A 121,896-nucleotide genomic window follows, 5' to 3' on the forward strand; every position below is an offset into this window, starting at 1 on the left:
CCCCACCCAAGCTCGTCTGTCCCAGACTTGATTCGAGCACCCTTCAAGGCAGCCCCACACAGCTGAGCTCCGGATTCATTTGTTTCCCTTGCTAGAAATGGTCTAGCTCTGTTTCTCTAAGTCGGTCGAGTGCCACTCTGCGCGGGCAAGGATCATCCCCCAACACACACGCACTCACACGCACGCACACACACATACACACACAGCCACATTGCTCTGCAGCCCAAACAGAGGGACGTGGATAGGACTGCAAACCACGAGCAGGAGGGGCTTAGCTGCAGCCCCTGGTGGGGGTGCCCGCGAGGATCTTTTCCCTTCACCTCTTGTCCTTTCTTGGCCTGGTGCCTAGTCACCCTTTTTCCTTCCCCTTCCATCGTCACCACCATCGTGATGACTGCGGAGTGCCAGGACTAGAAAACATTTGGGAGAAATGAGAGTTTTAATGTGGCTTTCAGCTTGTTGGCCTATAGAAATGGGATTATAGGACTCGTTCTTTTATTTAGACGTTAAAACAAGGCCTTTCTGGGTTTAACAGCCTAACCCATGACCTCAGCTGCTACATCTGGTGTCCCTTCACCACTACACCCACAGGCCCCATCACTGGAATTGTTCCTGATGGCAGAAGCTGTCAGGACTCCTTGGCAGAGAAGGGGACGTTAGTTGGCACTTGGCATCCAAGTTCTGTGACTCGGTTGACTCTGTTCAGGGTGTGTTTCAGGGCTTACTTCAAGAAAGCATGTGTTCTGTCAAGAAAAATGGGACTTTAAGTTGAAAATGGCATCCTTGGGAATCACGTCTTTCAGAACTTGTATCATCCTGTTACCGCAGAAGACATTTCTAGAACTTGTGTTTTGTTGCCTTGTCCTGCTGGTGGGTAGAGGCCCCTGTCTGAGGCCCCGGGACCCATGTAGAGTAGTCCTCAAAGCCCTGGACCCAGGGAGCTAGGAGGATGACCTCTACGGTGAACCCCAAAAGCTTGCCCCCCATAGGATAGAGAATTGCTCTTGGGCCCACAGCCAACCTCCCCAACATCTGTGTCCCACAGCATTTGCTGCCTCTGGGTTCCAGGTGCCAGTCTAGGGGCCAGCGACCAAGGATGCTTGCCATAGTCACAGCCCCCAAGACCTTTGACTATGAAGGATCCAGGCTTCTGCTCTGAGGAAGAGCGGTGTCATTCTCATAGCCAGAAATCACAAGAAGCTCAATTGCGTGTTGCCTTGAAGTGCATTCTTCTTTTTAGCGAGGACTTTCCTTAAATCTGAGTTAAAATAGCCAAAGTGGGTTTCTAGAAACCAAATAGTGTAACCGAGAAAGGAATCTGGCAGTTCTGGGACGGGAGGAACAAGGAAATCATGAGTTGGGAGTTAAGAAGCCCGCTCCCTGCTCCCCTCTCTCCTCTGACCTCCTTAGGGTATTGGTCTCTGTGATCAACCTAGAGAGCTTTCAAACGTCTAGCGGCCAGGTCCACCTCCAGCCCAGTGCCCCTCAGTCTCTAGGCAGGGGTCTGCCCCTGTAATTTTAAAAAGCTCCCCAGGACGTTCCAGGCTGGGCTGACAGCCACCGACCGCCTTCTGCTGTTTTGTGCCGTGGCATCATTTCTGGCCCTGAACTCTGATGTTCCCGTGTGTGTGATAGGCAGCAGAGTCACATCAGCTTCCAGAACCCTTCAGAAGGCAGGGTCACTGTGACTCTTGCATGCCTGCTGCTCTGTGTGGGAACTGGGCCTACGGGAGGCTCGGGCAGGGCACCCAGGAAACAGGAGAAGAATCCTGTTTGTAAGCAGTCAGGGGAAGGGCCAGGTGCCCAAAGGAGACACACACAGCGGATGTGTCCTGTCCAAGGAGGGAGATGGGGCCTGACCACCTACCATGTGCCAGGCATGTTCTCATCTAGACTCCCAACATCTTGCAACGACTGTGAGAATATGTCCTACTAGCATTATCCACATTGAACAGATGGAAGCAGGGAAAGGCTGTTAAGTCTGCTCACAGTCACAGAGCTGGTAAGGTGAGTCAGGATTTCAGCCCAGGTTGCATGAAGTGACAGGGCCTCCCCCTGCCCCCGAGCAGTGCTAAAAAGAACTGGTTGGCAGGTCCCCTTCAGGCTGTGTTCTTCCTCAAGGCCCCCTTGGCTGGGGGTATCATCAGACTGCACCCAGATAAGAATAGTGTGTGGAGGGGGCGGGGGGGGGGTTGCTTGGGACTTTGCCCTTCTCTAGAGAAAGGGAGAGATTTGGTTCTCTTGCTATTGTAAATGATTCTGCTGTGAAGTTAAGAGATAATGAAACTGTATCATTCTGAAATGCTAATACAAAGTCACCGATTCAAGGACATGATACAACAGGGCCCATGGGGGGCCATTTGAAACCACCTTGGTAGATCCTTAGGAAGTGTACGCAGTGAAAGTTGTATTGTTGGTGAACTTGGCATTGGCTAGAATGGCAGTAGACAGAACTCCCTTGAATAAACTTGTGCCTCTGACAAAAACAAACCTGAGCTTTCAAGCAAGAAACCCCGTACGAGGGTAGGATTGTGCACCCTGCCACCCCACTTTCTGTTGGCTGTAGGAGCCGCATGACTTTTTGTAAAGGGAGTTTCAAAAATGAGGGAGTCTGCGTGGGTTAAGGATAAGAGCTATCTGGAATTCCTTGTGGGACTGGGAAGTGCAACATATAAGCTGTTAATGCAGTCCTGGGAGTTTCAGCATTCCTGCTGATACATGCGTACCACATCTCTCTCACACTTGATGAAGGAAACCCCTAGCATAACCAGAGTATTTCTGTAGCCTGGGATTACCAAGAGAGGATGAGGTCATATGTCAGCTCTTGACTTCATGACTTTGGGAGGTAACCTCTGAGCCTCCAGCTGTAAAATGGGAGCCAACAGCCCCTTGGTTGTGGAATTGCTGGGCAGACTCAGTGGGCCATTTGAAAGCACCTACTGGCCTTTGTCTGGTGCATAATAGGAACTTTGCTTCCTTTGCCACGTTGGAGATGATGCTTTGAGCCAGTGCTGTCCTGAGACCAGGCAAGAAAGGCCCTGCTTCTGAAGCTTCTGGGCCCTGGGTGAGGAGTCCAAGGGGAAGCCCCCTTTTGAGCTATTCTCGGGATCCTGAATTCCCCCTGCATGAGCCAATGCTGGCTTCCAGACCTCTTCTCCAAGACCGTACTCCTGGGGGCAGACTGCCCTGGGAGCACACCCCTCTTCCCAAGGAGGGGAGATGGACCTTGGCCATAGGCTGGGGCATTTACTCACAATGTGTACAAGCCCCCTCAAAAGGCAGGGTGGGTCAAGAGTCAGCGTTCTCCACAATGACACATTCAGATGAGGAACTCTCAGGAGTTAGAGAAATCGCAGTTGAACGTGACCCTTCAGGTCTTTATGGAGGCGTACATAAAGATAGAACGGTAGCATATAATTTATTTCATGGTTGGTGGGCTCTTGTCCAAAGTCCTACAAATGTTAGGAGCAAGCCTGCCTCAGACATGCAAGAAATCTTTCATCCAGATTCTCTTCCACCTAATATAAATAAAAAAAGCTTATAATCAGAATAATCTCAGTTTTTCAGTTTACCACCTAACACAGGAATTCTCAGACACTTTTCCTTTGCCCCATCGTAAGCATCGCCCCCAAGCTGGTGAGAAAGTTTCTGGACTTTCACCAGTCCACCCAAACCAGGAGAGGGGCCCCAGAATGTGCGTTTGACGGTCATCCCAGAGGCTTCCTACAGCTTGGGCTCCGTGGTTCTCAGCCCTACCTGGATTTTAAGACTAACTGGGAAACTTTTAGAAAAATATTGCTGCTAGGGTTCCATTCCACAGAGATGAAGTCATCATCTCTAGGGGCGGGGCTGAGGCATATGGGTATTTTTTCAGTCTCCCCTGTTGCCTCCTCAGTGGGCCACAGATGGGAACCGAGTCTCCGTGGCTTGACGGCTGCAGTGGCCAGGAGCTCAGCCCTCATCCTGAGAGCCTGTCCTCCACCTCTCATGGCGGAAGGGAGGCTGTAGGGTCTTCAGACTTTGTAGGCACTGTTGTTTCTGGTGCAGCCCAAGAACGCCACCCAATTAACACTTGTTTTGATTATAAAACAAGTGTTAACCTGTCCTATGCAGAGAAGGGGGAGGTCCCTTTTAAAATTTCTGGTTGCTGACTTTGGCCCTGAAGTGGGACTTCTGGAAACTCAACCCAAGATAGCAGCTAACAAGTTCTTCCAGAAGTTTCTGCGCCAGCCAGAGACATCTCATGAAACGACCCAACTGTGGACGTTTTTCCATAACATCCCTTCACCCAGCGTGGCCAGGGGAAGGAGGGTGTGGACAGGCTTCCCGGGTTTTTGGTGCTCCTTGTCAGGTGTTAAAACAAAGAAGATCATTGTGTTTCTTGGAACTGGCCTAAATGTCTATGTTTAAGATTAAGAACTGGGGAAATGCATTTCCGTTTGAACCCAGTATTTTCTGATTGTGAAAAGGGTACCAACCTGTGCAATGGCGCCGTCACACGGTCACGGACTCCAGCCTCTTCTGTCGGTTCCTTTAATTAGGAGAAATTAAGTGGGGCTGCTACATATTTTGAGAATAAATAACACTATTTAAACTTAGGCAGCCTTAACCACTAACTTAACCGCTGAGTTCTCGCTGCTACATGCCTCCTAAATAGATCAGCATACTCTTAACTAGGACTTAAAATGCATCATCATTCTGGAGCTCAGAACCTGCAGCAGACGGGAGGCTTTGGAGGCTTAATGACTTTAATTAGGCAAGAAATACCTTCTCCCGGTGGGGAGGGGCGCGGCCGGCCGGGTAGGGTCAGCGAAGGCCGGATGGGAGCCCGCCCCCCTAAGGCCGGCCCCCACTGGGTGGGGAGAGGGACTGGAGTGGGGCGTGGGGAAGCGGAGAGGGAGGGACCCTGAGGGAGGGCGTGGACAAGCAGGGCTGGAGGCGGGCGGGGCGGGCGGGTTGAAGCTCGAGGGTGGAAGGGGAGGCGGGACCCTGGGGGGAGGCCGCGGGGGCCTCGGAGTTCTGAGCTGTGTTTGTGGTTTCGGCACTTTGATCTCCTGCCAGCGAAACCTGGAAGGTCAGGCCGGGCTGCAGCCAAGCCCTGGAGCGAGGAGCCGGGTGGAGCGGGCCGAGCTGCGCCACCCACCCGTGCCCCCACCCCCCTCCTCTCCCACTCCCCGAGAGTGAGCCTGCGTGGCTGTCCAGGCGCCCCCTCCCCCGCCCGTTGGGCCGTTTTGTGTACCGATCTTCAGGCCGCGGATCAGGAGCTCCAAATCATGAAAGTAAATTAGCTAAACGCTCCACAAGTTTGGTTTGGTACAATCATTTATGTTAAGTATGCCCTAAAGAAAGCAGGTTATTTTTTAAGCTAGGGGCACCCCTTCCTCTCTGCCCTTTCCCAGAGCAGCAGGCGGTTGGTCTGGTGGTTTTGCGGGTGTTGGGGTCGTTTCTTTCGACACTTCTGACACCCGCCCCCTTCTTGGCACCAGCATTTTCTCACCGGTTACCCATGTGCTCTGGTGTGTGACCTCATTTCCTATGGAATGAAAGGTTTCTGTAGGAAAACAGGGCGCTGGTGAGATCGGCCTTGCCAGCCCCCTTGCCTGGCAGAGTCGCCCCTGTCGGAGCAGTGACTCATGCTTCAGGGAACAGCAGCTGACCAGAGTGATCAAGAGCCCGGTGCCTGGGTGGTCACTACTCAGTGAAGAACACGGGGAGGAGGAAGGGAAAAAGTAAGGAGGGAGGGTTTAAAAGCTACTCTCAGGCCTCCAGAGGGCGGGACCTAAAGGGACCCAGTGGGTGGTACCTGTTCGGACTACTCCAGGCCTGGCCAGGAGAGTCTGGTGCGTGTCTGGCCAGGTGGTGGGTCTCCATCCACAGTCACAGTCCCTGTCCCTCCCCGACCATAGAGCAGGCCTTGCGGCAGTGGTGACAGACTCAGGGCTTGTACCTGGCCCCCTGTATTCCTAGCAATGATATGCCCGAGGCTCAAGCCTGAGGCCGATGTGCCTCTCAAGCCTGTGTTTGGGTCTCATTGCCCCAACCAAGGCTAAGGCTATCACTGAGTTTGGGAATTCGGACTCTGCCACCAGTTCCCCAGGAAGGCCAAGCTTCCGGTCTTCACACCAGCTGGGGAAGGCCCACTGGTGTCCTCTCGCTTTCCTGGGACAGGCCCCTGTGGGTTGCAGCCCCACTTTCTCCACAGTTTTCAAGGGGTTCCGTGGGCCCCACCAGTCTCTGAGGCTGAGGTCCCCAAATGATAATGGGAGGAAACTGTAAGAATCAGCATCTAGTGCCATCTGTTCTGTGGATTTGCCCAAGGGTAGTCATTTGGTGAGAGTTTGCCTTTGGTCAGAGTTCTAAAAGGAGCTCGCATTCCTCCAGAGAGTGGAAGGAACGAACACTGCAGGTGCATGGTCTTGTTTTCTAAGAGCTTTGGTATCAGAGATGTGCTCACACGGAGGTCTGGGGCCTCATGAAGATCCCCAGTGGGGCAGAGCCACTAGGAGTGCCTGGGGTCGGGGTTGCCCAGAGACAGCATGGCGGCAGTAGAACCAACCACCGAGGGCCCATCAGCAAAGCCGCCACTGCAGATGGGCCTGCGGTTAATACACCAAATCCTGAAAGCCTCAGATCAGCAGAATCGAGTTCCAAGAAGATCTGGTAGAGAACAGACCTTTCTTAATGTAAGAGTCAATGGGAACAGGAGATCAGGTGGCCAGGAACAAGCTATAGTCTGTGCTTAGGGGCCCAAGTGTTTGATGCTAACCCCGAAGGCAAAAGCTGATCTTTTTGGGTTAATGAACAAACATTTCTTGGCCATTTACCCTGTGCCAGGCCCTTGGTTGGATTCTGGGAACTGGGCAGGAAAGAAGTCTGACACCTGGGCCGCCCTCTAGTGTGGAGGCACCTTGAGTAAACAATGACACTGTGATGTCATAAGAGCTGCGATGGTGGGGCAGAGTCAGGCCCCGGCAGGGGTGGGAGACAGTGTGGAGGCCGCTAACACCTAAGTCAAACAGAGTTAGAAGAGGTAAAGGCTAGCAGATGTGGGGGAGATAGTGTGTTCCTCAGCAGCAAGGCTGCAGGCTGTCAGGGAACTAGTAGAAGGTCAGTCCCTTTAGACTCAGGTTGGAGGGTTGGAGTGTGGAGTTTGCCATAAGCAGCGTGGAGGTCACGGCTTATGCCAGGAGCAGCACAGTTGTTCGAGGACAGTGGTGCAGGTCAGAGCTGTGATTCAGAAAGGTCCCTCTGCTGCAGAGTAGAGACCCCACTGGGGGGCAGCTGGGATGGACTAGGAAATACCTAAGGGAAAATGTTACTGTGACTCACGTTGGGTGTCCTGGATAGAGGGGGCAGCAGTGGGGAAGAAAAAACAGTGGCTGGATTTGGAAGATGGAATCAGCAAATCTTGATGAGCGGTTGAGTGTAGGGCGGAAGGCAAAAGTTTAGCTCCGCCCCTGTAAGCCTTGGTTATAGGAGGGTACAGACTGGATGAAGGGTAGGCCCATGGCAAGACCCCATGCATCCATATCAGCCTGAGCAAGAAAGGACCCACAGATGCCCAGGACAGTGTGCTCTGCTTTGGGCATGGCCAAAGAAGGAACTTGGGGACCCAAGTTGAAGCAGAATGCTGATACCAAGTCATAGGAACCAAGTGCTGGTCCCATTTTGGATTCTCTGCAATAATGGTTTCTGCCACTTTGGGTCACACTGCTCTATAAGTTTATCAGAGGAGAGCTACAAGTGAACACTCTTCTTGGGCAAAAAGAGATCTCCACACCCTCATCCTGCTCCTTTCTAAGCAAGATCTCTTTGGCCAGGACCGCAGCAAGTGTGTCATGATAGGCGCTTCTAGAAGGTCCCAGATTGTATCTTTCTTGGGATGTCTGGCACAGCTGGACCTCTTGAGTAGTTGTCAAATTGAACTACATAGTGGAATGTTTTCATACCAAAAATCGTCTCATTTAGGTTGCAGTGCGTGCGGTCTCTTCTTGTTTTCCAGCTCAAAATGTAGATCTCTGTTATATCCCTCAGCCTTCTCCCCTATACCTTAGAGCAGGGCAATGAACAAGGGTTTGGCCTACCACACATCGTGGAGCAGTGGGTTCCAAAATGTCTTCCAGAGAAGGGAGGGTATTGACAGGAGTTGCTGCAGAAAGTTTCTGCATCTCCCAAAATGGGGGATCCCAGGTAGATAAGAGCCTCTAGCATTTTACCAGTGTGCTCTGTAGATGTCAAGGGTCACTCTAGAATGTGCAGCATTTCTCAAAGGACACAAACCAAGACCGTCTCATCCTGTGATATGTACTTGGGGAAAAACTGCAGTAGAGACACGAAATAACTGAGCCCATATTCATCATTACTTATCCATTTGCCCTTGGAATAACCATTCCTTGTGACTCCCCTGCCCTCTTCAGAGAGGGCCACGCCTGCATTGCTTGCAGAATGTATGCTCTGCCTGCTGCTGCTTCCTGCTGTAGGTATCCCCAGGGCCTAGCACACACCGGAACTGGTTAAATTACTACTGTTAACAAATAAATGAATAAATGGCACTGCGAATAGAAATGAAACTCTTTTCCCACCTACTGTGTTCATTTTGTTGAGCATGGACCATGCCCAGGGCAGTCTACTTTGTTAGGCTCTATGGGGCACACAGACTGGTCGGTAAGATCTACCTCCTGGCTCCTTTAGACTCTGAGGGCAGGTCAGCCCAGCACCCAGGCCAGCCATCTACATGTAAGATGTCTCTGCCCTCTGACTAGGCAGGACCCACTTGTAGCTGTTTCACAATAGATGCTGCCAGGATGTGAGTATGAGACTAGAAATATGGCACTGTTTATGAAAGAGAAAATGTAGAAATCTGCTAAATGCCTGTCAGGGGGACAGGCTTAAGCTCAGGTACAACCATATAATGGAATAATATGTGTAGCTGATAAGACGAATGACTTTTTTTAATATAAATGCATATTGTATTGTTCAGTAAATGGTTGCATTAAGGTGGGGGAGGTGCAGAATAGTGTATACACACAATTTATTTGTGTTTTTTTGTAAGTGTATTTTGATATGTGAGTGTATACGTACATTTTATTCCTGCTAATATATGGGTTTTTGAAAAACAACATGGAGAGATATAAACCACACTGTTGATGTTATAAAGCCTGGGACATAGGGGGTAAGAGGTGAGTTATTTTTTTGCTTTCAGTTTCTAAATTATTTCAAAGTATTCACATTAAGCACGTTACTTTTTTTTTTTTTTAAGATTTTTATTTATTTATTTGACAGAGATATCACAAGTAGGTAGAGAGGCAGGCAGAGAGAGAGGGGGAAGCAGGCTTCCCGCTGAGCAGAGAGCCTGATGCGGGGCTCGATTCCAGGACCCTGAGACCATGACCTGAGCCGAAAGCAGAGGCTTAACCCACTGAGCCACCCAGGCGCCCCAAGCACATGTTACTTTTATAAATAGCAAAAACACAAAAAATGATTATACTTGAGGGGAAAATGCATCGTTAGAAAGTGGTAAGCAACAGAAGAGAAATCTTAGAAAGATTAGGGCCCAGAGAGGGATAAGAACTGCCTTAGGCTGTAGAGAAGAACTTGTCAAACTTATGGGAGGCGAGGCACATGAACTTGACCTTGAAGAACCAGTAGGTATGATCAGCACATGGTAGTTCACACTGGAGTATCTTTCTGCATATGAAGAATATGCAAATTGTAGCTCTGAAACTGACTTCCTTCTCCTAGCCAGCTCACCACAGGCCACTTTACCCAGAAGTTGTGTTTTCAACTTTGTCTTGTAATATCTGCGCCATCCTATTTTGTCATTACAGAGAAATTAAAAGTCGAGTGGGTTTATAAGGAGGGGATTGTATTAGGACTCTTACAATAATCTTCCTATTCTTTGGCTCTGGGCCTCCCTTCTAAAGAAATTGGAAATGTAAGCCACAATTTGTTCAATGTAGCATTAATTATTATAATAAAAAACTAGAATTAAGTCTAATAACAAAAATACACGAGTGAGTAGAGTATGCGAGTGGATATTTCACAGCCTTAAATGTGTCTACAAGGACTTTTTAATGACTTGTTGGAAGCTTATGATAAGTATAAAAAAAGAAAAAAACTCAGCCACAAAACCAAAATGGGGGGTGGGGGGAGTCTGCTTGGAGCCTCCATATGCCAGAACTTCCTGTAAGAGGTTGAAGACATAGATCTTCATATCAGCACTAACAGTCCAACTTCCTTGATTATTGTATGATCAGGAGTTTGGGACAGAGGAGATCTTTAGTCATCTTTTGGGTTGTCTCTGATTAAGATGGTGTTCTGTCAAAGATTTCCTGAAACAAATACTGGGCACTAGGGCCACCACCTTTAGCTCCAGACAGACAGATAAACAACAGGGAAAGATGGAGTCTGTGCCCGGGGGCTGCTGGGAGTAACCAAGTCTGGGTGTCACTGCACACACTGGGGAGAATGCCAGACCCGTTCCTGATCAGAGTTCCAGAATTTAATGGAAACTAAAGCAACCTGGAGGCATTGAGCTCTCCCACCCACTAGGTGGTAGTGGGGCTCATCAGAACGCTTCATTCCCGTCTGGAAATTCGGGACTCAGACACATTGGTAGAAAGAAGTGCTTTCCTTCAGGGAAAACCACGTCCATACTCAGGGAGCAGCAACCCAAGGGTATGGTCCCAGGCAGACCACAGAGTAAACATTTATGGAATAACAAGGGAGACTTGCATCATAGTAAGTGCCAACCTCATAAGACCCTGTCTCCAGGGGCTTGAAATTTTGTACTTTGCACAGCAGAAGTGTGCAGATGTTTGCATTTTTGATACCTGTCAGTGGTTATGGTCGTTGCCTAGCCTTGGGTCTTAAAGCCCTGGAAAGGTGAATAAAGGACCATGACAGCCTTTTGTTCCATATTTTTACTGCTGGGCTTCCTGCTGGTTGACCTGCCCACCTGCCCTTGCTGGACTAAGGCTGCAAAGGTGATGAAGGTTGTGTGGGAGGGCTGGGGGTGGGGGCATGCAGAGGGCGGTGAAGGCAGGGAGGGCCTTGGGCTGCTTTGAGGAGGCCTTCCCGAGACTTCCTACCCGTTTCCTGCTCTTCACACCCTTCTCATGCCCTTCTTTCCATGACAGTCTGTGCACAGTTCAAGGGCAGCTGCCCTCTGCAGCTGTGGCCCAGTTTACCCGTGACCTTCATTGAGCCACATCCACCAGGCTGCATCTTTTCCATTCTTTCTTTGAAACAGCCCTATCTTGAGAGTGTTGTGACTTTATAAAGATAGGGTTTCTGACGATCACAAGACCACTCATCTCCCAACTGCGTAATCTCCCAATCTGTGGTTTAGATTTGTTTTGAAACAGTATTCGGCCCGGGTTGGGGGGCGATTCCTGGGTGGCTCAGTCGGTTAAGCAGTGGACTCTTGATCTCAGCTCAGGTCTTGATCTCAGAGTTGTGCGTTCAAGCCCTGCATTGGGCTCCACACTGGGCGTGGAGCCTACTTAAGAAAAACAAAAGAAAGAAACAATATTTGGGCCCAAGCTTGACTAGGTAAGACGACAAAATGATCTCAGATGTGGAGATTGGTTCAGGAATATGCCTTGTCTATTTTTAAACTGAAAATGTGAGGTGAGGGGGAAAGTGTGACCAAGAAGTGTTCTGTGTTTTTTAATTTGCTTTGGGAATAGTATAATAAATGTGTCATTTTCTAAATCTGGATTATTCATGGCCTATTTTAAATCCCGGTCTGGCTCCTGACAGTCCAGTTCTCAGCAAGACCCTGGGTTGACTCCCCTCCTGTCTGGTCCTGGTACGGGCAGAAAATACAACCTTATTTAATAGCAGCTTCCATTGATTTTTAAAGTAAGTCAGCTGTGAGAATTCTCATTTTCTCAAATTATTTGTACTTAGATCCTGTGTATTAGCCGGGTTGTGTCTGAGTCCATTAAATGGGAGCGGTAAATGGGTTTTAAGCACCTTATTCCTGGCCTGCTGTTTTTACTAGGGAAACCAGGAGAAACCCTTCAACCGTCCTAGATTTTAAAATGCCTTTTAAAAAAGTGCCTGTCCCGAGTGGGTCATGCCTCACCTCCAGATCCTGGTGACCTCCACATTCCTGTGGAGACGGGAAGCCTGGAAGCGTGAACAGCCACATGGCTGAAGACCCCGTGACCCCAGGTCCTGCGGCCTTTCATCTGGGGCCATCAGGCTCTCCAGGTGCGCCAGCCCCGAAGTGGGAGGCTCCAGGTGCTCCTAATCGGGTCTGGTCTGAATGCGTAGCTCCCTGAGGTGCTGGGTGATGGTGGAATGAAAGCCAAATAAAGGAACAAGAGGTCCTGTTGATTGCCTCATCTTCAGTGCTATTCCTCAGGGCCCTTCTAGATCTAGGGAGGATTTGGGAAGACTGCGGTATCACCTGAGGAGAAGACACAGCCTCTACTTCCTGTTAACTCTGGGCCCACAGACTGTTGGCCTCCGGCAAGGGAGTCTATGCCCCTAAGGGCCTTTTGGAGCAAGGCCACGCCACCTGGCCTCAAGCTTCCTCCCTGGGCCGTCGTGTCCTCTCCCTCTGGAGGCGGGTAATAGGGCTACCATGGCCCTTTCTTCATTGCTCCGGACAGCCCCCTGCCTCTCCATTGAGGGGCCAGGATTGGGAACTGGAAGGGACCCGAGTGGTAATAACATAGGCTTCCTCCTCCTCTCAGCTGGGGACACTGAGACTGGAACTCGGATTCAGTGACTTGCCCACCCTTGGTAGCTTGTCCCTCCCGACTGCAGCTTCCTGGTGAGGCAGTGGGGTGGGATGGACAAGCGGTAGAAGGGGCTTGAAATTGAGTCTCAGTTCAACAAGAAAAGAGTCCCAGGGGAAGAAGGAGAGCTTCGGCAGCACAGCACTGGGTTCCCCAGGCTCATTAAGTTGCTGGGGACTTTGTAGCATCCCCCAGGATTTCTCAGTCCTGCTTCTTTGGTACACGGCGCTGGGAATGGTCTGGTAAAAGCTGTGGGATAAGACTGCCCTCTAGTGGGCTGGTGAAGCCATTGGTCCAGCCACTTTCCGGTCTCTCTAGGCTCAGTGCTGCCTTCTTTTGCTGAAGCCCCATAGTGATTATTCCCTCAGTAGGAATGCCTTCAATTCAAATTTTATTCTTTGTCAAACATTCTGGCTCACAGAGTTGATATCTGAACACCAGCCATTATTTGCCCATCTTATAGGAGGTTTGGGGTTTTATTTTTGTCATTGGTGTTTTCCCCCCACCGTAGAGGTATCTTACTTCTCTAATAAGATTCAGGTCCCTAAAAGCAAGGGTGATGTTTTATGTCTTGTTCTTCCCCAGCTGCCATCCCGTTGTCTGCTTAGCTGGACGTGAAATTAGAAGTTCCGCTGGGATAGAAAAGACTCCTCCCGCAAAAAAGAATTCCACCCCTTCACATTTGTTCCTAAAACATTCTCATCTCAGCTCTCTGATCCATAGTTCCCCAAGAGGTTGAATCATCTGAATCCCTCAGAAAACTTCCAGAACTCAGTTTCCTGGGCCTTCCTCCAGCCCCGCTGAATCAGTCTCTGTGGTTTGAGCCAGGAAATCTGCTTTACAAACTTCCCAAGTGGTTTTGGAAGTGGAGCCAGGTTTGGCAGCCAACTGCTCTAAATCCCCATTTACGATTTTTTTTTCATGGCTTTTTCCCTCTGACAGCATCTCTAAAGGTCTTCAGCTTATGTCAGTTATTAAAATTGACCATTCTGAAACTCCTTCAGAAATACTCGGTGTGCTGTTCTAACGACAGTCCTGGCTGACATGGGAAGGAAGAAGGACCACAAGAGAAGGACCAAAGGCGTTTACTTTGGTTGCCAGTGGCTCTGTGTTCATAGCAGAAAATACCGAAACCAATACCTTCATGCTGACTGGGCAGGTCATTGATGTGTTTTTCATGTTTGGCCGGACAGGGAGACAAAGATTAACCGAGTACCCAGTTACAAACGTTCACCGGTTCTAACTCCTCTGGTTCTCAGATCAGCTGTACAATGTAGGTGGCATTGTCCCATTCTTTACAGATGGAAAAGTTGAGGCTTTGGGAAGTTATTAGTAAGTTGCCCCAAGTCATGGAAGTTGCTGACTGTCAGATTCTGCATTCAAATACAGGTCTGATTGCCAAGACCAGCTTTGGAAAGGTAAGAGGACCAAGAGTGCCAACCTATTCTTTTTAACTCTGCCAGGCCAAGCGGGCAGTGCAGCGAGGAGCCACTGCGGTCATCTTTGACGTGTCAGAAAACCCAGAAGCTATCGATCAGGTAAACTCCATGGGCCACGGGGCATGGCTATCTCCCTGAGAGGGGCGCTTTTAGTTAGCTGGGCTTGTCGCGGGGGCATCCCCCTCACTTCAGGGCTCCGCACTTGTCTGCTGACACCAGAAACCCGTGTTTAGACGTCATTCCTACTTGGAGGAGAGGGTATTGAGTAGGCGTGAAGAGCCAGGAAGTTGGTGGTTGGGGGCATTTTCAAAGACCCTTCCACCCTGCCCAGTCCGTCCTAAAAGCATCATTCTGCGCCTTGTCCTTCAGAAGCTCCAAGGCTGTAACGCTTGAGGTCTTTGAGGATTTTCAAATGGTTTTTACTGTTCTTTTCCTTCAACCTCTCTCCCTCTCTTGCTTCTTAAAGCAAGAGCGTCTATTAACCAGACCTGTCTCTTCTTCCTCAGCTAAACCAGGGCTCAGAAGACCCACTCAAGAGGCCAGTGGTGTACGTGAAGGGTGCAGATGCCATCAAGTTGATGAACATTGTCAACAAGCAGAAAGTAGCTCGAGCAAGGATTCAGCACCGCCCCCCTCGAGTGAGCCTCCGTCGGCCGCGGCCAGCCTCGCCCTGTGCCCTCTCTGCTGCTCCCCGAGCCTTTATTCCCTTTGGGCTTCAGGCTTTTGTTCCAGTCTTCCTTCCATGTAAAATGCTAATGCAGCCTAGGTTCCTACAGTTTAGATCAGACTTCAGGTTGGAGGCCAAGGAGAAATATTACTCCTGTTTCTTTATTAGTATTATTTTTTAAGATTTTATTTATTTGAGAGAGAGTGTGAGCGAGCATGCACACGAATGGGAGGTGGGGGTCAGAGAGAGAGAGAGAGTCTCAAGCAGACTCCGCACGGAGCGCTTAGCTCCATGCGGAGCTCGGTGTCACCACCTGAGATCATGACCTGAGCCAAAATCAAGAGTCAGACGTTTAACCAACTGAGCCTGCCACGAACTCCCCCAACAACCCATGTTCCTTTAGAGAGGATTCGAGAAGACCTTCCAGAAATAGATTTTGTGTTAAGGGGTCTCTGGTATCTTCCGCCCGGCACTCCCTCTTGGTAGCTCCTGCCCTTCTTTCTCTTCCATCCCACCTCCTTCTGAAAGGCTGGGGAGGAGTGAAGGAAGGAGTATCTGGCTTCCTGTGTCCCCCTCTTTCCATTTGGCCCAGACTAGAGAAAAAGGCTGGTACTGTGGTTCTTTCTTCCCAGAGGGTAAATTGCATTATTAAAAAGCCCTAACTTGTATTTGAGTCTGGAGCACTTAGCTTTCAACTGGGATTGAAGTTTATGCCTTGTAGGCAGTTGTTGAATAGCACGGTGGCTTCTCTGGAGCGTGTCGAAGGGACACTGCTGCCCAGTGACTCTTTTTTTTTTTTTTAAAGATTTTATTTATTTATTTGACAGAGAGCACAAGTAGGCAGAGAGGCAGACAGAGAGAGAGAAAGAGAGAGAGAGAGGAAGGGAAGGAAGCAGGCTCCCCGCTGAGCAGAGAGCCCGATGCGGGGCTCGATCCCAGAACCCTGAGATCATGACCTGAGCCGAAGGCAGAGGCTTTAACCCACTGAGCCACCCAGGCGCCCCTGCCCAGTGACTCTTAAAAGGCATCTTCAGCCCAAACCTCAGGCTGAAGGTTCTTGGAACCTAGGACAGGATATAGAAAGATAGAGAGATATGTACATACACACACATACATATATATGGTTTATTTCCTTATCACAAATATTCACGTATAGGATGACTCTTCGTACACACAAAACATCTAGATGCCCATAGCATTCAGTTAGCAAAACTCTAATCCTCTTGGCTAACTGCATGTCCTAGACAAGGTGGCTTCAAGGTTTCTGGAAGCAGTGTGCCCTGAGGAAAAGGTAAGGACTCAAAGTGGAAGGGATTTGCAGAAGAACCGCCTTTGGTGGCTTCTTTTTAAAGGAAAAATGAGCGCTTTGCTGAATGTGACTCACCGTAGTGGAAGCTGATATTGTGGAAGCAGCATACAATTTTCTGAGTTGTTGTAAACCGTTAATTATATGGTTAGTAATCACTGTTCCCTCAAAACATGACACTCACTCCTTTGTCCCATAAATATGATATTTGTGTTTATTTGGATGGGCCTCTCCTACCGGTTACTGCGAACTTTGCGCTCTTCCATGGGGAGCTGGGCATTCCAGCGGGCATGCTCTTGGCCGGGACTGCGGCAGGCTGCCCCCACCACACCGAGGGGGGCTGTCTGGGCCCGGGGAGCACAGCACGTGTGCAGGTTAGCAGAACCCCAGGTGTTGCTTGCAAATGAGGGGAGAGACACACCTGAGTCACCCCAGCCTTATTCCAGCCGGGGCTGACACGACCGTGCGCCGATCCCCAGGCTGAAGAGACCTGTGACTCATCGGGTGTGTATTCTGTTCCAGCAACCCACAGAGTACTTCGACATGGGGATTTTCCTGGCGTTCTTCGTCGTGGTCTCCTTGGTCTGCCTCATCCTTCTCGTCAAAATCAAGCTGAAACAGCGGCGCAGTCAGGTAAGAGCCCCAAGCAGCCTGTGAACGCAGGTGCCCGCCGCCCTGACCCAGGTGGGAACGGGGGGGCAGGGACCTGAGGGAGAGGCAGAGATGGAGCAAAATGAGAGCAAAGCTTATCACCCTGTGTCTTTTCTATTCCAGAAGGGCCAGAACCACAAAGGCCAAGCACTGGGAGGGCTTCCAGCTGGGAGGTTTTCTCATGAAATGCCTAAGTGTTCACGCAGAGCCCTAGAGCCTTGCTCCTCAGATAGAATCTGGGCACCAGCAGCATCCCCGGGGAGCTTGGCAGAAATGCAGACTCTCAGGCCGTACCCCAGACCTGCTGAGTCGGAAGCTGCATCTTCCAAGCCCTCCAGACGATTCCCAGTGAACAGAGTAGCCACTTTCCTGCTCCACCTGACACATCACCGTGCTCGTAGAAAGGCAGGATTTGGGGGCAGAGGTTGATGGAGAGGGTAAGCGGGAATCTAGACCATCCCGTGTGTAGTGTAACCTCTCAAGAGAGACAGTGCATGCTGGCAGGCAGTCTGCGCGAGATTCACCGACTACTCACCAAGCGAGAGTGGTCATCAGCCCAACAGAACAGTGGGTGTGTTTGCCCAGCAATTGCCTCATTTGCCCTCAGAACTTTCTTCAGTGTAAAGAGGGGGAACCCGAGGCATCGAGCCGGTGAATGACTCAGGGTCTTGCAGAGTTGACCAACTAACTGAAGTTGACCTCTGCTGGGACTGCCACTTGGGAGAAGCCTGGGTTCAAGTCGCTGACCCTCAGGAGTCTGGAAATCCCATGTCACAGCAGTCTGAATTTTTAGCGCCCTCTCAGAAGCCTGTAGCGTTGTGCCCGTCCCCGGGCACTGGTTGCCATGGCTCCAGGGGTGACTACCACTGTTAGTACATCCCGGACCCTAACACGGACCACGTTCCGCCACACAGAATTCCATGAACAGGCTGGCTGTGCAGGCTCTGGAGAAGATGGAAACCAGGAAGTTCAACTCCAAGAGCAAGGGGCGCCGGGAGGGGAGCTGTGGGGCGCTGGACACGCTCAGCAGCAGCTCAACATCCGACTGCGCCATCTGCCTGGAGAAGTATATCGACGGGGAGGTAAGGACAGAGGCAGGGCCCATCCTGGCTGGGGACAAGGTAGACAGGTCAGCAGAGGTGAACACAACCTGGAAGGATGGAGCCCTAGGTCTTTGCCCACAGCTTTGCAGGAGCAGAAGGGTGATGCCTAGGCCCCAGGGGCGTGGCCAGAGGCATCCTAATTGCTCTTCACCCTGGGAAATGGGTGGCCACAACTCAGAGACACTCTCTCCAGAGAGTATCTTCCCCCAGCTTCCACCCATGGCATTTCAGAAGTTGATCAGAAACATATGGTAGGCCAGAAAAGGTCTGGTGTTAAGAACATTGACTTAATTTTAGAATCACTCTTCTGAAAACGGACACTTGACTTAAAGCAAACCTCTCTGTGCAAAGCTGCATGGAACACTGGGTGTTTTTACTTGGGAGGCAAGGGGATGTGATGGCCCCTTTTTTCTTCTAAACTTTTTTTTTTTTTTTTAAGATTTTTACTTATCTATTTGACAGAGAGAAACACTGAGAGAGGGAACACAAGCAGGGGGAGTGGGAGAGGGAGAAGCAAGCTTCCCGCAGAGCGGGGAGCCCAATGTGAGGCTTGATCCCAGGATCCTGGGATCATGACCTGAGCCAAAGGTAGACGCTTAACGGTTGAGCCACCCAGGTGCCCCTTCTTCTAGCTTTTTATCCTGAAAATGTCAGACCTTCCGGAAAGCTGCAGGAGTCCTACAGTGAATGACGTGTGATTTGCCCGCAGTCACCCTTTGCTAACATTGTGCCACGCTTGCTTAATCTCCTCACAGGCAGAGGCGTGCATCCACACACATTTTGGGGAACAGGGAGCAAACCACTTCAGAATCAGCTGCAGGCATCCGATGCATTCCGTTCCCATGTAGCCTGTGGGGTGAACATGAGTTTTTGCAGAGGCCTTGAAATTAAGAGAGTCTTGAATGGCCTTTAGGTGCAGACTTCCCGTATTCCAGTCCTGGCCCAGGCAGGTTGTAGCTTTGTGATCTTGGGCAAGTGATTTCATTCTCTGTGCCCACGCTTGGGACATGGGCCCAAGAGTGACACGGGCTTCAGGTGATCATGGAGGTTACATGAGAAAATACAGGTAGAACTCTCCCACGGTCAGGAACAACGTTAGGTATTAGGTTGAGCGTTATTTTGTTGAGCTGGTCAGAGCATGAAAAAGCAGAGTCACGTTCGCAAACTTGGGCGAGGGGTGCTTTGGCTTAGGAACTCCATAGCTAGTTATGCCTCAGAAAACCCCATCACCTTCTTCCTACATAGGCTGCTATGTTATAAACCATGTTCTCTTGGGTGAGTACTCAGGGTCCAGCAAAGGAGAGCTTTGCCCCTTTGCTGCCGCACCTGTCAATTCCAAGTCCTGGACACCTTCCTTTCTATTCACCCCCAGTTGGAGGGCCCGGAGGGAGCCACCATCCCAGAGATGCATAAGGTCTTGGGGGCCCGGGGCTGCAGAAGCGATTGGCTTTGGTCTTCCCTCGTGTGTGGCATGAATGTGAATGCCCTCCTTGGGCAATAGAAAAGGACCCCGCTTCAGTGTGCTCCCTTCCTGAATGCTGAGGACTGTGGATGGGGCTTCCTCCTAGAAGCCAGACATGGGTGCTGACTCTGGGGCATGGTGTCCACCTGCAGCTAGAGACCGGGAGGGGCCTGAAGAGGAAGCCTTTGGTACTGGCTTCTCGGGCCATCCTGGACTCCTCAAGAGGAAGCACGCATGGGGCTGAAGGCAGGACCGCTGTCCACCCGGGCCCTGCCTTCAGGCTGTGCGTCCTCTCTCCCTTCCCAGGAGCTGCGGGTTATCCCCTGTACTCACCGCTTTCACAGGAAGTGCGTGGACCCGTGGCTGCTGCAGCACCACACCTGCCCCCACTGTCGGCACAACATCATAGGTAATTGTCACCATCTCCCCTCTGTGGCACAGTTGCTTTCCCTACCAAGTGCTCAGCAGGAGTCTGGCATGTGCTATAGACAGTGAGCAAGCATTGCCCTCCAGACCTGGAGGTGGGGTAGGAGGGCCCAGGGTGTTGGAGCTCACCTGGCCCCAAACCCTCAGGAGAGCCTGACCTGAAGAATCGCCCCATGTTCACATTTTGGCTTTCACATGAGCCAGCTTCCTGACCTTGAGCAAAGCGGCTGGCCTCTGCAGGCCCAAGGTCCATAGTCTCTCCAGCAGGAAATGTAGTGAAGGCACTCCCGTGCCTATTACCCTGGCGCTGTTTCCGTGCCACAGGAGGTGAGCGTGAGGGGCCAGGGTCGTGGTATTGCTCCTGCCCCCCGGCGGTAGCAGCAGACCAGGCCCGGAGTGCAGGCTGTGCTCAGGATAGCTGTTGTCCCCGAGAGGGAAAGTGCCTTTTGTCTTGGTGTCTTTGTGGCTGTCTGCACACTCTGTGAGCGTCTTCCTCATTCCGAGCCAAGGGCAGGCGGGAGATGGGCCCTACCAGGTGTGACCATCCTGCAGATGGGGGCGTGGGCCGGCCTCTGCCTGTGTGGCCAGGTCTGGAGACAGCCGGCAGGGGCCCGAGTCCTGACCCCAGCCACGTGAGCGCAGGACTAAGCCTGCTGCCTTGTGCCCCGCCCTCACTGATCCCTACAGCCGGTGGCACGAAGGTCCCCAGCTCTGCTGACTTTGTGTCCCCCGCCTTTCCCCAGAGCAAAAGGGCAACCCGACTGCCGTGTGCGTGGAAACCAGCAGCCTCGCACGTGGCCGGCAGCAGAGGGTGATCCTGCCGGTGCACTACCCCGGCCGCGTGCACAGGACCAACGGCATCCCGGCCTACCCCACCCGCACGAGCATGGACTCCCACGGGAACCCCGTCACGCTGCTGACCGTGGACCGGCACGGGGAGCAGAGCCTCTACTCCCCACAGACCCCCACCTACATCCGTGGCTACCCGCCCCTCCACCTGGACCCCAGCCTGGCCCCTCACCGCTGTGGCCTGGAGCACCGGGCCTACTCCCCAGCCCACCCCTTCCGCAGGCCCAAGTTCGGCGGCCGCGGCTTCTCCAAGGCAGCTTGCTTCTCCCAGTATGAGACCATGTACCAGCACTACTACTTCCGGGGCCTCAGCTACCCGGAGCAGGAGGGCCAGGCACCGGCTGGCCTTGCACCCCGGGGCCCAGCCCGTGCCTTTGCGGCAAGCAGCGGCAGCAGCCTGCTCTTCCCCACAGTGGTGCACATGGCCCCGCCGTCGCACCTGGAGAGCGGCAGCACGTCCAGCTTCAGCTGCTACCACGGCCACCGCTCGGTGTGCAGTGGCTACCTGGCCGACGGCCCGGGCAGCGACAGCAGCAGCAGCAGCAGCAGCAGCAGCAGCAGCTCCGGCCAGTGCCACTGCTCCTCCAGCGACTCGGTGGTGGACTGCACCGAGGTCAGCAACCAGGGTGTGTACGGGAGCTGCTCCACCTTCCGCAGCTCCCTCAGCAGCGACTACGACCCCTTCATCTACCGCAGCCGGAGCCCCTGCCGCGCCAGCGAGGTGGGGGCCGTGGGCGGCTCGGCCCGGGGGCCGGTGCTGGGCCTCGAGGGCTCCCCGCCGCCCGAGGACCTCTCGGCGGCCCACAGTCAAGGTGCTGGGCGAGGAGAGCCTTGGCACGGCCCCTCCTCACCCTCTGGGGACCAGCTGTCCACCTGCAGCCTGGAGATGAACTACAGCAGCAACTCCTCCCTGGAGCCCAGGGGGCCCGCTAGCTCTACCTCAGAAGTGGGGCTCGAGGCTTCTCCTGGGGCGGCCCCAGACCTCAGGAGGACCTGGAAGGGGACCCGCGAGGGGCTGTCGTGTGCCTGCTGCTGTGAGCCCCAGCCCTCCGCCCTGGAGCCCAGTGGCGGAGTGGCCGGGGGCAGCACATTGTTCCTGGGCCCCACGCTCTGTGAGGCCTGTGGCCCCACGGGCAGGGAGGCGCAGCCGGGAAGCTCCCAGGGCCTGTATGGCCTTCACCCGGACCATTTGCCCAGGACAGATGGGGTGAAATACGAGGGCCTTCCCTGCTGCTTCTATGAAGAGAAGCAGGTGGCCCATGGCAGCAGCGGGGGCCGCGGCTGCTGCGTGGAGGACTGCTCGGTCAGTGTGCAGTACACGCTCGCCCAGGATCCCCCGCCTGGCTGCCCCCCAGGAGCCTGGGACTTGAGCCAGCGCATCCCCATCATTCCGGAGGATGTGGACTGTAACTTAGGCCTGCCCTCAGACTGCCAAGGGACCCATGGCCTCGGCCCTTGGGGTGGGACACTGGGCCCGGATGTCCTGCGACCCCACTGCAGCCTAGGAGCCACCCAGGAAGAAGAGCAGATTCTGTGCCACCAGGCCAGGGCTCCACTCTCGCCCGGCTGCCCTCCAGAGGATGCAGAGGCCCCCGGGGCCAGCTTCCCTGGTGCCCCACAGGACACTCAGGAGTCCAGTGCCACCACCCCTGAGGCTGCAGGTGAGAGCAGGAGGGGACCAGAGGTCAGAGTCGGGGTCCTCCTCTTTCCGCTGTTTGTTTTCTAAATGACTTCCCTGTGCCCCTGACCTCAGAGGCCGTCTGTACCTGATGACTTCCAAAGTAGTTCGTCCCCACCCCAACCCTCCTCTGCATTCCAGACCCATTAGGCCTTCTGTTCCCCTGGTCCTCACAAGCATCCCGCCCAGTCTTGTCCACTGCCGCCCTCTCAAACTCCTCCCTCTTCGTGCCCCCCCCCCTTCCTCCAGGCTCCTCCCCACCCAGATGCTCGGGGCCCAAACCCACACTCTCCCAGAGCACCCCCTGCCCTCCATATTCCAGTGTCCTGGGCTTCTCAGCCTGCTGTGGGGACCACATGGGCTGGTTTTTCACCACGACCCCCCGCCCTGTTCAGAAAATCAAATCCCCAGAAAAGTGAAACTTAGCAAAGGACGTGCAGAATCCAACTCCAGGATTTTCATTCCATTCAGCAGACCTCATCAAGTTGCTATAAAGTTTCCAGACATTTTGTATCAGTCATAAACAGTCCAGCACCTTGGAGTAGCACTATGACACGTTCCCCTTCCAAAGCATATCCCTAATTTCTCTCTTCTCTGTCCCCACCTGCCGTCTCCTTGGGTAGGCCGGTCTCCTCTCTCTCTGGCCAAAGCAGTGGCCTAACTGGTCTCTCACTGCTCTTGGCCTTCTGTTCTGCTTGGGAGCCCTGGGGGTCTTTTTTGAAATGTGTCTTTACACTGTTGACTTGCCACTACCTCTAAATTTTAAAAAGGTGAACTCCTTACCACATTCTGTATGATCTGTCCCTCAGACCACCACCTGCTTCACTCACCTCCTTGACCCTTGAACCTTCTGTGGCCTCTGACCTGCTTCCCCAACAAGCCAAATTCATCCCAGCTTCCAGACTTCTCAGCTGCTTCTCCAGATCTTGGCTGAAATCGTGCCCTCCACCCTCCAGGGTCACTGTCACAGGCCCTGTTCACTTCCCAGGCTGTTGCAGTCTGAGGTTACTTTGTTCTGAGGTTTGTGGGCTCTGGGAAGGGGTCTTCTCCTCTTCCCAGTGCCTGCAGTGGTGCCTGATGGCACATCTTCAGTATGTTGTAAGTTCATGCTACCTAAAGGCTTCCAGAAGTCTCTGCCCATCCAGATGAGGGAGACTGGCTGTCTGGGAGGCACCCGTGCCTTCCTGCCTTTGCCATATACACGGTCTGTCTGGTGTTCTGAGCTGTCATTCCCTAAGAGCCTGTGACACCAGGGATGGGCACCCAAGTCCCCCACCTGGACCCCTGTTTGTTGTGCCCAGGGCTTCCAGTGCCACCCAGGGCTTCCAGTGCCAGTTCTGTCCCCTTGATGATTTATTTGTATGTGTGTGTCTCTCTCTCTAGGACAGAGATCTCGCCCAGCAGACAGTGGCACAGGATCCTGAGCTCAGAAGGAACTCTTACATGGAAATGGGGACTATATGGAGACTCCAAGCTCTGACTTCCTTCAGAAAAAAATCTTTTTTTTTTTTTTTTTAGCTTTGACAAACACACAAAAGTGGTAATAAAGAGAGCCCTCCTTCTCAACCCAAAATGTGAGCCACCTGTGGCAAACTGCCCCCCACCTCCCATTAACAAACCAACAGACAAAATTCTCTGAGTCTTTTGCCTCTTTTGATAACATGGTATATTCTGTTTTGTAAAGTGTGTGCTTGGGGTCCCAAGGTGTGTGGGATTGAGTTCTCTGCTTTGTTTTTTAAGATATTATATGTAAATGTAAAAAGTTATTTAAATATATATTTTAAAGAACCCTAACCGCCAACTTTTGCTGGAAAAAAAAAAAAAAAAAGAAATCACTGCTGCATTAATTGAACCATATCATGTGTAGATACTGTTGTCTCCCTGGAGGGAGCTCAGGCCTTTGAAAAGCTCAGGGCTACACCTGCCTTAGAAAATGAACCAGAAACTTGAAGTAAAGCTAGTTGATATGGGTACAAACTCTGAGGAACAATGCAATGCTGCCTCTTTCTTTCTTGTGGCAAATCCCAACGTACAGTTTCGGGTCTTCTCAGAAGCCATGCCTCTCCAGCCCACACCTGTAGGCAGCTGACGGGAACAGCTAGGGATAGGGCGGAAGGTCTGCAGCTCTGAGGAGCTGGGACAAGCCATCACTACGCCAGCCCCAGGGTGACAGGGACAGTTCAGCCCAGTGTTCTTCGGTCTGTCCCTTCGGGTCATTGTCTTAGGTCAGAGGACAAGAGTTCACAATCCTGAACTCGGGCTTCCTGCCCCTGGCTGCAGAAATGGTTTGAAGGGGTGTGTGGGGACAGACACCCGGAAGGAATGTAGTTTTGCGACCTTAGTGTCTAGGGGGTGGAAAGTGCTCTCAGTAATCCAGAAGAGGGACAGAGGGCGCTAGAGCATGCCTGCGCCCAGGCGTCTGTGTGAGCGCAGCCAGTGTCCTTGGGCTGCCTTCCTAGGGACCTCGCAGGGTCGGCACCAAGCTCTGTTTGAATGATACATTTCCCATCCCATTTCCCTCTGGAAGCACTGCTTCGGGGTTATTCAGACCTCTGCCTCATGGCCGAAATGGCCCATCTCGCCTGCAAATGTCTACTATCCTTTCTACCTAATGCACTATTATGTATTGATTCTCTAGGAGACAGAGAAAGAGACTATCAGATAGTTTAGCCCCAAAGGGTAGGTTTTTGTATATTTTTCCAGCCGTTTGCTGTGCTTGTTTTCAAGAGAGAGGGAGAGTTTTAAAACCCAAACCATTAAAAAAAAAAAAAAAAGTGTTTCCATTGTAAAAGGGAGAATCTATTTAAAGCTATTTCAGATCAGGGACTATCATCTTTTTTGTCCAATGTACTTCTTGTTCTTCCAAGTCTTTTTTAGAAGAAACCAATCGCATTAGCCCCTGTGTTCACTAACTCCTCCGGCCACTTTCATTCATTTTTATTCAGTTATCATCATCTGATATGCTCATTTGCAGAACAGAAACCTCGCGGCCTCGCGGCCCCCCCAACCCCACCCTCCAAGTATAGTGGGGAAGTAAGAGACCGCCCAGGGTTGCCATGGACGACAGTGATGACCCCTTCTCCAATCAGGCCAGGGTCCAGACAAGAATACTTTTGACTGAGAATCTCACTGTATCCCAATCTTTTTTGCCTTTTTTTTGTTTTCTTTTTTAATCCAGCCCGTGATGAAATTTACCTCCTTCTAGCCAGGCTTTGACAGAAATTCCAGCCTCAAACGATCGAACCAGTTGCCATTTAGGAGCTCAGTACGATGAGCTTTGTCCTCCAGCCTCTGAGGTACAGTCCCCTGGGGGCTGCTTCCCGCCCCCCACCCTCGGGTCTATGCCCAGCACACCTGTTGGCGAGGGTGTGAGAAGGGCCTAAGCTGTTGACATGTGATCCGGCCCGCCTTGATTTCTCGGGCCAGGAGTAGCAGCTGCTGAGGACAACGGCTCGACTCGCATTCCGTGGTTTTAGGGAAGGGGCGGGGGGATGGCTTCTAACAGGAACTGCAAAAAAAAAAAAAAAAAAAAAAAAAAAAGCAGCTTCTCATTGTTGAGATTTTTGGTGTTCGTGGTTTTGTGTTTTTTTGTTTTGTTTTGTTTTGTTTTGTTTTTAATGCCTTTGAGTGCATATTCTCTCCTTTGTCTGAAACCATACCCCCAAAGTGTCTTTCTTTAGCCTGGTCTGGGAAACTACTCCTCAACAGCCTTAAGCAATAAATAGAGGAGTAGGTAATGTGGGTTCCACGGGGCCTATTAAAATAAATGTGTCCAATTTTCGTTGGAAAGAGCAATAATTACAGATGGCAAAAAGAAACACATTTTTCTGTAGTTTACAGGGCAGGAGAAGCAGAAAAATGAAAATGTTAACACTTTAAATATCAGCCATTGTTTCAAGTTTGTATTGGCCCACCAGATGGGGAGGTCACCGGAGTATAGTGACCAGCTATATTCCTACCTCACTATTCGAATTGAAAGAAATGTCTTCTTTGAAGTTGCAAGACTCCAGTAATGGCCTCTCAGGGGTGTGTTGGGGTCATATAGTCTTGGAGCATCACATTTTCCATGGAGAATTATCGCCCTCCACCCCCACCCCAAGCCAGAGTGTGACTGTGAGGCCTGGTCCCATGGCCCAGCCCTGGGTATAGGACAGCCATGTAAACTAAAGAGTACTGGAACCAGTTAAAGAAATGGGGGTTTGGGAGTTCTGATCAACAAGGTACCTCTTTACGCTGGCTCTCTCTCAATCTCCCACCTCTCTTGAACCCAAGCCATTTTTATAAAGCCCGATCTGCTGTCCCACCACTCAGACCCTCCCTTATGTGCTGCTAGTTTCTACTCAAAGCTCATGCAGGACTAATGCTTTTAATAAAAAATGAGGTCTAAAAAATAATTACTAATCGGAGTATTATTTTTTAAACAGACCTGCCTTTTTCTATTCTTTATATAAACTCTATTGTGTTGGTCTAACAAGACACTATTTTGAAATGGTTTTTTTTTTTAATTGCTCCCATAGCACTTAAAAGATATTTTGTAAAGACTTTGCTGTAAAGATTTTGTAATAAAATGGTCTAAGGGCTCCTTCTCCAACATTACCATTTTTTTTTAATGTTTTAAAGGCTAGAAAACAACTTATGTATATTCTGTATATGTATAGCAGCACATTTCATTTATGGAAATATGTTCTCAGAATATTTATTTACTAATATATTTATCTTAAGCCATGTCTTATGTTGAGAGTGTGACATTGTTGGAATAATCATTGAAAATGACTAACATGAGGCCCTGTAAATACATGATAATTGCACACAGATTTTGCATATTTGCCGACCAAAAATGATTTCAAACAAGTTGTAGTCTTCTATGGTTTTGTAACAAATTGTACAAATGACTGTAAAAAAAAATACAATTTTATCAAGTATGTGTTACATGTTGTCATTGCTCTGTTTGGTAAAGGTCTATATATCCCACCTAGGAGAGAGTGCCTTTAACTTCCTCCTTGTTCATGTATGCGTCTGTAGGATCTCTTCTCTTGGTAACATAGAGTTCATGTTGTTGGGACCCAGGATGGTTTCACGAGAGAGCCTCTGATAGAGAGCGTGTGGGATAATGTCCTTGGGGTGGTGGTGGTTGTTTTGCTAAGCCCTATGTGGAAGCAGTGAGGGAAACAATAGTCCACTTTCAAAAAATAAGGAACGTGGGCTGTTGATTTCGTCATCCTGGCCTTTTCCTACCTGGGAAGGCCAAGAGACCCCCAAGCACTGAGCCCTCGACGTGACCTAGTTATGAGAGTGGAGAAGGGCCATCAGTATGAAGTGAATCTCATACCCATTTGTCTTACCTCCCAGGGCGGGAGTTACTAATTTGTAAAGCACTCTGAGATTATGTGGAAGGTGCAAAGTGGTGTTTATTTTTCAGACATCTAGCAGAGAATAGCAATATCCTAAGCCTGTGAGCTCCTGTACCTATTTCTCTCTCTTGAATTTGGGCCACTTCTTGGGCACAGGCTCCTCGTGGACCCCAAGCTGCTTCCTGCCAGGCAGCGGGCCCTGAGCCCCTGAAGGAGTGGCAGCCTGGCTGTACAGAGCCTCCCAGAGCTTTTGTTTGATGGCCTTGCCCAGCTCCAAGCTGTACCTCTTGGGGGTCCCAGAAGGATTCCACAGCATCGGCTCAACCACCGAGTGGTACAGAGCCCTGTAACCCTCTGCGGGGAGGCCATGGATGGTTAGCTTGTCCTCCGACAACTGCTCTCTCTCTCTGGTTTCGGGAAGCAATGCCTGGCCCTTCCAGGCGGCTGTCCCAGTGTCCCCGGGCCGTGCTTGGGTGACAGCCACATGTTCAGCATATCTGCTCTCAAGATCTTGGCGGGCGGTTACTTTTTTCTCCTTTGAACTTTCTTTACTCTAGCCAGGAAGAAAGCAGAGAAGTCAAAGCTAAAACTTGAGAAGGGAGCTCAGAATAATTATCTGGGATTTTGTGTCCCTGAGTCTTGGTTCCAGCCACCACCAACATTTGTCTAGCGTGTTCTGGTTTCCCGAATTCCTTCATGTACGCCACTGCATGCATTGCCCATAAACCCCATAAGGTCAACAGGAGACCATTCTAAAGGCAAGGAAACTGAAATTGGTTGTCCGAAGCTGGCACGGTGAGAAGGTTCCTAACCACAGTGTCCTTTGCTGAATGCCACGCAGGATATTAGGCATTTACTCTGTGCCAGGCTCAGTTCAAAAACTTTGTGCATTATTATATTAGCTCAATCCTCATGAAACCCTATGGGGGGGGGATGTTTTCCACATTTTGTAGGTGACAGAGACCAAAGAGGCTAAACCCACAGTTGTCCTCAATTATGGTTAGAGCTGGGATTTGAGGCGGGATGGCCTCGATCTGAGGTGCCCTCTGAGCTCTGCCGGCCCTGTGGAGTGATGGGCCTCTCTGGACATCAGGTTCCCCAGGTGGCAGTTCATGGCAAGATCTATTGCTCACCTCCAGTGTTTGGGTGTGCGTACCTAAGGGCACTACCCATCTCCAGGCCTTTCCCTCCCTTATTTTCCCTTCATGTCAAGTGTTTACGAAAGCTACGCCATCCTCCTGTAGAGCTAGGCAGAGTGTAAAAGGCAGAAGCCCAGATCTGGTACTCTCTCCACTGTCTCGTGCAGCTGCCCCCAGTTCCACCTCCACAATCCTGTCTTTAACTTTAGGACTTCCTTCCCCCAGGATAAATCACATAAGCATTAAGCACTCCCTCCCTTGCATTTCCCTGTTCCCAGGCCATCAGTTTCTGTCCACCCCCAGCCATCCCAACAGGTACCTTGTTGATGCCTCCTGCTGGTTTCCTGAGCCTTGGGGAGCCAGGACGCTGCCCTACTGGCCGCCTGCCCTTGGAACCGATGGAGTGTCTTATTCTGCCCCGCGGCGTGGCTCTTACTGCTGAATTGTCCTTGGACTTTAATCTCCTTGAAGGCTTTGCTTCTCCAAACCTGCTTGGTCCTGGGCAACATTTATCCTTCAATTGTCGCCTGAGCACCAACTTAATCAGGGAGAAGGAACTGGCCACCAGGGGAGTCTTTACAACTTCCCAAGAGGTGGTGGTCCTGGCTGCTGGGGTATTGATGTTCTGCTTTGCACACATTCTGGCCGTCCAGATGTTGGTGAGGGTCGGTGAGTCCACATAGCAGTCCTGAAGCCTGGTGTTCAGTAGGATAGACTGACGGAGCCCATAGGCAGGGATCCCGGAGTCTCGTCTCACATAGATGGGATGCTAGAATCGTAAGGGGAGAGAAAGGAATAAGAAAAAGGACCAGTTCTCAAGCACAGACTAGCAGGCCTAATATGAACTGCATTTTACACATGGTTCCTTCTACACAGCTCTCAGAAATCTATCCATCGGATCTCCTGCTCACCAGAGCCTTTTGTACCAAGTAGGGAAACCAAGCCACGATGATATTCAGGCTCTCAAAGAACATGGCAATGCTTGAGCTGGAAGCAGAGGTTTGGGGAGCATTTATAAGGAATCCATGACAATTCCTGTCTGCTACAAGGCTTAGGGAACGGTAACAGGAAAGGAATGGGGATGCGATCACTTGAGATTCCTATAGGAGCTGCAGTCACCCCTCGACCAGGCTGCAAGACAGAAATGACACCACGTAAAAGTTCTGCCAAGCCCTGAACACACTTCCTAGCCAGACCACCATGAGCCAAGAAAGGCTGCTCCACGGGGAAATACTGGGATCCTTAAAGGCAAAAGTCCAACGTAAGTAATACGGACCTCTGTTTCCTGGGAGCAGCAGAGAACAAGAGAACAATTTGGACAGAATTAGAATCACACCCTTAAAGAGACCTGGCCTTCTAAGAAATGTCATCTATAAAAAAAATAAAATTACCTTACCATATTTCGGTTGCCTTAAATTTTATTTTAGCTAGCTTAGTAGGGGGAAGAAATATGTATTTTCTTTTCCCTTTTTCTCTTTTGCTTTTTTTGGTTGTTGCTGTTGTTTTGCTTTTTTTTTTTTTTTTTTTAATATTTCTAGTCACCTGTCTTTCTCTGCCTCAGTCATGTATGAGCAAATTGTAGTTTGTTTAGATTTTTGGCTCACAGGGAGGCAGTTTTGAACTATGGTCTCTAGTATTTGTGATGTCACTTTGGTTTGTGATGTGGGGGTGGGTGGGTGTTACATCATCAGATTTTATAGTTAAATTAGGCCGGAAGAAGTTCTATTTTGTGGTGCTTGCAGCCTCAGGAGCTGGTGAAGCGCTCATTCCCCCCCAGAAGGGCTTGGGTGAATTAGGAAGGTCCTAATGTTCTTAAGAAGCATTGCTTTGCACTCAAGGGGAGTCAAAGACCAAGACTGTATTTGTGGATACAGGTAGTGAGATAGATCCTTACATGTGCAAAAGTGGCCTTCTCCATGCACACAAAGAAGGTACTGTTACATTCTCAGAAGAGCTGCCAAGGTTAGGGACCAGAAATGAAAGAACACGTTCCTGCCGCCCTGGGCACCTCTCCCTCCATGTCTCTCCCCGGGAGAACTACATGGTTTCTGGAATGCGGTTTTATTTTACATCCCATGGCAAATTCAGTAATTAGAGCTGTTAGCAGTGTCAAGGGCTTGAAATAGGAGCAAAGACACTTCTTGCTGGTAACTCTTGGGCAATGCCTCGCTCCTTATCAGGGGCTTTGGTCCTGTTGGTGGCTTTGAGTTTTTAGACACAAAATGCCAAAGGAGGCTCCCTCCTGAGGGGGAGGAGAGGGAAGGGATGGAAAAACAGAGTATGAGTCTGGCAGGAGCTCCTGGAATCGTATGTGTTGCCTGTTTGATTTTTTTCTGAGTGTTGTCCCAGGAGTGAATCAAAGTCTGCAGGCCGACCGCACGGCAGGCCACGGTGGAACCACCTCCAGGCCAAAGGCATCTGGACCCACAGACGCTCGGGAGGACAATGGGGCCCATTCAGTGGGGAGCCCGGGCCTCACCTCCTGAGAGGTGGGTCGATTTTAGAGCAGGGTGTTGGAAAAGGGTTTGTCTCTGGGAAGACTTTGTTAATGTCTGGAGACGGGGCAGGCGAGCATCCTTTCAAAGCTGGTGAATCCCGGAGAGGTGGCACCAGGCTCTTGGGCCACTGTCTGCCTTGGCTCTGCAGGAGCAGGGACAGAAGGGAACTGTCGGGCAAGAAAGGAATTCTGGGAGTAGCTCTTTGGTTTCTCTTCTCTCCTTCCCCATCTCAAGGTTGGCCTTCCCACACCTCCTCTTTCCAGATACTCATCTGTTGTATTTACTTTTCTAGGCCTTTACTCAGTGCCTGGCCAGGTGACCCCGCTCAGACTCGGAGGAACGTGCTGCCTCTCCCTCTTCTGGCTACAGTTCACCCTCTAACTTCAATCAAAATCTGCCTCCTCTCCCTGCAGGGTAACTCACGCCCAGTAGGTAACCCTCATGCTCCTTGGAACTAACCCAAGGATAACATGGCTTGTGCTATTATTCCTCCTACATTGGTAAAATTTGTATTTATCGGATGTTTGCCATAGGCCAGGCACTGTCCGAGGCACTTCCCAAGCATCATCTCATGAAATGCCACCAACAGTCATGAGTTTGGGCACTGTTGCCAGCCCTACTTTACAGATGAAGAAACTGAGGCACAAGCTGCTCGAGAACCAAGCCCCAGATCCCAAAGCCAGTCTCAACCAAGGTCTAGCTATCTGATGCTTTGCCTGTTATTGGGTCAGCCCATCCCCATACCATCCATGGGTCCAGTTCTAGTCCTACCCTTGACGTGAGACCTTCTCTGGGTGCACAAGTTGATCAGCCCGAGGTGACATCCCAGATCCATCTTTCGAAGGGCAAGTGAATTCACGTATCTGAACCTCACTCTCCTCATCTGTGAAATGGGGATAGTAACAGTGCCTTCCCCAGGATCTGGGAGGACAAAATAGGACAGAGCATGGGAGGCACTTGGTATGGCTCCTGGCACATAGGAAGCACTCAATAAATAATGTTCTTATTAATATGATTATTATTGTGGCCCATTCAATCATCTGACCCTTTCTCGAACCCTTATTTCCCACAGTCTGAGTGACGTAATTCAACATTTGGTATGAGCTTTGTCTCGGGTCTTTCATGAGGCCAAGCAAGGAGACTCTTGAAGCAGGGAATGATTCTGGTCTGACTTGGAGAGCATGACATTTCTTTTCCCAGGATCTACCTCCCCTAAACATTTGTCAGGTTCCTCGATCTCACAGAACTCTATTTACAGGAGCCAAATTTCCCCGTAGTCATGGGAGTTGCCTGGAATATCTCACGCTTTCTGAGATGGCAAGGAGGGTAGACTAAGGAAAGTGACTGGTCTTGGACAGAGATTGATCAGAATTATAAAGTCAAGATGGAAAGACTCTACTTGGTCCAGGGTCCTGAAACTATGGCAGGAGTTCCCACCGTTGCTGTGAACACCTGGTCCAGAGCACCTGGGGTTGACGCTGTAGAGCTTCTGTGTAGTGGAAAGGCCTATTCCTCTGTGGGATTCTCCAATGAGCCTTTTTATTCTGCTGAGCTCAGTCTAAATAGCCTTTATTTTCCACCGATCCTTTGGAGCCCTACTTCCTGACATATCTAAACCACCACATCTGCCCTTCTTTGATGCTTGGCCAAGCTCTCCTCACCATATTTTTAGCTCCTATAATCTTTCTTCTTTCTTTCTTTCCTTGACTACTACCTTTCTTCTCTTTGATTCCTCTTTGCTCCCATCCTCTTTCTGGAAGGTCCGTTGATAAAAAGGAAATTGAGCCAATTCATAATCATTCTTCCCCCTTCATGCCCTGCCCCCAAATCTAGTGGCATATAGTTGTTTTTAATTTCCACGGAAGATGTTTTCATTTTAACACCCAAGCAGCAAACTGCCATGCCCAGATAGGAACATATCTAAGGTTCGTGATGTAGAAGGTTTAGGAAAGAAGAGAAAAACTTTGGATGAGAGAATTTGAGAAGATTCCTGAACAATGATGCAAACTCAGAGGACCAGTGATTTAAACCACATGTGCTGGACGCGGACCTATCATAGGCCAAGTATGCAAAATAAGGGTGCCCTGCCCACACCGGCACCCCTTCCCCACCCCAGACTCAGTTCTCTGATGGGGCCACCTGGATGCCCCACAGACACCTCTAATACATTACGTTCAAAGCCAGGTTGCTTCGTTCCCCTTATCCCCATCAGAACAAGCCAAACCACTACTTCTCCTGAGTTTCCCGTCACTAGCTTTTGGACTCAGAAATCTGAACAGGATTGGTAACAGTACAGTGTTGAGCTGAGCCAAAGGCTGGAGATCCTCTTTTTTTTTTTTTGGAGAGCCTCTTTTCATTTAAAATTTTGATACTTCCTGCAGTGTGAATTTTGGGGGACATGCCTTTATCTTCTTAAAGCTATTACAGTGAGGGACATCTGGATGGCTCTGTCGTTTAAACCTGTGCCTTCCACTCCGGTCATGATCCTAGGGTGCAGGGATTGAGCCCCGAATCCAGCTCCCTGCTAAGCGGGAAGCCTGCTTCCCCCTCTCCCTTTGCTCCCCCGGCCCCGCTTGTGTTCTCTCTCTCTTTCCCCTGCTCCCTGTCAAAAAAGAAAAAAAAAAGCTATTGCATTGAAATAATGTTTATGAAATATGTTTAATATATTTTTACATCTTATTTAAAGAATATTTATTTCTTGGGGTGACTGGGTGGTTCAGTGGGTTAAGCCTCTGCCTTCGGCTCAGGTCATGATTCCAGGGTCCTGGGATCGAGCCCCGCATCGGGCTCTCTGCTCAGCGGGAAGCCTGCTTCCTCCTCTCTCTCTGCCTGCCTCTCTGCCTACTTGTGATCTCTGTCTGTCAAATAAATAAATAAATAAATAAATATTTTTAATAAATAAATAATATTTATTTCTTTATCTTGATTACCAAGTTTTTTGGGCCTAAAGTCGTGTGCCTGACATGAATGTCTCACTTGCCTCACCCTAATTGTGCCCCTGGACCACTTGGTAAGTATTTGTTGCCAGAACCCCAGAAGGACAGGCAGGCAATTCACCTACCTAAGGTAGGTGTTTTCCACCTAAGGTGTAATTCCACCTAGGTAGGCAGAATTCCACCTAAGGTAGGAATCTAGTCCTGGAGTCCAGCTGCCTGGGTTCAAAGCCCAGCTCCACCACTGGGTCACGTTTGGGCAAGCCATTCAACCTCTCTGTCTGAGGTGGGTAGTGAGGGTGCCTCTCTCACAGCACCACTGGAAACATCGTGTGAAGTGTGATGACAAGCACCCTACCCTGCCTAGAATTTAGGAAAGTCCTTGTAAATGTTTGCTCTCGTTGTTACTAGAGTCGGGCTCCTTATCTAGGACTCTCTCCACAACATGGTGCCTTCTGAGCACAAATTATTCCAAATGGAGTCTCAAAGATACCAGGAGCCCCTCAACTCCATCCGCTGAGCTCTCCCAGCTTCTTGGCAATTCCTGCTGTCCTCAGAGGAACTGAAGGGCTCGACTGCAGAGCACAAGCAGGCAAACAGACAGACACCAACATTTTCCTGGAGGCCCAGGGACTGCAGTCAATGTCCTCACTCTTTCCATGAAATAAATCCGCTAAGCGACTGAGGCATGTGAAGCATTGAAATGAGTATCTTGGGCTTCTTCTTGCCAGTGGCCGGGACCATGTAACTGAGCAAAAGACCTTGAGCTGTTAAGTGCCCTGACCTAGACCTGCTGGGCTGTATTTTTAGCCTCTGTGCACTGTTTCCATCACCTGTGCTAGGCTTTAAGCTAGAAGAGAGGGGAGGGAGGCCTAGGGAAGGCTCTAGAGGGATGTTTCTCATAGCAGCCAGTGGGGGCGGGGGCTTGCACACTCTGAGTTCTGTTGTACAAGCCAACTTCATGGGGTGCGTCACCTGTGTAGTGTCCCCAAACTTAGTAGGGCCCTGCACTTGGTTTAATGCTCTCTCATAGCCCCCTTGAAATTCTTAATCATTTTGACCAAGGGGCCCCACAGCTTCGCTTCTCACCGGGCCCTGCGAACTACATAGCCCATTCTGGTTGTACACAAGGTGGAGAGAACCAACCCAAGGGAGGGGCTGGCATCCACGCAACAGGAGTGATTTCCTGCAGCGGAGCCCAACAGGCTGAGGCTACTATCATGAGGCCCAAATCTCCAGACTTGGCCACATAAACCCTGTTTTGAACCTATTGTCTGCGCCTTCCTATCTCCTCCTCAGAAACCAGGATGAGATGCCAAAGGACCTTGTAAATTGTAGAGAGCTGTGTCCTGCTTTGCAAAAATGTTTCCCTGCACTCTATTTTAAAACAGTGCACAGACCATTCTCTGCGAACACCATTTCTTGTCTCTGTAGAACTTTTTGCTCTCTGAAATTCACATTATTTCTAGGAGGAAAGGACCAGCTTGTCTTGTTGTGCTCTGGGTATATTCTTCACTGAATATTTGTTGAATGGAGGAAGTTTCGCCTTTATTGAGTGTCTGCTTTGGGCTGATGGTTTCACCTGCTGTTCTCATTTCATTCTCCTTCAAGGTGCTCCTGCTGCCTCCATCTTCAAGGACCCATGTTACAGGTGAGGAGTTCATGGGTCCTACTGGAAGAAGCTGGTTTTGGAGATGGGAAGAGTCCTGGATGGTGGAGAGGAGAAGATAAGTTGGAGACACCGGGTGAGATGTGGAGGATTGGGGGGGTGGGCACTGGGTGAGGGGTGTCCTCTTGAACCAATAAGGCTCCCAGAGGATCCCTGAACTCGGGAAAGGCTGAAAACAATGAGAGAACAAGACTCTTCTTGCCGCGGCTCTGGGTCGTGTGGGTGGAGAGGGACCAAGATTGGGAGGCCTCGTGGGAGGTATCTGCACCTTTGGGGCCCGGCCCTGGAAACAGCTGGGGAGCAGGTTGTGCTGAGGCAGACCTTGGGAGTGGGCAAAGGGGCGCAAGGGCCGGCTTACTGAAGGCGGGCCCCGGAGCCTGCCAGTGGGGAGAGGGGACCGCCCCAGCCCCGCTCTGGGCGCGGCGAGTCTGCACACGAGGTTAGAAGCTCCCGCCGCCACGCCGGGCACAGGCCGGTACTTGCAAGCCCGGGACCAGGGACTTGAAAGCGGCCGGCGCGCCGCCCAGACCTGCCCCGAGGGGCGTCACCGCGGCGCTTTAGGCGGGAGCAGAAGGAAAATCTCCTCTGCCTGGGGGAGTGCGGGGGAGGAGGGAGGCCCGGGACAGACCCAGAGTGCAGCCAGGGAAGACCTTGGGAGCGGGGACAAAAGACCTGCCACGCGGGGGCCCGAGAGTTTCAGTCGCGCGCACTCTGAGCCTCGGTATCCCAGTCTGCAAGAAAGCATCATTCCCCGGGCCACCTCGGGCTCTGTGTTGGGCGCTTTACTTTCGCCTATCTCATCTAATCGTGACGGCCTTGTATTAATTCCTCAGATGACTGAGGCTCAGAGAGAGCAGGAAACTTGCCCCAGTTGACAAAGGATGTGCGACAGGATTCGGAACCAGAGTTCAGTATGCTGCCTTTGTGGGTGCCAGAACTGGGATGGTGGAAGGAACTCAACATTTGCTAAGCTCCTACTGTGTAGAAGTTTTCATGCATTGCCTCATTTAGTACAACAGTTTTGGGAGTATGCTATCAACGCTCCCATTTAACAGATGAAGAAACTGAGGTAAGAGAGCTAATTTTTCTTAGACCTGCTCGAGGTCTTACAGGTGACTGAATCCAGACATTCTGATTCCAGAGCGCCCTTTTTTTAAACTGCTACGTTGATCAAAGCAGGGAAAAGCGGTTTGCAAACTGCTGTTTTGATTATTACCGCTGTGGCTGAGCCCGCCTTGTGGGTCATGACCTGAGTGAAGGTGGAGCAAGAGTCATTGGGGCGCCCCGCGGGCTCCAACGTAGCCAAAGCTCTGCGGGGGAACTCGGAGGCGGAGCCCCGGACCCCACCCATCACCTGCTGGCCCCGCCCCATCGCTCGGACAAATAACTAGCCCCGTGGGGGCGGGCCCAGGTGAGGAAGGGGATGTGGGCGGAGTCTGGAGCGTGAGTGGCAGGCGCGGCGCGCGCACCGGGAAGGGAGGGCGTGCGCAGTCGGCTCCGCCCCTCGGGGCTAGCGGGCGGAGCCGGGCGGGCCCCGCACTGCCGGGGCGGTGGCAGCGCTGAGGAGGGCGGGCCGGGGCGGGGCGGCCGGGCGGCCGGGGCGGGGCCACGCCCGAACCCCGCGTCCCGCTCCCATGGCCGCCCCCGGCTCCCCGCGCTGCCCCCTCTCCCCCGGGCCGCGCCCCGGGGCCCCGCACTGACGGCCCATGGCGCCGCCCGCCGCCCGCCTCGCCCTGCTCTCCGCCGCCGCGCTCACCCTGGCAGTCCGGCCCGCGCCCAGCCCCGGCCTCGGCCCGGGACCCGGTGAGTGAGCGAGCCCCCGCGTCCGCCCTGCGCCGAGCTCGCCCGAGGGGCAGCGCGGGCGGGCCCGCCTGGTGGGGGGGCTCAACCCCCTAGCTCCTATTTCCCGGGACTCCTTCTCCCAGCCCCTCAGCGACACCCCCCGGCCGGGGAGTCCCCCTCCTCAGAACCCGGGGCTTCCCCCCACCCCCACTCCCAGCCCCCAGTGACGCCCCCCGGGCGCCCTCTTTGCCTCAGGAACTACTCCAGGGATCACTTAGCCAAGCTTCTCCCCGATGCCTCCTGGGCTAGGACGTCTCCTCCGCCTCAGGACTCAGGACCCCCTGCTCAAGTTCCTCAGCGACTCTCCCTGGGCCGGGATGCCCCCTCTGCCCCAGCACCTCCCGGGATCCTGTCTTGTCTCTCAGCGACGCACCTCGTCTCGAGACGCTACACCCCCTCCCCAAGCCCCTCAGCGACTCTCCCGGGCCAGGATCCCCTCCGCAAGCCCCGCGGCGACGCCCCCGCGCCCCGGGGCTCAGGAGCGGGTGCGGAGGCGAGCGCTGCGGGCGCCCAGCCTCTCTGCGGGGTTCCCCGCTGCGCCTGCTTGCAATTTCTGCCTCGTGATGAGTGGAGCTGACTAGCCCGCCCTGCACGCGGTAGGTCCGGGTCGCGGGACGACCCGCTGTAGCCAGCCGGGACTCCTCGTCTTTACCTCCGGGGCCGTTTTGAGCCTCCCAAAACTCAGGTGCAGGCCTAGCTTGGAGAGAGGAAGGAAGGGGTGATGGCTTAAAACCTCCCCTACAGATCTTAGGGTGCTTATCTCGAAGGCGGAATGCAGAGCCCTATTTCTAAGGTAATCCCACCCTTTAAACAGGGTCACCCACTCCCCAGGTCAAGGCCAAGGGCAGGTCTTCCCGAGGTGGAGCCCGGGACTAGGATGGAAGCTGGGACTTTGCTTAGCTTCCATACACACCCTTCTTTGCAGCAGAACTTTTTTCCAAGTTGAAGAGCAGGCACGAGGGCGTTGTCTGGCCCAGTTACATTTCTCTGCAGGTTGTTTGGGTGTTGAGAATTGGGCGTTCGTGAAAGGGACGGGAAGGGTTCATTACCGGTTTGCCGGAGTAGGAAAACCGGCTGAGGGTTCTCCACCCAAAATCGCAGACTGTGATGTTGGAAAGACAGGATTTTGTTGCCGAAAGAAAACTTTGTTGCTGTATTTACTTACCAGCTTGGATGAGTGAAAATGATAGGACTGGGTGTTGTCACTTACTATGTGATTTTTGGGCCATGACTCAGCTAAGACTCAGTTTCCTCATCTGTAAAGGAAGGATAATGAGAACTCCCTTGGCCTGGTGTTGGTAAAGATAAAATGATATACTGCAGGTAACGCCCACATATAGAAGGCATTCAATAAACATATTTTAATAATACTTTTTATAGTGCTTCACAGTTCACCAAGTGCTAGACACCTCATTTGCCCTGAGAATGCTATGAGCTTCCAGTCTGATTAAGCCCTATAAAAGGCAAAGCTTGGCTTTAGATCAGTAGAAGGGGGTCTCCAAGTCCTGTAAACCTTAGACTCAGGAAGTGGTTTCTGAGAGATCGGCAGCTTTCAAGGGGACTTCTGCAAAAACTGCTACAGAAGTTTGATCACTTGTGCTATTTGCTGTATGTGAGGAATGAAGGAGAAACTTTCTGAGAGCCAGGATATGTCAACATAACTGTAACCTAGTAACCCCTCAGCTCCACTTTGCCATCTGTGTGGTCAGGATTTAATGTCCTCTATGGGGAGAGAGAGGTATGGGTGGAAATAAACTGGTTCCCCTTCTGGAAAGGGCAGAGTAATAGTCAAGTGCGCCAGCTCTGCTTATGTTTGTTAGAAGGTGGCATCCTCTCCTCAGGCACCTTTGCTTTGCTAGGAGGGGTCAAATACAGCAGCTCTTAGGCAGTTTGAACCTCAAACCTTGGTACACTTTTATTTAGGAGTCTGAGTTAGGGACAAATAAATAACCATTGTGAGGTGATTTGTGGTAAGTGGCCCAAGTTCCTGCCTCAGTAAGCCTCACCAGCAATTTTTCCTACCATCCAGGTACACCAGGGCTTTCCTTGGCTTTTCCTTTTTAGTTCCAGAAGTAGTTTTAGGGAGATACCACATGGTCTGAAGCATCACATCCTGTCCCAAGACTGTCTACTAGTTTTTTAAATCCTTGAGGATATGCCAAACTTGCCGTTTTATATTTTTTGATACTGTAATTTTCTCTAAAATTTTGTGGATGGAAAAATTTATTTCAATACTTGTATTCTGCACAATTTTGTAATATTTAAATTACTGGTGGTTTGCATTTTTGAATGCTGACTTTATAAAAACAGTTAGCTCATTCCCCATCAATGCTAGTTCTAATTACAGTGTATAAGTGACCCCAAATGATCTCCCTTCTCCTCTCCATTCTTCCTTTGAGATTCTCTCCCTTCCTTAGCTGATAAGGAGGAAGACAGAGGTTGATGGTGGAATCTAGACTCTCTTTTCAAGGAGGAAGGCAGCCAGGGCCATAGGGCTGATGGGCTCCCATCTGGAATTTACTGATCTGGAGGGGAGAGCCTAGAGGTAGAAAGGGCAGGGAAGGTTGGGTAGAATTGTGCTATTTGAGTTTTGCTCCTGAGGCAACTTCCCTGCTTGGGTGTTTCTCTACATTAGGGGGCTGTCAGGTGTGCATCTACAGAGCTTCTCGATTCAAGTTAGATTTGCTGTGAACACCTTTTTTGATATTCATTCTCCTCTAAACCCTCATCTAGTGTTCATCCTCTTAGCCAGTAGTATGTCTTGCCATGAAACTCATGATTTCGGTGAACAGTGAGAGCTTCATACGGTATAGAGCACTGATCCTCTTAGAGATACCATTAACGGTATACCTGAATGCAACACAGGGGCTGATAGGAGTAAAATGGACGGACATGCTTTTGTACTTTAATGTCGACCCATTATTTTTATGCTGTGAGTATTTTAAGAAACACAAAACTGTCAAAACTGACCTGATAACCAGAGACCTCTGATATTTTTATGAAAATTTGTTTTGGTCTCTAGACAAATCTGTTTAAATGTTTGAGATATGCAATGAGACCTTTTATAAATCTGAAAGCAAAAAAGAAGTTCCAGTGACGCTTGGGTGGCTCAGTGGGTTAGGCCTCTGTCTTCAGCTCAGGTCATGATCCCAGGGTCCTGGGATTGAGCTCCACATTGGGCTCTCTGCTCAGCAGGGAGCCTGCTTCCCCCTCACCCCCTCACCTTCCTCTCTGACTACTTGTGTCTACTCTGTCAAATAAATAAATAAAATCTTAAAAAAAATTAAAAAAAAAAGTTCCATTTAGGCTCCCTCCTAATAAATAGCAAGTTGGCATACTTAATATAGATATTATTGATAATATCACTATTTAGCATAGTCAAAGCAGCAGCAATAAATGATGAAGATAAAATGTATTGCTTTAAATACCTTCACAATATGCAGATTAGGGATTTTTGGTGATGGGCACTATAACATCTTTAGTTTAGGATTTGGGGTCCTGGAGTGAGGCTCTAGGTCAGGTGTTGGCAGACATTTTTTGTAAAGGGCCAGACAGTAAATAATTTCGGCTTTGTAGGCTCTGTACTGTCTCTGTTGTAGTTATTCCACTCTGACTTTGTAGGGGAAAAGCAACCAGAGACAAATATAAATGAATGGGCGTGGCTACGTTCTAATACAACTTTATAGACACTGAAATTTTAAAATTTCATAAAATTTTCCTAGGTCACAAAATATTATTCTTTTGATTGTTTTCAGTCATTTAAAATTTTAAAAACCAATGCTAGCTCAGGGACTATACAAAATCAGGGAGTGGGCCAGATTGGGCCCGAAGTGTACTTTGCCAAGTCGTGCTTAAATTCCTGTGTATTGATTTCTTTCCAGGGCTCAGTGGTCTGGAAAGGTGAGAAGGAGACTTGGTTTTGGTGACTAAATGAACCCTTCACATTTTACTATTAACTGTTTTTAAGAGACATATAGGGAAAATGGTTAAAATGGTGAATTTTATGTGTATTTTACCATAATTTTTTTTTAAAGACACATGAGGGGAAGTTCATGTGCACATATATTTGGCTCTTTAATAATACCTTTAAAAATGCCTTAAAAAAATTCAGTATGGTTCAGTGTGTACTACATACACTGAAGTAGTGTCTGCCTTGGAACTGGCCCATGGTTTGTTCAACCATGCAGATGTTGCTTGGAGCAAACGGTTGAGAGATCTGTTTCTCAGAGGAAAGCCCAGGCAGCAGGTGGCACCAGCCTGAGACACAGAACATCAGCCAGGGGGGAAAAAAAGGAAGAAGAAAACAAATTTCTATCACTTTACTCAACAGTTCAATTTTATTTCCATGGTACTGTCGTCATTTTTAAAGTGGCCTTTAAAAAACAACAATGTGCTAAGCATGGCTGATTATTTTGTTTTAATTAAAACATTTTTGAAAAAAAACAAAATGAAACATTCAAACATACCAAGTTGATTGTGTTTGTACTGTGGAACAGTTAATGCAAAACACTTGAGAGAGGCCGGAAGTTTGGATCTGTAGACTTTGCCTGAGTTTTTGCCTCCTGAAGAAGGACAATAGAGGAAGATACGAATGTGTCCTTTGGAAAACTACCTGTGGCGTTTTTAAGATGAGGTCTCAAGCCCCCTGATGCCATTTGGCAGGTTGGCTTCTTACTGTCTCACTGTGCAGCCCCTCAGTGGGGCAGAACAATGACTGACATTCCTTCCATATTCAGTTTGACCTGGAGAGTCTGGCTGGAACCCAAAAGTATTAGACCCATAGGAGCAGCCCTAGTTCACTCTGTTTTTCCCCCTCTCTCTGTTGTCTTCCGTGTCTTCCTCTCAAGATGGCAGTGGCTTCTTCCCCAGACCTCACCTCTGAGACATTATTCTGGGTTCAGACTGAACAGAGAAAGGAAAGAGGCCATTGTGGATACGTCAAAAGGGTGCCCATACTTCCCCAAAATAACCACTCTACAGAAATTTGCCTTCTCCTGTAAGGAAATACCCTGCTCCCTGACCTCTGCCCACCCCACCCTCTTTTGGTTGTCCTTCTAGGGAAACACCTCCCTTGCTTGGACTTGCAACAGTTGTTTTTTCTTTCTTTTTTAATTTTATTTTTTATGATTTTATTTTTAAGAAATCTCTACACCCAGTGTGGGGCTTGAACTTACACCCCCAAGATCAAGAGTTGCATGCTCTACCTACTGAGCCAGCCAGGCACCCCAGACTTGCAACAGTTTGAAGAGAAATGAAGTGAGGTGTTATGAAGCACCTGGCAGACAGAAGATTTTAGGTCACCTAACATGCAAGGTTGCCTTTATTCCTCCCCATTTTAACAGGACGCTCTAGGGGCTGCCCCTCTGCTAGGCCTGGCTTTTTCTCTTGCCACTGATTTAATCCTTGGCAAGTCGCCAAAGCATTAAACTTTTATTGTTCAATTTACCACAAGGGCGGGCCCTGCTTCTAGTGGGCTGAGGAGGCTGCAGCCGCTTCCAAACCCGAGTGTCACACCACATTAGCAACTTTAGACTTTGAGGGCTGGATTTCTTTCAGTTTGGTTAGATTCTTGGTTAGAACCAGAACAGTATACTCAACACTCAAAGTTTGGAAGCTAGGAAAAAGTAAAAACAGCATAAGCAACTTTTAAAGATGATTCAGAATGGTTGCAGCATCAGCATGTAGGACTCCTTCTACTGATTTCTTTGTGCCTTCCCAACAGATACGTTAAATGGCTGTCCATGTTCCTTGGTGGCCTAAAGTTGCGTGAAAACATGGCGACCAAGTGGTCCTCTTCCACAATGGTAGCGGTCATTAACCAGTGCCATCACAGTATGTAAATTGCTTGCTGCTGTTCAATCTATAAAAATTCATCTTCAAAGAAGATTATTGGGCTGGTGAAAATATTTTTAATAATGACCACAGAAGCCATATTTGTTTTTCTTTGATGTTCTTCCGAAGACTCTTCTGGTTTTAATCAGATTGTTCCCACATAAAATACAGTGGAAATCTACAATAATAAAATCCCTATTCCTATGTCTATGGGGAAATAAACAGGATGGGGACTGTCCTTTTAAGGGGCTTTCCCCTTCCCTTGCCCCAGACTCAAAGCCTCTATTACTGGTGGGTGTTTTGGCATCAGTTAAGGGCCTTCAATCCTTCCCTCCCTCCATGTTTTGCTCTTTCATTAAAGTGTTTCTGTTGTCTAATTATATCCTTTCAATCAAATTAGAGACTGCAGCATCTGGTGAGGGCCGTAACTGCCACCATCTGCACCTCGTATATACAGGCCTTTTCAGCTGAGAATCACTCAACTTCCAAATGGCAGGAAGAGATTTGGAAAAAGTTCAGTTGGAAGGGAGGTTAACTTAAAAGCAACGTCTTCAAAGGCTGGATACGACGCCCTGCTTGCTGTGATGTGTGCGTAGCCATGCAGAGCTCCATCGGCTTGGCTCACCAAAGATTCTTCTCTAGCACTTGCGGCAGATGAAGGGTTTTTGATTGTCTTAGCTGAAATGACTAGGCCTCTTGTCCTTATTATGGGCTTAAGGGGGCCCAGGGTGAGTTGAGACTTTCTCCCTTGAGAGGAATCTTTTGTTATGTGACCACTGGTTAATAGATACAACACTTTCTGTTTACTTGATCATTTCGTCTCTTTAATGGTTTCAACTGGAGGAGATTTTGCCCCCAGGGGACATTTGGCAATATCTGGAAACTTTTTTTTTTTTTTAAAGAGAGAGAGTGCAGGGGAGGGCCAGAGGGAGACAGAAACATGAGCAGGCTCCACACCCAGCATGGAGCCCGACTCGGAGCTCAGTCTCACAGCCCTGAGAACTTGACCTGAGCTGAAATCAAGAGGCAGATGCTTAACCAACCAAGCCACCCAAGCTCCCCTAAAGATTTATTTTACTTGAGAGAGAGAGTGCACATGAGAGAAATCATGAGTCGGGGGAGGGAGAGAATCCCAAGCAGACTCCCCACTGAGTACAGAGTCTGAAGCAAAATCATGAGTGGGACACTTAACCAACTGAACCACCCAGGTGCCTTTTATTATCTGGAAACACTTTTGATTGTCACAAATCAGAGTGGGGTGGGATGGGGTAGGATATGCTCCTGCCATCTAGCAGGTAGAGGCCAGGAATGCTGCTGAACATCTTTCAGTATGCAGGACAGTCCCCCCACCAAGGACCTGTTTGACTGCAAATGTTAATAGTGCTAGGGTTGAGCAACCCCATTCCTAACTGTATATTCTTTTGTCCTTCCTTTCACTGTGACCTCGGAAAAGGCATCTCTGATCAACATCTTGTTTCACTCTTAAGAAAGTAGAGTCTTCATTATCCATATCTGAGTTCTGAAGTAAGCATTTCTGTGGATGGTGATTTGGAAACCTAAGTGGCTTAAGGACATTTGAGATTCAACGTGTTTCTGCTCTCCCTGGAGTATGATTGCCAGATTAAATACCAAATAGTCGGTTAAATTCAAATGTCAGATAATGAGTAATTTTTGTGTGTGTGAGTCTGTCTTATGTAGTATTTAGGAATACTTACCTTAAAAAAGTGTTTGTCATTTATCTGACATTCAAATTTAACTGACATCCTATATTTTCATTTGCTAAATCTGGCAGCCCTGCTCTAGATCTGGGAAAGTTTATACCTTTGACTATGAAATCAATCTGTTGGTCACCATCTACCCTTATTGCCCTGGCTGACTAGACATGACAGCTTCTGCTTGTTTTTGTTTATAAGTTAGTACGACACTGAGTCTTTCCTTCTGCCCCAAACTGTCTCTCTGGCCAGAACTTCTGAAACTTGTCACTTGAATCATGTTTTTTATCTTGGGACCAAGTACCAAGTGCCTATCACATGCCTACTGTATGCCCAGCATCCCTGACTAGGACTCGTCCTTGTGCCAATTCATAAAAGACTACAACTTTGTTGCTTTAGGTTCTACTTTAAAGATGTGCTCTAGGGATATGCTGTTGACCTACTAGTCAGCTCCCATCTCAAGAGTTCTTGTATTATTTGGCCATCCCATATCAACCAAGGGAAGCTAAATAGCCCACAGCCCGGCTTCCATGGAGTGTTGGCTGCCCTCCAAGGCTCCATTGTATGGGAACTTTCTTGCTATCTGAAATTAACAATAGGGCACAGGCAATGCTGCTGAAACTTGTCCAGAAGCTGGATTATATAGAAGTTTGTTGTATCTCCTTTTATACTGAGAGCTTCAGACAGTATGAAATAGGGTTGGTCAAGGGATGGTGAGGCAAAGTACAGATTTGCGCCAGGTGTCTCCTGCTTAAAGCAAACTCAGAATAAAAAACGTGTATTTTCATTATAAAGGAGGTTGATTATTCCCTATTACAAATGGCTTCACCATAAATTTCCTTTTAATAGCAATTGCTCTGTTTTAAACAGCAAGCATTTGATTTTCAAGTACGTGATTTACCAATTTCTGGAACTTCTCATATTCTCATAGGTCATTCCTAGGTAAGTCATGATTGCTAGCTTAGAGGCATCAATTGGTGTGGAAACCAGGGCACTCTGAATATGCCTGTAGTACATTTTCACCTCAGTTCCCCCATATACCTACTTCCCTCGTCTGGCTAACATTTGCCAGTCATGTTCTGAGTGGCCTGTGCTTGGTGCAGATACGAAGATGAGTGAGATGCTCAAGAAACTCATGGGCTAGGGGCGCCTGGGTGGCTCAGTAGGTTAAAGCCTCTGCCTTCGGCTCAGGTCATGGTCCCAGGGTCCTGGGATCAAGCCCCGCATCGAGCTCTCTGCTCAGCGGGGAACCTGCTTCCTCCTCTCTCTCTCTCTCTCTCTCTCTCTTCCTGCCTCTCTGCCTACTTGTGATCTCTCTCTCCCTATCAAATAAATAAATAAACTCTTAAAAAAAAAAACAAATATTATATCAAGACAGATACCATCACCAAAGTGTGATGGAATATGTTCTGATGGCACTGGCAGTAAAATCCATAGTTAATTCACAAAACTAGAGTTCTTCTGAGCTGGTGACCTCTGTCTGAGTGTGTCTATTCTTTCACTGAAGATTGGCCTCATCTCTCTGCATATGTTGTAGAGCCAGGTTCTTTCTCGGAAGCTATCTCTTGGTCTTCAATTTGACGATTGTATGTTTTTTTAATATCCTAAAGCACTACTGCATATTTGATTTAAATTCTTCAAGCACTACTGTGTATTCGTGGCGACTGTTCTGGCAGAAACACATGTCCTCCACAGAGGCAACCATGGCGTGTTTTCCAGTGGGTCCTGCCTGGAAAGGAGTGGAGCATATTCAGGATGAGACCCAGATGGGAAAAGAGTGGTCGGGACCCAAGCAGCACTGCATTCTGGGTTGTTGTTATATAACAAATAATAAAGAATCCTCTCTGAACTGTTTTCACGGATCTTCTGAACTGAAACCTCTGGTCTTATGCTTACAGTAGGTTCCGTTTTCTTGGGATAGTGTTTTAAGTAATTAAATATTTTATCTATCAATAGAGACAAATTTAAAAAATGGAGATTCAAACAGAAGACCTCAAGCTCCCTTCTAAAAGTATAAATTCTTTAGTTAAAATAACTTTGAGAGACGTATCCTTTTCTTTCATTACTGTTTTTAAGGATGCTGTTTCCTTGAATAAAAAGAAAGACCTAAAAGAATTTTTTAATTAAAAAACTGAGAATTTAAAAAAAAAAAAACTTAGAGTGATTCTTTTTATGGTAATTCTACTTTGGGCAAAAGTACAGCTTGTTCTACGGTCATTTCAACTGTTAATACATAGCCCAAGAACATGATATGTGAATATCTATCTTGAATTTAGATGACGGAATTTGCAACTGATTGAGTTTGTTTATAGTTTTTGAAAAGAAACTAAGGTAAATTAATTATAAAGCAACATGTTTTCAGGGTATCCTTTAACATATTTTTATTATGGGAAATTTAGAATACATGCAAAAATAGAAGAACGTAAGAAAGTCCCGTGTATCCATTTCCCAGCTTCCATGATTATCAACCAAGGCCAATATTATTTCATTTGTGGCTGCTTCATCTCCCCAACTAGATTATTTTGTAAGAGATCTCAGATAAATCATCTCATCTATAAGTATTTCAGTATCTCTCTCTAAATGTTCAGAACTCTTCTCAAATGCATAGTCACAGTACCATTACCGTCAACACACTTAGCAAAACTAACGATAATTCCCTAATGTTATCAAATATCCAATCAGTAATCAGTGTTCAGATTCTCCGAGTTGACTCATGGGTTCTTTCACAGTTTAATTCAGGATGTAAGCAAGGTACATTTAGAGGATGTGACAAGAGTTTCTATTAACCTATAGGAGCCCTCTGTTTTTCTTTTTTCTTTGTAATTTATTTGTTGAAGATGTGGTTTCTTCTAAAGAAAAAGAGGGCTTAAGTACCTCTTTGATGGGTTCAGGGTCCACATCGGAGGTGCGGCTTTTGTTTTGTTTTGTTTTAACCATAGAACTGTCACTTCCATTAGAGAGACATGTAGAATTAGAGAATTTTATATTATTTTATTTTATTTTTATAAGATTTTATTTTTTAATGATCTCTACACTCATCATGGGGCTTGAACTCACAACGGCAAAATCAAAAGTCACATGCTCCACCATCTGAGCCAGCCAGGTGCCCCAGAATTAGAGAATTTTAAGCTTGGAAGAGATTTTGAGCCATCAGTGCTCTCCAGTCACATAGACTTTTGAACTTCAGTTCCATTATGATGGAATCTTGAAATTTGAGTTTAGAGTGAAGGGACATTGAGACCATCTGTCTCAAACCCCATTCATTGTTTCACAGGTGAAGAAGCGGGGCCCCAAGTGTCCAGGTGATTTTCTCAAGCCACACAGTGTCAGCTGGTTATCTGGTATCCTTTCCTCTTTATTCCAGTGATTTCCTGTACTTACTGTGTATACTGAGGACCCCCTTCCCCAAATTATCCACTCTCTAGTCTAGATCCGATAACTTCAGTCTAAATGATCATGGGAATCACTGCTCTTACAGCTGTGTTGGGCTAGGAGAACATTGGGAACCACTGCCTTCCCATGGTCATGTGTCTCTTTACTCTTTACTTCAGGGTTCCACATAACTGAAATGAGCATTCCTGTAGTGCGTTTGAGTGTCTGTGTCCAAAAGGCAGTTTTTCCCAGGAGCATGAGCTTTGAAGATGTACCTGCAAGTTCCCACTGGACACCAGTCTGTATCAGGAACCCAGCAGAGTAGTAGATATGTTGAGCAGACATTTGACAACACTATTGAGTCATCCTTTAAATGTTAAAAGGAACTTTTTCCACCTAAGCCTTGTATTTCTATAATTCTACCCATTTACCAAATTTTAGAGACCTCTTTAAAGGAACAGAAGATATTCCCATTGGAAAATGGTTTCTGCTGTCTTATTTTAAGATGCCATAATTGAATTTAGAGTCTGTTGATGCATGTTGATTCCAAACTGGATCAAAACCAGGTGAATTCATCCATTGTAGAATCACTAGAGATACTGAGTGGTCCTACATGAGACACTTGACTTTGATAGATTAAAAACAGTGACTCTCACAGACATTGTGGATAGAGATCCAACTAGTAATTCCACCAGAAAACTAGGAATATTCTCGACTCAGTATGAGAAAATTTTTCTGTTTCTCAATAGTATGGTTTCAGACAAGTAGTGTAATTAGGAATGACGTAGTTATAGAGCCTCATTGAGAACATACTCTTCAACTTTATTAAATCTTGTCAAGGAATAGAATGTCTTTTCAATGAACTGCTGCTTTCCTACCGCTGTCTCATATATGTTAAGTTTTAATTATATTAAGAGAACGTCTCATTAACAGTTTTAAACACGATCTTTAAAAATGCTGTGCATGTTTGTTTATTTTGAGAGAGAGTGCTTGCTCGTGTGAACAGGGGGAGGGGTAGAAGGAGAGAGAATCTCCAGCAGACTCCACACTGAGCATGGAGCCCAACTGGGGGCTCGATCTCATGACCCTGAGATTATGACTTGAGCCAAAACCAGGATTGGACACCCAACTGACTTGGGGCTATCTAGGCACCCCAAGTACAGATATGATTCATTAGAACATATAAACTTTAAACACACTTACAGTTGAAATTATGATTTAGAAAAAATCTATTTGCTCCATTATACCTTTTTTTCTTAACTTTTATTCATTGAATGCTTGGATTCAGCACAGGACTCACACCATATATATTTTCTATCCTGATGGTAGCCTGATAACTTTATTTTTTTTAAAGATTTTATTTATCTATTTGACAGACATCACAAGTAGGCAGAGAGGCAGGCAGAGAGAGAGAGAGGAAGAAGCAGGCTCCCCGTGGAACAGAGAGCCCGTTGCGGGGCTCAATCCCAGGACCCTGGGATCATGACCTGAGCCAAAGGCAGAAGCTTTAACCCACTGAGCCGCCCAGGCGCTCCTGGTAGCCTGATAACTTTATTGTTTTTGTTTGTTTTTGTTTTTAAGGATTTTACTTATTTATTTGACAGAGTTCACAAGTAGGCAGAGAGAGAGGAAGGGAAGCAGGCTCCCTGCTGTGCAGAGAGCCCAATGCGGGACTTGATCCCAGGACCCTGAGATCATGACCTGAGCTGAAGGCAGAGTCTTTAACCCACTGAGCCACCCAGGCACCCCAGACTGATAACTTTAAACAGAATTATAAGGATGGCTGGGTGGCTCAGTCAGTTAAGCATCTGCCTTCTGCTCAGGTCATGATCCCAGGATTGTGGGATAGAGTCCTATGTCACACTCCCTGCTCAGCATAGAGTCTGCCTCTGCCTGCCATTCTATTTCTCTGACCAATAAATAAATAAAATCATAAAAAATATATATGATTAAAACAGGATGATATGCCTATCTACTCATGTTATATTGCCTTTCATATACAACTGTTTTTATGGACCAGAATGAAATATATGATCATGATAATCTCAAATTTATAATAAATTTGATTATTTAAAAAAATTTATAATTATATAATAGTTTATTGGGGATCTACTGTGTGCTAGGGCATTTTACTTGCACATCCTCCAATTCTTCCAGTTGCCCTGAGCTGTAGTTAACCTAACCCCCATTTTACAAGTTAAGACACAGGCTCAAAGAGGTTAGCTGAATGCCTGTTGCTTGTAAACCACAGGCCAAGCCTGAGTCCAGCTCCTAACTGTATTTTCCATGCTCTACCACATTGCTGCTAGAAGCTTTTCAGGCAGAACAGTATTCAATTTAAACTATTTCATAACCCTTGAGATTAAATATTCAATCCTATACATTTCTATCTCTGTGTGTGTGTGTGTGTGTGTGTGTCTGTGTGTATTCTGTAGATATCACTCATTTAGGGGGCCCTTAGGCTAAATGGATCTTGGGGCTGCAGAGAAGGGTTTAAGGGGTTTCATGAGCACTTCTAAAATTGTAACTGTTCTGTATGTGGTATTTGTCTGGGGATCAGGTCCCTATTTTTCAAGTGATTCTCCATGAGGTAGACTGAGTTTGAGAATTGTAATGTGGGAAATATTTTTTGGAAGTATTTCTAGGTCCTCTATAGCTCATGCCTCTAAATTACTGAGATCTTCAAATACTTTTACATATAGCGTGTGAATATGTGAGATCTTCTGGATTTGAAGGCATAAATATCGAAGTTTAGAATATAGCATCGGGGCTTTTCTTTATACCCAACCCTTCGAAATTCTAAGCATAACGAACAATCACAGCTTTATGAGAGAAAGCTCCAGCTAGCTTTTCTTAGCAATGAAGGAGTACCGAGCTTTCACCCAAAGGCAGAGTCTTTACCTGCATATCTTACTACCACGGAAATTACTGCCAGGCCTGCATGGGGTACCGGTTTCCTACAGAAAATAGTTGGTTGGCACAAAACCATTTCCTCAAGATTCTCAACCAAGGATTTGATTTACCCTAATGTGATTCCACTTATCGGCAAAGGAATTTCAATAAAATTAGCATCTCCAATTTTGAAAATAAATGTTATATGCCATACTTTGGAGGATTTTGGTGACGGGGGAAAAGATAAGGAATTACCAACTTGGAAGGGTGGAATTAATGCTCTCGGTGCTTTGATGCCAGCTTCATTGAGGAAATTTTCTGCTGTGTTACTAAATTTCTGTCAGGCTTATGTTTAACGCAAGGGCTGTTTTCATTAAGTCCCCACAACAAAACATTTGGAGTTTTCCGATGGAGAGATAGGGTCAGACAGATGACTTCTATGAGGTAATTGGGATCCGGCCAGAGAAAATGAGGAAATGAAGTTTCCTCGGTGTTCACAGTTTATTATCCCTTCCTGCTCAGGACACCTTCTCCCTTGACTTCCAAGATGCACACACTTTCTTAGCTTTGCTCCCACCTCCCAGGGCACACTTTCTCACTCATCAATGCCAGGCCCTCCTCTTTCCTTGCCTGAAATGTTGCAGGGCCCCCGGACTCAGGTCCAGATGTCTTCTCTCTCCACCTGCGGTAACCCTGTTCTCTCCACGCATCTGCGCCGTTACTGCCACACTTCTAGCATCAGCCAGCCTCGCTCGGCCCTTTTCCTCAGCTCCAGGCTCATCAAGCCATCTGCTTCCTGTGTATCTCCACCCACTGTTCTGAAAGGTGTCTCAGACTTAACCGATCCACAGCCAAAGCCTGGTTCCACCCAACTGTACTCTGCCCCTCTTGGGGCCTCCCCATTGTAGTAAATGGAGTCTCCCCTCAGGCCCATGTCCTTGGGGTGGGCCTCGACTCCTCTTTCTCTCAGCAAATACTTTTGGCTCTGCCTTCAAAGCATATCCAGAATGTGGCTACTTCTCACCACCTTTCGGCTGCCAGCCTGGTCCAGGGCATCTTTTCTAGCTCATCTTTCTGCTGTAACCACCTGACAGATGTCCCCGATGAGTTCCAGCCTCTCCAGATATCTTTCTCCACCCAGCAGCTAGACAGTTGTTTTTGTTTTTGGTTTTTTTTTGGCTTTTATTTTTTTAAACAGTGGGTTTGAAAGATAAGTCAGATCATGTCATTTCTCTGCCCAGAACCCTCCACTGGCTTCCCCTCACACTCAGAACAAAAGCCAAAATCTGATTTATATAATGCTCTAGACCCTGTGTGTCCTTGGCCTTGCCTCTCTCCTCCCCCTCCTCTTCGCTCCTCACCCACTCCCGCTTAGAGGAGCTGCCTTTTAGTTCCCCAGACCTGCCAAGCACACTGGGGCCCACAGGGGTCTCCTCTTCACTATGCCCATTGCCAATACTGCTCTCCCCACGCGTTTAAGACGGTTTTGTTTCCTCCCTTTGACCATATCTCTGCTCAAATGCCCCCTCCCCTCCAGGCCTTTTTTGGGCCCAGCCCCCCAAAATAGAACCCCCACCATTCAGTCTCCATCCCCTTACTCCGTTTTTCCTTTCAGCACTCCTCACTACCTGACGTGAATTTGAATGGTTTGTTATGAGTGTGGCCCCCCTGTTACTATGTAAGCTTCGTGACTGCTGAGTGTTCACCAGTGTAGCCCCAGTGCTGTGAACAGTGCCAGACACATAGTATGTACTGAATAAATATTTGTTGAATGGGTTAATTAAGAATATGCTAGACATGAGATCTATCACCTTTGCTCATTCCCTTTCACTGAATGCCTAAATATACAGCTGGCCATGTGATATTTTATTTCTTATTGGTTTAAGCCATTTCTTGTTTATCTAGCCAAAGCTTATGTCAGTTTTTTAGCAGTAGACAATAAGGGAGAAGGGGTCCTCATTACCCGCCGTGGTCTTCTGATGAAATCAAAATGCTTATGTCACTTTAATCCAGAATGTTCAAGTTTGTTTTTCTTGTTATTGTCCATAATTGAGATGCACTGGGCAAATCCATTTAAAAAATCATAAAATGTGGTACGCTGCCTCACTTTCCCTAATGCAATGAGAATAAGATTTGGGTCTAGGAGAAACAGACTGAAGCAAAGAAGCCTACATTTTGCCATTCGCTCTCTCAGATGCCTCCTCATCCCCATTCAGGAGGACTGACAGGTGTGGATGGCCACCACATTCTTTTGTGTTACAAATCAAGTCATCTGAGCCTCTGGGAACACTGACCCCACTGTCCTGCAAATTGCTGTTTATGGCTAAGGCTTCCATTGGTTGGCTGGCATTTCTGGCTCCTGGGCCACTCCCCAACCACTTGTGGTAGGAGGAAAAGATGTATCAGCACGCAGCAATTAAAATTCTAGCAATCGGCAAAAGGTTGACTTGATGCTCTTAGAATCATCTAGTCTAGTGCTTCCCAAAACAAATTACTTAACAGAAGCACTGAGGCAGATTTTTAGAAATACAGTTTCCAGGTCCCATTCTAACCCTTGAGTCAGGATAGGGTTTGGTACACATACACACACACACACACACACACACACACACACACACAGAGTCTCTCTCTCTCTCTTTCTCTCCCTGTCTAGCAGATCATATATATTTCTAGTGATAATAAATGCTATGAAGCAAACTGGACTAAAGGCAGAAAACTAGGAGTGGAGATGGTAGGGATAGGTTTTCTGAGGAGTGAACATTTAGTCTGCACTGGGAGGTATTAGAGGAAGAACATTTTGGGCAGGAAATAGCATGGTGTGTTTACGGAATTAGAAGCAGGCCAGTGTGGCAGGAGCACGGGGCGAGTGACTAGGAGAAGAGCTCAGGGTGCAGTGAGAGGAAAGGCCTGGGGCTTAGCAGGCATTGGTGAAGGGTTTGGGTTTTGTACCCAGCGCTCATATTTTCCTGGGAACTTTGAGCACCATGCAGAAAATGAGTTGCAAGAGGACAGAAGTGAGGCTGTGAATCCTGAACGAGGCTGAACTGTCCTCTAAATGTGAATGGGACTAAAGTGGGGGCACCCAAGATGGAGAGGAGAGGGCAGTTTCGGGGTATATATTTTAAGAAAGTCAACAGGACTTGCTGATGAGGGGGAAGTGTGGTTAGGGAAGTGACAGAGAAAGCAAGGATGATCTGAAGAGGTCCTCTAGGGGCACTGAAAGATGGTTGAGTGACCCAGTGGCCACATTTGTAAAATGGGATACTGAGACCTCCACTTCAGGTTGGTGGGGAGTTGATATTTGTGAAGCATTTAGAGCAGAGCTCGGCATACGGTAAAATACTATGTGTTAGTGGTGCCGTGGGTGACGGTGACTCGTCCAAGGTCACATAGCTGGCCCGCAGCAGGTCCAGGACAAGAAACCAGAGCTTAACCTCTCCATTCAGTGTATTTTATGTTACACTGAGCTGCCTCTTTGAATGACCTTTAACGTTTTGTATTTATGCACACTCTGGGCAGAGTGGTTGTTTCAGTATCTGATGAGTCGTACTGGCTTGGCATATGGATGTCACACCAAACATGATGAGTCGCTGTGATGTTCTGTGCAGCCTGGAATTCCAGGTTATTTTGGCTGTCCATAAAACCATGCTCTTCCAGGCAACGAAAAGCCCAGATAGTGGGAGGAAGGGGTATAGGAAGCGAGATGGTCTGTGGGTAGATTTTAAATATTAGAAGACGTAGCTCCTAGAATGTAGATGCACTCATGTTGTTCGCATGCATAGGCTGGAACAGGCACATGCCTTGCAACAGGAGAGAGCACTGAGAGTCCTTCATACCGGAAGTTAGAGGTCAGTGCGTGCCAGGGACAGGGGAGCAAGCAAGCCGAGAATGTTAGCGTAACTCCCCCAGATCATCAGGTTCCGAGGGATACATCTTAAAGAAGTGTTTGAAGTACTTCTATCTGTCAGTTTCAACTAAGCTAATTTTTAAAAATTGCTCTTTGTACTGTGCCTTTCTCATGAACCTCTGTGAATTTAATGCATGCAATATGTGGGGGGATATCCTATCAGCCTCGGTTCCCATCCCCCCAAAGTCTGAGAAGCAGATTTTAGAAGCACATTGCTGCACCTGCAAGGATTTTGTCATTTTATTAAATGGACCTGAGACGACGTTCTGTGTGTCTTGTAGGGAGGAATTTTGGAAAGAGGTGAGACAAAATGCCAACTTGGCCCCCGCTCCCTCCTGTTGACTGTCTGTTCCATTGCATCTCTATCTCAAACAGCATGGGGAGGACTGTTCTTCATTACCAGGGAATGTGAGTCATTCCCAGACTTGTGTGATTGGGATTCCAAAGCGTTGCTGTATCCGATGGGCTTATTAAATCCAAGTGTCAGTGCAGCCTTTCAGACTGTAGGGGAGAACTCACGTACAGCTGGTGACCTGGTTCTAGTTACCACACAGAGACACTGGCGAGACCAGTGACCCCCTCCGAGCACCCACAATTCCTTGCGATGGCTGTTACCCACTGTTCCCAGATTTGGGGGTTTCCCGGTTCACTTCATGGGCTTCAGTACATTTCAGCTCCCTGTTTATACCCGAGTAAAATATATATTATACTCTAGGGGAAAAGTATCTGTAAAGGGTCTGTAGGCAAGCTAGTGCCAAGACTAGCCTTGCTTTCGAAGGGGACTGCGTTTCAGATTTACTCAGCCTGAGCAATGTTAACTTCGCGGTGTCCAGGATCTAGCAAGACACTATCCATTTCCAGCTGGGTCCAAACAAAACAAATAAAACATCAACCAGAGAGGGAGGAGACTATGGATGTTGCCAGAAAATTAGTTTGCTCTGTCTTTTCTTTCTCCTAGAATGTTTCACGGCCAATGGTGCAGATTATAGGGGAACGCAGAACTGGACGGCAATACAAGGTGGGAAGCCATGCCTGTTTTGGAACGAGACTTTCCAGCATCCATACAACACTCTGAAATACCCCAATGGGGAGGGGGGTCTCGGCGAGCATAACTACTGCAGGTAAGATGGGGCCACACAGTGCTTAAAAAAAAAAAAAAATCTTTGGCCTTCTTTTCCAGTCCCTTCCAACCTTGCCCACGACTATGGAAAGCTTCTTTGTCTCCTTTTGACCAACTCAGAAGGCCTTTCTTGTTACTATTTTAAAAATCTTCCTCCCACACCTTGCTTGTGTGTGTGGCGTGCATGCACGCACATACACACACACACACACACACACACACATTCTACCACTCTTTTTTCAACTCTGGTTGCTTTGATGCAGGTTTTCAGAGCTCTGCTTTCCTGTCTGATCACTTACACATCTCTTGGGAAGGGCTTTCTTAGTTGGCCCCGCCGCCAGTGGACAATACACAGATGGCAAAGCTTTTTAAGCTCCTGGGAATGTGGTGGTCAAACAGAGCACTGCCTGTGGCCTGAGCCTTCCTCTGCTTCTGAGTAAAGGAAGCTGTCCTACATTATCCCGCCTCACGCCAGTCCAGGAGAGCATTGCCCTAGAGGCAGCTGCAACCATCAGATTTGTGCTGTTTCCTTCCTCTCCGGAGAATACGGTGTTTCTTTGGTGTTTACCTCCTGTCTAACTCTGACAGGGGCTCTTCACCCAAGATCCAAGACGCTTCAGCTAGAGATTTTCCACAGAAATGATCCATAACTTTGATCAGAGTTGCAAAGTTATCAGTGATCCAAAGCAAGTTAAGATGCTGGTCTATAGGGACAAGAGCAAAGAAAGATTCTAAGCACTTTTGGTGATAGCTACATTTAAGCTATCAAGATCCTGATAATGTGACTCATGGTTCAGCACTGTGTTGAATTAATTAGTATTAAGGACAGGTGCAAAGGCAGAAATGTTCACTGAGCTACTCTTTGAGTCTCACGCTGTGTCCCTGGTTCTACCAAATGTTGGAATCTCAGCTGTGGCACTGTCGACCCTGCTGAGCCAACGTATTCATACCTGCCTTGCATGGACCACACGGTTTACTTTCTGCTCTCCCTATGTAACTTTCCTAACATTCCAGGACCCTTGTGGGCATCTTGAAGTCCCAGGCCTGTCGTCCAGTTTATCCCTGTGCCTGCAGCTCTTTCCTTCACCTCTGCTCTAATTTGTTCCAACTGGCCATTACCCTGCAGTCACCATTGCATTATTTTTAGTTGTTATTATAAAAATCTTAAAAGCTTTTCCAAAATCTCAAAAACTACAGATAAATATTGCTTAAATAAGGTCATCTTTTGACATCTTTTCCCCTAAAATCCTCAGCAAGCCCCAGTTCCCAGAGGTAACAATCTGTGTTACTTCACATTTTGCTATCTGTTGCATTTTATTGTTAAAGTTACACATGCTCAGGAAGTCATTCTTTTACATTTTGTTTTCAGAGGTTTACATTGTTCATTAAGATCATTTTTGCATGATTAAAGAAATTAACCCCACTCCATTTCTGGTTTATTTCCGTCCCTTTTGCTACTCATAGAAAGAGTTGGGTTGGGAAGAATATTTAGGAAGAGAAACCAGTGTGTAGATTTTTTTTTGTTTTGTTTTTACAAGAGTTACTTATAGTCTTGTTCCAAAGCACCTCTTGATAGAGGGCTACTAGTTTATGCTATTATTCTGTTGCTTTCTTTCAAGCATGGCTTCTCAGAAGAGCTCCTAGGTTTAAGTCTGACTTTAAGGTAAATTTTAAATTTCCAAAGAGGTTTAATTTATATGAAAAAGAAAGTCTTTTCTCATACATGGATTAGCACCCAGCCCTACATAGACTCCCACAAGTGCACATGGTTCTCCACTGGGAGAGCAGTGGGGGTTTGGGGTTTGACACAACATGACTGCTCTCCTCCTCAGCCCTGGCCAGAGGCAGCCTCTCCTTTGACTTGATGGAATGTACCAGACCTGAACTACCAGTTTTTACTTCAGAAAAAAGGGAGGCCGAAATGTTGATTATCATCACATCAGCAGGTCTAGGCCTTTTGTTTTAGCTCAGCAGCGAAATCCAAGATGGATTTGCTTATTCTTTATTAAGCTATACGGATGCTTTTCAGAATGGTTTTGACATTGATAATAAACAGTTGTTTTCTAACGTCTTCACCAAATACTACATCAAAGCTGGACAGTGAATAGAGGGAGGAAGATGACAGTGAAATTCTGTTTAAAGAAGGGCTTTGTACAAGTTCTCCTGCTTTGATTTCTCAGCTGACATCCGACACCATGTTTGTCTTGTGCTCGGGTGCCAGACCCATCGCAGTGGAGATGTCTGAGATGGCGAGTGATGGGAATGCACTTCTCTGGGCTGGACGGATCTGGATTAGAGGCAGAGGCAGACGGACAGGGAAGAGCAGAGTTGGCGCTGGCACCTGCCTTCGGGCACAGAAAATGAAAGGACCCTTTGTGCTTGGGGCGGCTTATCTTCTGGGCCCCACAATAGGCTTATCCCTCTGGGCCTGATAGGGGTGGCTCCAGAGCTACCGCTGCAGGGTCTTTATGCCCATTTCCGGCCTAACCGGAGTGTCGGGTTTCCAGTGTTCTGAGTGGAAAGAAAGGGAGCTTGGAGGCAAGGCTTTTTTGTGTGTGTGTGCGCGTGTGTGGTAACCCTTGCCATTTGGGGTCTGTTACAGCAGGATGGCCCATTATTGTCATGGTGCCCTTGAGTTGAAAAGACCTTCAAGGGCATTTTAGAAATGTGAAATAAGCCTTTAAAAAATATTAGTGCTGCATCAGAAGTTGGTACCAGGATCACAGGATTGCATGTTCTGACTGAAACTCTTAGGCTTAGCTTTCCTCAGATTTTTCTGAGAAGTTAGTATTTGAGGGAGGAATAGGACCCACTTCTGTCAAACATGTGCCAACTAGCCTGATGTTAGTGAAAGCTTGTCAGTGGACTCTATAGCACGTGAATTTTATTTTATTGTTTAAAAATTACACAATCCGTGTTCATTGTAGAAGAAATAGAAAAATAAAGAGAATCAGAAAAGAAAAAAAAAATTTTAATTACTGATAGTCCCATTCTCCAGAGATACTTTTAGGGGTTTGATGGTGTATCCTTTCCTGAATACCTCTTTTCAAATGATGGGACTCTGTCACCCACCGTGTTTTCGAACTACCTTTTAAAAAACCTAACAAGGGGCACCTGGGTGGCTCAGTGGGTTAAAGCCTCTGCCTTCGGCTCAGGTCATGATCCCAGGGTCCTGGGATTGAGCCCTGCATCGGGCTCTCTGCTGGGCAGGAAGCCTGCTTCCCCCCTCTCTCAGCCTGCCTCTCTGCCTACTTGTGCTCTCTGTCTGTCAAATAAATAAATAAAATCTTTAAAAAAAAAAACAAAACCAACAAGACATGTGGCTGTCTTTTTATATTAATAAATGTGTTTCTACACCGCATTTTTACTAGCTGCTCAGCATTCCCTTATATGGATATAACATTTATTTAATCAATCCTTAAGTGTTGTTTCTAACTTGTTTGTATTATAAAAATGCTACAATGAACATCTTTGTAAGTGGAGATTTAAAGTACTAAAGGAGAAATTGCCTGGTAAAGAGGCTTTGCATATGTTTTGGGCCTTTGGCTTTAATTGCCAAATTGCCATCCTGATCATGGGTGTCCATTCGCGTTCCTTTTTTTTTTTTAAGATTTTATTTATTTGTCAGAGAGAGAGAGAGGTACATGCAGGGGGAGGGGCAGGCAGAGGGAAAAGCAGGCTCCCTGCTGAGCAAGGAGCCCCATGTGGGACTTGATCCGAGGACTCTGGGATCATGACCTGAGCCAAAGGCAGACACTTAACCTACTGAGCCACCCAGGCATCACGCATCCTTTTTTTTTTTTTTTAATGTAAAGTTTTTTTTATTTATATGACAGAGAGAGAACACAAGTGGGGGAGGGGTAGAGGAAGAGGAGAAGGAGGCTTCCCCACCTCACAGAGGCTTGGCACAGAGCCCATCAAGTCTCCCAATGCGAGGCTAGATCCCAGGACCCTGAGGTCAGGGGATCACTACCTGAGCCAAAGTCGGCTTAACTAACTGAGCCATCCAGGCGCCCCTGGGCTCACTCACATTCTTATCCACAGTATTGAGAGCACCTGTGCACTCCGCCATGGGCGTCACTGTGTGCACACTTAAGGTGCCAGTTCTGCTTGGCATGATTTGTTCTCTGGTCGGTTGCCCTGGTTACACTATCATGAATCTTTGTAAGATTATATAACCTTTGCTCACCACACACAGCCCCCACCCCCAAATTCTGAATTGTATGTCAGAGTGCATGAGTTTGTTCTTTTTTTTTTTAAAGACTTTTTTTTTTAAAGATTTTATTTATTTATTTGACAGAGAGATAGAGAGCATAAGTAGGCAGAGAGGCAGGCAGAGGGAGAGGGAGAAGCAGGCTCTCTGCTGAACAGGGAGCCCGATGTGGGACTCGATCCCAGGATCTTTGGATCATGACCTGAGCTGAAGGCAGCCGCTTAACCGACTGAGCTACCCAGGCACCCTTGAGTTTGTTCTTGTAGCGTTACCATTCTTCTCTTACTCTTTTTTTTTTTTTTTAAGGTAATCTCTACACCCAGTGTGGGGCTTGAACTCATGACCCCGAGATCCAGAGCCACATGCCCTTCAGTCTGAGCCAGCCAGGCACACCCCCTCACCGCATTTTTCTCTTTGTAAGAGGCAGCACATACCAATACCAATACATACCAATTATTAGAAATAACACAGACGCTGACGCATTCCTTTTTGGTAAACCTGAAAAGCGAGTTGACTTAACATGACAGAAATGTTACCTGTGTGTCCTTTCCCTGACAGAAATCCAGATGGAGATGTGAGCCCCTGGTGCTATGTGGCAGAGCATGAGGACGGAGTCTACTGGAAGTACTGCGAGATTCCCGCTTGTCAGAGTAAGGCTCTAACGCGCCCACTGAAGGTTTCAGGACACTAGCACTGAGGGTACAGAGTGGAAGGCCACTGCCAGAGAGCAGGTTGTTCAGGCAGGTGGATTTCATGAAGCAGGTGAAAGGAGAAGCCATCCTGGGCTGGGGATTTTCCCTTTCTCTTGTTGAGACTTTTCAGAAATAGAGGGCCTGGTTGCCTCAGGACCCCCATTCCCTTGATGGATAAGCCCACCCAGGGTATCTACTTGTACTTAATTTCCTTGTGCTGATTCATTCGTGGATAGAGAGATGGCAAGAGCTCAGTAGCAGGCCTGGGAAACTAAACTCCCTCACGGTTTTGGGAAAGAATTGTCTAGAACGAATGATGAGTCCGTTTATAGACAGTGAAACTAAACTATGACATTACTTATTATTTGCACTTGATGCGCTGTCTCTCCTGAAAAATGGTATTCAGGAAACTCCTCACAGATCCCCTTCCAAGCCAATGTGATTGTCCTTTACCTCATATCAGCGTAAAGATGTTCTGTTGTTTTTTGTGGTAACTCATACCTTATCCCTCTCTACTACTAAAAAACCCAGTTTCTTCAGCCTTTTACTCCAAGGCCTGTTTTGTAGCTGTTTCCTCCATTCATTTCTATATTCATTCAGTGTTTATTATATGCAAGACACAGAGGCAGAAGGATACCCTGACCCTCAGGGAACATGCAGTGTGCTACAGACTCTTAGGAAGACACTTGAAAACAAGGTAGAATATATTGTAGTTTTAAAGTACAGAAGCCCAAACGAGAATGGCCCTGGAAGACGGTACTCATGTAGTGTTTGTCCGATCTTTTCTTTCTTTTTTTTGAGAGAGAGGGGTGGGAGGGGCAGCAGGAGAGAAACTTAAGCAGGCTCCCACCCGATGCAGGGCTCCATCTAACCACCCTGAGATCATGACCTGAGCCAAAATCAAGAATCAGACACTTAACCGACAGCGACCTAGGTGCCCTGTAATATCTTTTTAAATATGCCAAGGGAGCAGGTTTTCTCAGTTACTAGAGCTGAGGAAAAGGACAGCTCATTCATAATAATTCTACCTGGGTTGTTTTTTACCATACTATTTCCCCTTACTCCTTATCCTGTCACCTTCCTCACACCTCAGCCCCGGAGGCTGTGTATATAGCGTGATATGGAGGTTTGTGGGGGACCTGGGACCTCTCACTCATGCCCACCACAGCAGTCTGAATTCTGCTGCCTCATGGGGAAGGGGTGCTGCAGGCCCCACCTCTCACCTTCCAAAAGTTACAAATTTCCAAACGAGACCATTGCCTGGCAGTGAGGCCCTGGCTTCACTCTCCTTCCAACCTGAGTATGCCTTGATTCAGTCCCAAAATTGAGAAGGCAGTAAAGACCAGCAGAATGGGCTTTTGCTCAGTCTGCTTAATCAAATTTTTAAAATGAAAAACATCTCATTTGGCTCTAGTTATGTAAAGAAGAAAGGGGCAGGGGGAGAGGAAAGCAGATTTTCCTCGGTCCATTTGTTCTACACAAAGATAGTCTTTTAGTACTAGCCTGTGTCATTCTCTCAGGAATGGCAAGGAGGGGATTTCAATCTGGCTGCTTTTATTTGGAAAGATAATCCTCAACTTGCACTTATAAAATATAATTTGGGCCAATGGGAGCGGACTCATGTGGTCACTGAAACTAAGTTCCAGAAGAGAGAATTACTGAAAAATGATACAACCCATGTAGTACCCACCCCTCTCATTCCTAATATTTGCAGGATGTGCCTCTCTCTTCCAAAAAAGGAAAATTAAATATCATTTCCTTTTTTTATGGCCCTTTAGTAGCCTTCTCAAAACGTCTAAAGTTGGCCTTGAAATGGTCCGGGCAGGGAAGTATACAGAGGATGGGAATGAGAGCTGAGGAGTACCTGATTTAGGGGGGTGCTGGGGAGGGAACAGTATCTGGCTTTGGTTCTTTAGAAAACCCTTCCGTTCACCCTGTGGGCACCGGGGCTCCCCATCTAGCTGAGCCTCAGACTTTGAGAGTCTGGGAGAACATTGTGCTCCTTGAGTGTCTGATTAATGTAGTTGAGAAAAACTCCTGTGCTGGTTGAAGGAAGAGGCCTTGGTAGTTGCCTAGTGGACTCGACGGAGATACAACCAGCCTATTTTAGGCCATTTTTGCCCTATTTCTGGATGTGGAGTCATAATTTTCATGAATAATACTAACCCTCTGTGCGAAGCCCACTATTCATGATTAGCATTGAACTTGTCATACAGGAAAAGGCCTGTGACATGATCAGATTCCTGGAAAGTTCATATCTGAATATAACAGAGCCAGCAGGAGGCGGGGGAGTGGATGTTTAGGGACAAAACAGAATGTGGTTGAATGGCAGGCCATTGTGTGGCGACCGGAATCTCTGCCTGGCGGCATGTTTCGGACAGAGCTAAGACAAGCAGGGAGGCAGCGATGAAGTCTGATTCACACAGGGAAAAAGAGAAACTTGAACTGTGCTCTTGACCTGTGGAGCATGGATCAGAACATAACCATTATTTTTTTTTAATTAATTTTTTAAAAGATTTTATTTTTATTTTTTTCAGTGTTCCAAAATTCATTGTTTATGCACTACACCCAGTGCTCCATGCAATACGTGCCCTCCTTAATACCCGCCACCAGACTCACCCCACCCCCGACCCAGAACATAACTGTTAAAAAGAGAACAACTCTGAGGTAATTGGATATGCTCTTCAAACCACATGGACCAGTATGTTTCTCAGAAACCCCAAGTTCCTATTGTGGACAGAAGAAATACAGATCATTAAAAGCAAATTTCCTCAAAAAGTCCTCAAGGTTCCCATCCCTCTAGATCCCATCCTCTACAACTCAGTCCTGTTGGTTTGGCTAAACCAGGCGGAAACCATTTGGCTTAGTATCTGTTCTTTGCATATCTCTTTCTTGTTAAGTAATCATCCTCTCCATTCTAATTCCCATTTATTTCATTGCTTGCAAAGGATGTGATGGGCCTCAGCATGGCTTTTGATTTGTTCTGTTTTACCTAGACTCCTTTTAAAAATTTGGGATAGTTTTGTAAAAGTTTAAGTAATCTAGTTGTGAGGTGGAGGGGAACCTGCAAATGGCATTTAAAGGCAAATATAATTTCCTCCACATAGCCGACATGGGCCTGAAACCACGGGCATGAGAAATATACTTTATCATTGCTGAGAGCCATTCTTTGTTTGCTATAAAACATTCACCTGATTTCTACAAACTCAACTATACAAATTCATCTTTTTTTTTTTTAAGATTTTATTTATTTATTTGACAGAGATCACAAGTAGGCAGAGAGGCAGGCAGAGAGAGAGGAGGAAGCAGGCTCCCCGCTGAGCAGAGAGCCTGATGCAGGGCTCGATCCCAGGACCCTGGGATCACGACCTGAGCCGAAGGTAGAGGCTTTAACCCACTGAACTACCCAGGCGCCCCCAAATTCATCTTTGAAATAGGGAAATTGGAACACAGACTATTAGATTATATTAAGAAACCACTGTTAATTTTATTAGGTACAAAAATGGCATGGAGGATATATACAAATAATTATTTAAGTCATTTGAAATTATAGATACATACTGAAATATTTGTGGTTGAAATTGATAATATGTCTGGAATTTATTTTAAAATGACCTCATCTCCCAAAGAGTGAATGGGTCAGATGAGTGAAATAGATGAAACTAGAATGGTTTAAAAAAAAAAGTAGATTTTTTTTTTTTTTTTAAGATTTTATTTATTTATTTGACAGACAGAGATCACAAGTAGGCAGAGAGGCAGGCAGAGAGAGAGAGGAAGGGAAGCAGGCTCCTTGCCGAGCAGAGAGCCCGATGCGGGGCTCGATCCCAGGACCCTGGGATCATGACCTGAGCCGAAGGCAGCGGCTTTAACCCACTGAGCCACCCAGGTGCCCCAAAAGTAGATATTTTTTGATGCTGCATGACAATGGGCTCATTATTCCTTCCTGCTTTTTTATATGTTTGAAAGTTTCTATTATAAAAAGTTAATTCTGTGATATCTTAAAATTGTATATTTTAAATGTTTCAAAATAAATATATAAATACATTCAAAGTATCTGGGTTCAGATGTATAACATGATTAACCTAATTAACCTGAATTGAGATAATTTGCATATAGCTCACAGGTATCTGAGTTAGTTATTAAAGTTAGTGATAAGGGACACCTGGGTAGTTCAGTTACTTAAGTGTCCAAATCTTGATTTCAGCTCAGGTCATGATCTCAGGGTTATGAGATTGAGCTTTGAGCTGGGCCTGGAGCCCGCTTGGGATTCTCTCTTTCCCTCTCCCCCACCCCCTCCCTCTCTAAAAAAATAAATAAAAATAAATTTAGTGATTAAATTTTTAGTTATTAAACTTTATAAACTAGTTATTTAAAGTTATTATTATTAAAGTTAAAGCTAGTTATATAAGTTATTTAAAGTTGATTATTAAAGCTGAGAATCACAAGGAGTTTATTACTAGCTGTGACAAGTGTCATTTTTTAAGCTCCAGTTATATGCCATACCTTGTACAGCACAGGGGACACAAGGATGGTGTGGTCTGTGGGGACCCCCTAGTCTAGAGCAAAAGACAGACAGATAAGCATATACAAGATACTCTGTAATAAATGAGAGGAGAAAAGGTTGGGAGCACTGAAGGAGGGGCATCTTCCCTGGCATGGTGGGAGGCAGGGGCCACTGGTTATCAAGGAGGGCTTCTGGAAGAGGTGGGATCTTGGCAACAGGGCTTCTCCAACTTTAAGTTTCCTCATGAAAATATAGTAGTCATGAGGATTTTATTAAAATGCAGATTCTGATTCAGTAGGTCTAGGGCAAGCTAGAGACTCTGGAGTTATAACCACACCCTGGGATGCGGAATTGTAGGATCACACTTGAAGCAGCCAGGTTCTAGATGTTAGGGTTGGGTGGAGTAGGGAGGGCAGCAGGGTAGAAGGAATAGTGTGCATGCACTCACACACTAGTGAATTCCCAGGCAAAATCAATGTTGCTGAGATAGAGATATAAGAAGGAAAGGCAACTCTTCCTCTCGGTCCCATATTGAAGTCGAGTTGGAAGAGGCGAGTCCTGTCATAAAATGGAGGTAAAACCGCTGCCCAGTCACACCCAGCCCAACTCCAGCCACTGCCACCAGGGGACGAGGGCCATGATCCAAAGGAACCAGAGCAGTTGAGAAAACTGTTTATTGGTGGTTTGAGCTTTGGAACTACAGATGATAGTTTAAGAGAACATTTTGAAAAGTGGGGTGCACTTACAGACTGTGTGGAGATGAGAGACCCCCAAACAAAACATTCCAGGGGTTTTGGTTTTGTGACTTACTCTTGTGTCGAAGAGGTGGATACAGCAATATGTGCTTGACCACACAAGTTTGATGGGCATGTAGTGGAACCAAAGAGAGCTGTTTCTAGAAAGGATTCTGTAAAGCCTGGTGCCCATCTAACAGTGAAGAAAATTTTTGTTGGTGATATTAAAGGAGATACAGAAGAATATAATTTGAGAGACTACTTTGAAAAGTATGGCAAGATTGAAACCATAGAAGTTATGGAAGACAGACGGAGTGGAAAAAAGAGATTTGCTTTTGTAACTTTTGATGATCATGATACAGTTATTAAAATTGTTGTTCAGAAATACCACACTATTAATGTGCATAGTTGCAAAGTGAAAAAAGCCCTTTCTAAAGAAGAAATGCAGTCTGCTGGCTCACAAAGAGGTCGTGGAGGAAACTTTGGAGGTGGTGGAAACTTTGGTGGAAGAGGAGGTTGTGGTGGTGGTGGAGGTGGTGGCAGCAGAGGGAGTTATGGAGGAGGTGATGGTGGATATAATGGATTTGGAGGTGATGGTGGCAACTATGGTGGTGGTCCTGGTTATAGGAGTAGAGGAGGCTATGGGGGTGGCGGACCAGGATATGAAAACCAAGGAGGTGGATATGGAGGTGGTGGTAGAGGATATGGTGGTTACAATGAAGGAGGAAATTTTGGAGCTAACTATGGTGGTGGGAACTATAATGATTGTGGAAATTATAGTGGACAACAGCAATCCAATTATGGACCCATGAAGGGGGGGCAGTTTTGGTGGAAGAAACTCGGGCAGTCCCTATGGTGGTGGTTGTGGATCTGGTGGTGGAAGTGGTGGATATGGTAGCAGAAGGTTCTAAAAAATTTTCAGAAGAAAAGGGCTGCAGTTCTTAGCAGGAAAGAGAGCGAGGAGTTGTCAGGAAGGTTGCAGGTTACTTTGAGACAGTCGTCCGAAATGCATTAGAGGAACGGTAAAAATCTGCCACAGAAGGAACAAGGATCCGTAGTCAGAAAAGTTACTGCAGCTTAAAGAGGAAAGCCTTCTTGCTCAGGACTGCCGTAGCCATAGTTTACAACACAGTGCAGCTACTGGTTAATGCAATGTAGTGTCAATCGGATGTATATTCCTGCGGTCTTTTATCTGTTGTAGCTTCGTCTGTCTTTTTTTTTTTTTTTCATTACGTCAGGTATATTGCCCTGTAAATTGTGGTAGTGGTACAGAAATAAAAAATTAAGGAATTTTAACTTAAAAAAAAAAAAAAAAAAGAAGGCAGGGCAAGAGTTGAGGTTTGAGAAGAATGAGGTGGGTCCAGATAATGGACGACGGTCTTGTGGGTATGGAGCCTGGACTTGACCTCGGAAGATGGTGATGAGGCTGAAGAGTGTGGAGTGTCAGAAGATGTTTCTCCATAGCTCCTCAAGCTTCTGTGTTAGGGTTTTGGGGTGAAGTGTCCCCCTCTTAATCCGTGAGAAGTTCTCCAGAGATTGCATCATTTGCACAGAGGAATCCTAAGGGGATGCCAGCCATGGCATCTCTGCAAAATGGGGCCTTTGGTGACTTCACTGGCTCAAGTTCCTTTTAATTAAATGACACCCTGGCCTTGTTAAAACAGATTTGTTGTTCCTTACAAATATGCTTCCAAGCGTGACCCCTAATAAGAGTTTTTAAAGCTATGTTCAGAGCTTGAGTAAAAAGCCAAGGGCACTTTGGCAGGGGTGGTCAAGGCAGTCTCTGAATTACAGAAAACATTTTGTCTCTGTTAGCACTTTTTGCATTTTAATGTCATCACTGATGTTTAGTATGTTTCAGCTTTTATTTCAACTATTATTGAGTACCAACTGTGTATAAAACACTTCTATTCATTCACATTACCTCACTTAACCTTTCCAGCAGCGTTGTGAAGCGGGTGGTGTGTCCACTCCCCACCCCCCATTGTTTAGATGAGACAATGAGCCTAGAGTAGTGTGGTGACCTGATGAGGATTATACCCTGAGCCAAATCGGATTTGAATCTAGGGCTCCTTGTGGCAAGACCAGTGCCCTTTCCCTCCAGTTCTCAAGAACAGCTCCATTTCCTTTATTTCCTTGAAAACAGGGGCCCTGGGATGGATCCAGACTACTATTGAGGTCATTCTTGAGAATTTTCTTGGTGAATTGTTTGGGAATTAGAGTTTGAAATTCTGAAAGTATGCCGAATTACTAAGAGTGCCTTTTTGACATTGTGGAAACCAAAGGATTAAGTCAGTGGCGACAGAGGGTCTGCAGTTCAAGCTCTTAGCTCGAAGTCATTTTCTTGTCTTTGAGTTTAGGAAATCCCAAGCCCCAGGAGGACAGCAGGCTGCGATGGTATCCAGGAAGCATTCGCCGCACAGCAGAATCACTCTGTAGAATACCGGGCCATCTCCGAGGGGGATGAGAACAGCTGGGCAGGGGCTCCCCGGACTTGGACCCTTGGCATGAAACACTATATCAGCAGCCTTGTCCAGGCCTGGGGTGGGGGAGGGCGGTTCTCCCAACACTGAATCTTCACTGCATGGTTTGGACTTCACCTCAAAAAGGGCACATCTGGGGCACCTGGGTGGCTCAGCTGTTAAGTGTCTGTCCTCCTTCAGCTCAGTGTCCTGGGATTGAGCCCCATATCGGGCTCCTTGCTCAGCAGGGAGCCTGCTTCTTCCTCTCCAGCTCCCCCATGCTGCATTCCCTCTCGCACTCTCTCTGTCATAAATAAATAAAATCTTAAAAAAAAAAAAAAAAAAAAGACACATCTGGGAGGATCATTCGCACTTCACAGCTAAAAGGAAGCCCGAAACTTTAGCTGACAGCCAAAGCAATATTGAAATGAACAGTAATAATATAAATGATGCAGACTCGTTTTTTTGCACCTCCTCCCTCTGGCTGTTTCAGTTACTTAACGTTTTTGTTGCATCGAGCCCTTTTAGATTAACATTAAATTAGCATATGTCAGAATTCTGCTTCGTACTTACTGTTCATTCTTGCTTCATGTGAGCAGTTTTGTTTTCCCAGGCAGTCAAAGACAGGAGCAGGGGTAGCTCTGGAATTTCTGTGAAGGAGAGGCTTAAGGTGGAAAGGGGGATTACTCTGGAAGCTGTATTTGCCAAGCACATGCTCTCTTTTTACATGGGTGGTATGTTGATTTGGGGAGGGTGCTGATGGAATCTAGGGGGACTTCCCGTCCCCCCAAGCCATGCATTGTGCCAGTCTCCCCCAACACCTAGCACAGGGCAGGCCATAACGGTGCTCAATAAATATTCCTGATAATGTGTTATCATGTCTCTTCCAGTAAGAAAGACAACACAAATTAGTGGAAAGAATGTAGATGTCAGAGTCACGTGGCCTTAGGTTTGAATCTTAATCGTTTAGTGGCTTTCGGCAAAATGACTCTGCTCTGAGCCTTGGTCTCCTCATTTGTGCCTTCTAGGGTTCTTTTGAAGATCCAGTGCATAAAGTACACACAACCGTAAGTCCAGGGCCCAGCACTTGGTGGTCATGGAAGTTCTAGCAGGTGCTACAGTGGCCTGTGCTTTCCCCAGGGAATGGACTGCTATTGGCATGTTCCCGCCATACAATTCCTAAATAGGTTATTCCTAACCTGTGTGTTATTTCTGCCCATTCCTTCTTTATCTGACTAGCCACGGGGCTCGGTGGCATGCCTCAGCTGTTGCAGGGGCCACTCCCCTGGGGCCTGGTGTGGCGCTGCAGTCAGAGAACACAAGAGGCCCTGCGTTCATTCTCACAGCGCAGTTTTATGGTCTCAGATCTGGCAGATACTTGATTGTTTTTGGTTTTTGGCAGTAGGTATTATTTAATTTTCCATGAGGGAAAAAAAGAACTTTCTGAACCAAATGGCCATTTTCCTCAATGACAGATATGTACTGTATTTCCAAAGTGTTCTGAAGCACGGTTGGGCAAGTCATACTACTAACTTAAAAATGGAAAATCATTCAGGTCAACATGGTTGAGTTTACTGAACACCTTTACAGTAGCGCTTGCCAGGAGGAATATCCATACACATGACAGAGAGTCCCTACTGCCAATCTTAAAACATAATTAGGAATCAGAGTTATAAACATGGGAGGAAATTGGAGACTAGCCCACCAGGTTTATAAATACGATTGAATTAGGAGGTGGAGAGCTGTGAGTTTTTGCAGATGAGAGGGCTCTCGGTGCGGTTGTGGAGGTTGGAGTCATTACAGAGAGAGGCAGATGGGGCTGGATGGATCAGAGCATACCAGGTCAGGTAACAGCCCGACAGGGACTTGGAGGAAGGGCCTGGGGTTGTGCGCCTGGGCTGGGGACCACATTGCCCAAGTAGAGGAGTGGACAACGAGGGACCAGATGAGGCCTCGAAACCTCGAAAGCCAGAGTTGGCCAGATGGGGACTGACATACTGAAAGTCCTAGGTTAGGAAGATGAGCCCAGGGCCCACTTGCAGAATGGGTCCAAGGAAGGAAGTCCAAGAGGAGAGGATGGGTGCAGATTTCTAAATCCAGCGGATCAGGGTCTGAGCTGTGATGGCAGCAGTGAGGTAAGACAGGAAGGGTTAAATCCAAGATACGTTTAGGAAGAAGACAGAACTTGATGACAAGTAGAATATATAAGGGATGAAACAGCGAGAAGAATCAAAGACGACTCTGTGGTTCCTTGCTTGGGATATTTGTGGCGTCCCCGAAAAACAAAAGTTCAAGTCAATAAACTGAGCTCTTCTTCCCAGAGACCCAGCTGTATCATTCCTCCTGAACTTGGACTGACCTTTTGTCGAGTAAGGTGTTTCAATTCTCTGTTGCTGTATAACAAGCCACCCCAAACCCTTGTGGCCTAAGGCAACAACGGCTTACCATTTCTCCTACTCCTGTGGGTTGGCTGAGGTTCAGCTCGGTGGTTCTGCTGCCGCTCTCATCAGGGCTCAGTCAGGTGGCTGCATTCCCCTGGGGGCTCTGCTGGGGCTAGGACATCCAACACGGCTTCAGGCCTCTACTTGGGTAACTGCTCTTTCTAATAGTGTACTCAGACCACTCACATAGTGTCTGGCTGGCTTCCAAGAGAGAGGAAGCAGAAGCTGCCAGTCCTCTGAAGGCATGAACTCAGAAGTCCACCACATTCTGTTGATCAAAGCAAGTCACAAGGACAGCCCAGATTCAAGGGCAAAGGAAATTGATGCCAACTCTTAAAGTAGGTGGCGGCCCACATGTATGGGGAGGGGCAAGATTATTAGAGCCTCCTTTGAAGACTAACACATTAAATCACCAAAAATTAAGTTTCGGAGAAGGAGCTCCCACCAAAAGAAAACTACCACTGTGATACGTCAGGGCCGTATGGGGGTCAGGATCCTTAGGAACTCTTACTACCTTCCCCTAAAGGTAAAATTTCACAGGGGAAGAAAAGTCTGTGTTCACTTATTTATATGGATGAGCTCATAGGGGATTCAGACATGAGTAGTGCTGCTCGTAGAATCAGTGCGACTGACAAAGGAAAGCTGATGTTTAGAAATAAAGTTAAAGAAGTATGGTGGGGCCATGTTGGGATAGGACTTGGACCAAGATGGCAGCTGCCAATCCGGAATGGAAGTTGTAGGTGGCTAGGACGGAGGGCAATGTGCTTGTGGTCCCAGCTTGTAGCTGAGAGAATAGATGAGTCTACACTTAACCCATTGATTCTCTGAAAGACATATTTGAAATGATTGGTCCTCTGGTAGGACACCAGCGGCATCATCTCAGGTGAGCTCTGTTCTTGCTCCCATGGAGGGAAGAAATCAGCTACTGAGACACCAGCTTGAGGTTCCAGGGGCAGAAGATGGTCTCCACACAAGGTTAAGTGACTTAACACAAGCAGAGTCACTGCATCTCATTTCTTCATGTCTGAAGAAGCAGATTTTACTTATAAGACAAAGTAAAAGGAGTCCTGCAGAGCCAGGGAAGTTTTCCAAAATGCAAGATAAGAACTTTGCTTCTGGTTTCTTAAACAGATATCCCAGATCTGGTCAGAGCACTGGAACAGAAAACATAGTAACAGTCAGGACTTCTTAAATAAATTGCCATCTGAAGATTTGTATTCAAATTGAGCTTTTGCCATAATGGGCATGCTTTCTATCTTTGTCAGGAGTTGTCTGATTGCCAGGAATGGAATTCACTCAAATTAACTTGAATGAAAATAATTTTAAGGGCATTAGGACTATATTGCAGAACATCCCATTCCTGTGTCCCAAGAACCTGGGAAGAAAGTACCTACTCTTGCCATCTCTCTCTTGGGCCACATGGTCTCCCACCTCTGCCTCTGTCTCAGGATGGCATCCATTCTTCTTCTTCTTTGTGGAGCAGAAGAATCAGCTCACTTCTCAATTCAGGTGGCCCAAATATGGCTGGTTGCCTTAACCCCCACTTAACAAGACCCCTGTAAGTCCAGCACTCACAATTCATTAACTGAAGTCCCAGTTCCAGCTTCCTGGGAGAGAGAATCTCATGGGCCTCACAGAAGTCAGTCAGAGGATGGAGTCCTTTGGCCTGTTCCCAACCAGCAGTTGATGCTCTGAGAAGATGGTGGCCCTTAGAAAAGGGTTGTTGGCCATGGGGGCTCCCATGAAGGTGTACACCGCACCTTCACAGTGAACCACAGTTTTGTCCAAAGGTAAACGTGGTTAGTCAGCTGCCTGGATGCTTCCCAGCTGTTCCTTATGATGCAAAAGAACAGTAGTTCCCAGATTAATCTGAATAGAGGACCATCTCCCCTCAGCCACCTCTGAAACTTTTATCTCTGGCAAGACCTCTGAACATCTGAAGAGAATGTTGCTGATTAACTGTCACGTGTCTTAAAGCACCAACTATGATAAACAAGGGTCTGCTTGTATTTTAAGAGGATTTTTAAAGAATTGAAAGTGATGAGGCCTCTTTGGTAAGAGGAAAAATGCATGACCAAGCCACAGGACTTTAAAGTGGTCTTGAAAGTAAAAAGGAATTTGAGAACAAATATCCTTTTTCAGATTGACTCTTCCTCCCCGCTTCTGGGAAGAGCGAAGGGTGGGACACGGTCTGGAAATGCACTCAGTTGGCCAGTAACGCTTTTGAAGACTGCATGACGTGTCTTCTCCGGCGAGACTTCGAGCCACACTTTCCAGTGCGAGTCAGAGGGCAGTGGCACCCCTCAGAGGCTGGCCACTGTCTCAGGGGCTGGCCTCGTGGCACACCAAGTGTGGAGGGGCTGATGTGTTTGAGAAGTCAGTCTTTAATCTGACTTCCATTCAGTTCACCAGACCGGCCCCGTGAGCAAAAGGAACAAAACCACAGAGTGAGTCTCTACCACCCCAGAGCTTGCTCGTGCCCTCTGGTTCCATCTTCTCTGCCCCCGTGGAAGGCCCACAACGTCACCAGTCATTGATTTCTTCTCTATCACATAGAATAACCCTGTCCATACCGCCTCCCTCAGAGGGCTTTGATTTCCACGTGAGATGCTTATGGGAAAGTGTACTGTGTGCTCACCAGCTGTAAGAGATCGATGTTTTCATATCTGGAATGAAACCCAGTTTGTTGAGGTGGCTGCTTTTGATTTTGCCTTTTAACTCAATGCTATTTTAGTTTTCTGTTACTGAGCAAGTGGTTTCTGTTTGTGTGGTGAACGATGAAAGCCTTATTTATATATACACTTGGCCCTTCAACAACGCAGGGGTTAGGGGCACTGACCCCCTGCCCAGTCAGACATCTGCACATAACTGTTGGCTCTCCAAGAACTTAACTACTAAGAGGCTGGTGTCGACCAGAAGCCTTACTGATCACATGAGCGGTCAGTTAACTCAGACTTTGTACATTACGTGTATTATATACTGTATTCTTACAATAAAGTAAGCTGGAAAAAAGACAGTGTTATTACGAAAATCATAAGGAAGAGGAAATACATGCACAGTCCTATCCTGTAAAAAATCCACGCATAAATAGACACGTGCGTTTCAAACCCATGTTGTTCAAGGAACAACTGTAATGAGAATGAACACTGTTTATTCGGCACATGTTATCCTTCCAGGCCTCGTGGTCTTTACTTTATTTACATTATCTCATTTCAATTCTCCAAAGAACGCTTTGGGGCCCTGTTGCTCCTCGTTCCCCTGTTGATGAAGCTGGGGCCAGAACTCACGCTGAGGTCTGTCGGATGCCGGAGCGCACGTGCAGGGCTGCTGTAGGACGCTCGCTGCTCCTGAGCCGATGGCAGTAGTGCCAGCTCCCGTCCGCGGAGCGCCGTGTCCTGGGATGGGAGCGTGCAAAACAAATCTTGAGCTGTGGCATGATTGCCGGAAAGTGGGGAGCGTAGATCTCCCCCTTTAGAAACTGTTTCTGTTTTTCACACAACTCTAATAAGCGTGGCGGTATTGTTGTAAGCCCAAGCAGCAGCAAATAAAGACGAGGGTACACACACACAGGAGCACAAAGTAGAGGTTCCCTGAGACTCCTTCCAGTTCAATGTTCTGAGCGGTCAGCAGCCTCGGCGGTAACCAAGGGCACAGACTTGATTATTGAAGCCAGACACGAGCACGCAAAAAAAGCACACCAGCCTGGGTGAAGGACATTTGACAACCTCAAGCCACCAAGAGAAACGTAAAGTAGGTTAAACTGAGGGGTGTCTGGGTGGCTCAGTCAGTTAAGTGTTGGCCTTCAGCTCAGGTCATGATCCCGGGTCCTGGGATCGAGTCCCATGTTGGGCTGCCTGCTCAGCGGGGAGTCTGTTTCTCCCTCCCTCTCTCTCAAACAAATAAATAAATAAATAAATAAAATCTTTTTAAAAAATTAAAAAATAAAGTAGGTTAAACTGAGTTAAGTTTAAAAAAAAAAGAAATAGCTAATATGTTTTAGAAAGGCTCTGTCCTAAATGATGAGGATAAAACTTTAAGTTTTCAAGTTAACCTTTCTGGAAAACTCAGTTATCCTGAGTGGTGATTCGAAGAGTCAGAGAGGACAGTATGCAGGCAGGAGTCAGACCCTGCGCTCACTAGCTTTAAGTGGGTGTTGTCACGCAGGTCAGCTCTGCCTTTTACTTGCCCTCTGCTCTGTTCCTTCGCTGCTGCTGAAGAATTACCTTCACCCACTCACTCCGGGATTCCAGCAGGTGGTGCAGAACAGGCCCGGGCATCTGGGATTCAGTTTTAAGGCACCGGCTCTGTGACTGGGGACTGTACCAGGCCCTGGGAATTCAACAGTGTGTGGAAGATACAGTCTTACCCTTAAGTCATACATGGTTCGTTGGGGAGAGAGACACATGAGCAGGTGTTTAGAATTGAGGCTGCTACAGGCCCACAACAGGGACATATGACCTTATTTGGGGGGCAGGGTGCTTCCCCAGGGGAAATAGTGCTTAAGCGACAATGTTAAGCAGAGAGAGTATTCCAAGCAAAGGAAAGAGTATGCGCAGAAGTCAGGAGAGCAATGTGTCATGGGGAAACTCGCAAATACACTATCACTTAATTTGGCTTTCATCTAGAACATGAGCTGAGCTATAGAGAGAGAGGTCATGCTGGAGGGGGAGGGGAAGTGGAGCGCGCAGCGCAGATCAGGCAGGGCCTGTGTACCATGTGAGAGAGTTGGGACTTCATCCTGAGGGAATTGGAAGGTTGCAAGCAGGATCCCTGCCTACCCCTCCAGCTCCTACTACTTTCCCCTCTCTCTGTCGTTGGTTATCCTCACTTCTTTTTGTTCCTGCAAAGGCCAACCTCATTTCAGCCTTAGGCCTTTGCACTTCCTTCTGCCTGGAACAGTAAAGATTATTCTGGTTGCAGTGTACTAACTAGATTAGTGTACGTGCACCTGGAAATAGGGAGATGGACTAGCAGGCCAGGGCAGTAGTCTCAGTGGGAAGGGACATGGCAGTGTGGAGACAGAGACACGGACAAACATCTGCAGTATCTTGGGAGGTAGACTCGGTGTCTGGCAAGCAACTGACTCAGGCCAGACAGGCATGATACCTCAGGCCATTGATATCAGATGGATGGGGCTGCAGCGTCGGAGGGGCTGACTTCCAGAGATCTACCCCACTACCCCACTGGAACATGAGCTGCCTGGATTTGCTCACCAGATCGTGAATAACGCTTATAAGTTCCAGCTGCATTAGTACAACCTTGTTGATATCTAATCTTAACATTTATGATTATGTGCCTTGGGCTCTCTGTAAACTAATCCACAATAACATGCTTACTTCTGATCATAATAGGATAAATGAGACAAAAATCAGAGTAAATGACCAGGGTGATGATGATCAAGTAGTTCTCATTAAGAACCATTGAATGCATGGTTCGGGTTTCCGTGCGTAAGGTCCCTTTAACAAACTCGGCTTGTGGGATGTGTCCCTGACTAGAGATGCTTAACTCACTGCATTTGTTTAAACTCTAAAACCCAGCCATTCCCAAGCCAGGCTCCCACTGAACACCAGCCTCCTACTGCCTAGAGTTTTTCTGTTTACATTCGCCACTATAGAGATCTGGTTTGTTTCCAAAAGATGCATTTTAACATTTGTGTGGTGAGCCACATTTGTTATATTTGAACCATGTGTGACGCAAGGGAGAAGGGTAACCACTTGGCTGGAGGGGGAAGGGTGACTCTTTGGGTTAGCAGTGGTACTTCCTGCTGATTTAACAGGAACTGGTTAGATGTTAGATGGTGGCAGCAATTACACACAGAGACACACATATATTTTTACCTGCCAACAGTCTAATGTGGATGTAAAGTTTGTTAAATTGGACCATGCTGTTTTCTAGTCTTCTTTTTTAAAATTTTATTTTTAAGTAATCACTACACCCAGTGTGGGGCTCGAACTCCCAACCCTGAGATCAAGAGTCACACATTCAACTGACTGAGCCAGCCAGGCACCCCTGTTTCCCAGGGGTTTTTTTTGTTTTGTTTTGTTTTTTTAAGATTTTATTCATTTATTTGAGAGAGAGAGTGGGCAAATGAGAGAGAGAGACCACAAGCTGGGGGAGAGGCAGATGGAGAGAGAGAAGCAGACACTGAGCAGGGAGCCTAAAGTCGGGCTGAATCCCAGAACCCTGGGATCACGACCCAAGCTGAAGGCAGACGCTTAACCCAACTGAGCCACCTGGTGCCCCTCTGTTTTCTAGTCTTTTTTTTTTTTTTTAAGATTTTATTTATTCATTTGACAGACAGAGATCACAAGTAGGCAGAGAGGCAGGCAGAGAGAGAGAGGAGGAAGCAGGCTTCCCGCGGAGCAGAGAGCCCGATGTGGGGCTCGATCCCAGGACACCGGGATCGTGACCCAAGCCGAAGGCAGAGGCCCCAACCCACTGAGCCACCCAGGCGCCCCTGTTTTCTAGTCTTAAACACAAAGGAGAAATGCTTTCTGGGGGTCTGTATGGCTCACTTGGAATTGAATAATGTATAATTCTTAGCTGACCTAGAAGTGCTTCTAGAAAAAAGCCTCATTCATGTCTTATTAATAATATCTTCAGTTACATAAACTGTGAGGAGCCAAGCAGATAAAGTAGGGGAAAGGGCTTCATCTGATAGTGAAGTGATTCATAAATTAATAACAGAGATGGAAAACTAAGGTCCAGAGAGGTTGATTTGTCCATTGCCTACAATCAGCTCATTCCTTCATTCAACATGTATATAGTATGTATTATGTAGATGTAGTAATTCTCCATTGCTATACCACAAATGACCCTAGAACTTGGTTACTTAAAATGACACCCACTTACTATCTTATTACATCTACGTCTCCCTCTCCCTTTGCCCCTCCCGCCACTCACACACTCTCTCCCCTTCTCTTTCTCTAAAATAAATAAATAAATCTTAAAAACAATAACAACTATTGGGGGCGGGGGGGGGGCACAGGCATGGGATGAAAGGCTTCCTAGGGCTTTTCCTGCCCTCCAGCAACTCTGAAACATAATTTACATATTTGCAGCTTCTCTATTTTGAGGAAATGATTCCTAGTTCTCTTTAATGCTCAATTCTGTCAATACTGAACAGATTAGTTAAAGGTGGACCTTGGGCCACACATACTCTTCAGAAGAAAACAGAAATATGGCATTTGCCAGAGGACTTCCATTTTTAAAGCTTGTTGCTTGTTATTGATGTGTACCTTAAGAGTGGAAATATTAGCTGAGATGAAAGTACCTGGCACAAATCACTGTTTCTTCTTGGTGTTTCACAGCCAGATGTTGTGAAATTCTTTTGTTTTTCTTTTTCCTCCAGTGCCTGGAAATCTTGGCTGCTACAAGGATCATGGAAACCCACCTCCTCTAACGGGCGCCAGTAAAACATCTAACAAACTTACCATACAAACCTGCATCAGTTTTTGTCGGAGTCAGAGGTTCAAGGTAATGATTCTATGGCTCTATCTATATCTATAGAAAAGCATGAAGATGTAAATGCAATCTGCCGAGATAACTTAAAAATACATATACTTTTTTTAAACCTGTCAAACCATGGAACTGTTTTTCTGCCAAGGAGGAACTGGAAGAAGAGCAGGGCTTGGCATTCAGGAGTGTGAAGCAGCGTTCTTGTCTAAAGATGGGGAGAGAAAAGAGGAAAATCCCCCAATATCTGTATCCCTATTTGACCTCTGACAGAATTATGTATTTCCTTGTGCCCTTGAACGTTAATGAGCAGGGACATCTCTGGCTTCCCAGGGGATCTGGGAGTAGGCCAAGGCAGTGGTTATTTCCTTACTACATTAGGGGCCCTAGCCTGGACAAAATACTTTCTTTTCTTTCTGTCCTTTCCTCTATTTGCAATTTACTCCTTGATTTTTAAGGTTCAATAATCCTATTGTTTGCTCTATCCTTCCTTCCTTCCCTCCTTCCTTTTTCCTTCCTTTCTTTTGTCCTTCCTTAATAATTTAGTGAAAAAGCCATTAATCAGGCCCAAGCAAGGAGAGTAGCCTGCAAGGTCAGGGGCTTTGTGAGGCCGGTGGCCCAACCCGATGGACTGATTGGTTGCTTGCAGAGCATATAAGTAAATATACTGAGGATAATGGGAGCCAGATTTCTCACTGTTGGAGAAGTGAAGCCTATAGTATCAGGCAGGGAATGAAGTTATTAGTATAGTATATGGTTTTGATATATAGAGAGACAGATACGGAAATAAGTATAAACATGTTTGTAGGTCCGTGTGTGTGTTTGTATATACATATATATTTCTTATCTCTGTCCACTGAGAGGATCTGAGAACAGTGACACAGTGGTTCCACAGAGCACACTTAGTGCTCAGATCTTGGTTTCTAGGTGTTGTTCTTTTTTTACTTTTTCTTTAAGATTGTATTTGTTTATTTGACAGAGAGAGACAGTGAGAGAGAGAGCACAAGCAAGGGGAGGGGCAAAGGGAGAGGGAGAAGCAGGCTCCCTGCTCAGCGAGGAGGGAACCTGACGCTGGACTCCATCCCAGGACCCTGGGATCATGACCTGAGCTGAAGGCAGACGTCTAACTGACTGAGCCCCCCAGGTACCCCTAGATATTATTCTTCATTAAATAAGAATTAGGGCTCCATCCTAAAAAAGTGCAAGAAGAGCCTGAAGCGTGTTGTACAATAAGGAATGGTGAGGGCTGTCAAAAGGACACAGGAACCAACTGGAAGGGTCTCCACTGTCCAACTCTAACATAATTGGAGCTTTAAAACAAAAAATGGTAGCAGTAGGGGCACCTGGGTGGCTCAGATGGTTAAGCGTCCCCCTTTGGCTCAGGTCATGGTCCCAGGGTCCTGAGATGGAGCTCAAAAGGGAGCCTTCTTCTCACTTCCCCTCTACCCCTCCCCACTGCTCATATACGCACCTGCATGGGAGTCCATCTGTCTCCTTCTGTCCCTCTCCCCCTCTAAAATAAATAAAATAAATCTTTAAAAAGAAAGAGCAGCTATCAAAAAATCTAAAGCTAATGTCATATTCAATAGTGGAAAGTTCAGTTCTTTCTGCTTAAAATTAGGCACAAATGATGCCCAATCTCACCTCTTCTGTTCAGCACTGTACTTGAGATCCTCACTAATGAAATAAAGCAAGAAAAAGAAAGCCATGTAGGTTGGAAAGGAGGAAATTTTTTTTCTTAATTTATGGACAACATGGTCAGGTATGTAGACAGTTCTACATAAAAATTATAAGTAAATTTATCAGGGTTTCATGTTATAAGGTCATATACAAAATCAGTTGCATTTCTACCTACTAGCAGTGAACAATTGGAAAATAAAATTTTTATATTCCATTTACAGCAGCATAAATAATCTCAGAATTAACAAAGGAATATTAAAGACCTATATCCCAAATAGTGTATAACATTGCAAGAGAAAACTAAGATCTAAATAAGTAGAAATACAGACATTGTGTGGTGTCTGGGTGGCTCAGTCAGTTAAGTGTCCAACTCTTGATTTTGGTTCAGGTCATGATCTCAGGGTCGTTTGGCTCCTCACTCAGCAGAGAGACTGCTGGAGATTTTCTCTCTCTCTCTCTCTGTCCCTCCCCACCACTCTCTCTCTCTCTCTCTTGCTCTCAAATAAATAAATCTTTTTTTTTTTTTTTAAAGATTTTATTTATTTATTTGACAGACAGAGATCACAAGTAGACAGAGAGGCAGGCAGAGAGAGAGAGGGAAGCAGGCTCCCTGCTGAGCAGAGAGCCCGATGCGGGACTCGATCCCAGGACCCTGAGATCATGACCTGAGCCGAAGGCAGCGGCTTAACCCACTGAGCCACCCAGGCGCCCTAAATAAATCTTTTTAAAAAAATGCAGACATTGTCCATGGATTGGAAGACTTAATATTGTTGAAATGTCAGCTTTTCCCAGGTTGATGTATGGATTCAGTGCAATCCCAATCAAAAGTGATAGTTTTTTTTTTTAATTGTTAAGCTGATCCTTAAATGTTACATGGAAAAGCAGAGAACCTAGAATAACCAAAATAATTCTGAAAAAGATCAACTCTGGAGGACTCATCCTGCCTGATCTCAAGACTTTCTATAAAGCTATAGTAATCAAGAGAGTGGTATTGGCATAAGAATAATTGCATATATCAGGGTTAGCAAACAGTGGTACGTGGGCCAAAACTTACTACCCGTCAACCCAGTAAATAAATTTTCAACTTTTGTGTGTCATGGACACTATGAAGAAAATGAAAAAATAACTCACAGAATAGGAGAAAATATTTATGAATCCTATATCTGAGTAAGAATTTAATGTCCAGAATCTATAAAGATCTCTTACAACTTGACAATAAAAGGACAACTGAATTAAAAAATAGGCAAATGGGTTGAATAGACATTTCTCTGTAGAAGACACACAAAAGGCCAATGAGCACATGGAAATATGCTCATATTATTAGTCTTGAGGGAAACGCAGATCAAAACCATAATGAGATATCGCAACGATAAATAACCCATGGCTATAGGTAAAAAAAAAATTTTTTTTAAGATAAAACAAGCATCGGTGAAGATGTGGAGAAATTGGAATCCTCATACTTTGCTGGTGGAAATGTAAAATAGTGCTACGGAGCAGCTAAGACAGCTGCCATGGAAAACAGTTTGGCAGTTTCTCAAAAAGTTAAACATAACCTTTTAAACCAGCAATTCCACTCTTGCGTATATACCTAAGAGAGTTGAAAATGTATGTTCACACAAAAACGTATGCGTATGTGTTCATAGCAGCATTATTCAAAATAGCCCCAAACTGTAAATAACTCAGTGTCCATTAACTGATGAAAAAATAAATACATTGTGCTATAGCCACGCTTTTTTTTTTTTTTTTTAAGATTTTGTTTATTTATTTGACAGAGAGAGAGAGTGCGAGCACAAGCAGGGGTTGCTGGAGAGGGAGAAGCAGACTCCCGCTGAGCAGGGAGCCTGATGTGGGGCTCCATCCCAGGACCCCAGGATCATGACCTAGGCTGAAGCCACCCAGGTGCCCCACATCCAAACTTTTGAATACAACTCAGCAACAGAAAGAAGATACAGTAAAACATACTGATAAACACAACAACATGGATGAATGGCCAAAACATTATGTTAATTGGAAGAAATCAAACACGAAAGACTACATGCACAACTCAAAATAGATCTTGGGTCTAACTAGAATGTAAAACTATAAAACTTTTAGGGGAAAAGAGGGGAGAAAATCTTTGTGACCGAGGTTTACCTGGGTTTACATAGAAAGTACTTAGGTGTAAGTAATATCAAAAGCATGATCCGTAAAAGAAATAGTTAGTAAATGAGCTTCACCAAAGTTTGAAACTTTTGCTCTGTGAAAGACATTTTTTTAAAGAATGAAAAGACAGGCCATAGCCTAGAAGAGGATATTTGCAATCGCATATGCAGCAAAGGACATACATGCAGATTGCATACAAAAACTAAAAACTCAATAGTTAAAAAAAAAAATTTTTTTTTTAATTTGAAAAATGGGGCGCCTGGGTGGCTCAGTTGGTTAATGACTGCCTTCGGCTCAAGTCATGATCCCAGAGTCCCTGAACAAGTCCGCGTCGGGCTTCCAGCTCTGCAGGGAGTCTGTTTCTCCCCTCTCACGCTCTCTCTCACTCTCTCTCTAATAAACAAACTCTTTTAAAAAATACCTCAAAATTTTAAAAATGGGCAAATGACTTGATACTTCACCAAAGAGGTTATACAAATGACAAATAAGCACATGAGAAGACATTCGGTATCATTAACCACTAGGGTAATGCAAATGAAACCCATCATGAGATACCACTACATACCTCTTAGAATGGCTAAAATAAAATATACTGACAATAATGTGTGTTGACAAGGATATGGAACAACTGGGACTCATACGTTGTTTTAAATGTAAAATGGTACAGTCACCGGAAAACAGTTTGGTGGTTTCGTATAACCATAAACTTACCTTATAACCCAGCATCCCCATTCCCAGTTATTTACTCTGGAGAAATGAAAGCTTAATGCGCACACAAAACTATACACAGATGTTTATAACAACCCTATCCATAATCATAAATAACTAGAAACAACCCAATGGATTAACAAACAGTGGTATATCTGTGCAATGGACTTACTACTCAGCCATAAAAAGGAGTGAACTATTGATCCATGGACCACTTTGGATAAATCTCGAAGACATTGCGCTAAGTGGAAAGCCAGTCTCAAAAGCTTACATGCTATATCATTCCATTTATATGATGCCTTCGTCCATTCTGCCTGCAGTAACAAAATTACCATAGATCGGGTCAATAAACGTTTATTTCTCACAGTTCTGGGGGCTAGAAGTATAAGATCAAGGTTGTTGGCAGATTGGGTGTTTAATGAGAACATGTCTCCTAGTTCATAGATGGCCATCTTGCTGTGTCCTCACGTGAGAGAAGGGCCCAGGGAGCTCTCTGGGTTCTCCTCTATAAGAGCACTAATCCCACTCACGAGGGCTCTGTTCTAGTGCCCTAATTCACCAGAGGCTCCACGTCCACATGCCCTCACACTGGGAGTTAAGATTTCAACATACGGCTTTTGAGGGAACATAAACATTCAGTCTTAGCATGTGATATTTTTGAAAAAACAAAACCATAGTAACAGCAAAGCAATAGGTAGTTGCAAAAGTTTATTTATGGAGGGGGAACTATAAAGCAGGTTCAGGATAGGAAGGTTATTGGGGCCGTGTGCCTGAGCTGCATGCTGATCGTAGGGGTGGTTGTCAACATGGGTTGAAGTGCATAGAACTATATACCATATAAATAGTTCTACCATATGGTAATAAATAAAATGAAAAATTTTAACGGGGCCTGTAATGAGTTTGTGGTGGGGACTAGCCATAAAGCACCTACCTCCTGGAACACAGTAAACGTTCAATAAAATGCGGAGCCGCTGTTATTAATGTTTCAAGTTAGTGGGTTTCCCCCCAGTGCCTGCCTTCAAACTCACTTAAACACAGTAGAGGTGCAGGCAGTAAACGGTATGCTCGCCCGAAGGGGAAACATGGTTACTGATAGTGTGTAACGAGCGTCCAGGGAGGGGAGCAAGGCAGAGACCCCAGGAAGAGGGACCCAGCTGGGGGCTGACCCTGCCAAGCTCCTTCAGGGCAGCTGACACCCCAGACTGACACTTACCCAGTGCTGTTTCTCTGCTATGACAGTTTGCCGGGATGGAGTCGGGCTATGCTTGCTTCTGTGGAAATAATCCTGATTACTGGAAGTACGGGGAGGCAGCCAGCACCGAGTGCAACAGCGTCTGCTTCGGGGATCACACCCAGCCCTGTGGTGGCGACGGCAGGATCATCCTCTTTGACAGTGAGTGTGCCCTGTGCCTGTTGCTGTCCAAGACCCAGGAACGCTTGTGCCAGAGAAACAACCGGACCAGCCTTCCTCTCTTCCATTCATTCATTCTTGTAGCAATACTTATCAAGCACCTCCTGCAGGCCATGCCCTGACCAGACCCTGGGGATGCAACACTGACCTAGCAGACTCGGCCCCTGTCCTCCAGAAGGAAGGACAGACATTTAGTTATGCCATGTGCTCTGAAGAGATGAGGCCTGTCACAGGAAACTTAGGAAGGCTAGAAAAGACGACCTTTGCAACTTAACAGACACTGGTATAGCTCTTCAGTATTAGCCTTAAGGTCCTCTTGTTTTAATTGACTTCTAAGCCCTTTAATGTTTTCCTTGGCATTTGGTGTTGCGGCAGTTTTGCAGCTGAGGAGAGAGCATACGCTTCCAGCCTCCTCTCTGACCCACCATATCTGCGAGATGCTGGCTAGGGGCAGGGTGCACTGCAGATGGGGTATGGAGCTGGGGCCTTGACCTCTCCTGCACCGTGTTCTTATCCCTGGCCTACCTGATCCCTCCTCATAACCACCACCCCCTGCATCCCACTCAGTGATGGTAAGACTTTGGGAGAGCCATAGTACCAGTATAGCACGAGATTTTGGTAGAAAGGGTAGAAAGTAGATTGTCACAAGTGAGACAGACAAAAGGAAAGACTTGAGGTTACTAAGATACACTACAGAGTCCATAGGTCTTTGTTAGTCATTGGGATACAGTAGATATACTCTTGACATCTCAACCTGACCGAGTGGCCCAGTTTCATGCAGAAATATCATATGCTCTGTTAGTTTCCTAGGGCTCTCATAACAAATGATCACAAGCCAGGAGCATTAAAGCAACAGAAATGTATTCTGTCGTAGTTTGGGAGGCTAGAAGTTCAAAATCGAAGTATTGTCAGTGCTCCACTGAAGCATCCATCCATGCTCCTTCTGAAGGCCCCAGGGAAGAAGGCTTTGCTTCGTTCGAGCCTCTGGCCATTGCTGTCAGTCCTTGGCATTCCTTGGCTTGGAGTTGCATCACTGCAATCTCTGCCTCCTCCTTCACATGGCCCATTGTCCCTCTGTCCATCAGTGCCTCTGTGTCTCTCTGTATCTTCTTGTAAGGACTCTAGTCAGATTTAGGGCCCACTCTCATCTAGTGTGGCCTCATTTAACTTGTTCACATCTATAAAGACACTATTTCTAAATAAGGTCACATTCACAACTACCAGGCATGGAACATGTCTCCTTTGGAGGACACACTTTAGCTACTACATACGGTGGCTGTAAAGCCTAAGACTTTCTCAGGTTATGGCTTAGACGTCATCAGAAGTGTGTGTTTGGGCAGAGGACAGGGGAAGGATTGGCAAGTAGAACTCATGTGGTCAACTGTTGGTCTTTTTAGGTGAGTGTGCCTGCTGGAGACTGCCAGTGGCTCCCTGTACATTCTGTTATGTCAAGACAAATGCTCAGTTGAGTACCTCTGTTAAAGCTAAAGACTAAGACTTGCCTGATGTTTAAGAAAGGTTGGCAGATAATACGCCCTGCACTTCTATTTAAGTTTTCGCTTCAAAAGTCTATTATTATAAGATCCTCTGCCTTGACACCCTAGCCCAGAGGAGAGTATATTTGCGGAGCTTACAATTTGCCTGGTCTACTCCTAAGTGAAAAAAAGAAAGGAATAAAACACTGAGTGTGTATTAAGTGTATTAAGTCTTTATATAAATTATCAATCTATACAAATCAGGCCCTGTTGGCAGTCATCTGAGGAAGGCATTATTATCCTCACTGTCATTGTACAGAAGAGAGTTCTAGGACATGAAGAGGATAGATATCTTGCCAGGGCTCATGGAATTAGACAGTAAAGAAAAGAAAAGCAGGGTGTGTGGGTTCGCTACCTGTTTTTCTACTTTAAACAGAACATAGTGTTAATTTTTTTACTGGAGAATAGTTGTTGGTGGGCATGTGTAGAAATTGGATCCCTCACACATTTGCTAGTGGAAATGTTAAATGGTACAGCTACTCTGGAAAACAGTCTGGCAGTTTCTCAAACGTGAAGCAGAATTACCTTATGACCCAGCAATTCCACCCCCTAGATACAGACCCAAGAGGGTTGAAAACATATGTTCCCACAGAAACTTGTACAGGAACCTTCACAGCAACACTGTTCGTAATAGCCCCCAAGGTGGCACCAACCCAAAAGTCCATCGATGGAAGAAAGGATCGGCAAAATGTGTTATATCTGTACAATGGAATATTATTCAGCCACAAAAAGGAACGAAATAATGATGCACGCTACAACAAGGTTGAACCTTGAAAACATGACGCTAAGTGACAGAAACCAGACACTCAGGCCACGTATTTTATGAGTCTATATATAGGAAATGTCCAGAATAGGCAAATCCATACAGACAGAAAACAGATTAATGATCGTCAAGGGCTGAGGAGAAGGAAGGGATGGGAAGTGATTGCTTAGTGGGTACGGGTTTTCTTGTTGGGGTGATAAACATAGGCCAGAACCAGATGTCCATGGTTATACCTTATGGAGCCTATAACACATACCACTGAGCTATACGTTTTTAAAATTGTTAAAATGGTGGATTTTATATGGTTAAAAAATAGAATACTTTTATATGGTAAGCACTCATTTAGCACATTTTTATGGAGTGTCTGCTGTGTGGCAGATAAAATTAGTTTTTTTTTAGTGCAGCGCCTATACCAGAGGTATCACATGGAAATAATTTGCTTTAAAGTCAGTCCCGTACCAAGCATCATCTTTGGTACTGGAAATATATCTAGAAGATAGCACTGGGCCTCACACAAAGGTACAGTACGATGAATTAATTATAATGAATATAACTGCTGTCCGTTGAGTGCTTGCTGTGTGCTAGCCTGGAAGCTGGGTGCTTTTATTTATTTTATGTTATTTGATACTCAGAACAGCCCTGTTGATAAGAAACCTGTGTGTGGATCAAAAGAGAAAATAATTCGTCCAGGTGAATAAGAGCCAAATTGAGAACTCAAACCCAGGTTTGCCACAATTTTTATTTCTCTGTTTTCAGTAGCCAGAATCCCTTTCATTAAGAATAATAGATCATGATAACCGGTCCCATTTCATGCTCTAAAAGCATGTGAACAGGGTGGGCCCAGTGGCTCTGATTATCATGAAACTGGCCCCTTCTACAACCATCCAGAAGCTGCCTTCTCTGGCTCCCCTTCCTTTAGGAGGAATGAGGAGGTTGGCGTTCGGAGAAGCTCCAGCCTCTAGAGGCCCTGGTCCTGCTGACCGGCAGAGGCCCCTGACAGTAGCCCGCTCCAGTGACCACCCCCCCCCCCAGCCCTGCAAAGGAAGGTACAAACTGCAGGCCTGCAGAGATCATCCGTGCGGTTTCCCGGCCAGAGGGGAAGATCGTCTAAGTAGCCCAAGTTCTGCCTCCTGGAAGTCTTTATGACCCATTGGACAAAGCGGAGCACTTTGCACATGGTGACTACAGACTATCCCATAATTGGGGAGGACAAAGATGTCTCTCTGAGGAGACTGGAGAAGTTAGATGGTGAGAAAAGGACCAGGTGACGGTTTCCCAGAATATCAGACTCTGCTGCCAGTGTGGCTGGACCCCAGGTCCCAGTCAGGATGTCACTGAGTTCCTCCCGGTCTCTGCTCCTTGCAGAAGGGCGCTCCAGGCTCCTCAGCTCCAGTGGCTCTCAGGCTGCCTTTGCCCCTCAGCAGAGAGACTGAGGAGACAGCCGTCTGCTCAGTCATTATTGCCACATTAAGTTATTTGTCATAGGCCGTGTGGCTGGTTTTCCAGCAAGCTCTCATGAGCTCCAGGAGGATGTGAAGTGGACCGTGTGCTGTGTGTCAGTGTGGCACTGACAGAAGCTTCAGAGCATGTGCTGCCCCCAGAATTCAATTATTGAATTAACAGAACCAAATAAATGATCAGAGAGTAATCAATAGTAATCTACTATGTAATCAATAGTAGATTACAGAGACTGCCCAGCGGGCCTCTTGGGCCCCTTTCAGCTTCTAGGCACGGAAAGGAGAAATGAGATGTGGGATTGGTCCTTCCTCTGCAACCTTCCTCTGAGCCCGTACATGTTTTTAGGGCATTGTGCTATTTACTTTGTGTACGTTCCCTCCCTTCATTATAATACCGTGAAGCAGGTACTGTTCCTTATTTGCCTGAGGAGACAACAGAGGCTCATTAAAGTTCAGTAGCTTGCCCAAGGTCCCACAGATGGAAATTCTTCCCCCATGGAACTTATATTTTAGGGAAGAGAAGAGATTAATGGTAAAAAAAAATATATATATATATACACACGGAGGGCCTAGGGTCCAATAGGACCTGACTGCTAGGATTGCCTTAATAATTGTACCTCATAGACTCCCAGATGCCATCAGTCACGTGATGCAACATCACTGTGCGTACCACTGAGGAGAAAAATACTTCCAACTAAACAGTGACATGTACCGATGGACAGACACAGTCCAGTCTGAAAGATTAAAATGTTCCCCTTAGAACTGATGAAATACGGTAATCTCTTCTGCTTTTCTGAGTGCCAGTCCAGTGAAATATGATTCAAGGCTGGGACCCATTTGGTTCAGGTTTGTTTGCTGAGACATGCCAGTATCGTTCACGTCTGGAAGCAAAGCACTCAGCTGCATCTGGGGGAGGTTAGCTGTTCCCGCTGATGCCTGAAGTCTGTTCCTGAAGAAACTGACTGAGCTAATATTGAGACGGGATGGAGGTGCTAAATCAAAGAAGGCAGGAGGACACTGGCTTTCTGCCACCGGAGGTTTCGCCCAGGGCTATTTAGGGCCCCCGGCTGCCCAGGTTGTATGTGGCAAGCTACTCTCCCCTTCAAAAATAAGATCTTGCATATATTCCTAAATTTCAGGTTTCCTATTGAATTATCACTGAATTTTAATAATCTATCATAGATGTCATGAGTTTGCTTTCAGAATTGCCGAACTGAATCTCCTGTCTGCATGGCACACATCGGGAAATCGAAAGCTCTAAGTTGAAGGTCAGCCTTCGCTGGTGAAATACCAGTTTAACCTGAACACTTGATTCTTTACAAATAATAATAATAGTATAGCTAATACTTACTGAGCTTACACTATGTGCCAGATCCTATCCTACACACCTTACATAGATCAGCTCCTTTTAGTTCTTGTAAAACCCCTAAGGAAGAAACTTACCATTTTCATTTTATGGATGAGGAACCGAGGTGTACAGAAGTTATCTTGTTCAAATTCACACTTAGGGTGTGGGAAAGTCAGGTTGATTTTGTAGGGAATCTTTCTCTACAGCTTTTCTTTTTAAAAAATGTAGGTTTGGGGCGCCTGGGTGGCTCAGTTGATTGGGCAGCTGCCTTCGGCTTGGGTCATGATTCCAGGGTCCTGGGATTGAGCCCTACATCGGGCTCCCTGCTCTGAGGAGAGCCTGCTTCTCTCTCTCCCTTTGCCTGCCGCCCTGCTTGCTTGGGCTCTCTATCTCTCTGTCAAATAAATAAATAAATAAATAATCTTTTTAAAAAATTAAAATGTAGGTTTTTCAAGGTCTAATTTAGATAAGGTAAAAATCACCCTTCTAGTTGAACACTTCGACAAGATTTGACGAATGCATACACGCTCAAGATATAGAACGTTTTCATCTCCTCAGAAAGATCTCTTGTCCCCTCTGTGGTCAGTCCTCTCTCTGCCTCCAGCCCTGAGCAACCACTGATCTGTCTTCCATCTGTATAGTTTTGTCTTTTGAAGAAGGTCATATAAATGGAATCATAGAGTACTTAACCATTTGGTTCTGGTTCCTTTCGCTTCAAGTAATGCTTTTGAGATTCACCCATGATTGTTTCCGCAGTTCCTTTTTAGTGCTAAGAAGCACGTCTTTGTACAGACATGTCACAATCTGTTCATCCATTTGTCCGTTGATAAGCATTGATCTGTCTGTGGTCAAGGTGCTCCGACCCTGCCCTTAGCCTGTGCGCATGGGCGTGTGTGTGAGCACGTGCTTTCATTTCTCCTGGGATTTCAGGGTCATGTACTAAGTGCATATTTGTTATCACAGGACACTGCCAGCTGTTTTCCAAAGTGACTCCCCGATTTTCCATTCCGACAGACAATACGTGAGGCTTCTGGTTGCCCCGCATCCTCTCCTGCCCTTTGTATAATCTGGTTTCTTTTAGCATTAGCCGTTCTAGCAGGTGCATGGTGGTAACTCATTCTGGTCTTAATTTGCATGGCCATAATTACCAGTGATGCTGAACACCTTTTCAGGTTCTTATTTGCCACCATCTTCTCTCAGCATTTGTATGAGAAAGCCTTATTTCACCTTCATTGTAGAAAAACATTTTTGCTGGATATTGAATCCTATGCCGAAAGTTGTTTTTTTGTTTTAGATTTCAGTATCTCAAAGCGCTCCTTTGACTTACAGCTTGTACAGTGTCTAGAGATGTCTGCTCTTTGTTCCCTGTATATCATCTTTCCCTTCTGCCTGCTTTCAGGATTTCATGTTTGTTTTTGGTTTTCAACATTTGATTCTGATGTGTCTGGGTGTGTTTTTTGTTTGCTTTTTAATTTTTGTTTTTATTTTTTAATTTTTTAGATTTTATTTATTTGACCGAGAGAGAGAGGGAGAGAGATCACAAGTAGGCAGAGAGGCAGGCAGAGAGAGGAAGGGAAGCAGGCTCCCTGCTGAGCAGAGAACCTGATGTGGGGCTCGATCCCAGAACCCTAGGATCATGACCTGAACCAAAGGCAGAGTCTTAACCCACTGAGCCACCCAGGCTTTTTGTTTTTAAACTTTTTTGCTTACTATTTGCTGAGATTCTTAGACCACCTTTCGTTAACTTGAGAGCATTCTTAGCCATTCATTATCTCTTCAAATATTTCTTCTGCCCCCTTCTCTTTTTCTTCTCTTTCTAGAACTCCAGTGGTTAGATCACTTGATGTCATCCCACAGCTACTGGATGCTCTGTTCTTAACTTTTTTCCTTTTTTTTTTTTTTACCTGCTTCTTTTTTTTCTATTTGTTTCATTTTGCATGATTTCTATTGACCTATTTTCAAATTTATTGATTCTTTCCTCAGCTGTGTGTAGTCCATTTATAAGCCCATCAGAGAAATTCTTCATCTCTGATAGTTTTATTTCTAGCATTTATATTTGACTCTTTTTAGTCTCCATCTCTCTGCTGGAATTTCTAATCTGTTCAGGCATGTTGTCCATCTTTTCCATTATGTCGTTACTGTAGTAACCATGGGGTACCTGTCTACTAGCTCTAACATCTGCGTCATTATTCCGTCTGATCCTACAGATTGTCTTATCACTTGACGATGAGTCCCTTTTTTTTTGCTGCTTTTTTTCTTTTCTTTTTTTGCTGCTTCCTTGCTTGCTTGTTCTGTGTGTGTTTTAATATTTTGTTGAATGCCATACATTGTGTATAGAAGAACAGTACAGACTGAGTAAATAAGATTTACACCTGGAAATGGGCAGGCCCATTTAGTGTGGGGACTGAGCCATTATATCAGATGAGCTGGGTTTGGGTGTTATTGTTTCTGTCTTTACCCTCGGTGCACACCAGCCTTCAAATTCTTCCAGCAATAGGCTCCTGTTACCTTGGGCTTAGTGTGGAGCCTGGGATGCCCGTGGTTTTTTCTTTTTTTTTTTTTTCTATTCCACCTTCAGCTTTGAGTAGCTCCTATGTGCCTTCGCCAAAGAGGGGATCCTTCTCTGCACTCTTTCCTCTCCCTCAGTGGTAGACGACTATTGTTGTTACTTGGTGCTGTGCTCCTGGAGAGCTGAGGGGGCTCCTTGGGCCTCCTGCCTCATCCTCCGTGTTAGGACATTGCTGGGCCTCAGACGTGGGGCCTTTCCAGCATTCCCACAGATCCCCTCCTTCTCCTGCAGTCAAACGCTGCCTTGTATCTCCAGAAAGAGAATTTCCCGCCCCTCCCAGCGGGCGGCAGACCTCTGCTTTGCATTGGTACAGGACCTGGGGGCTCAGTGCAACCATGGGCTGATGGCTTTTGCCTCTGCTTTTCCCTAAGAAGCAGTGGATCTGCCTGGCTACTCTGGCAGAAAGAAGAAAGTCTCCTGCTCCCTCCACAGAGGCAAACACATTTTATTTCTACCCTTTCTACCCTCCAATGGCCCTGCGAACAAGAGGATTTGCTACTCCTCCCACAGCCACTTGAGGCCTTTGGCTCTTTTGAGAGGAAGGTCCAGAAGCAGGCGGTGTTTCACACTTGTCCCCCAACAGCCGTGTCCTGTACAAGTGCCACCCAGGAGGTCTCTATGGTCTCCTTCCCTATCCCAGTCATTCCTTTTTTTTTTTTTTTAAGATTTTATTTATTCATTAGAAAGAGAGAGAGAGAGAGAGCACAAGCAGTGGGAAGAGGCAGAGGGAGAGGGAGAAGCAGACTCTCCACTGAGCTGGGAGCCTGACATGGGGCTCCATCCCAGGACCCTGGGATCACAACCTGAGCCGAAGGCAGACACTTAACCGACGATGGAGCCCCCCCCAGGCGCCCCAGATCCCAGTCATTCTTGTGGGCGCTGGGTGGAGGTCCGCACAGAACTGCTTGCAAGTGGGTGGAGACTCCTGCTGTGTCTGGGGCCCCTACTCATTCTAGACTGAGAGGATGGCCCCCACTCAACCTCTTAGCTCCTTTCTTCTTCCTGCCTTTTTTGGTGGCCACCTCTTCCTCTCATGCTCTGTGAAAGATGAAACGCTTTGTGTGGCCTGATGGCCTGACTCTCCTCTGAGGGGCTTCTTCACTTCTTAGAGTTAAATACACTTGGTTGTCTTAATACTTCAGCCTTCTGATGGGTTGAGGAAGAGTTTTGAGCTTTTTCCCATTGTTCGGATGGAAGCAGCATTCTCTTACTGCTTTCTACATGCCAAAGGGAAGTGGAAGTCCCCCCAAAGCCTGCTTTTTTTTTTTTTTTAATTTTTTTTTAAGATTTTATTTATTTATTTGACAGACAGATCACAAGCAGGCAGAGAGACAGGCAGAGAGAGAGAGGAGGAAGCAGGCTCCCTGCTGAGCAGAGAGCCCGACACGGGGCTCGATCCCAGGACCCTGAGACCATGACCCGAGCTGAAGGCAGAGGCTTAGCCCACTGAGCCACCCAGGCACCCCCAAAGCCTGCTTTTTAAACCCCAGTCCTGCACTCCCCCTCAAGGACTTTCATTTCTAGGATCTTGTTCACACTTCTCTGACTAAGATGCAGGGAAGGGGTTGTATCCCTGTCCTAGAAACCCCCAGTCCAAAAGGGGAGTCCACAGCAGCCAAATGTGCTTCATGCAGAGTGAGCAGAACCAAGCGTTTCCCCCAGGCAGAGAGTCACTTCTTGTGCCACAGTGTGTGGGGGGACCCTCGCGTGAGCACTGCACCCCAGGTATTGGGGATGCCCGAGCAGCTGGAAAGCCCTTCTCTTTCTTATGACTTCACCTCATCAAGTGTCTCCCTGCAAAGAGGCCCCCGTGTTTACATGTGCTTCATCTCATCTGTCCTCACGCGTCTGTGTGATACAGGAACAGGTGGCGGCCTCTCCATCCTCCCAACTGAGAGAGGCAAGAGTTCTGGAAGTGAGGTGCAGCCCCTGGGGTCACAGAGCCCAGACGGTTCCAAACCAGACTTTTCTGACTCCAGCCCGGCCCCCACGTAGGGAGCCCCATGTCAGGCTCCCAGCTCAGAGGAGAGTCTGCCCCCACAGCACAGCCACTGTGCTGTGTGCTAATTCTAAGGTCTCCTGGGCAAAAAAAAAAAAAAAAAAGCCTCCACAGTCATTTGTTGAGGGTTTAAGCTATTCATTCTGTGATTTGATCCTGAAACATAAGACAGTCTGGTTTTGTAGACGAAAAACATACCAAACTGGATCATGTCCGTTAGGAAGAGTTTTGTTCGTAGCAGGTTGGAAAGTGAGCCGTGTGGCTGTGCCCCAAGCTAAGGGCCGGTGTCCTTTTGTCTCCCACAGCTCTCGTTGGCGCCTGCGGAGGGAACTACTCGGCTACGACCTCCGTGGTATATTCCCCTGACTTTCCCGACACCTACGCCACAGGCAGGGTCTGCTACTGGACCATCCGGGTGCCGGGAGCCTCTCACATACGCTTCAGCTTCACCTTGTTTGACATCAGGGATTCTGCTGACATGGTGGAGCTGCTGGATGGCTACACCCACCGCGTCCTGGTCCGTTTCAATGGGAGGAACCGCCCACCTCTGTCCTTTAACGTCTCTCTGGATTTTGTCATTTTGTACTTCTTCTCTGATCGCATCAATCAGGCCCAGGGATTTGCTGTCTTATACCAAGGTAACCTTTCCCAGCCTCCTTGAGGGCCCTCCAGGCTGCACCTCGGGCTCCACCGGCACCCTGTGGTGACCCGCGGGCGCCAGGGCAGGTCTTGATGGGGCTGCGAGGCAGGGGCTACAGGCTCAGCTTGCAGATCTTCCCACCTCCCGTTTCAAGACTTGCATACATTAACAGAAAAGAACAACACCTCTCAGTTTCGCTGTGTTAGTTGTTCTGAGGACAGTTTTCATGGCAGGGTTGAAAGAAGAACTGAAAGGAAGAGCTGAGACTGATAGAATTAGAAGGCTTTAGAAAGGTCATTTGGTCGATCCTTCTGCCTCTCGACATCCCAGCGAATCCCAAAAGACTAGTTCTCCATCTTTCTCTGGACCCTCCTCAGGGACACCTGCGTGCTCAGTTGGAACAGCATGAGGCCCTTCATATCGGGGCCATAAGTTAGAGCTGCATGTGAGGTGTAGAGTTTACCTTAAAAAAATAAACTTTAAAGAAGAAAACAAACAACAAAAAAAACCCAATATACCTTAAAAACAACAACAACAAAAAACACCCCTCGTAAGGTGGAGCCCCGCTCTCTGCCCTCTGGTGTGCTCAACACATGCCCGGCACAGCTCTCTGCCAGCACATGAGAAGCAGGGGCGTCTGAGACCTGGTCTTTGTCCCGGATGCTGAGGGCCTTGGGAAGAGCTCAGTCAGCCTGTGCTACAGGAAGTCAGAGGGAGGAGGCCTTCCTGCAGGTGGGAGGGACAGTCTTGAGAACAGGTAGGATTTAGGTCAGTAGATAGGAAAGAAGGAGGCATTCTGGGCAGAGGGCACCGTAACTGAAAAGGCACAAGGAAAACAAGAATGCAGGCTCAGGTGTCCTGGAAGAGACCAGTCAAATGGTTAGAAGTTGACAGGTCCTGCCTTCTGGGGCTTTCTGGGCCAGAGCCTGACAGGTTCTGCTTTGACGCCAGTGGGGTCAGTGGAGAGAACTACACACAGAAACGAATCAGAAAAAATGCCTTCTCTTCCTAGCCAGTGCCACCTCCTCTGAACTTCTCCGTTGTCAGCATCAGCTCTCCCCCGTCTTAATTTCTTTGATCTTCCAGCCGTCAAAGAAGAGGCGCCACAGGAGAGGCCCACTGCCAACCAGACGCTGGCCGAGGTGATCACGGAGCAGGCCAACCTCAGCGTCAGCGCAGCCCGGTCCTCTAAAGTCCTCTACGTCATCACCACCAGCCCCAGCCACCCACCCCAGACCATCCCAGGTAGCAGTTCCCAGACTCCAACAAAGGGGGTGGAAGCCACAGGGCTCGAGGGCAGTGCTCTTGGCAGTTAGAGAAGGAGCTCTCTTCCCAGGCAGGTTGTGGATACTGGCTCTGTGACTGTCCCGGCCGTTGAGGGACATTTTCTCACTAGCTTGATTCCTTAGTCCTTAGGAGAAGGTGCTCATGTCCAAAGATCCAGCACGTATGCCTTTTGTAAGTTGTGATTAATCAGCTAAGCCAGGGTTTTCCCACTCTGGGGATGTCTTTCTAGAGCGAGTTGCAGCTCCTTCAATTCACCGGCAGGTACAAGAGCTCATTCATTCCTTCATTCCTTCATTCCTTCATTCAGAATACATGTGAGCACTTCAGTGGTGTCAGGTGCTGTCGTAGGCACCGGACTGTAGAATGAACCAAACAAACAATACCCCTTCCCTCCCGTGGCTTGTAAGTGGGAGGAGACAGACAAGAAGCAAAACAACAGGTCAGACAGTGACAAGAGCTAGAAGAAAAGTCATACGGGAGAGAGATGAGATGTCTGATTGAAGCTGGCTAACTTGGTGGGCTACATACTTCCGTTTTCTCTTTTGTGCCGGGGAAGATCCAGCCGAGGGTTTTCCCCTGCAGGACCCGCTTAGGTCAGGAAGGAGAGTCCCTCCAGTGCTTGCTCTGTGTTGCTTGTTTCTTTATCCTGGTAGGATTTCACAGATGAGGAAGCTGAGGCCCAGAGAGTTTATGTAACTCATCTGTGACCGCACAGTGATTCCACTGGTAAAGACATAGTATATATCGCCCCTCTCACCTCCCAAGTTGAATGCACTTTGGACCACACTGCCTGCTCCTCTCCAGGAGGGAGCTCTAGAGCAAGGCGAGGAGGTCAGAAGGCCTGGGCTCCTTGCCCACCCAGCTCTCAGCTGCATTTGGTGGCGGCCCCCACCTGCAGGGGGCTCTTTAGCCACACCTGCGTTTCTGAGCTTCCAGTGGTCACTCGGGGCTTCCTACAGACCTCCTTCTGAGAACGGAGCTCAGATAGGTCCTGTCTTCTGTGCTTGCAGGATGGACAGTGTACGGCCTGGCAACTCTCCTCATCCTTACGGTCACAGCCGTCGTAGCAAAGATACTTCTGCACGTCACATTCAAGTGAGTATGAAAGCTGCCCGGTGCCACGAGGGGAAGGCTCAGAACTCCTCTCTCACTGCACTTCGCTCGTGTGGGTACGACTGTAGTATCAGAACGTGATGCCAAAGCCCTTAGTTCTGGGCAGCACAAGGCAGGACGCATTCCTCATTCTCCGTACAGTGAAATGTGCAACTGGACAAATCTCACCGAGGTCTGCGTTTTCTCCTGGCTCACAGGATAGGATTTCAAGGAGGATTGAAACAGTCTGGGCATTAAAAGCAACAGTTTCCATTTTTTGACTTGTGCTGTCCCCTTAAAGGGATCGTCATGTCAGAACAGATTGCTGAGACACTACCATGGCTATTTCCCAATGCCTTCTAGAAACTGGGACACATTCTTAGGAAGAGAATCCTAACATTTTAGTAGCGATTGCTTAACAATTATGCATGAACAACGAGGAAGCTTCATCCTCCAATTCTGACTGATGCGGGAAAACAGATATTCCCTTCCCTTCCTGCTTTGCTGCTCAGGTGGAACAGTTCTGCCTCCCAGGAGCGGAAGCAGTTGTCTGTGCTCCTGGTGTTCCTGACCTTCCAGAGAAGAGCTGTGATTTTTTTCGCGACCCCGACACTGTCTTTCCTATGGCTCCCAGTCCAGCCTCTCTCCACTCCTTTTGCCCCTCCTCCCAGTTTTACTGGGCTATATAATTGATAGACGGGCTTTCTGTATTTCAAGGCCTTTCCTGAACGTTGCTGTCTTATAAATATACCTTTTTCCTGACCTTCTCACTTGCCCTCTGCCACAGAACTTTTCATATGTGAAATGCCTGCTCCTCCTTTGCTTTGTGAAGGCTGCCCTTGTAGGCCCTTCTACACTGCACTTTGCATTTTTCAGTGGAAACAGGGTCTTTTTTAATGATTCCTGAGCTCATGCCTGAGCTTCATATGTATATCTGTCTATTGAAGTCAAAAGTCACACCATCTGGGGAGCCTCTCAGATGCAGCAAGAGAGCAGGAGGCTGTCTGTGGGGCCCAGCACCTCACCGCCCACCAGGGCCCCACAGCGCATGTCTGACGCCCCTGTGACACTGGAGTCCCTCAGCAGCTTCCCTGCCAGGCAGCCCTGGAGGGGGTGGGGGGTGACATGGGGGAGCTGGGACACATGTTGGCAGTAAGGCAGGACCTGCTTCAAGCAGAGACACTTTGGCTCTATCTTGCTTTAATCAGGAGGACTTCCAGGTACATGTCATTTGAAGAAAGTTCTTCTATTTAAAAAAAGGGGGCAGGGGATTTGAAAACTCATCATCTCTAGGCCAGCCCCTTGAAGATTTGAATAACTCTTCCAGCAAGAAAGTTCTTTGTTATACTAAAGCTGGAATCTGTGCCGCGGCACTTCCCTCCCACAGACACATTTCATTCCCACGATAGCCCTTCAGACCTCCAGGAGCCTCTATTAGGCCTTTCCGGAGGCTTCGCCTCACTGAATGCCCCGTGTCGTAGGAACAGGTATCTCGGGAGACGGAAGGTTGTTGGGAGATCTTTGTTGTACCCTACTTGAAATACTAAGTTGTTTTTGCTTGACAGATCCCATCGTGTTCCTGCCTCAGGGGACCTTAGGGATTGTCATCAACCAGGGACGTCGGGGGAAATCTGGAGCATTTTTTATAAACCCTCTACTTCGATTTCCATCTTTAAGAAGAAGCTCAAGGGTCAGAGTCAACAAGATGACCGTAATCCTCTTGTGAGTGACTAAAAGCTGCCCACTCCGTGCCCAGGACACGAGGTCCCTCTGAGCTCAAGGCCACTGGGGACCCGTGGTTTCCTCAGACCGACTCTCCCTGCTTCTCCCTCAGCCTCTGGCAGCCTCTGCAAGAGCGCCGTCCTACGGGCTGGGAAGGGACGTCCTGCTGCAGAGCAGGCCTAGCCTGGACTCCCCCTGCTTCATCGCTGCACTTAGGAGAGAGAGACCCAAAGTCCAGGGTCTAGGCCCTCCCTGTGCTTCTCTCTCTCTCTCTCATCTAGAATGGGGGTGTCGGGACAGGGGCTGAGAATGCAGAGATAGTTGTGTCTGGCACTGGGCTCAGGTACCTTTTAGATGACTGTAGGGTGGTGGGTAGTTATAGTATATGCTGAGTCTTGCTCGCTTATTTTCTATTTTGTCCACACAGATCACTTTCTCCTGGTCTTTATGGGAGGATTCTGAGGTTCTCTTGGGGGTCGGCCTGGTCCTAGATTCCTGGGCATTAGCACCCGAAAGCATAAAGAGGGCCCATACTCTGTGCTGACTCTGGGGCTTTGCTCTCTGGGTGCTGGATGAGGGTGGGCCTCCTCTAACCTGGGAGAGCGTGGGAATTGACCCCCCAACATATCAAGCCTGCACCCTGCCACACATGGGCTTCTTTTCAAAGTTTGTTGATCGCAGAGCAAGCCACACAACAGACTTTCCTGAAAGCTTCTATAGGCTCAGTGACTCCTTATTATATGGGGTTGCCCGGCCTTGCCCCTGCGCAGCTCATGGTCGTATGGAACCTGAGCTGGGCCTGTCTCTCCATGATTCTCCAACTCCCCGTTCAGAACAGGGAGTATAAAGGTTGTGGCTTAGCCATGAGGCAGCATTAAGTGGGACACAGGTGTCAGCAGTCTCTCCTGCAGGCATCACTTATTTTAAAAGATGACAAACCATCCCGCGGCCTGTGCTCTCTGTGGTCCCCTCCTCCCCTTTGTCAATGGGGACCCAATGTGGTCTGGAATAGCTCAGTGGGGAGGGGGAGGGCCCTTTTCCCTAGCCCCACACTGCCCTGCCCTTCAGATGGGGAAGAGAGTCTCAGAGAGTGGCATGAGGGCAGAGAGTGAGGTTTCGGGAACTGGAGACCCCCGAGTTTAGGCCTCCCAAGATGGAGAGCTGCAGCTGCAGTGGCTGCTGGTCGGGAGGAAGAGCTGTCCCCCATTTAGAAGTCCCCATCAGCCAAAATAGGATTTGTCAACAGCCGCTGAGAAGAGCCGCCGGGGCCTCGAAGGCCAGTCCTGGGCCTTCGTCAGAGCACGACTCTCCCAGAGGCACCTGGGCACTTGGGCCTTGGAAACCACAGGTTTCCGCCTTAGAGCACTTTGCCTGCCTCCCCCAGATCCCTCAGCTACTGCCTGCTGCGGCTTTCTCTGGGGTTCTGCCATGCTGGAGACCTGTGTGCACCTGGCTGCTCCCGGAAACACAGAGGACCATGTGGGGCCAGCGGGGAGGGGTCTCCCATGAGAGGTGACATGCGGCAACCAGGGGAGATGCTGGGAGCTGGCAGGCAGAGGGGCACAAGAGAGGGGCAATGGGACAGCGTGTCCATGGGAGGGCAGGGGCGCTGCCCGAGCCACCGTGGGAGGCCTGCTGCGGGCTCAGAGCCGCTGGGTGCCGTCTTCACGCTTTGATCTGGAAAGGGTGATTACCCCGGAGCAGCTGTCCACGGGCCGCGGGTCTGCATACAGAGGCCTGTCCCACACGACTGGAAATACGCTGACATGTGCTGTCTCCCCTTCACGCTATTCCCGGCTGTTGCGGAATCTCCTCTGAACCAAGTGTCAGGTGCGTGCAGTCACAAAGGGCCTGTGCCCTGAATAGATCCATTCACAGCACAAAGGGAATATGGAATTTAGCCCCGGGAGGGGGTCGCCTGGCCCAGGAGCAGTTGTTCAGCCACTTAGGGCTTCCTGTGGCCATTGGCCTTTGGGGCATCCTGTGCCACCACCCCCCCCCCCAGCCCACCTCACACAGGCAGGGTCTCGTCTGAGTCTGCAGCTGGAGCAACCCGTTCTGAGACCCGGAAGTGCTGGTGACGCCGCAGTGCCCTCCTTACTGCTGGCCCTGGCACAGCCCACTGCCACCAGGATCAACTTACTGTCCAGGGAGCAGCCCCAGGAAACCAAACTGGCCTCAGGACAGACCTGGGGGAGAGGCCATAAATTGTCCCAGGCCCAACCCCCACAGACACCTTGGCCTCCGAGTTGCTCAGAACCTGTCACTGACACCCCCCAGAGGGTGCCCTGTGGCTAAGTAAACATCTGAGGGATACATTGTCCCAGAGAAGGTGAGGTGTCCTCCCGGGAGCGCCATAGGAGGCCCACACTTGGTCTTTTAAGAAACTACTTTAGAGAGAAGTGAGGTTTGGAGAGGTTGGAAAGCCTGAAAGGATATCATGGATCACATAGATTAGGAAAGAAGAAGGGGAGGGACTCTGGGGACAACTGTGGCCTGCCACTTTGAATGCATCCTGCCCAAGGCCTTCACCCTGAGTGATGGAGGGAACCAAGGCTGTGGAAAGTGATGCCTCTGGGCCTGGGTGCCCTCCTTACCCCTTCTCTGCAGAATCTAGGCCCTTGCCTTCTCAGCCTGTGCCACCAGGGAAGGGAGGGCTGCAGCAGCTGATGTTGTTGCCTCTATGGTAAATGCCTGCAGCCGGCTGGGACCGTGGTCTTAGCTGCGTTTCACAGTGTCTTTGGCCCCTCTGGAAGGTGCATGGCACCCCGTGTTCTTCCCCGAGCACCCAGTCACTTGCAGAACAGAGAAGGTGTAGCCATGTCTCCCTCCCTTGTGAGGACAGGGTCAAGGCCTCTCTATGGGTGTGAGCGAGGTGACCGGGCTGCTGTAACTTCTGAAGTGTGGGCTCTGGCTCAAGACTCCAATCAGCCAGAAACCCACAAAGATCAAAGCACTAGCGAGTACAGCTGTTCTGGCCCTCAGGCCAAGCCCATACGGCCCCACCCACTCGCCCCATTGCCAGCCCAAGGCAGGAGCTGGCCTGACCTTGCCACCCGGCCATCCTGACACGCCAGCGGGCACAGTGGCCATCACCAAGCCCTGGGTGTCCTGGGCACTTACCTTCATGAGCACTTAGCAGTGGACAGCCTCTGAGATGCTGTCTCCCTTGTCTGATGAGGCCACCCCGGGGCTTGAACCGAGGCCGGCCAGCTCCCCACCCCATAGCCCAGGCAACTGCCACCCTCTTGGGTTTTGGATCTCCTGTTTGATGTTCGATGTCTGCTTTTGTTACTACCTTGAGAACTTTTAACCTTTTGATTGTTTCCTCTGGTGGCTTTGTTTACCTTCCTCACTGTTCTACCTCCTGGCCGGGTCTCTCAGCCTAGCAGCCCTGGCACGGGGTATTTCTCAAACCTTCCAGCTGCAGCTGCCTCCGACTGGTGGGACAGCTCAGGGGTGATGATGGGGCCTCACCCCTCTGCCTGCAGACCCCAGGGGAGCCCATCTCACAGGCTTCTGTGTTGCCAAGTCGAATATACTCAACAAGGCAGAAGTGGGGTAAGGAGGAAGGTCCGAGGTAAATCTGCATCAGAAAGGATGTGTCTTCAGGAGCACATAGTGGGGGACCCTTTCTCTTCCTGCACAGCTGCCGTCTTGGGGTCCACGCAGCGTCAAGACCTGCCACATCCAGACTCACCTGCCCGCAGGGATCTTGACTTTGGATGACAAGGCTTTATTTGTAAATATGCTCTTAATATGCAACTTTGAGAATAAAATAGAAACATCATGTATTTTAAAATATAAGATGAAGTGTGACGCACTGTACACAATTTAATATATATTTTTAGGATTTTGTTATTTAAGAAAATGGAATGTAATGGTACTTAACTTTTACAAAAGAGAGAAAAATGTTATTTTTACTGTCTGGAGAAAATAAATATTCTCACTGTTGTAGAAACAGCGACAGGCCCTAGCATGTCGTTTTTGTAGGGGTGCTCCCAGGACCCCGCGACGATGGGGGGTGTTGCGTGCTGGCCGACCGAGCACTCTTCTGAAATCTTTGCGAAATGTCCAGGCCTCACTGTTTGCGCGGTTTTTCCTGTTAGTGTCCCAGCTTTCCTCAGGTCTCCTCATAGCTTTGACCCATGGTGGATCTTCAAGCAGGTCAGGTCGGAGGAGTTGAAATTCCAAGTGAACACCTCGGAACCAGGGGCGGGTCATGGCAAGAGGAAGGCCCTTTGTGCTCGGAAAGACCTAGGTCTGAATTGACCTTGAGTGGGTCAGTCCACTTCTCGGCCTCAGCTTCCCCTCCTGTAAAACGGCATCGTGTCTGTGCCTCAAAAAGGTTCTGAGGATTCGGTGAGGGATGTATGTAAATGCTTCTGTCAGCACGATCCCACGTGGATTTCTTCCTGCCTCTCGGGGCACCCGTTCCTCCCCACCCCTCCTCGTCAGCAGCACTGCTGGCAGCCCCACCTGTGAGCTGCAGGCTCCTGCCAGGCGCGGCACACACCCTAACAATCAACTGAGGGCTCCCGTCACCCCTGTCCTGCCGTTGGGGAGACAGGCTCCGAGGGGAGCCGGGGCCGCAGCTGAGGGCACAGACCCGGAGCCGGCCGGCTGGGACTCAGCTCCCACCATCCATCCGCCGAGGCCCGGGAGTGTAAAACAGGCAGCCTTTGAAGGGTTTGGCAGAGGAGTGACATCAGATTCCCAGTTTAGAATGATTTCCTACTTGAGTTAGGAAAAACAGTTGGAGTGGGGTAAGGTCGAGCCGGGGGAGGAGGCGAATCGGGAGCTACACAGGTCCAGCGAGGGATGCAGAGGGCCTGGCTGTGGAGGGAGGCGAGGCCCCGAGTGAGAGACAGCACAGCACTTACCACATGGCCTCAGGCAGGTGACCCCACCCTGTGTGCCTCCTTCCTCATCTGTCAGCTGGGGACACTTGCAATATGTACCTCGTAGAACTGGGATGGGTTACCTGTAGTCTGTTGTCAGAAAAGGGCAACTGTTCTTTGTTATTCCAGAATGGAGGTTGGGGGAGTTTCTTACCTGGGGGCTGAGGGGAGGAGAGAAGGTTCAGTTTTCAAGGTAAAGATTGCACATGGTTCCAGGTGTGAGAGAAAACATGCTGAGTTCTGTCTGGACTAAGTCGAGTGAGGGCCCTGTGGGACACTGAGGCAGCGTGAGACCCACGGAGGGTCAGGCCCAAGGAGCACAGTCCATGGAAATGTGGGCACAGTCAACATCCTGGGATGTGTCTGAGGCCATTCCAGAACACAGTATCTCAGGACACAGGCAGGTGAGGAGGAGCCTGGGCAGGTCCTGGGGTGGGGGGCTGGGGGGTGGGCAGAAGAGGGGGCAGCCCCAGAGGCCAAGCTTCCAACCCATCTGGTGCAGGCACACACATACTGCTGGTTCTGTGAGCCCCAATTCCAAATTCTCAGGTGATTCGCCAGGTAAGTTCTCTGCCCCAGCAGGGCTAAGAGAAGAGGAGGCGCAGGCCGGTCCAACAAAAGAACGGCCGCGTCTCTCAAAACCTGCCCGGAACACTTGCCTTAGAATCCCTAATGCGCTTGTCCAAAATGCAGGTTCCTGGGCCCCCACCCCAGCCCCGCTGAGTCAGAATCCCCGGGAAGCTTCCTGAACGATGCCAGTGCTCACTGAAGTTTGACAGCCATTTTAATCTGAGAAGTGGGGTCAGTAGTCACCTCCTCTTTTGGGAAGTGAACTGCCCACAGACAGCTGTGCAAGTTCCACTGGCTGCCTCCTTTGCCGTAGGGACATACTGGTTATTCGGGTGCAAAGTCTATCACTCAGGACAGAGAAGGGTAGAGGATACAAGGCACGGCACAGCAGGTATTCCAGATCCTTCTCCAGAAGGATGACATGGAGCCTGAGCCCTCCTTTCCCGCCATCCTCTCTCCCGGCTGGGGTGGGCCTGCACTGCACCGCCAACAGCCAGCCGGGACACGGCCGCGGCTGTCACAGTCCGAGGGCTCCAGAAAGGCCAGCTTCACTTGAGTGTTTATGTTCTTTCTGTTTCTGGAAGCTCTTTCCTGAAGGAAAATATTGTTGATGGCGGGTGGCAAACAAATGGGGTGGCCTTGCTGGTGAATTTCTTAGAGACAGATCAGCCTGCACCAGAAAAATGGAGGCAGCTGGAGTGTGCCGCTGTCCTGCCTAAAGCAGGACCATCCGAGTGGGCTTTGGGCATAAGCGACCGGGACCTCATCCCGTCGTTCTTCCAAACCTGAGAGACGCTGACGTTGGACAACCCGCCCACCGAGAGCCGGCACCAGGGCGGCCTCTCCCTCCTCCTTTGTCAGACGATCAAAGGCTCTTCTTCCTGCAGAGACGCAAAGGGCTGGACAAGAGTGACCTTGTCTCCCGGCTTGGAAGTCACATGATGGTCTCCTCTCCCCACTGGGCTGTGTGTGCCTGAAACTGCAGACAGTCTCTGGGACTCAGAACTGGGAAGCTTTTGTTCCTCCATGGCGGGGTCGGGTCCCCACGGGGGATTGTTTGTGCTTGGCTGAAAGGGACACTTTGGGGATAGAATATTTCAACCTCAAGAAGCAGCAACATTTGCTTGTAGCTGGAAGTCTTCATTTCTGGTCTCCAGCTGTCGTCTGGAGCTACCAGGCCCCAGCAGAATGGAACTCTGCCTGGCAACTAGGGGCAGGCGGCACCGGGCTGGGCTGGCCGAGGACCAGCCCGTGTCCAGGACAGCCCTTCTCCAGGACAGCCCGGCAGGCAGCAAGGACGCCGGCTGTCCTCCTCCCAGAGGCAGTCACTGGGCTCCGGAATCAACCTGCTAGCGGCAGACTCCTGGGCCAGGGAAGGGCTTCACAGAGAAGCATTTTAGGGCAAAAGCAGATCCAAGCTTCGTGTCCAGAGTAACTCCTCAGGGGAGATCAGAAAGGACTGAAACAGCCAAGGCTTTTGCAACTGAGAAACTTCAGATTTCATGAATTTCACTCTCAGGAATGTTTACCATTGTCCCCATTCAAATGAGGCCACCGAACTTTTAAAAACTTAATAAGGGGCCTGCTACCTTGCACGCTGCTGGTGTGAATATGTCTAATGAACATGCCTTAGCTGCCAGCACCAAACATAAAGTCGGATCAAGAGCACTCAAGGGGCTTTCCAACCTATTTGGCCCAATATGGGACAATTCTTTGATAGGCCTGGGGTGAGATGAGGAAAGAGCTTTTCAATGTGCAAGGATAAGAATAATCATGACAGCGATGATCACCATAATAATAGCCAGACACTGTGCCTAGCACTCAGCACACAAGATGGAATTCATCTTTGGGACAACCCCACCTGTGAACCAGAGGGGCTTGGCGCAGTGGACGGCAGAGCCAGGACTCGGCCCGCGTCTGCTGGCTCCAAAGCCAGGCCACCTTACTCCCGGTGGCCCTGCACACCTCTTCCACCCAGGCAGGGGCATGCGCTCTGAGGGAGGCCCCACGGCCCCGGAGGATCTCTCCATTGTGAGTGTCTCCTCCGGACAGCCCAGGGATGGTACAGATCGATTTGTCTGGAGCAGGGAAGGCATCAGACCTACACTTCCTTACCTGTTTGAGGACACAGACCCCCTTGAGAATCAGATGAATGTTACCAAACCCCCTCCCCCCAAAGACTCACACCTACAAAATAATCTGCATAGAAATTCTGGAGATTCCAGGGACCACCACCCCCGACCCCCTGCCGCCTCCCCACGAAACCCTTCCATGAACTTTAGGTTCAGAATTTCTCCATGAAGCCATAAGCAAAGTTATCCAAAAACTAAACTTAGAGGGGCGCCTGGGTGGCTCAGTGAGTTAGAGCCTCTGCCTTCGGCTCAGGTCTTGATCAGGGTCCTGGGATCGAGCCCCGCATCGGGCTCTCTGCTCAGCAGGGAGCCTGCTTCCACCTCTCTCTCTGCCTGCTGTTCTGCCTACTTGTGATCTGTCAAATAAATAAATAAAATCTTTAAAAAAAAATAAAATTAGGCCAAAAGAGGACAGAACCAGAGTAATAATAACAACCATGGATACGCCTTCCTGATCTCTAAGTGTCCAGGAACTTTTTCTGCGAAGTAATCTACTAGTAGAAGTAGTAATCTGCTACTTTAGGCTTTGCAGGCCACAGCGTCTCTGCTCTCTGACACAACTGCTCAACTCTGCATGCACCTGTGGGGAGGCATCTGCTTGCTAGAAGCCCAGTCCTTCTACTGGGATCCTTAAGGATCCCATCACGGCCCAGCCTGGAGCCGTCCACACAATCCTGAGATGGGTGGGGGATCGGTGGAAGAGTGGGGAAAGGTCACCAAGGCCCACCAGGAAGTAACCTTGAGTTCTGATGAGACCTAATTTATGGACACGAAACTTGAATCGGTGACACTTTCACGTATCACCAAATACTCTTTTAATTTTCCCCCCAAATTAAAAAACATAAAAGCCAGTCTTACCTTGGGGGCCCTACAAAACAGGTGGCGAGACCACAGGCGGTAGTTTGCTGCCCCCTGTGCTCTGCTGAGCCCTTTCCATGCATCTGATTTCATGCTCACAACTGCACGGATTAGGCACTGTTATTACCCACCTTTGTCACGTGCGGCCACGGAGGCTCAGGGAGGCCAGATAGCTCCTTGAAGAAGCACAAGAGGCGGGCCTTGAACCCATCCCCAAACTACTAGCTTGCCTGAGACGGCTGAGTTTAAATTGTGGAGAAAGGGAAGGGAAAGTGGCTGGTGGAGCAAAAAGGGGGGCCCTCGTGCATGGCCGCGCTCTGCGCCCTGGCAGCCTAAGAGAGGGGCTCTTCCGCCCAGGTCTCTGTTTGAATGCTCTGCACCGCAGGGGACAAAGGCTGGTTTCCTGAGCTGCTCCTCCAGCGAAGGAGGCCTCAGACCCAGGGCAGCTGGTGGCTCTCACGTTGTTTTGCGCCTCCCAGGTTCTCTTAATTATAACCAATTTGCCACCCCCCGCAATTCCTTGTTCTCCTTTGCTAATACCCGTGAGTTGGAACCATCAGCCGGACTCGCAGCCAAAAGCTTGGCTAAAATCACTTCCCCTTCCCACGCAGGGAGCCCTGGTCTCTTACGGATTGCCTTTCTTCTCCATCCTGTGAGGCGGGCAAGGCCAGCCCTTCTGCCTGCCACCTTGCTTGGCTGGGATTTAACATCCAAATTTCTTAGCAAAGGGGGAAACAGAATTTGTTTAACTTTCTCTGTCTCCCTGCGTTCCCAGCTGACTGTCGGGCTCAGGGAGACTGACTGCCAAGGGCAGCCTTCTTTCCCTGGTCCTCATCACTATTTCTCCACTCTAGCCTCAGTTATTTGCAAGCTGGGCCCAAGGCTTTGGAACTCTCTGTTCCAGAAACACATGCTGGGGCATGTGGGGGTGACAGGCACCCGAGGCTGGGGCTGAGGAAGATGGCAGCAGCAGAGTGGGAAAAGGACATGAGCTTGATGCCACAGCTTGTGTAGGTAACCTTGGCCAAGAGACCTGGCTTCACTTTGGAAACCTCGATTCCTCGCTGGACGAACACTGAGACCATGAGCTCCAGACCCAGTGGGTTCCATTTGGGCTCTGCGGTCACAAGTTCCCACACCTCATGCAAGTTACTTTACTTTTCTAACCTCAGTTTACTCATCTGTAAAATAGGTATGACTGTTTTTTCGTAGGGTTTTATGAAGCGGTCATAAAATAATACAGGTAAAATATTCAGCTCTGCCACCGGCATTCTAATGATTACGGGTGATGGCCCTCCTACCCACAAAGGTCTGGCAAGGAGCTGACAGGTCAAGGACCTGGCTTGTAGTCCTGATCCTGCAGATGGGAGCTAAATCATGTGGTTCTCACGGCGTATCTCAAGGAGACCACCAAGAGCACTTGGGATGCACCCTGCCTTAGGAGTTGAGAACGCCCTTTATCAAACTCCAAACACACAATGCCCCCCAAGTAAGCCAGTTTTCTCTTCAGAAAATAATTCCTGACTTGTTTTCTTTTTTTTTTTTTAATTTTGTTTATTTATTTGACACAGAGAGAGAGAGATCACAAGTAGGCAGAGAGAGAGGAAGGGAAGCAGGCTCCCCGCCCAGCAGAGAGCCCGATGTGGGGCTCGATTCCAGGACCCTAGGATCATGACCTGAGCCGAAGGCAGAGGCTTTAACCCACTGAGCCACCCAGGTGCCCCCTGACTTGTTTTCTTTAAGGAGCTAGTTTTTCCCCAATCCATTCAACAGGTGGCCCTGTTTTATAAAAGTATCTGACCTTCACCTTCTCAGGGACGTATCAATGGGGGTGAAAATACTCTTCTCTGCTGGCTTCATGCCTGGAGTGGATTTCCTTATCTGTTGCTTCAGGTCAGGAACAAATACTGAATTTGGATGTACTCCTATTTCCCTCCTGGCCCCAGGTGGGCAAACAGTCAGGCTGAGCCCCCGGGCCCAGATCGCCAGAGGGTAGCGGGAGGCGCCCGTCCGCGCTTTCCCGACGGGAGCCTGCCCAGCGCAGCCTTGCTCGCCAGCGCCGCCCCGTGGTAAGACCGGAGAGCTGCCGAAGAAGGTCGGCCCTGAACCGCGACTTCCACGCAACCGTCCTGGTCATCAGCCCGGACTCTCACTCTTACCGTGACACCTAGAAGATCTGCGATTTGCTGACTGTGCCAGAAGGGGAGTCCTCTGGGCCTTGACCCCACAGAACCCACAACAGGAAGATCTTTATTTAAAAGCATCCCCCCCCTCCACCCCGCTTATAAAAGGAACCAATTACATCAGGCGGGAGTGAAGCCCAGAGACACCTGCTGGGGCAGGGGGCCTCCCAAGGCCTCCCCCCAACACCCCCTCCCGGTCAGCAGGACGCTCGGCCCCCAAGCCAAAAAGTCCTTCTCTTTGTTAAGTACAAAATAAACACCCCCAACCCCCCTGGGCTACTTGCAGTACAAATGTTTATGCCTTTGGAAAGAGAAAAAAGAAAGACTCTTGCAAGTTCTCCCTGAGCAGATGGGCGCCAAGGCAGTAATTAACCCTCAGCAATTGGGGTGTCTGATCTTCTGCCAATGGGTCTGCAGCAGGTTTGGGGGGGTGGCTGATGTGGGCTTCTACTATAACTTTGTGTTTGATGGGCCTTTGAGGCCTTGAAATGCTCTCTGGAAAGGACTGGCTACATCTTTAAAACTCTGAATTAGGCACTAGGGACCCACCCCCAGAAAGCCCCTAGCTCCAGCTCTAGGTGAAGGGTTGTGAGCAACCACAGCATTCCACAGGGCGAGACCCCTGGTGGTGAGTGTGCACACAGAGCCTGGAGGAGGGAGGGCCACCACCAGGTTAGCATTTGTTGAATTCACATCAGTGATGAGCATTTATTAAATTAAGCCTAAGGATCAGGCCCCCTGCTAAACTTTACACACAGCATATTGTTTCATTATTTCATGTGATCTTCCCAACAACCTCGTGGAGTGGGTATGGTCATATTCACATTTTACAGATGAGAAAATTAAGTCTCAGAGAAATAAAGTCTGTCACTGACATCATTTAATCCCAGCTGAATAGATTCTCTTCTTCGTAAAATGTGTCCTTTGCCCAAGGTCATCAAGCTTGTGAGTGGAAGCAAAGCTGGGACGGAAACTCCAGGCTTTATAACTTCAAAGTCACATCCACCCATCCTGTCCATTTGTGTCCACAAACACAAATGACAATGATCACTTTTCAGACTTCCAGAAGCAGTGCCCAGCTCAAAGGAGCTAACCTGTGATGGCTCAGTATAAAGATTATGGTCAGGGCTCCCCTCTGGTGTAGACAGAGAGAGTGAGTGGGCAGTTGTCAGACTCCCATGATGAGAGACTAGGGAAACTGAGAGGATCGGCCCCCTCCACCTTTCCAATGAGGGAACTGTGGCCCACAGGGGAATTCATGCCCAAGATGACACTGACTTTGACTCCACAGTCAGCATCCTTTCCATGACTTCATGGAGCTTCCTGGAAAAAATGGAGCAAGTAGTAAGAACCGGACTGGGAATATGGGTAGAAAGCTGATCTTCCCAGTATGTTTCCTAGGCCCTCAGTCTGAAGGGAGAACAAGGGTACCTTGGTGGCTCAGTTGGTTAAGCTACTGCCTTTGGCTCAGGTCATGATCCCAGCTCCATGGGGAGTCTGCTTCTCCCTCTGACCTTCTCCCCTCTCATGCTCTCACTCTTTCTCTCAAATAAATAAATAAAATCTTAAAAAAAAAACAAAAACATGAAGGGAGGACAAGGTACAGTTTGTTTCTTGCTTGTGCAAAGTCATTCATGGACTGCTTCCATCTTTAGTTCCACCATCTTGTGGATTCAAGTCACCCTTGATTCATGAACAGGCAGGGGAGGGAATGGAGTACGGGTAAAGGCTCTCCTGGAAATTTTAGGGGTGAGACCTAGGAGCGTACTCCTTTACCGTATTTCACTTCCTCCCACATCCCATTGGCCATATCCAGTCACATGGGCTTGCCCAGATGCAAAGGCCTCTGGGAAATGTAGTCTTCTTGGGCGAAGAGGTATGGGAAATGATGTTAGTAGGTAAATCCAAGGCATTGTCTCTGACACAGTTTTCAAACGTTCATAACCATCAGGGGCCTGGTTGGCTCAGTCAGTAGAGCAGGCAACTCTTGATCTCAGGGTTGTGAGTTCAAAGCTCACAGTGGGCCTGGAGCCTACTTAAAAAAAAAAAAATGTTTATAGTTTTGTCAGGGTCTGAAATACCTCAAGATCAGAGGGAAGTCCAGTGTGTATGCTGCTCAGCACGTGGAAGGAGCCACAGAAGGTGAGGCTGAGATGTTGGCTGGCCCAGTGTGAGAAACACCAGTGAAAAGGTGGAAGGGAAGAGGGTACTGATTTGCAGTCAAGCCCCCTGTGGCTCAAGTCCCTAAAATCAGTCCAGCCATGGCAAGAGAAGGACAAGATGGTGCCAGAACAAGACACAGGATCTCCCAGACCAGTGTGGAGGGAAACCTAATATCCCTGAAAACATTAATGGGAGGCCAAGCCAGGAGTCCTTACCAGTTCTTCAGAAAAGAAGAGGATGTAAACTGGGAAGCGCAAATAAAGAACAGAAGAGAAGCAAACAGGGGCACTGGGACATTCTAAGGCACAGGGACGGGTGCCAGCAGGGCCCCTTCACAGGGACCCTGTGATCACAGAGAACCCTGCATGCAGAAGGGGCCCATGCTTGGCTCTGCTGTCACCATCTTGCAATTCTTTTTTTTTTCTTTCCTAGAACAATCTCAAGTTATTTAAATTTTAATTCCAATACAGTACACATACAGTGCCACATTAGTTTCAGGCCTACAGTGTAGTGATTCTACAATTCTATACGTCACTCCGTGCTTGTCATGGTGAGCGTACTCTTAATCCCCATCACCTAGTCCACCCATCCCCCACCCCTCTCCCCTCTGGTAACCATCAGTTTGTTCTCTGTAGTTAAGAATCTGGTTTCTGGTTTGTCTCTTTTTTCATTTTGTTTGTTTTGCTTCTTAAATTCCACATGTGAGTAAAATATGGTATTCGTCTTTCTCTGACTGACTTGTTTCACTTAGCATTATCCTCTCTAGACCCAGCCATGTTGTTGCAAATGGCAGAAGGCAAGATTTCATTCTTTTTTTATGGATGAATAATATGCCATTATATGTATCACATCTTTATTCATTTACCTACTGATGGACACAGGGGTTGCTTCTATATCTTGGCTATAGTAAATAATGCTGCGCCAAACATAAGGGTGCGTATATCTTTTCAAATTAGTGTTTTCATATTCTCTGGGTAAATAGTAGTATTGCTGGATCATAGGGTCGTTCTGTTTCTAATTTTTTGAGGATCATCGCTACTGTTTTCCACGGTGGCTGCACCAGTTTGCATTCCCACCAATAGTGCACCAGGGTTCCTTTTTCTCCACATCCTTGCCAACATTTATTGTTTCTTGTGGTGCAGATTTTAGCCATTGTGACAGGTGTGAGGTGATAGCTCATTGTAGTACCATCTTGAAATTCTTTTTTTTTTTAAGATTTTATTTATTTATTTGACAGAGAGAGAGCACAAGTAAGCAGAGAAGCAGGCAAAGGGAGAGAGAGAAGCAGGCTCTCTGCTGAGCAGGGAGCCTGACGCGGGGCTCGATCCCAGGACCCTGGAATCATGACCTGAGCAGAAAGTAGCCACTTAACCAACTGAGCCACCCATCTTGAAATTCTTAATAATTTCCAAGGAAGAAGCCCCACATTTTCATTTTGAACTGGGCACCGTAAATTGCATAGGCAACCCTGTGTCCAGAGATAACAGCACTGGTTCTAGGTGACTCTGTCTCCAAGGCATGAGATAACTGCTGACAGGGGCTGATTTCTAGCCTGATGGGACAGCAAGGCAGTAGGAACTGGATCTGAGGTAAGATGGGGGGGGCGCTGCTGCAGAGTGTCTTGCTCCTTAATGTTCCCTGTTATAAGCATTCAGAAGGGACTAGTTTCAGATTCCACTTGCTCAAGAGCCCGATTGGGAGGAAACCGGTACTTGCTGGTAAGAGATTTGTCAAAACCAGAATGACGTGCTCTAAGGTGTCATGTTGAGAATGACAGATGATTAGATGAGGTTCAGGAGCCCAAAAGGGAAAGATCAGATCAAAGTGAGAGGGAGGGGAAGACATGAGGTTTCTCCAAATCTTAGGAGTCTTTACTTTCCTATATAGACATTCAAGGAGGCCTATGCATTTTTTTTAAATAGTCCTCATGTTGGAGACATTATCAAAGCAGGAAATAAGATGGAAATGGCTATGGATGGTGGTGGTGGGGAGCCTCTTCAAGTCAAAGAAGGATTCAGGCAGAGCTGGCAAGCTGATGGGAGCAGCCCTCCATCGCATTAGCTAGAATAGGCCACACCTAAGGGAAGAAAGAAATGGGCAGAGTGAGCTGAACGTCGTTACAAGGAAGAGGAGTGATTGGTAATAACACCTGCTATCATTTGTTCAGCACATACTATGTTGGGCGCTGTGCCACACACATATGTGTTATCCCTGCGGCGTAACAAATTGTCCCAAAATTTAATGGCTTAAAACAATGATAATTTATTACCTACCGTTTCTCTGGGTCAAGATTCAGGAACAGTTTAGCTAAGTGGTTATAGCTTAGTGAAGTTATAATCGAGATGTCACACAGGGAGGCACTTATCCCGTGAAGTTATAATCGAGATGTCACACAGGGAGGCACTTATCTGAAGGCTTAACTGGGGCTAGATGAACAACGTCCAAGTTGGCTCACTCCCGTGGCTGGCAAGTTGATGCTGACTGCTGAGACCTCAGTTCCTCGCCACTTGAACCGCTCTGTGGGGCTCCTCAACACATGGTAGGTGGCTATACCTGGACCAAGTGATGCAAGAGAGTGGAAGATGGAAGTTTCGATGTCTTTTATGATGGAGCCTTAGAAATCACACTCCATCATTTCCACCATATTCTATTGGCACAGAGGTCAGCTCTATCCGGTGTGGGAGGCAACCACGCGAGGGTATAAATACCAGGAGGTGGCGATCATGGGTGGCCACGAGAGGAAGATTATGCCAGACGCCACAGCAGGTTACTTGCATGATCTCATTTAATCATCACAACGGCATTTGTAATAATATTTTCCCTTACTCAGAGGGAAAAAGTATATTTACTATCAAACAACTAATAAATAGGAGAGTTGGGATTTGAACCCAGTTGTCCCTGGGATATGTCTGAACTCTGTGGTGAGCAGCAGTGATGCAAGCAAGCATGGACAGAAATGTAACAAAACCTGGTTAGACACTGGACCCCAAGTAGGAAGATGTGTTTCTCTCCTCTGGAGAGTCCCAAGGTATCTTCTCCCCAAATGCCTCACAGGTCATGAGGAGCTTTGGTCTTGGGAGGACAAAAAGCAGGAGACAGAGAAAGGTGCTGCCTCACTCCAGTCCCTCTTCATTTCTCTCCATGAGGAAGGACTGCTACTCCAAATGAGTCTGATTCTAGAACAGCGACTGAGTTGAATTTACTAGTGGTCAGCGTCACTCTTAGATGATCTTTCATACACACACACACACACACACACCACATACATGCATAAGCATATGTACACACATGCACTGTCATAAGCACATGCATACCACACATATGCACATACATGTACATGTGCACACACGTGCCACACACTCTCCTCTTAGGCTTTCTCCTCCTGAGTGACCAAATGATTCCTTTTTTTCCCTTAAATATTTAGTGAGCATCTACTGTATGCCTGGCATGGTGCTGGGTGCAAGAGATACAGTGGCATTAAAAATAGACACAATTGGGGCACCTGGGTGGCTCAGTACGTTAAAGCCTCTGCCTTTGGCTCGGGTCATGATCCCAGGTCCTGGGATCGAGCCCCACATCGGACTCTCTGCTCTGTGTGGAGCCTGCTTCCTCCTCTCTCTCTCTGCCTGCCTATCTGCCTACTTGTGATCTCTGTCTGTCAAATAAATAAATAAACTCTTAAAAAAAAAAATAGACATGATCTCTCCCAGCCAATGCAATAAGATAAGAAAAGGAAGTGTGTGCTTGGGTGGCTCAGTCAGTTAAGCATCTGCTCAGGCCATGATCTCAGGGTCCTAGGATCAAGCCCTGCATCAGGCTCTCTGTTTCTCCTACTGTCCCTCCCCCTCATTTATGCTCTCTCTCAAATTAGTAAATAATATCTCAAAAGAAAAAAAAAAAACAAGGAAAGGAAATAAAAAGTATTCAGAGTAGGAGGGAAGAAATAAAACTGTCTTTGTTTACTGATGACATGATTATCTATGAAAAAAAAAAAAACTCCCAGAAATAATAAGTGATTGTAAAAATTTGCAGGACAAGATTAATATACTAAAGTTAATCCTTTTCCTATGTACCAACAATAAACAAGTGGAATTTGAAATTAAAAAAATATATACCATTTATATTAACACCCCGTAAAATGAAATACTTAAATATAAATCTAAAAAAATATATGTACAAGATCTGCATGAAGGAAACTACAAAAGTTGGATGAGTGAAATCAAAGAAAAACTAAATAAATGGAGAGCTATTCCATGTTCATGTACAGGAAGACTCAGTGTTGTCAATATGTTGATTCTTTCCAACTTGATCTATAGATCCAATGCAATCCCAACCAAAATCTTAGCAAGTTATTCTGTGGATATGGACAAACTGAGTCTTAAATTTACATGGAGAGGCAAAGACCCAGAATAGCCAACACAATATTGAAAAAGAAGAATAAAGTGGAGGACTGACACTATCCAATCTCAAGATTTATTATAAAACTATAGTAATCAAGACAGTGTGGTATTGGTAAAAGAATAGACAAATAGATCAATGGAACAGAACAGAAGGCCCGAAATAGACACCCATAAATATAGCCAACTGATCTTTGACAAGGGAGTGAAGGCCCAATAGAGCAAAGATAGTCTTTTCAACAAATGGTGTTGGAACAACTGGACATCCATATTGTTTAAAAATATAGACCCAGATCTTACACCCTTCACAAAAATTAACTCAAAATGGATCACAGATCTAAATGTAAAATGAAAAACTATACTAAGAAAAACCTATAAAACTCCTAAAAGATAACTTGAGAGAAAACCTACATGGCCTTATGTATGGAGATGATTGTTTTTGATACACCAACAACAAGGACAGAATGAAAGAAGTCATTGGTAGACCACAGTTCATTAAAATTAAAAACTTCTGCTCTGCAAAGACAATGTCAAGGGAATGAGAAGACAAGCTACAGACTGGGAAAAAAAATATTTGCCAAAGATACATGTAATAAAGGACTATTATCAAAACTATACAAAGAACTCTTAAAACAACAAGCTTAAAAAATAGCCCAAAGAGCTCAACATACAACTCACCAAGAAGATATGCAAATTGCAAATAAGCATTTGAGAAAATGCTCCACATCCTACGTCCTCAGAGAAATGCAAATTAAAACAACCTTGAGATACCACTACACACCTATTAGAATGACCCAAACCCGGAACACGGACAACACCAAATGCCAGTGAGTTTGTGGAATAGGAACTTTCATTCATTGCTGGTGGGAACACAAGATGGTACAACCACTTTGGAGATAGTTTGGTGGTTTCTTAACAAAATTAAACATACTCTTACTATATGATCCAGCAATCATTCTCCTTGGTACTTACCAAAAGGAGTTGAAAATGTACGACCACATAAACCCCTGAACATGGATTTTTATAGTAGCTTTACTCATAAATTGTCAAATTTTGGACACAACCAAGATATCCTTCAGTAGGTGAATGGATAGATAAACTGTGGTATACCCAGACAGTGGAATATTATTCAGCACTAAAATAGAAATAAGCTATCAAACCATGAAAAGATGTGGAGGTAACTTAAATGCGTATTACTAAGTGAAAGAAGCTGATTTGAAAAGTCTATATACTGTATGATTCCAAGGATATGACGTTCTGAAGAAGGCAAAACCTTGGAGATGGCAAAAGTCAGTGGTTGGCAGGAGATTAGAGGAAGGAGGAATGAATAGGCAAAGCAAAGAGGAAAGGAAAAATACTCTGTATGATACTATGATGGTGGATACATGTCATTACACGTTTGCCCAAACCCACAGAATGTACCACACCTAGAGTGAACCTTACTGTGAACCATGGACTTTGGGGAATGATGATGTGCCAATAGAGGTTCACTGATTGTAACAAATGTCTCGCTCTGAAGGATGGTGGTGATGGGGAAGGCTATGCATGTTGATGATGGGGCAGGGGATATGTGGGAAATCTCTGTAGCTTCCTTTCAATTTTGCTATGAACTTGAAACCGTACTTGAACTTCATCATGTGATCATGCACCCTGAGTAGAGCGGCCTTCTGGGTGTCCCTGCTCTTCTGACCACATCCGCTGTACTCACTCACCCCTTCCATTCAGCGCCGGGCACAGGCATGGGGGAGGCCCCCTAGACCTAGAGCCTGAGCCTTGGACTCTGCCCAGTTTGCCAGAGGTCCACGTTATGGAATTGATCATTAGCTTAGATAATGATAACATGTATTGTAGATCCTGCCAAAGTTACAGATGCCATCCCTTCTTGACTCTTTGAATCACAGTGAGATGGAACTTTCCAGAAATCAAGAGACCAAGATCAAAGGTTTTTTACTGTTCTTTCCTTCTCTGCCCAAGGCTGTGCTAAGCAGTTTATAGATATGGCTCGTTTCTGCTTCCTGCCTTCTGCTGGTGGTGGGATTTCTTTGCCCAGGCAATGCAGGACTCTGCAGTGGTGAAACTCAGCATGGTCTAGCTCTGTGGGCACAGCTCGTGGTGACTTCAAAGGACAGAGGGGACGTTTTCATGGCCCCTCCTCAGATAGAAACAGGGGGCTCAGCAGAACTCTCTGACTTGCTTGAGGCAGGTCACAACTCTCTTAGCTCATCTGGGACCCCCAGAGGTGAGTCCCCCTTTGCTCTCTCATCAAAACAGTTCACAGCAAGCCACAAATGCTGGGGCGGAAGGGGGGATTTCCCACAGGAATTCAGCCCTGGTTGCAATATGTTTTATCATCTGGAAGGCCACATAAAGCCTTATGTGGCTTCCTCAGGATCAGTGGTCACAGTTCTTTAATCCCAAAGAAGGCTTGTCACCCGGTGACGTCAAAGGGTAGTGCAGGCTTTTCTGAGAGTGTCCCAGAACCAAGTTGCATATTAATTTCCTTTTTGTCAGTGTCTGTGCATTTCACTAACTGGGGACCTCCCTGGAAGCAGGATCTGAGCGTTCCTTGGGCTCCCAGCCAGACATCCGGTCTGAGAACTACAATCCCATGATGACTTCAGCCAAACGTCTATGGGCAGCAGGGGCACCCAGCAGAAGGCGAGGGTGGTGGACGATGCCAGGTGGAGTGTGTATTTGGTGGGTGGGCCCGTAAGGGCATGTGAGAGAGTCTTGGGGCCCTTAGATAGCACGCTGGTAGCATCCCATCTATAGACCAGGCCTACTAAGTTACCTCTGGTTCCAGATGTAAATATCGGGGCCAAGTAATTTAAAGCCCCAATACAGAAAGTCTGCCCATCAGAGCTGGACCACAACCCTCTGTCCCAGTGTCCCAGGCACGCCTGTAGCATCCTGGGCAAGTGGCCCTCTACCTTTTCTTGCATGTTCCTAGAGGAGAAAACTCATACATCTCCAGGCAGCTGGTCCTGCATTCAACAGGTAGGATTTGTGTCTGTCTGGCCCTTTGACTCCTGTTGGCCCAGAAATATGGGCCTTGTCCTCACCAGTCTCCCAATCCCATCTATTACCCTTTATCCCTCTGCCACCACTGAGGTCAAGATGTAATCATCCCTTGCTGTGTGGCCATAAGAGCACCCTCAGTGATTTTCCTCCTCCTACCCATTCTTCACCCTCCCCCACAGCGGGGTCCTTCCTAAACCTAGGGCTGACCAGCCCTCTCCTGCCTAAAGCTTTCCATGGCTCCCCAGGGCTCCCAGGATAAGAGGGCTTCCATGGCTTTCATGAACTTGCCTCAACTGATCTCTCTAACCTCAGTGATACTACTACTACTAATAATAATGATAATAATAAGATGATGATGATGATAATTGTCAACAGGTACACAGCCCCTATTAAGCTCTAGGCACTGTTAAATGCCCTGAAGGCATCAACTCACTTCATCCTCTCAATAGCTAGAAGGATGGGCTCTCCTGCATCCCTAGCTCATGCCCAGCTTCAATCCTGTACAGCCCACACTCTCTCCTCTGTCCCTCAGACACTCTTCCCCCAGCCCCGAACACACCTCCACCACCTCTTTGCCAGGCTAAGACCATCCCTTCCTCTGTCCCCCATAAGGCCATCTTTGGGCATCTGTCTATCCCTATTGAAGCCCCAGGACCAGTTACATAATCTGCAAGGCTCAATATGAAATGAAAATAAGGGGTCCTTATTCAAAAATCATGAAGAATTTCAAAACAGTGACAGCAGAGCATTAAACCAAGTGCAGGACCCTTCTGAGCTCAGGGTCTTATGTGACTATGCAGGTCACACACCCATGACATCTGCCCATGGGTCCCTGCCACACTTTGATAATAGCTATGCATTATATCCTGTGCCATTGGCCCGTCTAAGAGCCTGGCCCTGACTGATACCAGTGTCCTTTCTATGCTACCAAGGTCTCCTGGCTGAGCCTCTAGATGGAGATCGTTGCTGGCTTGACTCTCCAGGAGAGCAGTAGATTCCCATGCCTGTCCCAGGCCTCTACACATTAGAGGCCCCCTGGTACTGGTTGGGGGCATGAAGAAGTCCACACAGCGACCTCAGGAATCATGAGCAGGTCCGCTCTGGGTCCTTGCACTTGGCATGGTGTGCAATGCCTGTGGCAGAGGCCAGCTCTCCTGAGACACCCCACTACCCTGCACCCTAGGCTCCTCAAGCCAACAGGGGAGACTGGCTGAGCTGGGTGCGGAGACTGGGTTTTCTGGCAAGTATGGAAGGAACAGGCCAGAAGAAGAGGCCCTTCCCAGAGGAGCAGTAGTGAGGGGTGAGGGAAAAGGAGTGGGCATAGGGGTGTGCAGAAATCTCAGAGGTCCAGGCAGCAGGAGCTTTAGAAACACACATGTATGTGACAGGCACATCCAATTTTCCAAGGAGAACCTTCTTTTTTTTTTTAAATTTTTTTAAATTTTTTATAAACATATATTTTTATCCCCAGGGGTACAGGTCTGTGAATTGCCAGGTTTACGCACTTCACAGCACTCACCATAGCACATACCCTCCCCAATGTCCATAACCCCACCCCCCCCTTCCAACCCCCCTCCCCCCAGCAACCCTCAGTTTGTTTTGTGAGATTAAGAGTCACTTATGGTTTGTCTCCCTCCCAATCCCATCTTGTTTCATTTACTCTTCTCCTACCCCCCTTAACCCCCCACAAGGAGAACCTTCTGAGGATACCCAGGACCCCAGGGAGTATTTTGCTAAGTCCAGAAGGAAGGACGTGAGATTGACTACAAGAACCCACCCCAACCCTGTGGATGTGTCCCTAGATATGACCTCCTCAGGGTTGTGTCCCCTTGGCTGTATTCCTGTGGCCTTGTCATGCAGCTGTGACTCTGTGACAGACAGCCTTCTAGAAGCCAGGACACAAACATACAGTGCCTGTACCCCTCCTAAGTGGGCACAGAATCCAGTGTGACTTTGTGGCTAGAGGTTCATTAGTGGCCCAGTCACCATCTCAAAGCTCAGGACCCTCAGGAGGGTGGAAAATGACATTTGGGCACCAGCCCGGCCCAGTAGAGAGGACCTGTGATGAGAGCAATCAGGGAAGCAGCCACCGGCACCAAAATGTAGACAGGCCCAGGGCCAAAGTGACATTGAACCTGCACCTCCCTCTTGGACCTCTCCTTGCCATAACCAGGTGTTTGCTTACAGGCCCTGGACAGCCTATCCCTGCACAGCCTG

General features: G+C 47.7%; 3 protein-coding genes and 1 pseudogene across 5 annotated transcripts in view; 3 read left to right on the forward strand and 1 right to left on the reverse strand.

Moving 5' to 3' along the window:
* ZNRF3 (zinc and ring finger 3) overlaps nt 1-23,830 on the forward strand; it is a 152,300-nt gene extending 128,470 nt beyond the window's left edge. Inside the window, exons 1-8 of one of the 2 annotated variants that reach the window (XM_032883302.1) lie at nt 10,860-10,985; nt 14,216-14,290; nt 14,698-14,829; nt 16,687-16,797; nt 17,730-17,897; nt 19,687-19,789; nt 20,550-22,316; nt 23,717-23,830. In XM_032883302.1, the coding sequence (XP_032739193.1) occupies nt 10,899-10,985; nt 14,216-14,290; nt 14,698-14,829; nt 16,687-16,797; nt 17,730-17,897; nt 19,687-19,789; nt 20,550-22,316; nt 23,717-23,757 (2,484 nt within the window). In that variant the 5' untranslated portion in view covers nt 10,860-10,898 and the 3' untranslated portion in view covers nt 23,758-23,830. Of the gene's footprint in view, nt 1-10,859; nt 10,986-14,215; nt 14,291-14,697; nt 14,830-16,686; nt 16,798-17,729; nt 17,898-19,686; nt 19,790-20,549; nt 22,317-23,716 lie in introns of those variants that run through there. The other variant, XM_032883303.1, reaches the window with a different exon arrangement.
* A 3,823-nt stretch (nt 23,831-27,653) lies between these two features.
* CUNH22orf31 (chromosome unknown C22orf31 homolog) lies at nt 27,654-30,168 on the reverse strand. The gene is made up of 3 exons (XM_032883251.1): nt 30,023-30,168; nt 29,143-29,592; nt 27,654-28,237 (listed from the first exon to the last, which is right to left on the reverse strand). Exons 1-3 carry the CDS (start codon nt 30,023-30,025, stop codon nt 27,800-27,802), a joined length of 891 nt encoding a protein of 296 aa, XP_032739142.1. The 5' UTR covers nt 30,026-30,168; the 3' UTR covers nt 27,654-27,799.
* Nucleotides 30,169-37,607: 7,439 nt separating this feature from the next.
* On the forward strand, nt 37,608-101,333 carry KREMEN1 (kringle containing transmembrane protein 1). 2 transcript variants are annotated; one of them, XM_032883304.1, is made up of 9 exons: nt 37,608-37,726; nt 56,439-56,601; nt 61,372-61,463; nt 78,998-79,122; nt 84,871-85,024; nt 95,019-95,351; nt 96,440-96,601; nt 97,651-97,735; nt 99,298-101,333. In XM_032883304.1, the coding sequence occupies exons 1-9, from the start codon at nt 37,630-37,632 to the stop codon at nt 99,464-99,466; spliced, it is 1,380 nt and encodes a 459-aa protein (XP_032739195.1). In that variant the 5' UTR covers nt 37,608-37,629; the 3' UTR covers nt 99,467-101,333. The 2 variants fall into 2 exon arrangements, with proteins under 2 accessions (XP_032739195.1, XP_032739196.1); XM_032883305.1 differs by having other exon boundaries at nt 96,440-96,598.
* On the forward strand, nt 62,626-70,318 carry LOC116882694 (annotated as a pseudogene).
* Nucleotides 101,334-121,896: the final 20,563 nt, after the last annotated feature.

Source organism: Lontra canadensis, unplaced genomic scaffold (assembly GCF_010015895.1).
Source record: "Lontra canadensis isolate GAN:19392208 unplaced genomic scaffold, GSC_riverotter_1.0 scaffold87, whole genome shotgun sequence".
In the NCBI taxonomy this organism is placed as follows: Eukaryota; Metazoa; Chordata; class Mammalia; order Carnivora; family Mustelidae; genus Lontra; species Lontra canadensis.

Bases quoted from the DNA above. Each gene is read 5' to 3' on its own strand.
- CUNH22orf31 (XM_032883251.1), bottom strand. The intron at 28,238-29,142 runs GTACCTGTTGGG...CTTCCTGGCTAG, and splicing joins CAGCAGGAGGCATCAACAAG to AGTAAAGAAAGTTCAAAGGA.
- KREMEN1 (XM_032883304.1), top strand. From the start codon at position 37,630: ATGGCGCCGCCCGCCGCCCGCCTCGCCCTGCTCTCCGCCGCCGCGCTC. The intron at 56,602-61,371 runs GTAAGATGGGGC...TTTCCCTGACAG, and splicing joins GGCGAGCATAACTACTGCAG to AAATCCAGATGGAGATGTGA. The intron at 95,352-96,439 runs GTAACCTTTCCC...TTGATCTTCCAG, and splicing joins ATTTGCTGTCTTATACCAAG to CCGTCAAAGAAGAGGCGCCA.